This window comes from Pleurodeles waltl, chromosome 4_1 (assembly GCF_031143425.1).
Source record: "Pleurodeles waltl isolate 20211129_DDA chromosome 4_1, aPleWal1.hap1.20221129, whole genome shotgun sequence".
In the NCBI taxonomy this organism is placed as follows: Eukaryota; Metazoa; Chordata; class Amphibia; order Caudata; family Salamandridae; genus Pleurodeles; species Pleurodeles waltl.
The window spans coordinates 93,628,393-93,772,571 of NC_090442.1; the positions used below are offsets into that span (position 1 = coordinate 93,628,393).

The 144,179-nt window shown below is 49.2% G+C and overlaps 1 protein-coding gene across 1 annotated transcript; it reads right to left on the minus strand.

Moving 5' to 3' along the window:
* Positions 1-424: 424 nt before the first annotated feature.
* Positions 425-53,944, minus strand: LOC138288434 (proto-oncogene Mas-like). Its single transcript, XM_069229983.1, has 3 exons — positions 53,850-53,944; positions 8,466-8,570; positions 425-1,703 (listed from the first exon to the last, which is right to left on the minus strand). Exon 3 carries the CDS (start codon positions 1,661-1,663, stop codon positions 662-664), a length of 1,002 nt encoding a protein of 333 aa, XP_069086084.1. The 5' UTR covers positions 1,664-1,703; positions 8,466-8,570; positions 53,850-53,944; the 3' UTR covers positions 425-661.
* Positions 53,945-144,179: the final 90,235 nt, after the last annotated feature.

Genomic DNA, 144,179 nt, shown 5'->3' on the forward strand with positions numbered 1-144,179 from the left:
CCGAGTCCTTTTCTATTTCAGCCCTCTGAACAGGGGGTCACACCTGAGCCAGACCGCCAATGGCTCAAACACTAGGGCAAATATCAAAAGGGAAAGAGAGCATCCTTGTCTCGTGCCTCATCAGAGACGGAAAACTGGGAATGTGCATGGGGTTGGGTACATTGAAAACATGACTTGGCCACTGTCCCGATCCTGCAGTCAACCATCACTGCTCATGGTCGAAAGTTGAAGTACATGTGCAGGGTGATTTAGTACATGGGAGGTGGGATACAAGATGTGGTCTAGTCCAGGTCCTATTGCTAAATCCAGCTGTGTATGACTGAAGGCTGTAGAGATAGTTTGGAATAGATAAAACATATGAGTTAAATATAGAAAAGTCTTGAAAAAACAAAAGTCACAGCAAACAAATGTTTTAAAGGCAGGTTATGGTTTATTTTGCTCATTCAACATTAAAGTATGATGCTAACATGGGATGTGACCTTTATACTTGATCAATGAACAGGTGGATGTGAGTTTACTTATTAGTGCATAAGTCTCAAATAACATAATTTATTGACCATATGCACTGCTACTGGCAGGGCATACTGTTTTCTCTGACTGTTATTTTTACAACCAGGTACATTTGCTTTCTGCCATGACTTGTGAGGAATGGAAGGTTTTTTCATCTGTACAAAGTACTTATGTTGCTCTTTTCCTCATGCCCAATTATGGATGGCTCACTCTTGAAGGCTCTATGGAGAGCCGCATGAATGGGACCCTTCCCTCTATTTTTCCAAAGACCTCCAACAAAAACATAAATGAAAGGGTCAACACTTCCGTTAATAGTTGAACAGAACATGCTGACATGTTGAGCACTGAAGAATGACAATTTCCTTGGTGGAAGAACCTTATAGTAGAGGATGAGTTCTAGGATGCGTGGGGGTAAGGTAGAGATGAGGAAGAACAGTACAGATATGACAATGACAATGTACAGCTTTGGACGTTGGTGCTGCTGGGAGCTGTAACCTATCTTGCAAATTAGGGTCAAGTTGGAAATCACCATGAGTGGGGCAACAATGATGAAACCAAAGCTAAATGATGTTATCAGCACTGCAGAGCACTGAAAATCCTCAGTTTCATACATCTCCTCATCACAGAAGAAGAACTCGGGTCCAGTCATCAAACAGGAGAGTCCCCAGAGCATGACACACACTATGACTGACTGGTGCCTTGAGCGTTGAAATTTGTACCACATGGGCTTAAGGACAGACACGCACCGCTCTAAACTGATAGCCGCAAGGAGATATAGGCTGGTGTTGTAGCCTAGTATACGGAAGAGCCTGAGGGTGAGCAGTACATTCCTAGCTGTGGCAGAAGAGTGCTGTCCACGCGGGTGGCCAAAGACATAGAGCAGAGTGATGAATGAACTGGAGAGATCCGTCAAGTCTGCCAGAGCCAGGTTAAGAATGTAGACAGTAAACTGGTTTGATGGAATTCCGAAGTAAAGATACCACAGTACAGTTCCATTCCCAAGCAAGCCAATTAGTGAAAAGACGAGAGAGAGGCACCTCAGAGTGAGTAAAAGCGTGTGATCCTCCTCGCCAGGCCTGTCAAACCAGCCATGGGCATCAGCAGACCACATTTCCTCTGAGGTGCTGGTGCTGGTTGGGGTTTGATTAGCCATAGTAAGCAACTCAATGATGCCGCACCCTTCAAGTTCTTCCCTGCAAACAAGAAGCAAAAAGACTGATAACTCATGGTTACTTTATTAATATTGTGTTTGATTGACAAATTTCTATTATGTACCTTATTGAGAATAATATCACTCATAACCCACAATTTCTCTTCCAGGGGCCTTTGCAAATCAGTACTCCTTTCCTCGAATGACATAAGCTTGGTCAATGGGCAAAGTCCTTGGAACAACCACTTGACATGTTTAGTGTTTTAGACACACAATTGCATTTATATTATAGTCAAGACACTCTGCCATTCAGCTCGATTTAAGAATATATGTTGCTTCGATTTGTGAAGTCACAACATAGTCAAAGGTGGGAAAAGAGGCAGAAGCTTCAGCGTGTGGGTTTAGATAGCGCATTTGTTCTTGCTAGGTGAACAAACTGCACACATGATGCAAATATGATAAAGACAACATGTGTCTGCTTTATATATTCCCTACCCCCTGGTGCCAGATAGTCTTCAGTGCTTTTTACCATAAAAAGCCTACTGATCGGATTGGGCTGTTTGAGTTCCAAAGGACGAGGGCCCTTGGCACTGAATTGCAAGAAGACACACATAGAAAAATCCACACTGGAAAATCCACACAGGACAAGATTCATTTACAAACCATGAAGGTTGTTTTTTTAAATTTAGATATAATTAAAGAAAGCAAAAGGGCGAATGGTTACTCAGTTAAATTCCTCCATAGTCAATAGAAAAATATTCTAATTAAAAAATCATAGTACTGCCTTCGAAGACTAAGGAAATGGCCCTGAAATAATTCTAAGTATGAATCACTAAAAAGATTTTAGGGGTTGGGGGAATGTTTCATTCCACCTGCGGAAATGGTGCAATTTGGTGACTGGCGTTAGCCTTGAAGGCTGGAGTTCCGGCCAAATTCACACTTTCAACTAACCTTCTTAGGGGGTAATCAATCAATCTATCAATCATAGTATTTATAAAGCGCGCTATGTACCCGTCAGGGTTTCGAGGCGCTGAGGGGGGAGGGGGGGGGGGGGGGGGGGAGCGCTGCTGGTTTAGCGGTCGAAGAGCCAGGTCTTGAGGAGCCTTCTGAATGCGAGGAGGTCCTGGGTCTGGCGAAGGGATGTGGGGAGAGAGTTCCAGGTCTTGGCGGCGAGGAAGGAGAAGGATCTGCCGCCGGATGTCTTGCGCTGGATTCGGGGTACGATGGCGAGGGCGAGGTTGGCGGATCGGAGTTGACGTGTTGGGGTGTAGAAGTGGAGTCTGGTGTTGAGGTAGGAGGGTCCGGTGTTGTGAAGTGCCTTGTGAGCGTGGGTCAGGAGTTTGAAGGTGATCCTCTTGTCTACCGGGAGCCAGTGGAGTTCCTTTAGGTGAGGGGAGATGTGACTTCGGCGGGGTATGTTGAGGATCAGTCGGGCGGAGGCATTTTGGATACGTTGGAGGCGTTTGATGTCTTTGGTTGGGATGCCTGTGTAGAGTGCGTTGCCGTAGTCAAGTCTGCTGCTGACGAGGGCCTGGGTCACCGTCTTTCTGGTTTCTGTTGGAATCCACTTGAAGATTCTGCGGAGCATTCGGAGGGTGTTGAAACAGGAGGAGGAGACGGCGCTGACCTGTTTGGACATGGTGAGGGCGGAGTCCAGGATGAAGCCGAGGTTTCTTGCGTGGCTGGCAGGGGTGGGTGGGGGTCCGAGGACGGAGGGCCACCATGAGTCGTTCCAGGCCGAGGGAGTGCGTCCGAGGATGAGGACTTCCGTCTTGTCGGAGTTGAGTTTCAGGCGACTGTTGTTCATCCAATCGGCGATGGATTTTAGTCCCTCGTGGAGGTTTGTTTTGGCGGTGAGCGGGTCTTTGGTCAGGGAGAGGACGAGCTGGGTATCGTCGGCGTAGGAGATGATGCTGAGATGATGTTGGCGGGCCAGTTGAGCGAGGGGGGCCATGTAGACGTTGAACAACGTGGGGCTGAGGGAGGATCCTTGGGGGACGCCGCAGATGAGGTTGGTGGCTTTGGAGCGGAAAGGGGAGAGACGGACTCTCTGCGTTCTGTCGGAGAGGAAGGATGAGATCCAGTGGAGGGCTTTATCTTGGATGCCGGCTTCCTGGAGGCGGGTCAGTAGGGTGCGGTGGCAGACGGTGTCAAAAGCGGCTGATAGGTCGAGGAGGATGAGGGCTGAGGTTTCGCCGTTGTCCATTTGATGTCTGATGTCATCTGTGGCGGCGAGGAGGGCGGTCTCAGTGCTGTGGTTTCGTCTGAATCCGGATTGTGAGGGGTCCAGGATGGAATTGTCTTCGAGGAAGTGGGTGAGCTGAGTGTTGAGGATCTTCTCGATGACTTTCGCTGGAAAAGGGAGGAGAGAGATCGGACGGAAGTTTTTGAGGTCGTTGGGGTCAGCCTTGGGTTTTTTGAGGAGGGGTTGGATTTCTGCGTGTTTCCAGCTGTCCGGGAAGGTGGCAGAAGTGAAGGAGAGGTTGATGATCTTGCGGAGTTCGGGGGCGATGGTGGCGTTGGCTGAGTTGAAAACATGATGGGGGCAGGGGTCCGTGGGGGAGCCTGAGTGGATGGTGTTCATGGTTGCTATGGTTTCTGCCTCGTCCACGTGGGTCCAGGCGGTGAGGCGGCAGTCGCGGGAGGAGACGTCGGGGGTGGGGTCTGGCGGTGGACCGGTGATGAAGCTGTCGTGGATGGTGGTGATTTTCTGGTGGAAGAAGGTGGAGAGGTCGTCGCAGAGTTTCTGGGAGGGCGGGATGTCGTTGGAGTTGGCTTTCGGATTGGAGAGTTCCTTCACGATGCCGAAGAGTTCTTTGCAGTCGTGGGCGTTGTTGTTGATGCGTTCGGTGAAGTGGGCGCTTGGCGGTGCGGATCCGTTGGTGGTGTTCGCGGTTGGCGTTTTTGAGGGCGGCGAGGTTGTCGGGTGTGCGTTCTTGGATCCATTTCTTTTTGAGTTTCTGGCAGTTGCTTTTGGAGGTGGTGAGATCGTCTGTGAACCAGGCTGGTTTTCTCTTTCCTTGGGTGGTGGTGGGTTTCTTGAGAGGGGCAAGGGTGTTGGCGCAGTCGAGGATCCATTGATGGAGGTTGATGGCGGCTGTGCTCGGGTCGATTGCGTCGGGTGGAAGGTTGTTGACGAGGGTGCTGGTCAGTTGTTCTTGGGTGATTTTGCCCCAGCGGCGGTGGGGAGGTAGCTGGATGCGGTGTTGCTCTGTGGTTTTCTTATAGGTGAAATGGACACAGTGATGGTCAGTCCAGTGGAGTTCGGAGGTGTGGCTGAAGGAAATGTGGTTGCTAGAGGTGAAGAGGGGGTCAAGGGTGTGTCCGGCGATGTGGGTAGGTGTGTTGACTAGCTGGCGGAGACCGAGGTTGAGGAGGTTGGAGGTCAGTGACGCGGTGTTGACGTCGTTGGCATTTTCCAGATGGTAGTTCAGATCTCCCAGGAGGATGTAATCCGGGGCAGCGAGGGCGTGGGTGCTTGCAAGGTCGGCGATGGTGTCGTTGAAGGGGGGTCTTGGTCCTGGAGGGCGGTAAATGAGGGTTCCTCTGAGGGTCGTGTTGGGGTCCGTGTGGATCTGGAAGTGGAGGTGTTCGGCTGTCCTGAGGGTGTCGTCCGAGTGGGTGTGGATTTTGAGGGTAGCTTTGTGAGCGATGGCTATTCCGCCGCCAATTCCGTTGGTTCGATCTCTTCTGGTGATTTTGTAGCCGTCCGGGATGGCGATGTCCGGAGACGAGGAGTCGTTCCACCAGGTTTCGGTCAGGAAAGCCACGTCAGGAGCAGTGGTGTCGAGCAAATCCCAGAGCTCGATGGCGTGTTTTCGTGCGGAGCGGGTGTTGATGAGGATGCAGTTCAGGTGGTTGGGGTTGGATGTTTTCGTAGTTGGATTGGTCGTTCTGATGCAGGAGAAGTTGCAGGTACGGCAGGAAAAAGGTCCTTTAGTGTGCTTCGGGGAAGCCCGGTAGCATTCAGTGGAGGGGCCGGGGTTGAAGGCGCGGAGTTCGTTGATCGAGTAGCGGATGCGGGGGGCGCAAGGGCCAGGGGGTGTGGCGCTGGGCGCGGTCCAGGCGCGGACGGGCGCAGACGGGCTTGCCTCTGGCGTGCCTCCGGCGCGCCAGCGGCGCGCCCGCTGCGTGGACGCGCAGCGCCAGCCATTAAGAAGGGAGGGGGGAGGGAGGAGCAGCTGGGAGGCGGGAGGGAGAGGCAAATGGGGGCGCGAGGGGGGCGGGGCCGCAGGGAGGCAGCGGCAGGGAACGGGGAGCGCACAAGGGGCAAAACACTGAAAACGAGCAAAATACAAGCAGTTACAATAAGAAAAGCACACAATCAGAAAAACAAAATGGCACAATATACGATCGGGGAGACAGCAATCGGGGGTGCACAAAGGGGGCAGAAGCGCCGGCGGCGAGGCGCTGAAAAAAGCGAAAAAAACAAAAAACACTTACGGGACGGCGGAAAGCGGCACACGGGTCAAGTGAAGCTAGTCAGAGCCCACTAGACCCCAGGGATGAGGCGCAGGAGGATGCCTGCGGGTGGAGGAGGGCCTCGAACACGCAAACAGCAGCGTGGTCAGGGGACAGAGGCAGGAGGCAGCAGGTTGGTGCTGCGGTCGTGGGGGGCGAGCTCAGGACCTGAAACAGGTCAGAGGTCGCTCACTCGCGACGCGCAGCGCCAGCCATTAAGAAGGGAGGGGGGAGGGAGGAGCAGCTGGGAGGCGGGAGGCGGGAGGGAGCGGCAAATGGGGGCGCGAGGGGGGCGGGGCCGCAGGGAGGCAGCGGCAGGGAACGGGGAGCGCACAAGGGGCAAAACACTGAAAACGAGCAAAATACAAGCAGTTACAATAAGAAAAGCACACAATCAGAAAAACAAAATGGCACAATATACGATCGGGGAGACAGCAATCAGGGGGCACAAAGGGGGCAGAAGCGCCGGCGGCGAGGCGCTGAAAAAAGCGAAAAAAACGAAAAACACTTACGGGACGGCGGAAAGCGGCACACGGGTCAAGTGAAGCTAGTCAGAGCCCACTAGACCCCAGGGATGAGGCGCAGGAGGATGCCTGCGGGTGGAGGAGGGCCTCGAACACGCAAACAGCAGCGTGGTCAGGGGACAGAGGCAGGAGGCAGCAGGTTGGTGCTGCGGTCGTGGGGGGCGAGCTCAGGACCTGAAACAGGTCAGAGGTCGCTCACTCGCGACGCGCAGCGCCAGCCATTAAGAAGGGAGGGGGGAGGGAGGAGCAGCTGGGAGGCGGGAGGGAGCGGCAAATGGGGGCGCGAGGGGGGCGGGGCCGCAGGGAGGCAGCGGCAGGGAACGGGGAGCGCACAAGGGGCAAAACACTGAAAACGAGCAAAATACAAGCAGTTACAATAAGAAAAGCACACAATCAGAAAAACAAAATGGCACAATATACGATCGGGGAGACAACAATCAGGGGGGCACAAAGGGGGCAGAAGCGCCGGCGGCGAGGCGCTGAAAAAAGCGAAAAAAACGAAAAACACTTACGGGACGGCGGAAAGCGGCACACGGGTCAAGTGAAGCTAGTCAGAGCCCACTAGACCCCAGGGATGAGGCGCAGGAGGATGCCTGCGGGTGGAGGAGGGCCTCGAACACGCAAACAGCAGCGTGGTCAGGGGACAGAGGCAGGAGGCAGCAGGTTGGTGCTGCGGTCGTGGGGGGCGAGCTCAGGACCTGAAACAGGTCAGAGGTCGCTCACTCGCGACGCGCAGCGCCAGCCATTAAGAAGGGAGGGGGGAGGGAGGAGCAGCTGGGAGGCGGGAGGGAGCGGCAAATGGGGGCGCGAGGGGGGCGGGGCCGCAGGGAGGCAGCGGCAGGGAACGGGGAGCGCACAAGGGGCAAAACACTGAAAACGAGCAAAATACAAGCAGTTACAATAAGAAAAGCACACAATCAGAAAAACAAAATGGCACAATATACGATCGGGGAGACAGCAATCAGGGGGGCACAAAGGGGGCAGAAGCGCCGGCGGCGAGGCGCTGAAAAAAGCGAAAAAAACGAAAAACACTTACGGGACGGCGGAAAGCGGCACACGGGTCAAGTGAAGCTAGTCAGAGCCCACTAGACCCCAGGGATGAGGCGCAGGAGGATGCCTGCGGGTGGAGGAGGGCCTCGAACACGCAAACAGCAGCGTGGTCAGGGGACAGAGGCAGGAGGCAGCAGGTTGGTGCTGCGGTCGTGGGGGGCGAGCTCAGGACCTGAAACAGGTCAGAGGTCGCTCACTCGCGACGCGCAGCGCCAGCCATTAAGAAGGGAGGGGGGAGGGAGGAGCAGCTGGGAGGCGGGAGGGAGCGGCAAATGGGGGCGCGAGGGGGGCGGGGCCGCTGGGAGGCAGCGGCAGGGAACGGGGAGCGCACAAGGGGCAAAACACTGAAAACGAGCAAAATACAAGCAGTTACAATAAGAAAAGCACACAATCAGAAAAACAAAATGGCACAATATACGATCGGGGAGACAGCAATCAGGGGGGCACAAAGGGGGCAGAAGCGCCGGCGGCGAGGCGCTGAAAAAAGCGAAAAAAACGAAAAACACTTACGGGACGGCGGAAAGCGGCACACGGGTCAAGTGAAGCTAGTCAGAGCCCACTAGACCCCAGGGATGAGGCGCAGGAGGATGCCTGCGGGTGGAGGAGGGCCTCGAACACGCAAACAGCAGCGTGGTCAGGGGACAGAGGCAGGAGGCAGCAGGTTGGTGCTGCGGTCGTGGGGGGCGAGCTCAGGACCTGAAACAGATCATAAATCTTGGGGTACGTGTACCATTTCTTACAAATGTTTTCAAATATCCCTACATTCTTACCGTTCTTATGCAAATTCCCTTGTTGGATCGTCACACCTTGAAAAATCGGTATCTTTTCTGAGATCCATCTTTCTTTTGCAGCAACTCCAATTACATACTCTGAAACTTAAAAACACAAGAAAAGTCAGCGGATTAGCCTCCTAAAGGTAGATCGCTAAGTATCGTTGGTGATAATCAGACAATGAACCAGAAACCAATGCTTTACAATGCTACGCCTGTAGTTACCTTGTTGGCGTTGGTAGATTACAAGCTAGTGATAAGGTAAATGCAAAGACCGCGGTATTTCATGGTGCTGAGCAGGAAACAGTTGTGAACTTAAGCAACTGTGTAAGTGGCCAAATGAGGTTTACAGAAAGGCAACACGCCACTAACTTTCCTTAATTGAGTGGTCTGAAGGTCCTGTGTGCTAGGACTGGCACAGCGAAAGATCGAACAACCTGCTCCTGTCTATGAAAGCAGGACATGCTCAGGAGATTAAAGTTTCTATCATAAAGAGGCAAGGGAGTAAGGTATCTCTTGATACACGTCTGCACGAAGAAACTGACAGAACTAAAAACAGCTCTGTGAGCTGTGCACAGAACCTTGAATGACATCCTAGCTTCTAGTAGATATGTAGGTCAGCAAATAAATAGTGGATCACCACTGTTTAAACCAATACCAGTAATAGCTAACACTGTTCTTTTCCTGCTATCAGAGTGTGGCATGGGATGAACATGGGTTACTAAAGACATGGTTAAGCCTTTGCCTTCTACGTATAACTGTATATAAACCGTGTGCACCCATATTTGCTGAGGAACATAACGAGGGTTGCAGCAATAACTGAGTTAGATCTTACTGGTTTTAAGACCCCTTTTTCTATAAATAAATAGTTCATATTGTCCCTGCAGATATTGTCAGTTGGTCTTCTACCCAATGTCTACATTTGAGAAAATATGACAACTAACTTTCATCCATAAAATGAAATTAAGAATGACAAAATACTTTGCACTGACAAACAGAAAGTGATTTGTACAACACACTTGTTGATCCAAACATTTTTATTTCACACAAATCTAGCTACATTCCCAAAGTTACCCAAATTGAAAATGATTTTCAAATGAAGTCCATCATTACGAGTGGCCTGAAGAGGGATGTCAAGAGGGGAGTTTTCCAGTGTCCATGGAATTAAAATTACAGGATCCATTCGGTCTGGATCTAATATTTCAGCACCCACAGACACCAGCCCCAGGACTTGGAGTAAAGCTACCAGTGATGTAACCTCTACCTTTGCGTGACATTACCTACTCTGTGTATCTGGAAGGAGAGTTTAGCAAACACTTCCCTTTACACGGTAAGTACTCCAGTATCACAACTTCAAGACACCTGCAGAAAATGCCTCCAAAAAGTCTATGCTCCCATTTGCCGCCTGCTCCAAGGAAACCCTGAAAACTCATGATTTGCCTTTAGATGAGCTGTCCATGAATTGTTAGAACATCCTAGTGATGACCTTCTATGATTGCTCCTTGTGAAAGCCTCCCTTTGCTTGGGTTTCCCTAATAACGGTGCCAGCTTGGTTTGTCTACTTCTGTCTGCTCTATGTCAAATTGGTATAATCTCTTGCTCCTTATTCAAGTGCCATGAATGTCCATTTGGCTCCTAGCTCATTGGCACTACCTTTGAACGCACAGCAATATCACTGAGCCATTCATGCAATTTTAGCTAAAACACCCTCATGCACACATTTATGTCACTGGTAATGCTGTCTAGAAAACAATCACCATCAACCAGGCTATGGGGAACAAAGCCCTTAACTCAATGGGGAACGGAATAGGGCCAGATTTACAAGAAAGTGGTGGATCGGTCTCGATGCGCCACTTTTTTTGCGTTGCCCCTGCTCCAGCTAACGACACCATGGCTACACCGTATTTACAATACAGTGTACCATGGCGGTTGTCTCCACAATAGTGTCATAAATCATGACGCTATTGTGGCGCTTTGCTGGATTAGCGCCATAAATAATGACGCTAGTGCAGCAAAGCACCAGGGAGGCCCATACGTTACGAGGGGCCTGTCACTTTAGCGCCTGCCCTGAGCAGGCGTTAAAAATGATTGAAAAAATGTTGCAGTAAAATGTTGTCACTTTCACTGCTACATCTTTTGCGGCCTCCCTGCGTGGGAACGTCCCCCTTGCACACATTTCCCTGGCGCAGGCATAATGTGGTGCAGGGGATTATAAAGTGGTGCAATGCAAGCACTGCACCACTTTGTAAATATGGCACGGGGAAAGGGCCTTCATAACGCCACATTAGCATAAAAAAAAATGATGCTAGTGTGGCGCAAGGAGGCTCCAGGGCCTTGTAAATCTGGTCCATAGTGCTTTTTCACACTCTTGAGTGCTTATAACACTACAAGGTTCTTTAGTAGGATCAAACTCATTTTACATGCACATTACCCAAAATGAGTCCTTACTCCACTGGACATTTATTAATGCATTCTAACCACACACCATAACAAAACACAGAACCACAGGCAAAGAATCAGTGCTACACCCTGAACAATATAAAACAAGCATTCGGATTAGGAAAGCGCTTCAATGACATTATAATTGCAGAAGCCGATACAGAAACACTTAAGAAATAAAGAACATAAATAAATAAAGAACATATTAAGCATGGCCAGCCTTAGCGCTGGTGGTGCCCTGTGCCACAATGTTTGTTGCCCCTCCCATCAATGACCAGCTCTGCCACAGACTGCCTCACTACCACCCTTTAACAGTGACCCTCATAACTCCGATCTCTCTCCAATCATAACATTCATCACCGGAGTTATGGTGGCATTTGTATTGCTTTAAAATCATTATATGATATGATGCACCGGTCGCACCGCTCTGGAGCTGGCACCGATATACGTGTATACTGATTTGCCACTTGTGATAACAAAAATTGCATTGACTTTCTCTGCATTTCTCATGTGCCAACTGAGCATGTCACCATTTGTATGTTTCTAGTTAATTCTGCATTCTTTTGAGACGCCTCATGTAGTCTGTTTAGGGCTGGCCAAGCCCCTTCAAATCATTAGTTTGCTTAGATCAGCTCAAAGACCTATCACAGGTTCACCATTATGCTATTGGCTGTATACATCCACCTTCTAGGAAGTGCCTATATTGGGATCTATTTAGGACTACTTTACACATAAACAATGCAGTAAATCATCACACTTTCTGTCACTACATAAAGTACTATATTGTTCTCTTTACTGTAAGGTACAATGGTTAACTTTAAAGCACAATACATTGATTGAAAAGTATGCTCTGCCAAAGATTAGAGGAATGCCCCTTTGGTGTGCCACGCAAATACAGTCAGTCACTGGGCCACTGATAACATTTGTGTGACTGACAGATTATGTGCTGCTTTCGCCAGACGGCTGTCCCAGAGCCAATATGTCGGGTTTATATCTCAAAAAGCCAGACAGACCTATTGGTGACAGCACGTATTTCTTCTTGCGTCTTCATTATTTTGCCTTAGGAACCTCTAGTTCAATCCTGACTTGCAAACCTAAGCCTTTTGGAATTTCTCTAGTACATCCGTGTTTCGTCTTGAATGTTTTGCCTCTTGTTTAATGTACTCATTTGATGGTGTGAAAAAGCCTGGACTTTGCTCCTTAGTTTGTTGCGGTGTCCAGGTGCAGCAAAAACCAGTCTCTGATCTGCATTTTCTTTGGGTGAGATATTTTAGTGAGTAGTGTAAATTGTTTTGCGCTAGCGTGAGCGTTAGTAGAGGTACAGTACTTCTATTAAAATAAGCATGGCTCCATCTGTAATGTTATTTTTTGTTATAATCCAGGGATTTGTGTCGCACAGAATATTCCAATGGTATGGAAACATATATCATAATACTGAAATATCACTGAAGGCCTCAGGGCGCATGATTCTTCGATGGTGCTTCCTTGCCATCTAATTTTAGATGATAGAATCTAGAACTGAACAGCTGTATTTAATCTGCTTGTGTCTGTGATGGATCTTTTGTTGTGAAATTCAGTCCTTTCCAAAGCACCCTCTTTTTCACTTTAATAACGCATTCACTGGCGTGCATCATGTTCTGCTCCCAGGTGTTATCTGGGACACCCCTCTGACAAAAATGCAAATATTCAGAAGAGAATATATGTAGGAAAAATAGTTTGACTCACCCACATGTAGACAGATAGAGGGAGAGAGAGGAGCAGATTTTGGGAGAGAAACTGACACAAAGGTTATGACAGAGAGTTAAAATGTTTTACCGGGTTGTTGGGTGTAAAATAATTAATATTAAAAGTCCAGAGAGCAGTGAAAAAAATACATCCATAAGAGAGAGAGAGCCGCTCTCCCACTGGCACGTTTGACCTAAGGAGGGCAGTTGTGGGAGATAGTTAAAAACAAAGAGAAACTAGGGGAAGAGAGGCAAGGATAGTGTTGTAATGCTTAAGTGAGTCATACTTGGAACCTTGCTGTCCCTGTGTTCCAGGACTTACTTCTGGAGTTTGGAGACGCTAAGGTTCTGAGAGAAAGGCGGTTGGGGAGAGTGAGGAGTTGTAAGCTGACGGAGCACGGATCCTATCTTGGGTTGGTTTCCTGCAATAAATCCTCATTTAACTTGCAGTGTATGTCTTGTTATAACAGGTAGTAGTGTGAGAGGACACGCATTAAGGTTCAGCACTAAGCAAGAAAGTTTTGGGAATAACTATAATAAACATTCACGATGCAGTATTTATTAAATAACGAATACAGGCAAGTTTCATTGTTTGGGTTTCAATGAGAAGTTCCCAGTTTTACTGACTTGGGCCGGGTATCAGCATTCCACTCGTTACACAAATCTTATAATCAAATATTCATGGTTTATGGAGCAGAGTCACCCGAGGGGTAGCCCTGCTGTTTAAGGTCCGAGACTCACAGATCTCTGTGATCTGGCTCTGCTGTCTGAGGCCTGAGCTTGTAAGTACAATGTAACCAAGACACAGGTCTTCAGTCTAAAGCAAACCCCTGTGCTTTCTGTGCCATTTTAGAGCTAGCTATCCCGTGTGTACCAATGCAATTTACAACACCTATGCAATATAATTTCCAATAAAAAATAGTAATGCATGTAATATCTGTCAAACCTGCGAGAAATTCTTCTTGTTATAAACTACTGCCTGCAAGATCTGTCGGTGTGGAAGAAAGTGCTGCTGTCTGATTTCTGACCAGGTGTCTTCTAACATAGCTAGATAGCTCTTCTGTCTCAAAGTAGTGCCTCAAGGTCGATGTGGGTACCTGTGGGATAGTTCAGCCCTGTGGGATCTGTATATTCCCAACAACTCCATCAATTACTTGGGCCATGGGAGGGAGATTGCAAAATATCACTCAAAGTTCAGTACTATACCTTTCATTCCTGCTTTTCCGCTGCGAGCCAGCTAGGTTTGCGCTTTAGTAATATCAAAACATACCGATGTACTTCAACTCCCTTTCTTTGGTCAATGTTTAGAGAAATTGTGGATTCTGTTCCTGTGCCTTTTGTGCAGAATTAGATCATAAAAGACATTCAAAGAACCCAGATGCAGGAACCAGAAGTAATGTTACTCTCAGTTGTTCATGCTCTTCAAAGCCACAAAAGGTGCTTTCAAGAGCATCACAAGCGCACGCGGGTGGGAGGTCGGACAATGTGTGCGAACACTAAAGAGATTGACCCCGCCTTGAAAACTCAACCACACCCTAAGATCTAGAGAACATTCAGAGCAGGCATCCACCCGAGACCGCCTCTGCCCTGGGTAACTCTCTGGTCATCTGGTGTGACCTGTGCTTACTTAACTGAGCTTATTTGTAGCGTCAGACTTTGGTCCAGAGAAAGAACCAGAAAGGGAGAAGGAAGAACAAGCAAAAGACAGGAAAATAGTGACAAAGGAGGAAGTAGTGATGATAACAAACACAGGGGCGGCTCCTCCATAAGGGCGGAGGAGTCTACTAAGAAAAACCTAAAGGTCCTCTTCTTATTTTCTTACAAAGCAAGCACTAGATGTAACAAGGGGGTAGGGGAGATTAACATTAGCAAAACCTTTCATAACACATTCAGCTCTTCCAAGTGGCTCAGTTCTTTTATGGTTCGAAATGCTAAAGCACTGAAGAAAAATTGAGTTCAGCCACCTTTAAAGTTGGTCATTCAGAGATTCTAAGGCAAACTGTGTTAATGCCAATATTAGCAATTTCTATCATTTCAACGAATAAACATGGAATTAAATTTAATATTAAATTAGACAATGACATTTTGATTTTTTTTGATACAGTAACACCACATCACTGTAAAGTACACCATTTATTTAAATATGCTGGATTCTGCTTACCGCATGGGTAAAATGAGCTACTTACACACTCCCCCCTAACTTCTCTATTTAAGGGCCAAAGTGCCCATTGGTCTTAAGAGAACACACCAGAGCCAATTAACAAATGTAGTCATGAGTACAGGAAAATAGCACACACATGAAGTGTCTAGCCCGCAAAAAAAGTGATATTTCTGTGTCTTAGATACCTACTTCTCCATTTATTCAAAATGTTTATATCTTTTAGATCCTTAGATTCATTTGCAAAACGTATGAACAACTAGATTTAATCCAGCTCAGCATCTTGTATAATGCATATTTGATTTATGAGACTATGAGCTTGATCTTGAACGGTATTGGTATGAACTACATGTGCTAAATACCAGCAGCGCAGAATGATGTATTTACCAAGCATGGAAAATGCTCCAGGGATGAGGAATAATATTTGGGACGTATATTTACAGCATTCCATTTTTAGCCTCTTTGACTGAATTTCCCCCCAGTGAATGTTTGCAGGATTGATGTGTTGAAATATGTCAATGGAAAATGGCAGACCAAGAGAAACACACCTGTTTTAAAGTCCCCTTTTTGGATGGTCACTCCCCACTTTTTGCTGCTTTATGCTGCCGTTTTTGATCTGAAAGTGCACTGAGGCCTGCTAATCAGGCCTCAGTGCCAGTACTCTTTCTCTTAAAATGTACTGTGATTTTATAAACCCAATTGCCAAGGACTTTAGCACCCCGTTAAGACCCTAGTAAATGGTACCAGTGGCAGCCAGGGCAGGGATGGTAAAGCGGTCACCAGGGCTGCCACCCTGCTTGGTCCGAGTAAAAGCAAAGCCTGCAGAGCTGTCATGTCAGCCTGAATGAGCAGCTTGTCTGATCGAGTTTGACTCTGCCCACACCAGGTGCAGGCAGGGTCCCTTCACAGCTCATAGTACAGGTCAGTCAACCCCAAAGCAGGCTTCTTATAGCCCAGGAGGCAGGGTGCAATGTGTTACTGGTGAGGACATATATGCACAAGCATATATGACCCTGTGATAGCATTTAAAGCTTAATGCTACCACAAGTGACCAACGGTCCATAGGATAACATGGGCTGGCACCAGGGCAGCCCCCAGCTGTCTAGTTCCATGATGGCCCTACCAATTTCCCCCATGTTTGGTGTCAAACACTGTGCTTTTTAAGCCTGAACACTCTTCTTGTGCCAGGGTTACCTAGCATGTACCCTGGTGGAGTCCTTAGAGGATGTCCACCAAGTTGCCAGCTTTCTTGCCTTGGCGGGCTCCCCCAAGCCATTGGCCACCAAGACAAGAGTCTGCCCTCCTGCTGGTTATGCTAGCACTTCCCCAGGACAGAGACAAAGGACCTGGGCAGGGAGAAGGCCACACCTCCGCCCTCCCAGGATGGCTAGTGTTTACAGTGATCAAGGTGGTGAGCCTCAAAGATTTTCCCCACTCTTGATATGGAATCTCTTCTCCCTCACTCAAGGACAAAGCCCTTCCCGCCTTGTCCAGGCATGAAATTACTTATTCAAGAGCTGTATGTACACCTCCAAGAGGATAGCCACATCTTTAGGAGGTCAAGTACAGCCAAGAAAAGGTTCCGCCATGTTGGCAAACCTTGGAATTAGAGGGTTCTGGGTAGAAAAGTGATGTACTCCCAAACAATGTCATCACCTCAGAGGTGGACTAGCAGCAGGGACCAGTAGCCCCTTGGCCCGTGCCCCCACATCCTTAATGCTTCCTAAACTAAGTTTTAAGGGGCTCCTAGGGTGCCAGAACCTCAGTTTTAACTTTGATTCCAATAACAGGCACAGGGGAGACACAGTCACCAACAACAGGACTTTGGACCCCACCACAGCGCAAAGAGAGGACACTTAAGTGCCATGAGGAGACTGTATACTGGAACTGTGTATCCGACATGTGCCAGTGGCAAAAGGTCGCTGCCATTGATAGAGATAAAATGTTATTACTATATTAGTGACACAGAAGTTACCATATGGCAACTAATTAACTTTCAGATAAAAGTCTAGCAGAGAAATTAACATGGAAATGTAAAATGTCCACGTTTGAAATATGGTGGACCATGTGGTCGCCATTCATATTAAACACTATGGTGGTCATTTTGAACATGCTGGTGTGGCCCGCCATGCCGGCTGTGGCGGGTAAACCCGCCAGCCGGCATGGCAGGCCACGCCGCCACATAAAGAACCCCATGAGGGCTGCCATCGGCAGCCCTCACTCACCGCCAGGCTGCCTCCGTCAGGCAGCCTGGCGGCGGTCGGAATCATTATCCGACAGGGCAGCGGTGCTGCCCCTCGGATAATGATTCCTCAGCCGCCAGCTTTTCCCTGGCGGGTATCCCCGCCAGGGAAAGGCTGGCGGAAGGGGTGCACCGGGGCACCCCTGGGGGCCCCTGCACTGCCCATGCCCATGAAAGCCAATTACACATACAATTTCACATAGGGAGCACTTGCACTTTAACACTGGTCAGCAGTGGTAAAGTGCCCAGAGTAACAAAACAGCAAAAACAGAGTCCAGTACACAGCAACAACCTGGGAATTAGAGGCAAAAAGTTAGGGGAGACCACTCCAAGGATGCCAGGTCTAACAGCTACCATAAGCAGAGTCCTCAACAATCAAAAAATCCAGTAAAATGCACCTCACAATACATCATTTGGACACTGATATACTTTTCCTGGAGCTGCACTATGCCAGTTACTCTGTTGCACACCCATGTAAATACACTGTGGGGCACATTTATTAAAGAGTTGCATCACACTTGTACCACGAAATGGGATGCAAAAGTGACACAACTCTTAAGTTAGATTTATCAAGCCATGTAAGGCTACTTTGCGTGGGTTTGTGAGCCTTAATAAATGAAGAGTAACGCAAAACAGCACGTCGCTGAGTTGCATTACTGTGCCCTAGGAAGGCCTTCCATGGGTGGAGCTTGGGTGTTCCATGGCATCCAGCCGTGGATTTTGGTGCATTGCCAGATTTACCATTAGTGGTAGACCTGGGATTGTGTCAAAATGCTCTGCCTCTAAAGGTGAGGTATTTCCCCTCATTACTTCCTCTTTCTATGTGTGTTCCATTCTGAAAGCACACACAGAAACAGGAAAATGCCTCAGATGATTGTTTTTGTGCAGGAAGGTAACTCATCCTGCACAAAGAAAATCCTGCTTCCAATGTAGACACCATTGCACCATGGTCCAAGGGTGTCTGCATTGGCGCTAGTCAGCACATTGTGCGCCAGCCCTGGGAAAAGACAGGAATATGACATATGCTAAATACAGTGCATTCCTGCACTTTTCCTATCACATAGTGCAGCAAAGCAAGGTGACGCTGTGTGATTTATTTCATAAATATGCCCCTGTATTTTTTAGTATTTTAAATACAACTTCTTTACCTCCTTTACCATACACTCTGAAGATAGAAAATCCTGTCTGATGCCTACTGTGACTTTCTGGAAACACATATTAGGCTCTAAGGAAGTAATGGATATCGCAAAACATGCGTTGGCAGTTTCAGAGTGAATACATATGAGGATTGCTCTAAAGAAATTTTTTTTTGCCCCGGGCTTCTTTTGAGTAATGCTTTCAAGATGCTCTGCATCCTCTATCTTAAGGAATCTTTTCACTCTTGGCCCAGTTCCCAAATAGGTGAACATGGGCTGCTGTGCTGTGGGGACAAGATAGGGTGCTTGCAGCCCTCCGGATCTAGGTACAGCCTGGTGTGCAGGCTCACAGTGCAGCATGACACTACAGCTGCCATAGTGTTACCCTGCCTGCTTTAGTACAGCCCCCCAAGAAAAAGGTTCTGCAGACGCCCATGTCAGTGAGCCATAAAATTTGCCTAAGAAGGCATTACAGTCACTGTGTTGCACATGACATGACGTGACAACCAAATTGATTGTATGTTTTTGGTTAATCATAGGCCTTATTTTATAATCTATTGCCCTGATCATCAAGTGAACTTGAATTATGTGTTCTAGACCTTTCCTTACCAATCACATTATGACACCTTGTTTCCATGTCCTAAAAGGAGAAATTAGGGAAAGTCAGAGATATAGAGAGGAGAATTAGGAAAAGCATTGGGAAAAAGAGCTTACAGACCCCAGTTCTCTGCAAATTTCTTCCACCAACCTTTCCAGGTGCAAAGCCTTTCCACTATCCCATCAATATTGTGGAAGACTTGTCAAATGTGCAAGTAAGCCTCTCTCCTCAACTCCCATGTCCAAAATACAGGTTTTAAAACTCCTGAATGATTTATCTAAGAGACTTGAAACATCCCTAAATTCTTGCTAGAGCACCTATCATCAGCATGGCTGGCCTTTCCCAAGATTGCCCTTGCCCTTAATAAAGTTCTTTCTCTGCCAAACCTCTGCACACCATTGCACATTTAAGCGAGACATCCACTATTACCTTGAAAACTGGCAATATTATTAGGGACCAGGCGTCCATCAGTTCAATAATTATAGAAAATACTATCACTGCAACCTTGAGACCTCCCAACTAAGCTCCCTGCTAAATGCCTTGCTAATTGTGACCTGTGCTTAATCCCTGTGCCCCCTGTTCAGAAGTCCCAGTTTAGGAAAAATACAATGATGGTGAGACCTAGATTTCTTCCCCTGATGACCAGCAAGAAGTTAGATTTAGATGTGAATCTCAACTCTTATAGTTACTGTTAGAAATGGGGTCTTTGGTTAGCAGTCAGGTTACCCCCTGTCCAAGCAAGGACCCTCACTCTAGTCAGGGTAAGTCACACACAATCCAAATTATCCTGTGCCCACCCTCTGGTAGCTTGGCACTGAGCAGTCAGGCTTAACCTAGAAGGCAATGTGTACAGTATGTGTGCAATAAATCATACAATAACACCATATAGCACCACAAAAATACACCACACAGTGTTTGGAAAAATATATAATATTTATCTGGGTAAATGTAGGTCATAACGATTAAAATGCAATAAGTATATGTTGAGATATCACTGTAAAAGTGATATAAAGTGTCTTAAGTCTTTTAAAAACAAACAAAGGTTATCATTACAACATTGGCGGTAAAAGCAGCTTACCGCTGTGCAGAAGACCACCAACACACCGTGGCGGAATACCGCCACGGTCATTATGACCCACAGCTCGGAATCCTCCAAAATCCAGGCACCCACACAAGTTCGCCACACCAAAGGTCAGTGATAAACTGGCGAAAACAAAACCTCGACCGTCATACCAACAGGAATACGCCCACACTATGACGACCCAGGAATCCACGTGGCGGTCTTTCAAACGCGGTATTCCATTGGCGGTACACATCGCTGTGCTCAAAATACACACATATTTACAAAACACTACCACATTGGACATTTCGAAATACACACACCACTCCCACACACCCAATACAATATAAAACACACACCCACAAACCCCTACTACAACAATTGCGACAGAAGGCCAGAGAGAGACACCACCAGAAACTAAAATAGCATCCACACAAGCACTCAACACCATCACTCACACAACATCCATGCACCTCACACAACACGCCTCTAAATATCACCCCACACATCACAACACACAGCAACCCACACATCACCCACACTACCCCATGGCACCGCAAAGACACCCCAGGTTTTCTGAGGAGGAGCTCAGGGTCATGGTGGAGGAAATCACCCGGGTAGAACCACAGCTATTCGGATCACAGGTGCAGCACACCACCATAACTAGGAAGATGGAGCTATGGCGAAGAATCGTCGACAGGGTCAACGCAGTGGGACAGCACCCAAGAACTAGGGATGACATCGGGAAGAGGTGGAACGACCTACGGGGGAAGGTGCGTTCTGTGGTCTCAAGACACCACCTGGCGGTTCAGAGGATTGGCGGCGGACCCCCACCTCCTCCCCCAGAACTCACTACATGGGAGGAGCAGGTCTTGGCTATACTGCATCCTGAGGGCCTCGCAGGAGTAGCAGGAGGAATGGACTCTGGTAAGTCAAACCTTTAACTACTTCATCCCCCACCCACATGCATGCTATCACATACCCCCACCCTTGCCCTCACCCCCATCACTCCAACTCCTCACGTATGTACCAATATCACAAACCACACATCCCAAACCCAAGCCGTGCATGTAACACCAAAGCATGGACACCCATCACCGATGCATGTCCACTACACATACCCATACACCCCCCCTAAACCATTATCACACAAGGTCCTACACAGGAATGCAAGCACTGTGGTACAAGGTCACCCACCCATTGCACACCATGGCACACCAGATGCAATAATCATGCCTTTACACCCCTGCAGGACCTCTACCCAACGTCACCGGACAGGAGGTTCCAGACGTGTCCACTCCACCCACAGAGGAGGCCCACATTGATGACAGCAGCTCTGTCCAACTGGATCAAGATGACCAGCCCGGCCCATCTGGGACCTCGGGACAGTCGGTTCCCCTAACACTAGCACAGGCCACTACAGAGCTTGTCCCCCTTGGAAACACCAGCGCAGCACCCACCCAGCGGGCCCATACCTCTGTCCCCAGGACACGTCAAGCAGCAGTGTGTCCACCACTACAGGGAACCCAGGCTAACCCACCACCCCAACAACACCAGGGACCTGGGGGCAGTGGTAGTGGGCACACGGTTCAGGGGACAGAGACACAGGAACACAGGGGAACTGGGAGATCTGCTGTGCGACAGGGGGAGGACAGGCCCAGGGAACCCACTCTCCACGAGGCCCTCTTCAACATCATGGGAGCATACCACCATTCCCAGGAGACGATGGCAACGGTACTGGCCAAGTTTCAGGAGACCCATCGGCTGCAGGAGGAACAGTATTTGGGGATCAGGGAGGAACTCATATCCATCAATACCACCCTGGGCACCATTATAGGGGTGCTGAAGGAACTCGTCAACACCAGGAGGGACACTGTGGCCCAACAAGGGGCCCCTGACACTATCCTGGATGATGAACTGCCCACCACCTCCGCCGGCGCTAGTGGACAGGAGGCACCGCCACAGGACCACCACACCAGCACCCCACCCCTGCATATGGAGAACCACCCCGCAAGCGGTCCCTGAGATCCAGGACAAAGACAGGGAACAATGCCAAGACCCCCGCCAAGACCCCCGCCAAGAAATGAGACCACCCTGATTGTCATCCTTCTGTCCCACTTTGTCAACCTGTCCATCCATCAACTGCCCCAGCTCCACTTCCTATGCCCCTTTGGACAATGCACCTGTGAGACTAATAGACTGGACTCTGCCATGGACATTCCTCCACCATCACCCCTGACCATTTTACCCACCCATCCACTAATTAGCACTTCAATAAACACCCTTAAATCACAAATCAATCAGGAGTCTGTCTGTGCTTTTGAAAATGTGTATTAGCAATAACAGTGGAAAAATGCTATATCCAATGTAATGTCAACATACCTATGTCACACATCTCTAGTCCATGTGGAAACAAAGCAGATGTCACACAGTGGGACCCACATCTCTGAAATCGTAAGGGAAAGTGACAACTCAGTGACCATACACAGGGTGAAAATGACAGACAGATGAGAGGTAGTAGATTTAAATCAGATGTAGCAGGCAGTGTGGTCTTCTTACAGGTGTCTCACTGGAAGTATTGATGAATAACCATATTTCTGTTGTCGATATCCTCTTCCTCAGCTTCCTCATCTTCACTGTCCACAGGCTCCACAGCTGCCACAACACCTCCATCTGGACCATCCTCCTGCAGAAAAGGCACCTGTCATCGCAAAGCCAAGTTGTGAAGCATACAGCAGGCCACAGTGATCTGGCACACCTTCTTTGGTGAGTACAATAGGGAACCATCTGTCATATGGAGGCACCGGAACCTGGCCTTCAGGAGGCCGAAGGTCCGCTCTATAATCCTCCTAGTTCGCCCATGGGCCTAACTGTAGCGTTCCTCTGCCCTTGTCCTGGCATTCCTCACTGGGGTCAGTAGCCATGACAGGTTGGGGTAACCAGTCACCTGCAAATGTCGAGGGACAACTGTTAGACACACACTAACTCATAGGGACATCCCCAGAACCAGACACCTAGTCACACTGTATAGGGTCCATGTCCTCACCTAATAGCCACACACGGTGCCTCTGGAGTTGCCCCATCATATAAGGGATGCTGCTATTCTGCAGAATGTAAGCGTCATGCACTGAGCCAGTGGCAATTTGGCATTCAAATGGGAGATGTACTTGTCTGCCAAACACACCATCTGCACATTCATCGAATGGTAACTCTTCCGGTTTCTGTACACCTGTTCACTCCTGCAGGTGGGGGACCAAGGCCACATGTGTCCCATCAATGGCACCTATGATGTTGGGGATATGTCCCAGGGCATAGAAATCACCTTTCACTGTAGGCAAATCCTCCACCTGAGGGAAAACGATATAGCTCCGCGTGTGTTTCAGCAGGGCAGACAGCACTCTGGACAACACGTTGGAAAACATAGGTTGGGACATCCCTGATGCTATGGCCACTGTAGTTTGAAAAGACCCACTTGCTAGGAAATGGAGTACTGACAGCACCTGCACTTGAGGGGGGATTCCTGTGGGATGGCGGATAGATGACATCAGGTCTGGCTCCAACTGGGCACACAGTTCCAGGATTGTGGTACGATCAAGTCTATAGGTGATGATCACATGTCGCTCCTCCATTGTCGACAGGTCCACAAGCGGTCTACACCAGAGGATGCCGCCATCTCCTCACATGCCCCAGCGGACGGTGCCTATGGAAGAGAACAGCGAGCAGAGGGTCAACCAACTCTGAGGTACGTAAACACAGCTTAATTAGAAAAATGTAGCACATCGACATATGCCTGTATTAGTGTTTAAGCAAGGCCTAGATATGTGTGACGCAGTCCAAAATAATGCCATGTGGCCCCCTGAAATGGCGACTGCCTGACCTGTAAAGTGGGACAAGGAGATTTGAGGTAACTGTGCTGGCGTTGCACACCGCATTGGTTACCATTGGATCCTATGGGTCCAAGGAGCCAATGACGATGTACTCCGGCGGTGACGGTATGCACCGCCGCCGACGTGACCGCCATTTTCTCTCTGTTCAATCACTTGATACCTGATCTTCGACAGGAGAGGACCTACACTGCAAGTGCTGCTGTGACCTTAGTCTGGAAGAGACAATGGCTCGTGTGTCTGGGGAAAGGGCCCCTGCCATCAGCACGGAGGAGTTGGACAAACTAGTGGATGGGGTCCTCCCCCAGTACACGCTACTCTACGGTCCTCCAGACAAACAGGTAAGTACACTGTGAGCATGCTGTATGGGCAATGCCTGTGTGGAGTGGTGTGGTTAAAAGATAGGGGGGGTTAGAATGAGGTGTGCATGAAACGACTGTGAGTGCATATGCGTCATGGCAAGGGTAGGGATGCGGGCCAATGACTGTGACGGCGCGGACGGTTATATCTTCTCCTTTTCCCCTGTACTATTCCTGTGGGTCAGGGCCCACCAGAAGAAGGACATTTGGCGTGCCATCGCCAAGGAAGTCCGGACCCTGGGGGTGTACCACAGACCGAGCACCCACTGCCGGAAAACATGGGAGGACATTCGCCGCTGGAGCAAGAAGACGGCGGAGGCCCAGCTGGGGATGGCCTCCCAACGTGGGAGGGATGCCCGTCGCACCATAACCCCCCTGATGTTCCGGATCCTGGCGCTGGCGTACCCGGAGTTGGATGGGCGCTTGAGGGCATCACAGCAGCCACAAGGGGGTGAGTACGCTCTCATTCTGCTGATTCAGCACGCATTGGAGGTGTCTGGGTCGGGGAGGTGGGCTGTGGTTTCCCCTAGGCCAGGGCGAGTTCACTAGGCAAGGTCTCTTCTTAAGGCAGGCCCTGTGGCACCCCACCCCACCTGTGTACAGTGCCAACTACACCTAGTCAGGCTCCTGTGACATCCATGTGTGCAGCAATCGGGCATAGCCTTGTAACCCATGTCCCTGGGATTGATTAGGGAACTCCAAGTGCATGGCGTAATGCAGGGGGCTTCTGTGTCTGTAGTGTCTGCCAACAGTAGCGGTATTGCATGCACTGAACATGTCTTTCTTCCGTCTCCCCCCCCTTTTTGTGGTTTCCCTGTTCTTGTGTGCATTAGCATCATCAGGCGGAGGAGCAGTGGCACCGGAGCAGGAGGGAGCTGCATCCCACATGGTCCTGGAGGGCGACACAACGGAGTCTGAATTAACCAGTGGGATGGAGGGCGAGGGGAACTCCACGGCAGGGACAGGAGCTGAGACCAGCGATACGGACTCCTCCTCTGATGGGAGTTCCCTTGCGGTGGCGGGCCCCCCTGTGCCCTCCGCATCTACAGGTACAGCCGCCACCCCCCCTACCAGCACCACCCTCCCAGCAGCCCCTCAGCGTTTGCCCTGTGCCCGCTCACCCAGGAAGGTGGGCATCTCCTTCGCCTCAGGCACCTCAGGCCCTGCCCCAGTCACCCCTGCTGCCCTCAGTGAGGAGGCCATTGACCTCCTCAGGTCCCTCATTGTTGGGCAGTCTAACATTTTGAATGCCATCAAGGGTGTAGAGAGGCAGTTGCAACAAACCAATGCATACCTGGAGGGCATTCATTCTGGTCAGGCAGCCCATCACCAAGCTTTTCAGACTCTGGCCTCAGCACTGATGGCAGCCATTGTCCCTGTCTCTAGCCTCGCCCCTCCAACTTCCTCCACCCAGACCCAAACCCCTGTACCTCAGCCTATCCCAAACACACCTTCAGACCAGCATGCACATACCTCAAAACACAAGGGATGCTGCCTCCACTGTGTCCCCCTCCTCCACGTCTCCCTCCTCCCTCCCTGTCTCGTCTCCACTCACACCTGCATGCACTACATCCTCAGCCACTACGTCCATCACCAGCACACCCACCACCACACCCCGTTCACGTGCAGTCACGACCCCCACTACCATTCACACATCCCCTGTGTCCTCTACCAGTGTGTCTGTGAGCCCTCCTCCCAAACTACACAAACGCAGCAACACACCCACCCAACAGCCATCCACCTCACGACAGCCTCCAGCCCATGCACCTTCACCCAAAGTCAGCAAACGTGCACCTCCTACAACCACTACCTCTTCCTCCACTCCCAAACCCCCTCCATCTACCCGTCCCAGTGCTCCCCAAAAACTTTTCCTGGCCAAACTTGACCTCTTCCCCTCACCTCCCCCACCCCTTCAGTCTCTTAGGGGCTGCCTCTCCAGGTCACAACCCAGCACCTCAGCCACAACATCTGCGGGACCAGTGGTGCCAGTAGTAACCGGCTTCTGGAGTGCGCCAGGCAGTAGGGCAGCCAGTGTAGCAAGGAGCCAGAGCACGGACAGTCCCCCACCTGCACAGCACAAAAAGTTGGCCAGTGCCCGGGGGAAGAGTGGAAAGAAATCAGCCACCAAAGCCGCTCCCAGGGGTACAGTTGGGAGTGTGGAGACAGCTGCGCCACCTTCCAAGGTGGGGAAGGGGCACAGTAAAACCAGCAAGTCTGGGGAAATCTGCACGGCGGACAAGACCGCCATCAGCACCGCTAACCAGGACAAGACCGCTACCAGTACCGCTGCCCAGGACACCACCAGCACTGCTGCCCAGGACACCACCGCCACCAGCACCGCTGCCCAGGACACCACTGCCACCAGCACCGCTGGCCAGGACACCACCGCCACCAGCACCGTTGCCCAGGACAAGACCGCCACCAGCACCGCTACCCAGGACACCACCGCCATGAGCACCGTTGCCCAGGACACCACCACCACCAGCACCGCTGCCCAGGACACCACCGCCACCAGCACCGCTGGCCAGGACACTACCACCACCAGCACCGCAGGGCAGTGAGTGCCAAAGTTTCCGATGCTACTGAGGCCGCCACGAGCTGAATGAAGAACTCTGGGCACCAAGCTCCCTCCAGAACCAGTGGAGAAAGGCATCCACTACCTCAGTCCTGGGCAGGATGAAGCACTCTGGGCACAAACCCCCCTCCAGAACCAGTGGAGAAAGGCATCCACTACCTCAGTCCTGGGCAGGATGAAGCACTCTGGGCACAAAGCCCCCTCCACAACCAGTGGAGAGTCACCTCCATTACCTCAGTCCTTGGCAGAATGAAGCACTCTGGGCACAAAGCCCCCTCCAGAACCAGTGGAGAAAGGCATCCACTACCTCAGTCCTGGGCAGGATGAAGCACTCTGGGCACAAAGCCCCCTCCACAACCAGTGGAGAAAGGCATCCACTACCTCAGTCCTTGGCAGGATAAAGCACTCTGGGCACAAAGCCCCCTCCAGAACCAGTGGTGAGTCACCTCCACTACCCCAGTCCTTGGCAGGATGAAGCACTCTGGGCACAAAGCCCTCTCCAGAACCAGTGGAGAAAGGCATCTACTACCTCAGTCCTGGGCAGGATGAAGCACTCTGGGCACAAAGCCCCCTCCAGAACCAGTGGAGAAAGGCATCCACTACCTCAGTCCTGGGCAGGATGAAGCACTCTGGGCACAAAGCCCCCTCCAGAACCAGTGGAGAAAGGCATCCACTACCTCAGTCCTGGGCAGGATGAAGCACTCTGGGCACAAAGCCCCCTCCAGAACCAGTGGAGAAAGGCATCCACTACCTCAGTCCTGGGCAGGATGAAGCACTCTGGGCACAACGCCCCCTCCAGAACCAGTGGAGAAAGGCATCCACTACCTCAGTTCTTGGCAGGATGAAGCACTCTGGGCACAAAGCCCCCTCCAGAACCAGTGGAGAATGTTATCCACTTGAGAGACTGTGGCTTTGCACTCCCCAGGATTGAACAGTGGGCAAACCACCCAATGTAGAGAATTAAGAGACTGTGGCGGTCATTCTGACCCTGGCGGTCAAAGACCGCCAGGGCGGAGGACCGCGGGAGCACCGCCGACAGGCCGGCGGTGCTCCAATGGGGATTCCGACCGCGGCGGTAAAGCCGCCGAGGGGATTCCGACCCCCCCTACCGCCATCCAGATCCCGGCGGTCCGACCGCCGGGATCCGGATGGCGGTAGGGGGGGTCGCGGGGCCCCTGGGGGCCCCTGCAGTGCCCATGCCACTGGCATGGGCATTGCAGGGGCCCCCGTAAGAGGGCCCCTAAATGTATTTCACTGTCTGCTGCGCAGACAGTGAAATACGCGACGGGTGCAACTGCACCCGTCGCACAGCTTCCACTCCGCCGGCTCGATTCCGAGCCGGCTTCATCGTGGAAGCCTCTTTCCCGCTGGGCTGGCGGGCGGCCTGAAGGCGACCGCCCGCCAGCCCAGCGGAAAAGTCAGAATTACCGCCGTGGTCTTTCGACCGCGGAACGGTAACCTGACGGCGGGACTTTGGCGGGCGGCCTCCGCCGCCCGCCAAGGTCAGAATGAGGGCCTGTGGCTTTGCACTCCCCAGGATTGAACAGTGGGCAAACCACCCACTTGGGAGACTTGAGAGACTGTGGCTTTGCACTCCCCAGGATTGAACAGTGGGCAAACCACCCACTGTAGAGACTTGAGAGACTGTGGCTTTGCACTCCCCAGGATTGAACAGTGGGCAATCTACCCACTGTAGATACTTGAAAGACTGTGGCTTTGCACTCCCCAAGATTGAACAGTGGGCAAACCACCCACTGTAGAGATTTGAGAGACTGTGGCATTGCACTCCCCAGGATTGAACATTGGGCATGGAGCCCCCTCGTGGATCTGGCATCGTGCACTCATCCGGCTGAGGTGCCCCCCCCCTTCCCTTCCCCCTGAGGTGCCTGTTTTATTTCTATCTGATGCCCCAGCAGTGTTCTCTCCGTCTTGTTCAGGTATTGAGTGTGGGCCTCGCCCATGCCTTTTGGGCACAGTGGTCCAGGAACTATGATAGTGGAATCCCTTGGACTTGTATTCTTGGTGTATATATTTGTTTATAGTGTGAATATCTTTATATATGTATATATATTTTAATACTGACTTTGAATATATTACAATCATTCGACTCATTTCCTTTTGTCCTTGCATTCTTCCAGAGGGGGTTGGGGGTTTAACTGTGATGTATCATGATGTATTTGTGTGTGTGTTGTCGTGGGTGAGGGTGGGGGTGGGAGTGTTGCGTGTTGCGTGTGTGTGTCACTGTTTTTTCCCTCCCCCCTCCCCTGTGTCGTAGTTGCAGTACTCACCGTGGTCTTCGCCGCCAGCATTCGTGCTCCTGGTAGAGGAGCAGGAAGATAAAGGCTGGAGGAATCTGAAGTTCCGGTTCCATGGCATCCTGGTTTCTCGTGGGATGTGTAGAGGCGAGCGTTTCCCTTCCAAGTCCTGTTTCCGTCGTGTTTTTGTTTGCAATGAATCAAAAGGTGGCAGATTGGCCTGTTGTAATTTCGTGGGCGGTACATTGTGTTCTGCCTGTCTGTTGGCGGTTACCGCCGCAGTGTTTGTTTGTACCGCCGTGGCGGTCGGAGTGTTAAAGTGGCTGTCTATGTTGGCGGTTTCCGCCACGGTCGCAATTCAATTTTTTTTACCGCCGGCCTGTTGGCGGTTTTACCGCCACTTTAACAATGACCGCCAGGGTTGTAATGAGGGCCAAAGTCTCTTTAAAGCACAAAGTACCTGGTTTGCGTGCAAAATCTCTGCAAAGAACCACAGAGGAGGAGATGCGTAGAAACAAAGGGGTGTGCGTCGATTTCTCAGCCGCACATGGCAATGCGTCATTTAGTTTTCACACAGGGACAGCTGTGCGTCGATTTTCGGTGATCGGTCGTGGATCCTCTTCGGGTTGTGGGGTTTTCGGACACCCCAGGGACGATGCGTGGATTTCCTGCGCTGGCAGGACGAAGTCACAGGAGCTGCGTCAATTCGGTGGGCATTGCGTCAACTTTTCTACTACACAGCAGGCGCTGCGTTGATTCCTCTCTGGAAGTCGGGCTGCGTTGTTCCGGCTCGGCTGTGCGTCGATCCGGTGGGCCGTGCGTCGAATTTTCGGTCGCTACGCTGGAGCTGCATCGATCTTCTCGATGCAAAGTCGGGCTGTGTTATTCCGGTTTGGCGTGCGGTGACGTTTTCACTGCTGTGCAGGCTGTGGACGTTTCTGGTAGGCTGTGCGTCAAATTTCGCTGCACAATGAGTCTTTCTTGTAGAGATGAAGTCTTTTTGGTCCTGAGACTTCAGGGAATAGGAGGCAAGCTCTATCCAAGCCCTTGGAGAGCACTTCTTCACCTCAGCCAGAGAGCAGCAAGGAAGCAGGGCAACAGAAAGGCAGCAGTCCTTCACAGAAAGCAGACAGGTGAGTCCTTTGAGCAGCCACTCAGTTCTTCTTGGCATGATGCAGGTTCTGGTTCAAGTTTCTTCTCCAGGAAGTGTCTGAGTTGGTAGGGGCAGAAGTCCTGTTTAAATACCCAAATGTGCCTTTGAAGTGGGGGGAGGCTTCAAAGAGTGGCTTAGAAGTGCACAAGGTCCCCTTTCAGTTCAATCCTGTCTGCCAGGATCCCAGTAGGGGGTGTGGCAGTCCTTTGTGTGAGGGCAGGCTACTGTCCTTTGACATGCACGTGTCAGGCCCTCCACCCTCCCAGCCCAGGAAGACCCATTCAAAATGCAGATGTATGAAAGTGAGGCTGAGTATCCTGTGTTTGGGGTGTGTCTGAGTGAATGCACAAGGGAGCTGTCAACTGAACCCAGCCAGATGTGGATTGTAAGGCACAGAAAGACTTAAATGCAGAGAAATGCTCACTTTCTAAAAGTGGCATTTCTAAAATATTAATAATAAATCCAACTTCACCAGTCAGCAGGATTTTTTATCACCATTCTGGACATACTAAATATGAACTTCCTACTCCATTCAGATCAGCAGCTACCACTCAAACAATGTATGAGGGCAGCCCCAATGTTAGCCTATGAAGGGAGCAGGCCTCACAGCAGTGTAAAAACGAATTTAGGAGTTTTACACTACCAGGACATGGAAACTACACAGGTACATGTCCTGCCTTTTGTCTACACAGCACCCTGCCCTATGGGTTACCTAGGGCATACGTTAGGGGTGTCTTATATGTAGAAAAAGGGAAGTTTTAGGCTTGGGAAGTACTTTTAAATGCCAAGTCGAATTGGCAGTGAAACTGCACACACAGGCCTTGAAATGGAGGGCCTGAGAGAAGGTTAAGGGGCTACTTAAGTGGGTGGCACAATCAGTGCTGCAGGCACACTAGTAGCATTTAATCTACAGGCCCTAGGCACATATAGTGTAGTCTACTAGGGACTTATAAGTAACTTAAATAGTCCAATTGGGTATGATCCAATGTTACCATGTTTAAAGGGAGAGAGCATATGCACTTTAGCACTAGTTAGCAGTGGTAAAGTGCGCAGAGTCTTTAAAACCAGCAAAAACAGTATCTAAAAAGTGGAGGGTGGCAGGCAAAAAGTTAAGGGTGACCACCCTAAGGCTGTCAGGTCTAACATGTGTCCCTCCCAGCTGAAAGTGTGGAGAGCTACCCAACCTCCTGGGAGCTCTCATCGCTAAGGCGAAAGAATCTGGAGAGACCATCAGCGTTGGTGTGGTCAATCCCCGGGCGATGCTCCACCGTAAACTCCATCCCCTGTAGGGAAATGGACCACCTCAAGAGTTTAGGATTCTCACCCCTCATCTGCATGAGCCATCTGAGGGGCCTGCAGGTCTGTCTGAACCCGGAAGTGAATCCCAAACAGGTATGGTCTCAGCTTCTTTGGTGCCCAGACCACAGCAAATGCTTCTCTTTCAATAGCACTCCACCTCTGTTCCCACAGTAATAGTCTTCTGCTAATAAAGACTACTCGTTGGTCTGAGCCCTCCTCATTCAACTGTGCTAGAACAGACCCTATGCCATGCTCGGAAGCGTCTGCCTGCACAATAAATTCCTGGGAGTAATCAGGGGCCTTGAGCATGGGGGCCGTGCACATGGCTTCCTTCAGGGAGTCAAAGGCTTTCTGACAAGCCTCTGTCCAATTTACCAACCCAGGTTGCTTTTTGGAAGTAAGTTCTGTCAAGGGTGATACAATGGTACCATAGCCCTTGACAAACCTACGGTAGTATCCAGTGAGGCCTAAGAAGGATCTCACTTTGGTCTGTGTTTTAGGTGGTTGCCAGGCTTTGATAGTTTCAGTCTTGGCCTGGAGTGGCTGCACCTTTCCACCACCTACTAGGTGTCTCAAGTACACCATGGAACCCTGCCCAATCTGGCACTTACTAGCCTTGATGGTCAGGCCTGCCTGTTGCAGAGCCTGAAGCACCTCCTTGAGGTGGAACAAGTGTTCCTCCCAGCTGAAACTATAAACAGCTGTCATTTAGGTAGGCTGCGCAGTAGGCATCCTTGCCAGCTAGGACCCCGTTAACTAACCATTGAAAGGTAGCGGGCATTTTTCAACCCAAAGGGCATCACCTAGAACTGGTAATGGCCATCAGGTGTAGAAAATGCATATCTCTCTTTAGCCCCCTCAGTCAAGGCGATCTGCCAGTACCCTGATGTGAGATCAAAAGTACTCAGGAACTTGGCAGCGCCTAGCCTGTCAATGAGCTCATCAGCTCAGGGGATGGGGTGAGCGTCAGTCCGTGTGACTGAGTTCAGACCCCAGTAGTCCACACAGAACCGGAGTTCTGGCTTTGCACATGGGGCAGCAGCCTTAGGTACCAGCACCACAGGGCTGGCCCAGGGTCTGCTGGACTTCTCAATAACCCCTAGGGCCAACATTTTGGAGACCTCCTCCTTGATGCTGGCCTTCACCTTATCTGACAACCTGTACATTTTGTTGTTTAGAAGGGGACTGTCTCCTGTGTCAATATCATGGACACACAAGTGGGTGAGTCCAGGAGTAAGGGAAAACAGGGAAGAGAACTGCTCTAACAACTCATAGCAGTCTCCTCTCTGATTTAGAATCAGGGAGTCAGAGATATTGACACCCTCCACTGACTCGTCACCTTCTTTGGCAGAGAGGAGGTCAGGGAGAGGCTCACTCTCCTCTTCCATGCCCTCATCTGTCACAAGGAGCATACTGACCTCAGACCTCTCAAAATGAGGCTTGAGTCGGTTATGATGGAGAACCCTTAGGGGTCTTGAGGTCTACTAGGTAAGTGGCCTCCCCCTTCCGCTCCTTGATCTCAAATGGGCCAGACCAGTGTTCCTGGAGAGCCCTAGGCTCTACTGGCTCCATTACCCAAACCTTGTCTCCAGGTGAGAACTCGACCAGAGTGGCCTTCCGGTCATACCAATCTTTCATCACCTCTTGACTGGCCTCAAGGTTACTCATGACCTGCTTCCAAAAGTTTGGGGTTTGGTTGTGGAGGGCCAGCATGTAGCTAACCACATCCTGGGGAGGTGTCTTGGGAGCTTTCTCACAGCCCTCTTTAACTATGCTTAGCGGTCCCCTGACAGGGTGACCATAGAGAAGCTCAAGGGGGCTGAACCCCATCCCTTTCTGGGGCACCTCCCTATAAGCAAACAGCAGGCATGGCATGAGGACGTCCCACTTACACCTCATGGCCTCAGGTAGGCCAGTGATCATGCCTTTAAGGGTCTTGTTGAATCTCTCAACAAGCCCATTGGATTGAGGATGATAAGTGGTGGTAAACCGGTAGGTCACCACACACTCACCCCACATGGACTTCATGTATGCAGACATGAAGTTTGTGCCCCTGTCAGACACAACTTCCTTAGGGAATCCCACACAGGTAAATATTCCCATCATGGCTCTGGTCACCACCGGTGCAGTTATGGTTCTCAGAGGGATTGCCTCTGGATAGCGGGTGGCATTGTCCACCAAAACCAGGATAAACCTGTTGCCCAAGGCAGTTTTGGGGTCCAAAGGACCAATGACGTCAATGCCCACCCTTTCAAAGGGGGTGCCAACAACAGGGGGTGGGATCAAGGGGGCCTTAAGCCTTTTCCCTGTCTTCCCACTAGCCTGGCAGGTGGGGCAGGCCCTGCAGAAATTATCTGAGGCTACCCGCATTCTAGACCAATGGAAGTGGGAGACAAGCCTGGCAAAGGTCTTGTCTTGGCCCAAATGTCCTGCCAAGGGGATGTCGTGAGCCAGACCCAGTAGGAAGGCCCGGTAACGCTGGGGGACCACCAGGACGCGTGCTTCCCCAATGGCCGGAACCTTAGGGTCACTGTAAAGGAGATCATTCTCCCAGTAGATATGGTGATCACCAGAGGCTTCACCAGCTGCTTCGGCTGTGGCCTGTCGCCTCAGACCCTCAAGGGGCATTCCTTCTGCGCTTTGCAGAATTCTGATCTGGTTGGCCCACCCTCTACTTGCCAGCCAGCAAGTTCAGGCAGGTTGCCCAGGTCAGCTATGTCCTCTCCAGTTGACTCAGGGGCCTCCTCCTCCTCATGGGCCCCGTCCACCACCGTGGGAACATCTGAGGCGGGTTTCCCGCACCTCTTGCCCTTCCTCTTTGCAGCTGTCTGGGCCATTGTTCCAGGTTCCAGATGTCCTTGACTCCTTTCCCGGGCAGACATGGACCTTGTGGTCATGCAGACCCACTCAGGCAAACCTAACATCTCCAGGTGAGATCTGAGCTTTACCTCCTTCCAGGCAGTATGATCAAGATCATTGCCTAACGGACAATCTACAGGCATGGCATGGCATGACTCACAGCTACTTTCAGAGTACCAGAGAACCCCCCCCCACTCAGAGAGAACCAGAGCCACCGGTAGGTGACTCTCACGATTGTCAGTGACTATGACCTGGTGGAATGTATTAGGGACTATCTGCTCTGATGGTACCAGCTGACTCTTGACATTAGTCAGACTGGCTCCTGTGTCAAGCAGATCCTCCACCCTTTGCCCATCAATGGTGTCCCACTACCTATACTCTGAAGTATTGGCAGGCATTTGGGCTTTAGGAACCATCTCTCTATCTCCCAGGGATACTAGGGACATCTCTGTCTGTCCCCCAAAGCTAACTGGGACTATCTCCCCCCGAGTGCTACACTAGCCAAACCAGGTTTCTGTCCAGTGGATGACTGTGCCCTCTTGGAACACTGGGAGTCACCCTTAGAGTGTCCATGCTGGTAGCACTGTAAGCATTTGGGGATGAACTTCCCTAACTTCTTGTCAAAGAACCCTGGTTTCATTCCAAATCTAGAAGAGGAATGGTTACCACCCCCCCCCTTGGGAATTGCTTAGGGGCCTTTTGCGAGTTCTTTATCTTTAAGTTTGTCTCCCTCCTTTTTGTTCTGTTGGGAACCCTGACCACCTTTGTGGGTGTGTCCCCTAGATGCCTTTTTGGACACTCTGGTGCTAACCCAGAGGTCCACCTCCTCAGCAAGCTTCCTGAGATTAGTCAGCTTACTATCTACAAGTTCTGGAGCAACTCTGTAAAAGAAATACTGAGCATATGCTCTCTCAGAATCAAATCATATAACCCCTTGTAATCATTTACTTTGCTGCCCGCACCCATCTATTCAGTGCCTTATTGGAGAAATCAAAACAAGCTACCCAAGTTTGTGTGGAAAGTTTAATGCTGTCCCTAAACCTCTGACGGTATTTTTAAGGGGTCACCCAAACGTAGCCAGTAAAGTGGCTTTCATGGTGCATAGACATTCTGATCATGTGGAGCTAGTGTAAGAAGTGTGTCCCTCCCCACTGCTGGTACATAAAACCACAAGGCCATCCCCCATTGCTCTTCAGAGGTCCCATATAACCTTAGTGCAACTTCATAGGCAGCCAACCACTTGTCAATGTCACCTCCCACCACAGAACTTGGCACAAGTTTGGGTATAAGAACCTTTTTCTGCCCAACAGGTCCTGCATGTATGCTGCTACCAACATCGCTGGACTAAGACTGTCTCGCCTTGATCTCCAGGCTCCTTGAGACTCAGTTCATGAGCCAACAAAAGTTTCTTCTCAGCCAAGGCTCTCTCAGCTTCAACCTGCTTAGCTGGTCTCTCTGCCCTCCTTTCCTCCTGTTGAGCTTCAATTTTTAACCTTGCCATTTGCAATTGAAATTCCCTCTCTTCTCTCCTTTCTTCTGCGGTCAGGCCCTGATCAGAGACACTGCTCCCTGGTTTGGCAGGGGGCACAATTGCAGTGGCAACATTATCCACTGATGGCAAAAAATCTGATGAGGGGCCATCCTCTGGACCTTCCTCCGCAGCATCCTCCTCTGAATGGGCTTCTGCCCAGGCCCTCAGCGCAATTTGAAATTCCTCCTTTCTGGAGGCACCTTGGGTGGGTACTCCCATATCCCTGCAGAACCCTTTCAGCTGTTTGACAGTATATGTCTCCAACAAGGCTAGGTCAAAATCTCCAGCTTGAGACCCAGCTGGAGACATGTTGAGTGAGGATTTTAGTTAGAAAATTGTCAGGAAAAACAAAATTGCAGAAAAAGATAAAAAAATCAAGTTGACCTTTAACTGTGGGTAGGTAGTGAATACTTAGCTACTGTATGTCACTGCACAAATACAAGTCCTATCCTCAATGCTGATCACCAATGTAAGAAATGGGGTCTTTGGTTGGCAGTAAGGTTACCCCCGTCCAAGCAAGGACCCTCACTCTAGTCAGGGTAAGCCACACACAATCCAAATGATCCTGTGCCTACCCTCTGGTAGCTTGGCACTGAGCAGTCAGGCTTAACTTAGAAGGCAATGTGTAAAGTATTTGTGCAGATAATCATACAATAACACCATATAGCACCACAAAAATACACCACACAGTGTTTAGAAAACTATATAATATGTATCTGGGTAAATGTAGGTCAAAACGATTAAAATGCATAAGTATATGTTGAGATCTCACTATAAAAGTGATATAAAGTGTCTTAACTCTTTTTAGAGCAAACAAAGGGCCTGATTACAACTTTGGAGGAAGGTGTTAATCCGTCTCAAAAGTGACGGATATACCACCAGCCGTATTACGAGTTCATTATATCCTATGGAACTCGTAATATGGCTGGTGGTATATCCGTCACATTTGGGACGGATTAACACCTCCTCCAAAGTTGTAATCAGGCCCAAAGTCTCTTTCAAGCACAAAGTACCTGGTTTGCGTGCAAAATCTCCACAAGGAACTGCAGAGGAGGAGATGTGTGGAAACAAAGGGGTGTGCGTCAATTTCTCAGGCCTCACACGGAGATGCATCGTTTAAATTTAATGTAGGGACGGCTGTGCGTCAATTTCCGGCGCTCGGTCGTGGATCCTCTTCGGGTTGCGAGGTTTTCAGACGCCCCGGGGACAAAGTGTGGATTTCCTGCACTGGCAGGATGAAGTCACAGGAGCTGCGTCGATTCGGTGGGCGTTGCACTGAATTTTCTACAGCACAGCAGGCGCTGTGTCGATTCCTCTCTGGAAGTTGGCTGCATCATTCTGGCTCAGCTGTGCGTCGATCCGTTGGGCCGTGCGTCGAATTTCCAGTCACTACGCTGGCGCTGCGTCGATCTTCTCGATGTGAAGCCAGGCTGTGTCGTTCCGGGTCGGTGTGCGGTGAAGTTTTCACTGCGGTGCAGGCTGTGCGTCATTTCTGGTAGGCTGTGCGTCAAATTTCGCAAGGAGTCCTTCTTGTAGAGATGAAGTATTTTTGGTCCGGAGACTTCAGGGAACAGGAGGCAAGCTCTATCCAAGCCCTTGGAGAGCACTTCTTAACCATACCCAGAGAGCAGCAAGGCAGCAGGGTAACTACAAGGCAGCAGTCCTTCACAGAAAGCAGACAGGTAAGTCCTTTGGGCAGCCAAGCGGTTCTTCTTGTCATGATGCAGGTTCTGGTTCAAATTTCTTCTCCAGGAAGTGTCTGAGTTGGTAGGGGCAGAGGCCCTACTTAAATACCCAAATGTGCCTTTGAAGTGGGGGAGACTTCAAAGAGTGGCTTAGAAGTGCACAAGGTCCCCTTTCAGTTCAATCCTGTCTGACAGGGTCCCAGTAGGGGGTGTAGCAGTCCTGTGTGTGAGGGCAGGCTACTGTCCTTTGACATGCAAGTGTCAGGCCCTCCACCCTCCCAGGCCAGGAAGACCCATTGAAAATGCAGATGTATGCAAGTGAGGCAGAGTATTCTGTGTTGGGGTGTGTCTGAGTGAATGCACAATGGAGCTGTCAACTAAACCCAGCCAGACGTAGATAGTAAAGCACAGAAGGAGTTAAGTGCAGAGAAATGCTCACTTTCTAAAAGTGGCATTTCTAAAATAGTAATATTAAATCCAACTTCACCAGTCAGCAGGATTTTGTATCACCATTCTGGACATACTAAATATGACCTTCCTTCTCCTTTCAGATCAGTAGCTAGCACTCAAACAATGTATGAGGGCAGCCCCAATGTTAGCCTATGAAGGGAGCATGCCTCACAGCAGTGTAAAAATGAATTTAGGAGTTTTACACTACCAGGGCATCTAAACTACACAGGTACATGTCCTGCCTTCTGCCTACACAGCACCCTGCCCTATGGGTTACCTAGGGCATACCTTAGGGATGTCTTATATGTAGAAAAGGGGGAGTTTTAGGCTTTGCAAGTACTTTTAAATGCCAAGTTGAATTGGCAGTGAAACTGCACACACATGCCTTTCAATGGAAGGCCTGAGACAAGGTTAAGGGGCTTACGTGGGTGGCACAATCAGTGCTGCAGGCCCACTAGTAGCATTGAATCTACATGCCCTAGGCACATATAGTGCACTCTACTAGGGACTTATAAGTAAATTAAATAGTCCAATTGGGTATGATCCAATGTTACCATGTTTGACGGGAGAGAGCACATGCACTTTTGCACTGGTTAGCAGTGGTAAAGTGCACAGAGTCTTTAAAACCAGCGAAAACAGTATCTAAAAAGTGGAGGGAGGCAGGCAAAAAGTTAGGGGTGACCACCCTCAGGCAGTCAGGTCTAACAGTTACCTATCTGATGTCTACTTGCCATCACCCTCTATGATGGACACAAACTTCATCACTGTTTCCTCACTTTGAAAAAAACACAACCTTCCTTTTCCTTCCTAGATCTTACTGATGAGTCTATTTTTTAACCCTGGTGTCCTACACCAGCCAGTGTGACTGGTTTCCCATTGACCACTTCACCCAATTCCTTATACACTGGTTTTGTAAATGAATAGACAAGCTCTCTACGTTTATACACCAGGCATAATTTCCTTGTCCTAATCTGGGTAGCAAGGCTTGCTCCAACTCTGAGGTGAATCCTAATATGGTCTTCTCTCTTCTTTGTTCTGACCCTGATCCTAGAAAGCACATTGGGTGTACCCTTAAACTGCTAGGTTCATCTTCTGGATTTTGCTAGGTGACAAGACATGCAAGAAAGACACACTTCCTTTTCCAAGCTGATCAACCTTTTCCCCCATCCCTCTCTCTGAGGGTGATCGAACTGGGTGGAACCACATCAAAGACTTTGGCCCTTCTCTCTCTCTAGATCAAGAATTTTATAACTATCGCCTCCAACTCTGTGGCAGACTGGTTTTCTTGCCACTTTTGCAACTTCAGCAACTATATGATAGACCATAAAATTAGTCAATTATATCCTCTCTGTGTGTCACTTTGGAAGTGTACTGTGTCACCTCCCATCTCAAAAGACAACCCCAAAGAGTTGTAATCTGGCATCTGGAGCCTCGGTCAGAGGATGTGTTCCTACAATTTTGTAACCCACTTATGGGTTTGCAACTTTCCCTTTTGTGCCTACTTCCACACATTCTTCTCCACATTTGCCACTGACATTCTAGGAGCCCTGAGTCTGGTTCGCTCCTCTTCTTGACAGTGACATTCTTAGCCTGCTCCTGTCCACCTTGAGCCTCCTAACAGATCCAGACAGGAACCCTCCTTCTTGTTCTCAATGACCACCTCTCCTTGCTAGCCTGGCTGGTATCATGGATAATGGAGCAGGAACTGGCCTTTCAAGCATGGCTTCCCATTTCGTGGTGAACCCATGGGTCCCCAGAATTAGGAAACTTTACCTCTCACACTGGATCTCCCGGGTTCATTGGTGGTTCTCCTTTCTGGCCTCCCCCTCACCATAGTCAATTTCCTTGGCTTTCTCTTAAATGAAAGCCTTTCCTATATATCCATCTATATCTATCTCTCTGTGGTTTCAACAGGGTACCCTTCTCCTAATTTGAGCCCATTAGGATGCTTCTTTGGAGATTTGTGAGAGAAGGCCAGCCTTTAATACCCCTCTCATTCTCCACCAATCCCATCCCAGACATGTTCCTTAAGCAAGCCACTGCCACAGTAATGGTTCTCCCCTGCCTTATATCCATTAAGTAAATGTCAGATGTCTAAGTATTCTCTACTTTCCTACCACTCCTTCACTCCAGAAGGAGTGGTCTTTTTAATCTCCAAAAGAACCAAGACTATTTTCTATTCTGTTACCTTACTGTAGGGAAATGCCTCCCTTTGCATTATTACCTCCTAACTTTTTGCCTTTTGTTGATGTCAGTTATGATTGAAAGTGTACTGGGACCCTGCTAACCAGGCCCCAGCACCAGTGTTCTTTCCCTAAACTGTACCTTTGTTCCCACAATTGGCACAGCCCTGGCACACAGATAAGTCCCTTGTAACTGGTACACCTGGTACCAAGGGCCCTGTGGACAGGGAAGGTCTCTAAGGGCTGCAGCATGTATTATGCCACCCTGGGGGCTCCTCACTCAGCAGATGCACACTGCCTCACAGCTTGTGTGTGCTGGTGGGGAGAAAATGACTAATTCAACATGGCACTCACCTCAGGGTGCCATACCCACATCCCACTGCCTGTGGCATAGGTAAGTCACCCCTCTAGCAGGCCTTACAGCCCTAAGGCAGGGTGCACTATACCACAGATGAGGGCACAGTTGCATGAGCACTATGCCCCTACAGTGTCTAAGCCAAACCTTACAAATTGTAAGTGCAATGTAGCCATTAAGAGTATATGGTCTGAGAGTCTGTCAATTACGAACTCCACAGTTCCATAATGCCTACACTGAAATCTGGGAAGTTAGGTATCACACTTCTCAGCACAATAAATGCACACTGATGCCAGTGTGGGATTTATTGAAAGTGCATACAGAGGGCATCTTAGAGATGCCCCCTGTATACCAGTCCAATTCCTGTTAGGCTGACCACTTCCTGCCAGCCTGCCACAACCAGATGAGTTTCTGGCCATATGGGGTGAGTGCCTTTGTCACTCTGTGGCCAAGAACAAAGCCTGCACTGGGTGGAGATGCTTCTGACCTCCCCCTGCAAGAACTGTAACACCTGGCGGTGAGCCTCAAAGGCTCATGCCTGTTGTTACAGCACCCCAGGTCATCCCAACTAGTGGAGATACCTGCCCCTCCGGACACAGCCCCCACTTTTGGCGGCAAGTCCGGAGGAGATAATGGGAAAAACAAGGAGGAGTCACCCACCAGTCAGAACAGCCCCAAAGGTGTCCTGAGCTGAGGTGATCCCTACCTTAAGAAATCCTCCATCTTGGTTTTGGAGGATTCGCCCAACAGGAATAGGGATGTGCCCCCCTCCCCTCGGGGAGGAGGCACAAAGAGGGTGTAGCCACCCTCCCGGGCAGTAGCCATTGGCTACTGCCCCCAGACCTAAACACACCCCTAAATTCAGTATTTAGGGGCAACCCTGAACCCAGGAAATCTGATTCCTGCAACCAACAACAAGAAGAAGGTCTGCTGACCTGAAAGCCCCGCAGAGACGACGGAGACAACAACTGCTTTGGCCCCAGCCCTACCGGCCTGTCTCCAGACTCAAAGATCCTGCACAGCGACGCATCCAGCGGGACCAGCGACCTCTGAGGACTCAGAGGACTGACCTACACCTAAAGGACCAAGAACCTCCCGATGACAGAGGCTCTGTCCAGAAACAGCAACAAAATTGCAACAAAGAAGAAACTTTAAAGAGACTCTGAATTCCCACCAGAAGCGTGAGTCTTCACACTCTGCACCCAATGCCCCCGGTTCGAGTTCAGGACAACAAACACTGCAGAGAGGACTCCCAGGCGACTCCAACAACGTGGACACCCTGAGTCGACCCTGTGCAACTCCACAGTGACGCCTGCAGAGAGGATCCAGAGGCTCCCCCTGACCGCAACTGCCTGATAACAAAGGAACCCAACACCTGGACCAAGCACTGCACCTGCAGCCCCCAGGACCGAGAGGAACCATCTACCAGTGCAGGAGTAACCAGCAGGCAGCCCTCATCCTAGCCCAGTCGGTGGCTGGCCCGAGAAGCCCCCCTGTACACTACCTGCATCCCCAGTGACCCCCGGGCCCCTCTATTGATTTCTACAGCAAACCCAACACCTACTTTGCCCACTGCACCCAGCCGCCCCTCTGCCACTAAGGGTGTATTTTGTGTGCTTGTGTGGGTCCCCCCCAGTGCTCTACAAAACCCCCCTGGTCTGCTCCCCGAGGACGCAGGTACTTACCTGCTAGTAGACTGGAACCAGAGCACCCCTGTTCTCCATAGGCGCCTATGTGTTTTGAGCCTTCCTTTGACCTCTGCATCTGAATGGCCCTGTGTTGTTGGTGCTGTGGCTTTGGGGTTGCCTTGAACCGCCAACAGTGGGCTGCCTATGCCCAGGAGATTGACTGTGTAAGTGCTTTACTTACCTGAAAAACTAACCAATACTTTCCTCCCCAGGAACTGTTGATTTTTGCAGTGTCCACTTTTAAAATAGCTATTTGCCATTTTAACCAAAACTGTGTGTACTACTGTTATAAATCAAAGTTCTATACTTACCTGTGTGACGTAGCTTGCATGTTATGTACTTACCTCAAATTTGAATCTTGTGGTTCTAAAAATAAATTAAGATAAGATGTTTTTCTATATAAAAACGTATTGGCCTGGAGTTAAGTCTTTGAATGTGTGTTCCTCATTTATAGGCTGTTTGTGTACAATAAATGCTTAACACTACCCTCTGATAAGCCTACTGCTTGATGACACTACCACAATATAGAGCATTAGTATTATCTACTTTTGCCACTATCAACCTCTAAGGGGAACCCTTGGACTCTGTGCACTCTATCTCTCACTTTGAGATAAGATAGTATATACAGAGCCAACTTCCTAAACTTACTTTTCCAAACACCCACAGCTCTGCACCACTAGTTATCCGAAACTGTAGGAAAGATGTCCTAGTGCCTTTAGATCCTTCACTGCTGAACAGTTGCTTATCTCCTTCAGGAAACACTACCATATGGCCAGCACCCTCACTCTGGCCAGGTGGATATGTTGGTTACTTTCTAAAATGTCAAGTGGCTTGCCTTTTGTTTACCTGCTCCATGAGAGGACCTAAAAAACAGAAGAACTGCTGGCTCCAAGAGGGCCCAACAGACTTGTGAGGACTGGGCTATGCTGGAGACCTGGATGTTTGGCACCAAAACCAATGGGCTCAATGACAATGTATCTGACTTCAAAGGACCATTGAAGGTCTCACATTTGGACCTTGCCTAACTAAAGGATATTGAATTCCATTTCAGAGAATGAATCACAGGGTAAAATCTTTGACCAGGATGTCCTTCTTGGTACACCTCCTCTCACCCAGCGTTCATCTGAAATTGTGTCTAGGCCCTGGTAATCCACAATCGGTTGTTTTTCCATGGTTCTTTACTTTATTCTAGGGCCCCTTTGCTTTAAATTGTGCAAAATATATATAAATAAATTTATGTATTTAGTTTCCCTTGTGCAATATTAGTTTTCATTCCTCTATTTTCTAAAGCGGTTTGAAAATTATGTTGTGTTATATTCCTTGCTTTAAAAATGTTGGTATGCCACACATTTCTGTGGAGATTGCTTGCTTCTAGTGTCCTAGCTACCAGGGATTGAGCAGAGATTCTCTACAAAATATGTTCTGGCCTAGCTCCATTGTGGTTTTTGTCATTCCCTTGCATATTAATAACCCTGTATTCGGACAGGCAGTACAGTATATGCAGGAGTGGAGATACTAGGCAATAGAGATAGGTTAAGGAGCAGGGAATCAGCAGAGATAGTGGTATTGTGGTTTAAGCAGGGATAGTGGACTGGGTTAATTTAAAAGTTAAAGGAGAAGGGGGCTGAGTCGATGTGGGTAAAGCCAGAGGATTTAGTGATGATGATAGAGGGGAGTGGACTGCAGTAAAGTGTCCTCCTCTACAAATAGGACAAACAGCAGGTAAACAGTCAGGACGATGAAGGGTGGAGTGGAGTACAATGCACCTCCTCTGATAGGGAAAAGGGCTATGCTATTCTGAAGAAAAGGACTACAGATTTTTTTTATATAGACATGACAGCCATTTATCTGAAACTATTCAGCATGCTGGGGATGCCTGGAGAACATCAGAACATGTTTGAACAGGGTCATATACAAATTCTTTAGTCAAGTGCTTTTTCTCAGAGGCCACTAACTGAACTTTTAGAACCAGCCTGATCCAGTACGAGGAACACAAATAGTCATTCTTTCTCCAACTTGTAGGATCTCATTTCAAACTCAGTAACACTCTCTCCTTTCAATGGTTGATAAACTGAGGGAAGGAGAAAGCTAAAGGGGACTTGCAGGAAACAGGAGAACGCAATGTTCCTGAATTGCAGATATCCTACAAACTTGCGGCTAAGTAGAAAGCAGGGAAGCTCCACAGCACCGTACCTTGAAACTTGTGGTGCTAATTAATCCTCACAAACATAAATCTCACACATGACAAACAAAAGTTGGCCCAGTAGTACTGCACAATGATAATGGACAAGGGAGACCCATTAAGCAATGTCCCTAACTTGGGGAAACATGCGTATTTCATGACTGTCATTTCAAACTTTCAGTTTCATATGAAGTCAGGGTCACCACTTTGCTGTAGACCTCTATATTGTCTAGCACACTAATGGCCAGCAACACCAGTGTCATGCAGGGTACATATTACTCATGACATAGGTCAGTTTTCGGCAAGATATAGCATGCGGTTCAGAAATCTGAAAGCAGGAATGAACATAGCTCCCGCATCAGGACCATTATAGCCTACAGCCACATAACTTTAGTGATTTTTTTACAAGGGTGTTTGCATGTTGTTCCAGAATGGAAGAAGGAATTACTGGTTGTAAATAATCACTAATTGAATAGTTTCTACCTGTTGCAGGAATTGTGCATTACACTCCTACTGTAGAGGATCCTATTTAGTTTTATTGGGAATCAGGAGATAGCTTAGCCTTTAGACGTGCAGGCTTGTGCCCCTGACACCTTGTGACCTTTAACCTACTGAGCTTGCTCTATTTTAGCGCATTTATTTAATTATTTCTTCCAAGATGGCTTCTATGTTTATAGTTAGGGAGATATTTTGATTTCATGTTATCAGTGCCACTCAGTGAAGGTGTCAATATCAGCGCAAAAGACAAGTATTATACATAGGTATTCACATTGTGTACGTTCATCACTCACGTGTGACCAGGACATAATGTACCCTTTCAGGGAATTGTTTATATAATTACTGCCCCAAGCATGCCTTCTTATCTATTGTTTGGGAACATACCTGCGGCAGAGGTCCTACAAGATCAGTATAAATGCATCTCATAGAGATCAGGGTTATCAGAGGGATTCCTACCAGATGCCATCAATGCTGTCTATGCCACATGTTGCCTTAATACAGACCCAGCCTTTGTGTTACCATGGAGTTTGATCTAGGGACCTCATTCCAAGGTAATGAGGGTTCGGGAGCTCTTTTCATGGACATGGTACTGGCAGATTAGGTTTATCATCCCTAGCTTTCTTTAGGTTAGAGATCTGGTTTATCACGCTAAGGTATTAGGGTTTATTTCACACCTATTGTACATCTTATGTTGTTGCAAGATGGTGGAGGGCTTTGTACTTATGACTCTAGTATTTACAATTCTGTTTCTTGCATTATTCATTATTCTAATCATTGCAGCCCAGGCATTTTACAGTAGATTGCAGTCTTGTTAATAAAACCAATTGAAAACTTTACTGCATCTCCTTCATTGCCTATGTGTGAATGAGACTTGTTGGTCATATGAGAAAAGGGCACTCTCCGTTTAAACACAACTCCCATGAGATGTTGCACTCTTGACTTCATGCGTAAAGGCTGCCAGAAATCACCTTTTACTGTTTGGTGAGGTACTGCTTGTGGGCCGGGAGGGTTGGGCTGACATTTGTGAATTCTTTTAGGAGTGGCCTAGTCGCCTACAAACAAAAGGGCTGTGATCCCTAAACCAGCAATCTTGACTAGAGCAACAGTCCAGCTACAACACGACCACAACAGCTTTCTCACTCCTAACTATACCTCTAGCAGTACAGTACTAAGTTACATCTGCTGGTTTAAATGTCTTCGTATCCTCACTGTATGAATAGGGATCATGACATTTTCACCTGCAAATGCCATTTTGCACACCAAACTCCAAAGTTTGTGAACAAATCCCCATGATAATGCAATATTAGTTTTTAGAGGCCGACAAGCGCTGATTTACACAGAAGTGCCATGACAGATATTCTGATGCTTCATTTTGTTTTGTAAGTCATCAGTTTTTGCATGAGTACCTAATACAGCCTGCGATTTTTCATTATGCTCTGGTATTCGGAGATTTGAATTCATAAAGGGATAAACAAAATACAAATGCTAGAAGGCAACGAAAAACAAGCTTTGTCAAAGCAAAATGGTATGGTCTTTGAAAGTATGTGTGATGGTTAATTTACATAAATAAACACATAACTAATAAATAACAGAGCAGGGGTTATCTTGGACGTGTAACTCCCTTGCCCTGACTAGAGTGGGTAAGTTCTGCCTGGATGAGGTGCATACCCTAGCCAACCAGAAACCCCATTTCTAACATTGGTTGTCAGCGGTGAGGATAGGACTTGCGCTTGCACAATACCATTGTGACTCATTATTTCACTACAAGGATTGCGTTTAGACCATCACGTTTGGCTTCTCTTAACTTTCTCTCTTTGGTCATTTTTCCTGTTTTCAGTTCTCACGCTTGGGTATTGTGGTTGTCACATTTGAGTTATTTGTACCTTTTCAAGATGGGGCTTACCTTTGATTTAGAGGACCTGCCGTTTTACACGCAGGAGGAATTAGAGGGGTTCTGTAGAGAGAGAGGGCTGCCTGTAGAAGGGGACCTCAGGAGATCTCTGAATTTCTTTGAAAGGTTTGTGACATATACCCAGGGAGGGAGTGTGCTTAGGGGGTCCAGAGGATCCTGAGTGTAGCGGGGGTTCCCAAAGGGAGGGCTCCCAGACCTCATCCCTAGAGAGTGGTAGAGAGACTGATCAGGAGGGTGAGAATGACCGGTTGGGGACACCAGTTGACAGGGAAGGCCCCAGTGATAGGGAGTCCCTTGCTGGGTCCAGTGTAAGAAGCAGGGCTACCTCTCTTTCCTTGACACCTTGTGAGCTAAGAGATAGGCGGGAAGAGAGGGACCTGAAGTTGAAGTTAGCGCGCCTAGCTGTTGAGGAGAGAAGGGCTGAGGTAGAGAAGGCCTTAGTACAGGAGAGGATGGCAGAGAGGGCCTTTGCCAGAGAAAGACTCGCTCTAGAGCGCAGTCTGAAGGTTCTGGACTCACCAGCGCTGCAGGTGGAGTCCAGTGGTGGCAGCAATGTAGAGTGCTGTAGCAAAGATGTTCCTCACATACCCATAGATCTGGTACCTAAGTTCCAAGAGGGGGGTGACATACGTCAGTGGTTAAAGGAATATGAGAGGGCTCTGGTAGAGCGCAGGATCCCTGAGAAGGATTGAGGAACTGGCCTAGGGAGCTTTATTCCTGAGGAGGGGAGGGATGCCCTACTGACTCTAGAAGAGAGTAACAGGGAGGGGTACTCCACTGTAAAAAATGCACTGATTGTGAAGTGTGTTTTTTCCCCTGAGGAATACAGAAAAAGGTTTAGGGGTGGTAAGAAACTGTCCCACCAGTCTTGGGAGGAGTTTGTGGAGGATTGCCGCATTGCACTAGATGGATGGGTGAAGGGTAGCACAGTAAACAATTTTGAAGGGCTGTTTAATCTTATTGTCGGAGAGCACCTGCTTCGCTGTTGTTTTTCAGAGTTACGCCAACACTTGTCAGTGTGTGAGCTCTCTCTGGGAGCTTGCAAAGGAGGCAGACTTCTGGTTGCGTACCAGAGGGTCTGGTGTGGCATTAGGGGGTGTTCCTAATGAGAGGGGTCTAGTTGTTTCCCAACCAGGTGTGGTGGGAAAGGCTTGTGTCCCAGGTAGGTCCCAGTGTATTGGGGCGGGTAAGGCACCTCATGTTCAGTCTCAGAGGAGAGGGAATGGGGTTGGGCTGAGGCCCAGGGTACCCGAGCTCCAGTCCCAGGTCCTGGAGGGTTCCATGAGTGAATGCCAGGAGGTGAGCCTAGCTTGTGCCATAGGGCAAGCTGTTCAGCTGTTCAGAAGGATCCCATTTAGTCATTAGGACTTGGGCGGGTGGCTGGTGATAGTGTTCCGCCGGTCCTGGTGTCTGGTAGTCTCGCTCTACAGCGGAGGAGGCAGAAATCCAGGCATAGGGTTGAGAGGGGGCTGCGGGCTCCAGTGGAGAACCTGGAGGGTCAGGGGTCAGCTCTGAGAGCAGAGCCCCCCAGGAATGACATTGGTGAGACCATTTCTGGGCTGAGGGGAATCCAGACTCTGTCAGAAGGGCAGAGGTCAGGAGACCTGCTCCAGCCAGACTCATGTGTGGCCCTTGGGGAAGGTGTTTCCCTGGTGGGGGGTAGGTGTGCCCCCCAGGAAGTCCTGGTGCGCCAGGCAATGATTCAACTGCAGGGTGGTGACTCTGGGTTGGATGATCAGGTTCAGGGGGTAAACTCTGACCTGATGGGGAGTAGGTGTGCTCCCAAGGAAGTCCTGGTGCGCAAGGCAATGGTTCAACCACAGGGTGGTGACTCTGGGTTGGATGATCAGGTTCAGGGGGTAAACTCTGACCTGATGGGGAATAGGTGTGCTCCCAAGGAAGTCCTGGTTCGCTGGGCAATGGTCCAGTCTAAGGGAGTTGTCCCTGGATTAGATAGACAGGTTCAGGGGGTAAACTCCGACCTGGTTGGGGAGGCGGTTAGTGTGCTCACCCCCGTGTGAAACTTCTGGTGGCTTCTCCCGAGGTGGGGAGACGCAGGACTCTGGAAGTGGGGTTCAGGGAGGGGGAAGCCCATCCCGGAACCCGGTGCAACCAAAGGGTGTCATCTCTAGGTTGGGTGGTCAGTCGCCAGGTAGTGATCCAGGGCTGGCAAGAGAGTTGTGCAGGGCTGCTGTACCCAGCACCCTGGCAAGTGTGGATTCTGGTGATACCCCTCCTAGGAGAGGAGGGCGGGATCCTAGAAGGAGGGGTAGATGGAGGAGAGCATCGCCTCTAGCCCCTGTAGAACCTATCGGTGCGGACCCTAGGTTGGTGGATCAGTGGCAGGGTAGAGCCCCTGAACTGATTGGAAGTGGAGTGGAGACAGGTTGCTTTGCACCTGGGGCTACCGCCCCCCACTCGTTATGGTTTCAGAGACCAGAGGCTCCTAGATGGCCTGGGGCCTGGTTCTGGCCATTGGCAGCTAGAGAACCCCTGTGGGTTGGTCTAGGCTGCCTGGGAAGCATTGACAGAGAGATCCAAGTGGAGTCAGGAAGGTGTAGAACTGGAACATGCCCCTGCTGTTGTGGGCCTGGGTCCTTGTTCGATCGCCCCAATCAGGGAAGTACATCAAGGTATTGATTGTTCTCCCCTGGCTTTTGGCTGGTAGGGGGATGTGTTGGACTTTTGGCCAGGTCATCCCCAGTCTTTTTGCCTCCTTCTCCTGGTTTTTCTGATCTCTCGCTGTTGGCTCTAGGGCTCTGAGCACTTTATCACTGCTGACCAGTGCTAAAGTGCAGGTGCTCTCCCATCTAAAGTTGGTATGATTGGCTTATACCTAATTGGCATATTTAATTTACCTATAAGTCCCTTGTACAGTGGTATCTCTATACCCAGGGCCTGTAAATTAAATACTACTAGTGGGCCTGCAGCACTGCTTGCGCCACCCACTGAAGTAGACTTTCAAACCTGTCTCAGGCCTGCTAGCGCAGGACCTGTGTGCGCAGTTTTCTGCCACAGGGACCTGGCATCTAAATTTACTTGCCAGGCCCAGAACTCTCCTTTTACTACATGTAAGTCACCCCTAAGGTACGCCGTAGCTAGCCCTATGGGCAGGGTGCCATGTATGTAGAAAGGCAGGACATGTGCCATATTGCATGGCCTGTCCTAGTAGTGACAAACAGCCTAACTTGGTCTCTCTCTGCTATGAGTGCTGCCTTCTCATAGGATTGCAATAGAAATGCCCTGCCTTATGTGTAAGGGGTATTGTCTGATTTATGAGGGTTAGCGTAGGCGTGTTTGGTATGGTTGTGATGGTGATAATAAATGCTGCTTACTGGTGTGGGTGTATTTTTTATTACTGTCACAGAAATGCCACTTCTATAAAGTGCGCATTTATCTGTGCTTATGACTCTGGTGTTTTGCAGCTTGACTCCAATCCACGTCTGGGCAGAGTGACAGTTGGGGCTTTGTGCATACTTTTCAGACAGCCTGTACACAGGGAGGGTGGAGGTGTCACAGAGGTGCATCTGCATACTGAATAGTCTTCCTGAGCTGAGAGAAGGGAGAGGCGGGGCACACCTGCATTTGTAAAGACTGTGCCCTGGCCTCACACAATAGGGTTGTTAACCCCCCACTGAAGTTTGGAGCCCGTGCTGAAAGGAGAGAGGGGGCACTCCCAGAACCAGTTGTAACTGGCTGGAACCTCCTCTCCTTACCATTGTAAAACACTGTAAGAACTGACTATAAGTACAGGGGAATTTTCCCCACAATTTGGAGACTCTCGGAATCATCTGGGAACTGGACACCAAAGGCTGAAAGGACTCACCAGGAACCGCCATGGACTGCTGCTGCTGTGCTGACCTGTGACCTGCCTGGTCACTGTGAAGGACTTGCCACTTGCTGCCTTTCCCTTGTGCTGGCCTGTAGCTGGGCCTTCCACCTGAGGACCTTGTCTTAAGATTCTGCTCCCCATGGGCAGGGTGCTGTGGCCCCTGACCCCTGCATCCATTTCTTCACAAGGGGTGCTTCTCCGTAGTTGCGGCTGCCATAGCGCTGATTGCAGCGTGCTTATGGAGCCTTGGGAGCTTGTAGGCTCCTTGCTGCATTGTGCCCCTTTAGATAAGATCACCGCAGCAGCCCGGGAAGCTGGAAGAACACTCGCGCACCGCATCGGGTGCAGACAAGTGTCTGCTCGGGCCCCAGGAGGGGTCTGATCTTCTTGTGGCTTCACGGCAGGACCAGGGGAAGGCGCTGGGAGTGCCCCCTTCCCCCTGGCCTCTGTGTTAGGAGCAGGACGCTCCTTTTCTGCTATTAGGTAAAACGGGCATTATTGTGCCCCCCCCGGTGGAAGGGCCAGTGGAGGCCCGGGGGGGGGCCCCAGAGATCACAGGTCCCGGGAGGGGCCTGTCATTAAACCGGAGGGGGTGCGTGGTGCCCCCCTCCTGCCCTAAGTTGTTTTTGCTGGCTTTGGCCCCCCTCGTGAGGGCCGGTTGAGGCCCTGGGGGGCCCCCAGTAATCACGGTCCCCGGGGGGGCCTGTCTCTTAAAGAGAGGAGCTGCAAGTCGCCCTCCTCTGACCCCAGAGTATAAGGGAGGCCCCCGTTTTGCGCATAGGAGCACCGGGGGCCCCATTGTTTGCCTTCTAGGCCCTGGAGGTGCCTTCATCCAACTAGGTACTGTTTAAAGGACCAATATAGTTGCAATCCAATGTTCTTTCTACAGACTTTTGTTTGATTCATATATTACCTACCTGCGTTTGATGTTTTTACATATGTGTATGCAAATGTTCCTTTTATGGACATGCTTGCTAATATGTTTTTCTAACTTGCCACATGTTTTCTAATGTTCCTACTATGGGCATTTTATGATATTCTTATGACAAGTGCTGTGATGTAATAACGTGTTTTCCTGACTACTGCTTATGTTGCAGAATACTGAGTAACCTGTGTGTTATGTGTGACTACTGCTAGGTTGCAGAGTAACTAATGTGTAATGTTCTGACAAGTGCTAAGGTAGCAGGATAGTACTGATATGTGATGTTTGGTCTGATAATTGCCTTGTGTACAATACAGTATATTTTCATATAATCTGGTGTTGTGTTTCCTTTGTGGTGGGGATATTACATCACGTGTGTTGTGCACACGCTTTACACATTGCCTCCAGGTTAAGCCTGACTGCTCGTGCCAAGCTACCAAGGGGGTGAGCAGGGGTTATCTTGGAACGTGTAACTCCCTTGCCCTGACTAGAGTGGGTAAGTTCTGCCTGGCTGAGATGCATACCCTAGCCAACCAGAAACCCCATTTCTAACAATAAGCAACAGTGGCCAGTGGCGTAATGAAATTTGAGCCCTCCCACCACCTGCAAATAACAGGGAGCCCTCTCCTCCCGGCCACCACCTCCCACATTTTCTGAAGCGACCCCCTTGGAGGTCGGGCCGACCCCCCGCACCGCTGGGGCTGCGGGGGCTTATGTTACACCCAGAGGCGGCTGAGCCTCGGCCACCCCGCCAGCAGCAGCAGCAAAACTTTTACAACAAAACCATAATAAACATTATGGCTTTGTTGTAAAAGGGGTGGGGTCATGGGGCATGACAGGGACCTAGGGGGATAGCACAGCACTCCCCTCAATGCACATATATGTTTGGCCGGCCACCTTGGGCCGCCAAACACACATACGCACTAGGCTCTTTCCAACCCAGCACTGTATTGTCGGTTGGAGACAGCAGGCAGAGACTTCCACTCTGCCTCGGAGCGCCCAGGCAGGGTGCTCAGGCCAATCCTACCCCTGCTTTCATGCTGCCAAAAGAATGGAAGCAGCATTAGGATTGGCCACAGGGCAGGCTGGGAGCCTGTGCCTGCAAGTACTGGCAGCCAGAGGAGCGGATCGGAACGGTGCGGCAAGAAAGGTACTTTTTTTTAATTATACTTTTTTTGCTGTTTCCACCCTCCCCGCCACGTCCGGTGCCGCCCGCCCCTTTTCCCTTCCGCGAGCCATGACTGGTTACGCCACTGAACATGAATAAAATAAATGCATAAATAAATAACCATTTAATGTAATTCCAATAGAACAACAGACATGTTTCTTTAGCAGGCAAGTGTACTTAGAACAGTTGTACTACTTTTTTTGCTGTTTCCACCCTCCCCGCCACGTCCGGTGCCGCCCGCCCCTTTTCCCTTCTGCGAGCCATGACTGGTTACGCTACTGAACATGAATAAAATAAATGCATAAATAAATAACCATTTAATGTAATTCCAATAGAACAACAGACATGTTTCTTTAGAAGGCAAGTATACTTAGAACAGTTGTACTATTGATGCATATCACATGAAAATATGACTCCTAAAGGTGAAAAGAAAAACTACAGTTCATTTTGAATTACTGTAACCTGGAAGAGTAGTTTAAACTCAAAAGTAGAACTGAAATTAAAAAAAAAAGGTATAGAATGTAAATAAAAAAGCATTTGAAAATGATGGAACCACCAACCCTAGAACTGTGCATATGTGCAGACGACATGCAGTCACTAAGAGTTAAGAGGGTCTGTGCTGTTTTATTTTATGAGGATGGTGAATAAGATAAGGATGCTTTTAATCCAGATATAAAAATTGGATTGCATCAGTGCCTAAAACAAGGAAAAAAGCAACATATAAAATATCATTAATTAGGTCTCTTTCCTATCTGCTATGTCGACAAAACACTATTCTTAGATTTTGCTGCCACAAACATTTTTAAGCATTGAGTGTTTAGCTCCTCTTTATGTGTTCTAAAGTCACAGCAAAAATCAACAATAATGTGCAAAATACAAACATTGTTAAATCTGACAAAGAGCAGTGGCGTAATGGACCATGTTAAACCACACAACAACTTGGTGCACAAAAACAGAGAAAGTTAAGTTAGTTACATCACCGGGGCAGTGTGTGTAACGTATAAGTACGAGTTACAGCTGCTTGCTGGCATTTATGGACAATCCCAACGCAAAGCAAGATCCAGTTATTTTTGTCAAAATAATTTCCACATTACGGTGTCTCGACCGCTTTACAGCGGTTAAACACAGGCCAGACAAAAAACACAAACCAAAATAAAGCAAGATAGAGCAGTTGAACGGAAACAGAATTTAATAGAGAAAAAAAAGCAATAACACGGCGTAGATAAGTGCAGGTTACCTGCTGGCGAGGGCGTTGTGTGATGCTGCTTTTTTTCTCCCACTGTAAGGAACCACCTCAGAATCCTAACAGGCTCTTGGAAAGAAGGATTTCATTTCCTCCCCACCCTGATACTAGGCCTGAAGCCACAGAAGTTAAATGCATGTGTGATTAGGTTCCAAGAACGTCCAATCAGAAGAAAGACCTGTCTCCACAGAGAGCGCACGTGGCTACTTGTTCAATGCGACTAACAATACCTGGGTGTGACAATAACAGGACACCGAAGGCTGTGGGTAGACGTCCTCGCGCTCTGCGGCGCACCCTTCTGAGCGAGCCTTTTCGAAGGGGCTGATGGGAGAGAAGCCCTCGGCTGGGGGTGGGGGAGTTGGGATGTGAGTGGAGGGCATCAGTGCTCCCGCCTTTTGCGAGAGCTGGTAGCTCCAAGATGCCTTTCAGAGGACAAGACCACTCAATATTCCACAGTAGAAAGACCAACAGCACTTTGCAGTCCTCACCCACAGGAAAACAGACTGCCCCACTTTCTGACTGGTCTCGCAATTCAGATGTGGTACTCTTGTATCTGGAATTACCAATACTGTGGGTTTAAATCACTGGGCAAGTCTGAGATGCAGGAACCCTGTAGTACTCCGTGTGGGGCATGAAGATGACCTAAGAACCGCAGCCGGTATTGGCACACCACAGTCCCAGAATAGTCCATCACTTTTCAGTCCTTTCTTGTCCGGAAGTTTCACAGAACATGTGATTTTATTTATAATCATGCACCAGGGTCCAGATTATTAATATTTGTTCCACAGTTCCCTATACACATTTTAAATTGGATGGTGAAGCCACCCTATGGGCGGAGTTGCTCATTCTTATTGTGAGTGCTCGACATGGTAGACATCAGGGTAATATTTAAGAGCTGTGTGTATGTCCGATCCTCTCCACCTTTTTCTGGGGCTGCTTTCCCTGGCAGCAGGAGACCCTCCTATACTGAAAGCAGTAGCCAGTCGGGATCCTAATCCAATGGACTCAGATAGACGGACCCTGCACAAACCAGATGATTTAACTGCTCTTCTCACCTCATATAAAGTCTTTCTCGAGGGTGTTAAACTTTTTGAATGATACAAGGTGTTCACAAAATAAGGGAATTTTCTATTGTCATCGGTATTTTCACTCGCGTTTAGCTGGTGAAACATCCACGAAGGGGGGAAATACGAATAGGATATTGTAAGGACTGATTTATTGGTTAACGGTAAAGGTATTCCATCGCCATGGTGACAGAGTATCCTTACTGCCAACATATTGGTCAGCCCACTCAATTTAGACGTGGGTGCATCATAGGTGTGGCTACCGTGGTTACTCCTCCGTCCCCACCATAGCCAAACCTCTCTGACAGCCTGATGAAGTAATGCAATATTACTGCCCACCCAGTCAGGATGGGCAGACATATAGCCATCTATTACTGTGGACAGTAAAATGCAAATAATGTCCCTCCCTCGCCATGGGAGATACTTCCGATGTCACGGGGCGCATCACTTGTTTTGTTATCAAAATGAAAGTCCAGTTCCAGTGTTTTCTTTCTGAAAATGAAAAAGAACATCTTCACTGCACTGAACAGTGAAATGCATCAGCAGGAACCACCATGATCACAGTTCCTGTTGGTTCCTGTCAATACATTATAAATACCTACCTGCTTGATGGTCATTTATAAATTTCGTGGGCGGTCCCTTCGCAATGGGACAGAGTAATTTACCCCATCTCCCTGGTGAAACGACAGGCTGTCCTCCAAATTATAAATTAGTCCTCTGATTCAGGACACATGGGGAACTACACTAAACTTTAATGGAGTCCATTTTATGGTGTTATTCTTTTAAGGGTTGACTGTATTGTATTCATTAACATTTCTTCTCCGGAGTACAAGAAAACACTGGTCAGAAAAAGCAATGAAGCAGTAGAAATTGTTTGTTATTACTCTACAACAAGGGCCCGTTGAAAAAAAAAAACACCCATGCGACTAAAGCCAACATGTATGCATATTGCCTGAAATCCGATCGAAATTCAAGATTTTCAAAACATGAATACACACTCATAATGAAATTACAGAAAAATCATTACACTGACACATTGCTTCATTATGTGGCGTGAAATTGATCCAATAGAGAAGGAAGTGGACATTTCATTAAAAATCTGATTATGCCCACAGACATTGTTGTATGCCATTTCCACCCTGGATACAGTTGCATGTTTTCTCCTGTCAAAGATAAGACTTGTGGCCAGATGTACTATGCCACATTGGAACCAGGGATGTGCAAATTGCACACCAACTAGTTACAAATAGAGATGCAAATAGCCATGTGACTCAGATAATAATGGGTCCCCTTTCAGATTATTCTCTCACGGGGGTCACAAAATAATTACCTAATGAATTTTAATTTTAATTAGGTAGGTTGCAAATTGTGATCTCTAAGATGGACCTCACATGCAAAAAATGACTGCAAATTCTAGTGTTATCTCCATGTGCGTAATTATAAGTAACTTGCCAAAAAGTCCTACTACAGGAGAACAGGAACAACAAATTTAGCAAGCACAAGAGCCTCTCACTGCTGCTGTTTGGGTTCTATTACTATTTTCGTAGCACAAAATGCATAGTTGCGTCAAGTTTGAATATGAGGGTGCATTTTGGTCTAAGAAAATAACACTAAATGCTGGATTGCGCTCCTCACGTAATTCTGCATACTCTTGTGTAATTTAGCTGTACTTTGACATAACTATGATACAGAAAATTATACAAGCTATGCCCACTCCTAGATATTGCAAGTCACTGAGCAGTTCCATAATCATATAGAGAAATTAAGTTAAAGAAGTTAAAGGCCGAGTTCCTTTGTAAGATCATGGATCTATGGGGTGACTTGCAATGTCCTTTTAATTTATGTCAACGAGTACAACGCATTGTCACACCAATGCTCTTCATGCAAACAGCTTAAATCTTCTGAAGCGTATGTACTAAAAACTCACAGAATGCAGCACAGCAACACAAGATCCTGTGCTGCATTGGGTGAGAGGGAGAGAGGAGGACAGTGCCATAAATTATAAAATATGCCACTGTTCTACTGTCTCTCAAGAACCAGCGCACAATCACGCTACCTAGCAACACACACACGTAGGTGCACCATAATGCAAAAGTGTCTGCTTCATGTCTAGCATAGGTTTCAAATACAAAATACTACGCCCAGAGAAACTATAAAAGTTTTCCCACTTTGTATGTATACTGTATAATGCAGCATGCATGCAAAGGCAAAAAACGTTTTGAGAAATATTTCTACTTTTTAATGCTGCCTTATAGAGGCATTATTTTACGTCGCAAAGTGATGTCTACCGTTGTTTGTAGGAGTCCAAAAACATGGGTGTTTGCATAAGAACATCCATGCTCTACCCAGGGAACACACCCTTGATTCCAATTACTTTACTGCAAATATTACAATGATGTCATGGAAGATGTTATGAGTGATGTAATATCTGGGGTAATTAGCAGTGCATGGAGAGGAAGTGAGTTATAGTTACCGTAGGGCATGAGTTATAGTAACTTGATATAATTCTAACTGTAACAGCTGAATTTCTATGGTGTTATGCATGTAAATTCAGAATTGAACTATAATGTCCCTGTAACCTTTGGGATTTTCAGTGAATTTTGAAGATTTTTTTCTTGCAAATTCCTTTCTATCGGCTGTGAGGGCGGGGGTTGTCCAAGAGCAAGAATTTAGGATAATCTGTACTTTATAGAAGCAGAGATTCAATTGGGACACCTGCTTTGTTTATATTTGTAATAGCTTGCTGCTGTGATTTAATTTCTGTGAAAAAAGCATTGGTGCTAGAATGCATCCTGAGCTGCTTATTTATCCAAGGAGAGTCCAGAGTTTTGCGCAAAAAGTCTACCCAGCTGTAGTACTTTCTACTGCCTAACTAATAAGTTCTACCTCATTGGGTAGATGTATTGTGCATCTCCTACACTACAGCTGCTAAACGAACTATGAGATAATGTCTCCAGTGGCCTTGTGTGTCTACAATTTTGCCAATGTGATCGTTTTTGAGTGTCTTCCTTCAGAAATCTGCGATAACATGAATCCTGGGGTGGAGAAGACAACACAACTACAAAGACTTGACTCTTCACCAAACAAGTTTACACTATCTTAATTCAATGTAGGAAATGCTTCTTTGTTCAGCAGAGATGTGGTCATATTCGTCTCTATCAAGAATACATCTCTGAAATTGGCTGGGAAAACCTTGTCTAAAGGCTTTTTAGTAAGCTATCCATCATCCAGAGAAAAGGCCAGAAAAAGTTACATACGACTAACTTTTATGTGCTGGGCCAAACGGGTGAGGCTTCTAGGTAATTTTATTTACTGGTAGTGGTTAAAAGCGAGAAAAACAAAGTCATATTGTCTTTGGGACTTTGGGGGAAGCCTCAAGGCCCCCACAGTGCCTGCCTGCTCTCCGCTTTTAGCAGGAGCTTGCTTTGCTTCTGCATGCAGGGCACAGCTAAAAATGCTAGTTCCAGCATGCAGTAGCAATCCTTTCATCAGTTCTCCTGCTCCCACCAGCTGGAGGCAGACTGACAGTTTGCTCCCGCTTGGTGGAAGCTGTCAAAGATTCCACCAAGTGAAGGCAAACTGCTATCTTCTGAGGTTAGGCACCTCAGGAGATACGGAGCTAGTCCTGGGTGGGTAGCAGTATCCAGGGTCATTAGGGCACCAGAAGTGGGGTCTTTTACTTTGCATGGGTTGATTCTGGAGAGGTGGTGGTCCCTGGGCTATATTCAGGGACAGGAGGGGGGTCTGCAAAGCCCCTCTTCAATTTTTCTTTAATGCCATGAGGAGGTGGTGGTCCCCGGGTTTCCAAGGAGCCTGTGAAGAGAAGCCCACTTGGTCCCACTCCATTATACCAGAAACAAATCACGGGAGGTGGTAGTCCCTGTCCCCTAAATGAGCCCGAGGAAGGGGGGATGCGTGCACTCCTTCCCCCCTTTTTCTTTGAGCTGCATGGCCACTGGACCTGGCCCACCCAGGGGCTGACAATAAAAGACCATGGGAATCGACTCTTATTTTTTTTATTTTTCACCAGATTCGTCAATCTGCCTCAGTTTCTGTCAAAAAAAGAAAAAGAAAATGTTTTTTGCACCAGAGTGTTGGCAGCCAATCAGATTTAAGCACAGGGACTGTCAGATCCATGGAGGATGAGCATCTCTAGATATACAAATGTGGTTTTCAGGTAATATCTGTACTGAACAGATTTACACCAAATCAGAACAAGCATTTCCAATGCAATGGGTCTCGTGTTTGCTCGAGTTAGAGCTATCTTCTTGCAACATAAATTTAAAATGAAAAGTTAAACAGCTGACATAAGAAAGCCGGTTCAAAGCGCCACGGCTGCCATAAGCATAAGTACAAAGGAGAAACACAAAAGGAAAAAGAAGTTCCCTCGCAGTCAAACGTATCGGCAAATGTGCAATTATCCGAATAACAGGGTTGATGGCCAAGGCGGTAACAAAACTGCCCCAAGGAGGGACAAACATAACGCATTTACCAATGATAACAAAGGATTTTTGAAAGGCGAGCCCATGAATGAGTGATATTGATGGGCGTGGTTAAAAGCCCACAGATAAATAATAACAGGCCGGATCGCATGTGCGCTCAACCTAAAAAGGGCTCTTTCTGGACCAAAAGCACCCTTTCTGCTGAATTTAGCGAAATTCTGTCCAGCGGGTAGAGGGTAGTCATGTTCAAAATTCCTTTGGGTAATTGCGTAGGGAAAATGTGCTTTGGGACCCTCCCTTGTTGTCAGCTCTTGCTCGACAAATCACCCTGAAACTTTTAAGACAGCACCAGAAGTGAGTGGCAAACTAGTTTGGAAAATTTCCTGAAGATTTGGCAAACGGCGTCAAAGCTACTGGCAAAACAAAAAAAGTTTTTCCTATGGATATTAATAACAGCACTATACATGGTGAGGTAATGAGTTATAGTTACTTTAGGGCACGAGTAATAGTTATTTGAGATGACCATAACTATTGTAATTTCAACATTTTTCTTAGTTTAAACCATTATGTTTTATCTGCCATTTTCACCTAACTATAACATCCCTTTACCTTTGTTTTTTAGCAAATTTCCAAGTTTTTTGTAATGTTTAAATGTATATGTATGATATAGATTTAGATGTATAACATTGCACAAATATTTTTAAGTCAACTTATTCTATTTATTTAACATTATTTCTCTGTCTCCAATATTTTCTGAGAGCCTGTTACAATACCTCTAAGTGGCCATGTGTGATCCCTGACTTAGTCCAAGGCTCAACCGAAGCATATTTACTCCAATACTGTGACCATTTGGCTAAAATACAGTTAGAAGTGTGGTCTGTAAATAACACTATTCTTACTGTAGTCTTGGCTTGTGTTTTATATATTCTTCATTACATTTCCCTAACGTCCTTCCCATTTAAGTATTAGATGCTTTCCACTTTCCCTCCCAGTGCTCCCCCAGTCTCTCCACACATTACATGGTTCAATGTGCATTGCCATTACAGGGAGGACCTCGGTACATCAGACCTCAATCCCCACAGTTTAGGCCCAGCAGACTCTGCTTGCCTGGTGGCTCCATGAATGGGGTCTGACAGGCCTCTTTAGACAGAGACATTGGCGGGCAGTGTGAGATTCAATGAGGCGAGTGCCATAATAAACTTTGAGGTGGAAGTTCATAGTAGACCATTTCACTAGATATTATTACTGAAAATGCCAACTGTGATAAATCATTTCTGACAACATATTTGGTCATAGACCCATACATAATAAGACATTGTACAGAAAAACTTTCACGTTATTATTTTATTTTTTATGCATTGGACTGAAGAGGTGCTATATACGAAATGAAACTTAAATGCATGTGGATAAACTGCATCTCTACCACTTTGACTATGACTGTATCCACCTAATCATGGTCTCCAGTAAGTCAAAGAATGGAAATGAAAATGCCATTGTCATCACCAGATAGGACAAAGAGCTCATTGTTATTGGGCTCTAATTTGGAGAAATCTGCTGCTTAACCAATGTATCAATTATTTTAAAGAGAAGGAAGCAAGGCAGCCACCCATTAGTGAAGCACACCTTAGAAGAATCAGCCATAATCCATCTGCCAGCCTTAATCTCCACAATTGTTGTATGTAGTTCAGAAGAAAAAACAAAGCATTACATACAAATAATTTGGTCTCCAGCCCATGAAGAGTGGTCTCATAGCCACCCAGAGAGAGGACTATCAAGACAACCAGACCTCTATCTGTGGTTTTTCTCACCCTGGAGGTAGGAGAAGGATCATGGCTGTCTCCCACATTTCCCCAGACCTCCAAGGTGTTCAAAGTCTCATATTCATCACAGGAAAAATACTAAAACTTGGCAGGGCCTGAACATTTTGGAATGCTGCTATCAAATGTTTTGTATGATCAATGTATTAATTTAAATAACATATATTTATTTGCAACTGTGACTGATTTTTCTGCATTCTCCCACAATTCATCCATAGTATACTGGTGTTTCTATACCACAATTGTTCTCTATCTGGTCAGTAAAATCATTGCGTAGCAATGCATTATTTGAATGTTTTAGCCAATAAGGGTTGATGAAGTCCATGGCTTGAAGTGACGACCCTCCTAGCAAAACTGAAAATTTTCAGTTCAGCAACCAACAAGGTCTGCAACAGCCAAACTATTGTCAGCGATCACTTCCTCCAACTACTGATTGTAGGAAAATTTTGTTTTATGCATAACCACCCCCATTGTTTTGGAAAGATACTGTAGTTTTTTTTAACTCTGTGCACTTGGACCCTGCTCATCAAGTCATAGTGTAGGTGCTCTGTCCCCTAAAACTTTGTCAAATACGCTAAAACCTCTGTTTGGCACATTTAATGTACTTATAAGTCCCTAGTATGTGGTGCCGTCTCTACTCTGGGTGTGCAAGGTAAAGTTCATAAGTGGATTGCAGCACATATTGTGCCATAGCAGAAGTGACCATGTAAATGTGACTTTAGAACCACCACACCAGCCTTTTTAAACTGCCATTTGGACCTGGTAAAATCACCCTTTCATCAAGCCTAAACTGTCCTTATTAATACTTATAAGACACTTAGGAAGCTGGTCTGGTGTGTGGTGGGTACCTAAGGTACTTACACCTTGTACCTGGTCCAGGTATCCCCTATTAGTGCAGTGTAGGAGGGGCTAGAAGCAAGGCTCTCTAGAGGTAGCTGTGGATGAGCAGCCAAGGCTTATCTAGGAGCCCTGCAAAGCTCATGCAATACCACTGTAGTCACACAGCACTTACATACATGAAAGAATACACTCGGGCCCTCATTCTGACCCTGGCGGTCGGTGATAAAGCGGCGGCCAAGCCGCCAACAGGCCGGCGGTCTAAAATATGCAATTCTGACCCTGGCGGGAACCGCCAACACAGCCCGCCAACTTAACACTCCGACCGCCACAGCGGTACAAACAAACAGCGCGGCGGTTCCCGCCAACAGCCCGGCGGCAGACAAAGTACCGCCCACCCTATTACGACCCACCAATCTGCCACCTTTTCCGGGGCGGGAGCACCGCCGATAAGAACACGGTGGAAACAGACTACGAACGGGAAAACGCTCACCTCTACGCACTCCACGCGAGATTCCGGCAGTATGGAGCCAGAGTTGCAGGTCATCCCCGCACTCCTATTCCTGCTCATATACCAGGAGCACGCCCGGCGGCGCAGAAGACATCGGTGAGTACGGCACCTACGACACAGGGGAGGGAAAAGATTACCGGCACACACCCACCCACCCACACCCACTACAACACACACATCAATGCATTCCCACAGATCACTGTCACAACCCACAAACCACCCCCCTCCGAAATAATGCAAAGACCAAAAGAAGAGATCATAAACGGGCAGATATATTGAAATATGTACACCAGTAATCCCAATAAATAAATAAACTATGTACAAAATATATACAGCTACTAAATGTAGTCCAACCACTGTCCGTGGATCACAGGGGTCCTGTGCAAAGGGGCAAGGCCCAGTCCCACGACAAGAACTCCACGGAGAGAACACTGCAGGGGCATCAGAAAGAAAATAGGACAGGCACCTCAGGGGGAAGGGAAGGGGGGGCACCTCAGCCACTTGAGTACACGACGCCAGATCCACGAGGGGACTCCATGACCACTGGCCCATCCTGGGGAGAGCAAAGCCACAGTCCAAACAGTCCATACAGTGGGTGGCCTGCCCACTGGGCCATCCTGGGGAGAGCAAAGCCACAGTCCATACAGTCCATACAGTGGGTGGCCTGCCCACTGGGCCATCCTGGGGAGAGCAAAGCCACAGTCCATACAGTCCATACAGTGGGTGGCCTGCCCACTGGGCCATCCTGGGGAGAGCAAAGCCACAGTCCATACAGTCCATACAGTGGGTGGCCTGCCCACTGGGCCATCCTGGGGAGAGCAAAGCCACAGTCCATACAGTCCATACAGTGGGTGGCCTGCCCACTGGGCCATCCTGGGGAGAGCAAAGCCACAGTCCATACAGTCCATACAGTGGGTGGCCTGCCCACTGGGCCATCCTGGGGAGAGCAAAGCCACAGTCCAAACAGTCCATACAGTGGGTGGCCTGCCCACTGGGCCATCCTGGGGAGAGCAAAGCCACAGTCCATACAGTCCATACAGTGGGTGGCCTGCCCACTGGGCCATCCTGGGGAGAGCAAAGCCACAGTCCATACAGTGGGTGGCCTGCCCACTGGGCCATCCTGGGGAGAGCAAAGCCACAGTCCATACAGTCCATACAGTGGGTGGCCTGCCCACTGGGCCATCCTGGGGAGAGCAAAGCCACAGTCCATACAGTCCATACAGTGGGTGGCCTGCCCACTGGGCCATCCTGGGGAGAGCAAAGCCACAGTCCATACAGTCCATACAGTGGGTGGCCTGCCCACTGGGCCATCCTGGGGAGAGCAAAGCCACAGTCCATACAGTCCATACAGTGGGTGGCCTGCCCACTGGGCCATCCTGGGGAGAGCAAAGCCACAGTCCAAACAGTCCATACAGTGGGTGGCCTGCCCACTGGGCCATCCTGGGGAGAGCAAAGCCACAGTCCATACAGTCCATACAGTGGGTGGCCTGCCCACTGGGCCATCCTGGGGAGAGCAAAGCCACAGTCCATACAGTCCATAACAGACCCCACTGCCACTGGAGGAGGCAAGTTGGCCAGAGGACATCCTGCAGCCCTGCCCGAGATAGATCCTGCCCTGCCACGTCTGCCAAAGGGCCAGCGGTTCTTGCCCTGAAGGGCCCAGTTCAGCGGTTCTTGAGACGGCGGGGCCCAGTTCAGCGGTTCTTGAGACGGCGGGGCCCAGTTCAGCGGTTCTTGCCCTGAAGGGCCCAGTTCAGCGGTTCTTGAGACGGCGGGGCCCAGTTCAGCGGTTCTTGAGACGGCGGGGCCCAGGTCAGCGCTCCTTGCCTTGAAGGGCCCAGTTCAGCGCTCCTTGCCTTGAAGGGCCCAGTTCAGCGCTCCTTGCCTTGAAGGGCCCAGTTCAGCGGTTCTTGAGACGGCGGGGCCCAGTTCAGCGGTTCTTGAGACGGCGGGGCCCAGTTCAGCGGTTCTTGAGACGGCGGGGCCCAGTTCAGCGCTCCTTGCCCTGAAGGGCCCAGTCCAGCGGTTCTTGAGACGGCGGGGCCCAGTTCAGCGGTTCTTGAGACGGCGGGGCCCAGGTCAGCGCTCCTTGCCTTGAAGGGCCCAGTTCAGCGCTCCTTGCCTTGAAGGGCCCAGTTCAGCGGTTCTTGAGACGGCGGGCCCAGTTCAGCGGTTCTTGAGACGGCGGGGCCCAGTTCAGCGGTTCTTGAGACGGCGGGGCCCAGTTCAGCGGTTCTTGAGACGGCGGGGCCCAGTTCAGCGCTCCTTGCCCTGAAGGGCCCAGTTCAGCGGTTCTTGAGACGGCGGGGCCCAGTTCAGCGGTTCTTGAGACGGCGGGGCCCAGGTCAGCGCTCCTTGCCTTGAAGGGCCCAGTTCAGCGCTCCTTGCCTTGAAGGGCCCAGTTCAGCGGTTCTTGAGACGGCGGGGCCCAGTTCAGCGCTTCTTGAGACGGCGGGGCCCAGTTCAGCGGTTCTTGAGACGGCGGGGCCCAGTTCAGCGGTTCTTGAGACGGCGGGGCCCAGTTCAGCGGTTCTTGAGACGGTGGGGCCCAGGTCAGCGCTACTTGCCTTGAAGGGCCCAGTTCAGCGGTTCTTGAGATGGCGGGGCCCAGTTCAGCGGTTCTTGAGATGGCGGGGCCCAGTTCAGCGGTTCTTGAGACGGCGGGGCCCAGTTCAGCGGTTCTTGAGACGGCGGGGCCCAGGTCAGCGCTCCTTGCCTTGAAGGGCCCAGTTCAGCGCTCCTTGCCTTGAAGGGCCCAGTTCAGCGGTTCTTGAGACGGCGGGGCCCAGTTCAGCGGTTCTTGAGACGGCGGGGCCCAGTTCAGCGGTTCTTGAGACGGCGGGGCCCAGTTCAGCGGTTCTTGAGACGGCGGGGCCCAGTTCAGCGGTTCTTGAGACGGCGGCCGGTCTATGGCCAACTGCTAATTGCCTGGTGGTGCCCTCCTGGGCAGCGGGGATGGTGCTCCTTCAATGCCCACCTGGGCTGTGGGTGGTGGGGCCCTCCTGGCCAGCTGGGCTGGGTCCTCCCTGTGCAGCGGCTATGGGGGTGGTGGGCTCTCCCGGGGCAGCTGTGCCGGTTCCTCCCGGGGCAGCGGCTATGGGGGTTGTGGGCTCCTCCTGGGCAGCAGGCCTGCTGCCTGACCTCTCCGACTTGCTGCCCTTGCCCTCCTTAGTCGTCGGCCTGTGGCCCTTTCCTCCCTTTGGAGCTGTGGCTGGTGACTGTCTCTGGGTGGTGTCCGGGGGGGATGTAGAAGGCGGGCTCCTGCGGGGCCCCTTCCGCCTTCTGCTCCTCTTCCCAGGGGGTGGGCTGCCTGTCCCCTTGCTGCTGGGCGAAGATCCAGACATGCGGGCTGGCGGGCTCCAATACCCCTGCACCCTTGTCAAGGGGGCTGCAGGGCTGGTGGTGGCTGAGGTGCTCTTCTTACCCCGACGAGAAGGAGGGGGGGGCTCAGGGTCAGGAAAGAAGTTAGTAGTGGCGAGGAAGAGCTTCTTGGGACAATGGAGAGTGGTAGGTACAGTGGGAATGGGAGTGGAGGGAGAGGATGTGGTTGTAGGTGAGTCACGTTTGCTGTCTTTGGGTGCAGGTGCAGGAGGGATAGGCTGTCGTGAGGTGGATGGCTGTTGGGTGGGTGGGTGGCTGCGTTTGTGTGGTGTGGAAGAGGGGGTGACAGACACAGTGGGAGAGGACACAGGGGACGTGTAAATGGCAGTGGGGTGGTGACTGCACGTGTGCGGACTGGAGTGGAGGGTGTGCTGGTGATGGAAACATTGGCTGATGGTGAGGTGAATGGAGGTGTGAGTGTAGACGTCACAGGGAGGGAGGAGGGAGACGAGGAGGTGGGGGTCACAGAGGTGGTAGTGACTGTTGGCATGTCTGCATCGGAATGTTGCGTGTGTGAATGTCTGCGTGATCTGTGGTGCTTATGTTTGGATGAGCTTCTCTTGGGTGTTGAGGTGTGTGCAGGCTGGTCTGATGGTGTGGGTGGGACAGGCAGAGGAACAGGAGACTGGGAGGAGGGAGTTAGTAGAGGCAGGCAGGAGACAGGGACAATGGCTGCCGTCAGTGCTGAGGCCAGAGCCTGGAACGATCGCTGATGGGCAGCCTGACCCGAATGAATGCCCTCCAGGTACGCATTGCTGCGATGAACCTCCCTCTCCACCCCCTGGATGGCATTCAAAAGGGTAGTCTGCCCAACAATGAGCGTTCGGAGGAGGTCAATGACCTCCTCACTGAGGGCAGCGGGGGTAACAGGGGCAGGGCCTGAGGTGCCTGGGGCGAAGGAGATGCCCGGCTTCCTGGCAGAGCGGGCACGGGGCGAACGCTGAGGGGCTGCTGGGAGGGCGGAGATGGTGCGCTGGGTGGCGGCTGTACCTGTAATGGCGGGGGGCACGGATGGTGCCACCCCCGCAAGGGAGCCCCCTTCCGAGGACGTGTCCGTGTCGCTGCAGGGTCCAGTCGTCCCCGTCGTGGAGCTCCCCTCGCCCTCCGTCTCACTGGTCCAGTCTGACTCTGTGGCATGGCCCTCCTGGGCCATGTGAGATGCAGCTCCCTCCTGCCCCGATGCCACTTCTCCTCCGCCTGATGATGCTGATGCACACAAGCACAGAAAGACAAACAAAAAGGGGGGGGGGAGAGAGAAATAAAGGGATATTGAGTACATGGATCTCCGGTACAGTTAGCGGACATGACAGACACAGATGCCCCCTGCACTAACTTGCGCACTTGGGGTACGCTACGCATTCCGTGGAACATGCCCTACACGCCTAGAGTTGACAACTGCACCCATGGATGACACGACCCAGGGATGGCTGTACTGACAAACTACTGAGGGTGGTGGCTGGGGACACAGGGGCTTACGGGGGTGCCCAGCCTACAGATATCGCCCTGGCCTAGGGGGACCCCCAGCCCTCCTCCCCCACCCAGACACCTCCACTGCGCGACAACAGAGTAGATAATGCTTGTACTCACCCCCTTGTGTCTGCTGTGCTGCCCTCACGCGCCCATCCAATTCAGGGTAGGCCACCGCCAGGATCCGGAACATCAGGGGGCTCAGTTGACGGCAGGCACCCCGCCTACGTTGGGAGGCCATCCCCAGCAGAGACTCGGCGGTCTTCTTGGTCCCGCGGCGGATGTCCTCCCACCTCTTGCGGCAGTGGGTGCCCCGTCGATGGTGGACCCCCAGGGCCCGGACTTCCTTGGCGATGGCACGCCAAATCCCGATCTTCTCATGGGCGCGGACCTATGTGACACGTACAGGGAGGGAGAAATACCACGTTCAAGTTTCTCAGCATTTTCCTTTCCAGTGGCCCAACGCCCCCCATCCCCGCCAGGCCCCCCGCCAGGCCCCCCGCCAGCCCCAACATGCCCCCCATCCCCGCCATGCCCCCCGCCATGCCCAACATGCCCCCCATCCCCGCCAGGCCCCCCGCCATGCCCAACATGCCCCCCATCCCCGCCAGGCCCCCCGCCATGCCCAACATGCCCCCCATCCCCGCCAGGCCCCCCGCCATGCCCAACATGCCCCCCATCCCCGCCAGGCCCCCCGCCAGGCCCCCCGCCAGCCCCAACATGCCCCCCATCCCCGCCATGCCCCCCGCCATGCCCAACATGCCCCCCATCCCCGCCAGGCCCCCCGCCATGCCCCCCGCCATGCCCAACATGCCCCCCATCCCCGCCAGGCCCCCGCCATGCCCAACATGCCCCCCATCCCCGCCAGGCCCCCCGCCATGCCCCCCGCCATGCCCAACATGCCCCCCATCCCCGCCAGGCCCCCCACCATGCCCCCCCGCCATGCCCAACATGCCCCCCATCCCCGCCAGGCCCCCCGCCAGGCCCCCCGCCAGCCCCAACATGCCCCCCATCCCCGCCAGGCCCCCAAGCCAGCCAGTGGCCCCAAATCCATATTGAATTAAACTCACTTGTTGGTCTGGAGGACCGTAGAGTAGCGCATACTGGGGGAGGACCCCATCCACAAGTTTCTCCAACTCCTCTCCAGTGAAGGCAGGGGCCCTTTCCCCAGTCGCAGCAGCCATTGTCCCTTCCAGACCGAGGTCACAGCAACACTTGCAGTATAGGTCCTCTCCTGTGAAAGTTCAAGTCGCAAGTGGATAAGTAGATAGAAAATGGCGGTCACGTCCGCGGCGGTGCGTACCGCGGCGGTGCGTCCCGCCACCGCCGGCGCCCTTCGCCATTGGCTCCTGAAACCCATAGGCTTCAATGTTAACCAATGCGGCTTCGCGCCGCGGTCTTCGCCCGCCGCCCGCCGCGGTGTGCCACGCCAGCGCATTGACCTCACATCCCATTGTCACACTTCACAGGTCAGGCAGCCGCCATTTCCAGGGCCCACATGGCTCAATTTCAACTGCGTCACACAGGCCTAGGCCTTGCATAGAACTCAGACACGCCATTCACTGCATAGAGAATCGTATACTGTGCTAGCTGTGAGTACGTACCTGTGGGTTGCTTGACTGTGTGCTCCATGTTGTCCTTCCTAGGCACCGTCCGCTGGGTTGGGCGAGGAGACGGATGAATCCTCCCGTGTACCGACCGCTGGTGGACCTGTCGACAATGGAAGAACGCCACATTATCCTGACCTACCGTCTTAACCGTGCCACTATCCATGAACTGTGTGCCCAGCTGGAGCCCGACCTGATGTCCCCCATCCGCCAACCCACAGGGATTCCCCCTCTGGTGCAGGTCATGTCAGTACTACATTTCTTGGCAAGTGGGTCATTTCAGACAACCGTGGGAATTGCTTCCGGGATGTCTCAGCCCATGTTTTCGAAGGTGTTATCCAGAGTGTTGTCTGCCCTGATGAAATCCGTGAGGAACTACATCATTTTCCCTGAGGTGGGCGAATTGGCTACAGTGAAGGGTGATTTCTACGCCCTTGGACATATTCCCAACGTAATTGGTGCCATTGATGGGACCCATGTGGCTTTGGTTCCCCCAAGAGACAGGGAGCAGGTGTACAGGAACAGAAAAAATTACCATTCAATGAACATCCAGGTGGTGTGTTTGGCTGACCAGTACATCTCGCATGTAAATGCCAAATTCCCAGGGTCAGTGCATGACGCCTACATCCTCAGGAATAGCAGCATCCCTTACGTGATGGAACAGCTACAGAGACACCGTGTATGGCTAGTGGGGGACTCTGGGTACCCCAACCTGTCGTGGCTACTGACCCCAGTAAGGAATCCCCGGACCAGGGCAGAGGAACGGTACAATGAGGCCCATGGGCGTACTAGGAGGGTGATCGAACGCACCTTTGGCCTCCTAAAGGCCAGGTTTCGCTGCCTGCATATGACAGGTGGATCCCTAATGTACTCACCTAAGAAGGTGTGTCACATCATCGTGGCCTGCTGCATGCTTCACAACCTGGCTTTGCGCCGCCAGGTGCCTTTCCTGCAGGAGGATGGTCGAGACGGTGGTGTTGTGGCAGCGGTGGAACCTGAGGAGAGTGACGAGGAGGAAGACGACGGGGCTGAAACAGACAACAGGGACAGAATCATTGAACAGTACTTCCAATAGGACACAGGTAACATTTCAAAGATAATTTAGTAAATGTTAACTACTCTCCAGCATCTCTGCTGCCTGTCTATTTGCCCCAGTGTATGATGACTGAGTTTTGGCTTTTCCCTCCCTATTTCAGATCTGGGGTCCCCACTACGAGTCCTGTGCTTCGTTTCCCCATGGACTACAGCTTTGTGGCAGCTGTTTGTTGACTTCACCATGTACAAGGACATATTTGCACTGTCATGTCAATTACAATCTATTGAAATCACAGCCAGACTCCTGATATTTTGGTGCAAAATAGGTGTTTATTGAAGTGCTCAAAATGGGATGGGTGGTTTCAAGTGGGTGGGGGCTATGGTGAAGGAATGTCCATGGCAGAGTCCAGAGTAACAGTCACACAGGTGCATTGTCCAGAGGCCTGTGGAGAGATGGAGCATGGGCAGTTCAAGGATGGACAGGGTGACAATGTGGGACAGTGGGATGACATCAGGTGGTATCCTTTGCTGGCGGGGGTCTTGACATCCTACTCTGTCTTCTTGCGAGATCTCAGGGCCCTCTTGCGGGGTGGTTCTTCTCCTGCAGGAGGTGGGGGTCTGGTGGGCTGCTGCTGTGCGGGGGCCTCCTGTCCACTAGCGCCGGCGGAGGTGGATGGCTGTTCTTGGTCCAGGCTAGTGGCAGGGGCCCTTGGGTGTTGTTCAGTGTCCGCCCTGGTGTTTACGAGGTCCTGCAGCAGCCCTACCATGGTAACCAGGGTGGTGTTGATGGCTCTGATGTCCTCCCTGTACCCCCGATAGTGTTCCTCCTGCAGCACCTGGATCTCCTGGAACCGGGCCAGTACCGTCGCCATCGTCTCCTGGGAGCGGTTGTATGCTCCCATGATGGTGGTGAGGACCTCGTGGAGAGTGGGTTCCCTGGGCCTCTCCTCCCCCCCCTGTGGCACAGCTGCCCGCCGAGTTCCCCTGTTTCCCTGGGCCTCTGCCCCCTGGCCGGTGTGCCCACTACCACTGCCCCCAGGTCCCTGTTGTTGTTGGGGTGGTGGGTTATCCTGGGTGCCCTGTAGTGGTAGACACACCGCAGATTGACGCGCCCTGGAGACAGAGGCATGGGCCCGCTGGGTGGGAGCTGTGCTGGTGTTCCCAGAGGGGTTTGGGTCTGTAGTGGCCTGGGCCTGTGTGAGGGGAACCGACTGTCCAGAGGTCCCCGATGGTCCGGGCTGGTCATCGGTGTCCAGGTCGACAGAGCTGCTGTCATCGCTGACGGCCTCTTGGGTGGGGTGTGTGGAGAATTCTGGCCCCTCCGCCGCGGTGTGTTGACGGTCGGGTCCTGCAGGGGTATAGAGGTATGGTTATAGTTTAAATGTGTCGCATATGGGTGTATCTGTGGGTTCTCGTGTCCCCAAGTGCTGGCATTCGTGTGTGGGGGCTTTGGTGAGGGTGGCTTGTGGGGGGGATGTGTATATGCATTGGGCATGCTTTGGTGATGGGTGTCCATGCTTAGTGGACGCATGCAGGCCTAGGTTTTGGGATGTGTGGGTTGTGATGGTGAGACATTGGCGGGGAATAGGTGTGCTGGGGGTGGGGGTGAGGATGGTGGTGGGGGTGAGGATGGTGGTGGGGGTGAGGATGGTGGTGGGGGTGAGGGTGGGGGTGAGGATGGGGGTGGGGGTGAGGGTGGGGTTCGAGGATGGGGGTGAGGGTTGGGGTCTGATTTGGCATGCAGGTGGGGGGGAAGCAGTATTGAAGCTTCAACTTACCAGTATCCATTCCTCCGCCGACTCCTGCGAGGCCGTCAGGATGCAGGATGTTCAAGACTTCCTCCTCCCATGATGTGAATTGTGGGGGTTGAGGTGGGGGTCCTCCGCCAGTCTTCTGCACGGCGATGTTGTGCCTGGATACCATGGAACGCACCTTCCCCCGTAGGTCGTTCCATCGCTTCCTGATGTCTTCCCGATTTCTGGGGTGCTGTCCCACTGCGTTCACCCTGTCGACAATCCTCTGCCATAGCTCCGTCCTCCGGGCAATGCTGGTGTATTGTATCTGTGTGCCGAACAGCTGGGGCTCTACCCGAACGATTTCCTCCACCATGACCCTGAGTTCTTCGTCTGTGAAGCGGGTTGTCTTTGGGGTGCCATGGGGTGGTGTGTATGATGTGTGGGGTGGAGTATGTGTATTTAAGTGAGTTGAGTGTGGTGGTGTGTGTTGTTTTGTGTGTGGATAGTGTGTGGGTGATGGTGTTGAGTGGCTGTGGCTGTTATTTTTTGGATGCTGGTGTCTCGCTCTTGCCTTCTTTCCGAATTTTTTAGCGTAGGGGTTTGTGGGTGATGTGGGTGTGTGTTTTATATTGTATTGTGTGTGTGGGAGTGGTGTGTGTATGTGTATCAGGTGTGTGGGATTCAAATCATCCAATGTGGCTGAGTTTTGTTCGTTTGTGTGTATTCTGACCGCGGCGGTGTGTCCCGCCAATGGAATACCGCGTTTGAATGACCGCCGCGTGGATTCGTGGGTCGTAATGGGATGGGCGTATTTCTGTTGGCGTGGCGGTGGAGGTTTGGTCACCTCCACCTTTCCGCCGACCGCTGGTCTGGCGGTCTGTTGTGGCGGTCGGATTTTCGGAGGTTTGCCTTCTGCGGGTCAGAATGACCGTGGCGGGTTTCCGCGACCGCGGCGGGATTATGGAGGATTTCTGACCGGCGGTAGGCGCCTTTTACCGCCGAGGTCAGAATGACCACCTCGGTGTTGCAAAAATAAAGGTACTTTATTAAAGTAACGCAATACCAAAAATACTATAGAGGCAATACTCCCTTGGGAGGTAAGTAATACACAAGATATAGTTACTAGTTGTCAGAATTAGGCATAAGAATAGTTAGAAAACAGTGAAAATAGTGTAAAACACAATAGAGAATAGTGACCCTAGGGGAGCACAACCCATATACTAAAAAATGGAATGCATTAATTGGACCCCAACCTAGGTAAGTGGAGTGGATAGAGGGGAGCTGGGGGTACTAGGAAAGCACACAGGTAAGTACCACAACACTTCCCATTGACCAGCGAAAGCAGGAGTTTTCCCACAGCAGCCACTTAGAATAAAAGAAGACAATTGCAAAACCCAGCGATGACTGCAAGAAACCAATGGTGGATTCCTGAAGAGGAAGACCTGTGGAAAGAGGGGACAAAGTCCAGGAGACACAGGAGTCCCTACACACCAAGCTGAGGAAGCATGAGTTGGTGGCGAAAGAAAGTCAGCACTGCAGTCCTGGAGTCGGAGTCAGGTTCCTGGAGGATGCAGGTGATGTCTCACACGGGAAAAAAGATTGCAGTTGGGTTTCCATGTCCAGATTCCACAAACAAGCCTTGGCACAGGCAAAGCTCGTGATTTGTGGAAAGTAGTACTGCCGGGGACCAGCATGGCCCAGGAGTACTCAACCCAGGAGGGAGAGTCAGAGGAGAGTCTTCAGTGTTGCAGAGAGCCCACAGAAGCACAGGCAGCACTCACAGGAGTCCCACAGGACGGGGACACAGAAGGTGCAAATGGAACCCAAGCAGCACTACAAAAAGGAGTCCGACACCTCAGGAGAGCCATTCAGGAAGCTGTGCCTCGCAGGATGGAGTGCTGGGGGCTGGAGCATGGGGTACTCTCCTGCGTGGGCAGGCAAGGGCTTACCACCACCCAAGTTGGACATCTGGCAGGGGGGACTGATGGGACCACTTCTGACCACCACCCGTTCAACAGCAGTTGTAGTCCTTCTTCTGTCTTATGCATGTCTGGAGATGTTCTCACAAGGGTATGAAGGGTGCTCCCTTTATGCCCAGTGCTAGCATGTGGTTGGGGAATGTCCTGGTCACTCCCTAACCAATGAGGTAACAGTTCCCATGAAGGTCCCACCCACCTTTGCAGTACTTCCTGTCCTGCATGTTTTAGAGTGAACTATCCCACAGTGCCCCTCACTACCTAAAACTAATGTGGAAAAATCATTCTTTCCTTGTGCATAGGTCCTTGGGCCCACACAGAGCTATGGCTAGTATAATGGCCAATCCCTCCCTGTGGTCACTCTAGAAAAGTTCTGGAGGCAACCCCTCTCCCACTGGAATTGGTGCCCTGTTCACTACCAGGTCAATGGAGGGGCAGGCCTTGGTGTGAAGTACATTTGCTTATGACAGTTTAGACACCTTTTGAAGTTTAAATAGGTTCCTGGGCACAGGCCAGATGGCCATCCTGTCAGGGGAAAACACCTCCGTAAGCTCAAGCCTTTTGTTCACAGTATGAGAGCAACACACATCTACCCACGAGAGTCATTAACCATTAGATGACACTGAACACCTGCAGAAAGTCACATTTGGCTCAGGCAAGAAAGTGTAATTTTTCTAACAGTGGCATTTTAAAAATAGTAATTTAAACTGAAGTTACGCATTATATTGTGTATTAATATAAGTAACTAATTTTCTATGCGAAAGCAAATCTTGCCACAGTGGAAAACGACTTTAGAAATTTTTTACTACCAGGACACATAAAATGTATGTACATATGTCCTTATTTAATGCCATGCACCCTGCCCTAGGGACATTTAGGGACTACCTTAGGGGTGTCTTGTAGGAAAGTACCCTCTTTCTTGGCATGGCTACCCCCTTTTTCTCCCTGGTGTCAGAGTGCTTCACTGTGTTCACTGGAAGCCTGCTAACAAGGACCCCAGTGATTATCCTCTCTTTCCCAAAACTCTTGTGTTTCATCCTCCAGTTCGCATACTGGTGCCCCCCAATGTAAGCCCCTAGTATATGGTACCCAGGTACCAGTGCATTGGGGATCCAGGGGCTCCCTATAGGCTGCAGCAGTTATTCTGCCACCCGTAGGGAGTCCATGCAAAGGGTTCTGCAGGTCTGCCATTGCAGTCTGCATGAACTGGGTGTATGCACCCATTTTCACTATAGGTCACTGCACCAGGTCACTATAAGTCACCCCTATTATAGGCCCCCGCAGACCAGAGGGCAGGGTGAAGGTACCTGTGTATGAGGGCACCCCTGCACTAGCAGAGGTGCCTCCACAAACTCCAGATCCATTTTTGTGGACTTTGTGAGTACGGGGACACCATTTTATGCGTGTACTGGACATAGGTCACTATCTATGTCCAGCTACATAATGGTAACTCCAAACCTAGGCATGTTTTGGTATCAAACATGTTGGAAGCATAGCCCAATACTTTTGCAAGTATTGGTTGTATGATTCCATGCACTCTGGGGGCTCCTTAGAGGACCCCTAGCACTGATTCTACAGCCTTCTGAGGTTTTTTAGGCAGCCCCAGCTGCTGCCACCTCACAGACAGGTTTCTGTCCTCCTGTCTGTTGTTTGAGCATCTCAAGCCCAAGAAGGCAGAACAAAGGATTTCCTTTGGGAGAGGGGTGTTACTCCCTCTCCCTTTGGAAATAGGTGTTACTGGGCTTGGGAGGGTTAGCCTCCCCAAGCCACTGGTATGCTTTTAAGGGAATATTTGGTGCCCTCCATGCACCTCCAGTCTTTGCTCTGGTGCAAAACTAGACAATGGAAAGGGGAGCGACTACTTCCCTGTCCATCATCACCCCAGAGGTGGTGCCCAGAGCTCCTCCAGAGGGTCCCTGGTTTTGCCATCTTAAATCCAAGGTTGGCAGAAAACTCTGGGAGCATCTAAGTGGCCAGGTCAGGCAGGTGATGCAAGAGCCGACTCATGATAGGTGGTCACCCAGCTGGGTGATCAGTCCCCCTTTCAGGGCTATTTAGGGTCTCTCTTTTGAGTGGTTCCTCGGATTCTGCTTGCAAGATTCCTCTGCAACGTCTACTTCAACTTCTGACCAAAGAAACTGCACCTGGACTCTCCAGGACCTTAATATCGGAAACAAAGATGGAGACTTCACCTGCAACATTGTTTCCGTAACTCCTTCCAGCTTCTACAACATTTCCTCGGTTGTGCATCCTCTGAGGAAAGCTCATCTTCAATCTGCACAGGAAAGAAGAAGGAATCTCCCTTGGATTGAAGGAGTCACTCCCTTGCAGCTGCAGGCATCAACAGCACCAACCACTGGCTGCGTGGATCTCCTCTCCTGCTAAGCTGCGTGGATCCTGCATCACAGGTCATAGTTGGAAGTGGTCTCTTCAATCCTCTTTACCAGCTTTCCAAATTGGGTGGAGGTAAGCCCTTGCCTTCCCACGCAGGACAGCACCTCCGTGCACTGCGTCTTTTGCAGCTGCCATGGCTTGTTGGCATTTTCTCCAAGGGGTCTTTAGACATCATGTAGCTCCAGCCCCCAGCACTCCTTCCTGTGACGCATAGCTCCCTGAGTGGCTCTCCTGCGGCGTGGGACTCCTTTTCATAGTGCTTCATGGGATCCATCTGCAACTTCTGTGTCCCCGTCCTGTGGGACAACTGTGAGTGCTGCCTGCACTTCTGTGGGATCCCACTGATGGTGAAGGCCACCGTTGGCTCCCCCTCCTTGGTTGAGTCCTCCTGAGCCTTGCTGGTCCCTGGCAGCACCACCTTTTGCCAACTGCGAGTTTTCCCTGTGCCAAGGCTTGTTGGTGGAATCCAAACATGCATATCTGACTGCAATCTTCCTTCTGCTTGGGACATCACCTGAATCCTCCAGGAGATCGAATCTGACTCCAGGGCTGCTTTACTGACTTTCCTACTTGACAGTCGACCAACTTCTGCATCCTCAGCTTGATAGGTAGGGGCTCCTGCCCCCCCAAACTCTTCTGTGTCTTCTGGACTTGGTCCCCTCTTTCCACAGATCTTCCTCTTCAGGAAATCACAATTGGTTTCTTGCAGTTGCCTCTGGGTTTTGCAGTTCTCTTCTTTTCTCCTTAGAGGGTGTTTTGGGGAAATTCTAGTGATTTACTCCTGCTTTCCTGATTGATGGGGGGTGTTTTGGTACTTACCTTTGTGCTTTCCTGATACCCCAGCTCCCCTCTACACATTCCACTTACTTAGGTGGGGGCCCATTCCATTATTTTAGTATACGGTTTGTGCTCCCCCTTAGGATGACTAATCTCCATTGTGTTTTACTCTGTTTTGCAATGTTTTCTAACTGTTTTTATGCCTATTTCTGACTACTAGTGTATATATTTTGTGTATTACTTACCTCCTAAGGGAGTATTGCCTTTATAGTATTTTTGATGCTTTGTTACTATAATAAAGTACCTTTATTTTTGTAACACTGAGTGTTTTCTTTCACGTGTGTAAGTGCCATGTGACTACAGTGGTATTGCATGAGCTTTCATGTCTCCTACATACGCCTTTGCCGCTCATCCACAGCTACCTCTAAAGAGCCTGGCTCCTAGACACCGACACACTCTACTAATAGGGGAACTCTGTACTTGGCATAAGGTGTAAGTACCATAGATACCCACCCCACACCATACCAGCTTCCTACATTGGTGACAGCAGTGAAATAAGCACTTGCCTAATCACTCCGTCACCTGGTACTTTCCACATGAAAGACCGCTCCTTACTTAGAGGTACACATAGTACCTAGTGTCAGGGATCTAGTCTCTGGGTTTGGGTAAGCTAGGGGTCTAGGCATAGCCCTTGCTCCAAACTTCTTAGTATAGACTGGAAGTGTGAGATGTTAGCCACACCTTACACCACTTCAACACATACCTTGTCTACAGTGGGGCACACACTCTGAGGCCTTATGAGAACCTAACCTTTAAGGAATTAAAAGGAATGTGTGCTGAAAGGAAGCTGGACATGGGGAGGAATCCTAATAAGAGCCTGCTCTTAGGCCTGCTCCTCCAGGATGACCATGAACAAGCTGGTAGCCAGGAGGAGGGCGAGGAAGGAGTAGACTCAAACCCCTCAGAGCTAGAAAAATAAATTTGAGATCTTAGGGGGGGGGGGTATCAACAGGGTACCTCAGAGGGTCACAAAGTTCCTAGCAGACTGTTAGACCTGACAGCCTTAGGGTAGTCACCCCTAACTTTTAGCCTGCCTCCCTCCACTTTTTGGACACTGTTTTTGCTGGCTTTTAGACTCTGCGCACCTTATCACTGCTAACCAGTGCTAAAGTGCATATGCTCTCTCCCTTAAAACATGGTAACCTTGAATCATACCTGACTGGACTATTAATTTACTTATAAGTCCCTAGTAATGTGCACTCTATGTGCATAGGGCCGGTAGATTAAATGCTACTAGTGGGCCTGCAGCACTAGTTGTGCCACCCACTTAAGTAGCCCCTTTTTCCTTGTCTCAGGCCTGCCATTGCAAGGCCTGTGTGTGCAGTTTCACTGTCACCTCGACTTGCCATTTAAAAGTACTTGCCAAGCCTAAAACTCCCCTTTCTCCACATATAAGTCACCTCTAATGTGGGCCCTAGGTAACCCCTAGAGCAGGGTGCTGTGTGGGTGAAAGGCAGAACATGTACCTGTGTGGTTTACATGTCCTGGTAGTGTAAAACTCCTAAATTCGTTTTTGCACTACTGTGAGGCCTGCTCCCTTCATAGGTTAACATTGGGGCTGCCCTCATACAGTATTGAAGTGGTAGCTGCTGATCTGAAAGGAGTAGGAAGGTCATATTTAGTATGGCCAGAATGGTAATATAAAACCCTGCTGACTGGTGAAGTTGGATTTAATATTGCTATTCTAGAAATGCCACTTTTAGAAAGTGAGCATTTCTTTGCACTTAAATCTTTCTGTGCCTTACAATCCACGTCTGGCTGGGCTTGGTTGACAGCTCCTTGTGCATTCACTCAGACACACCCCAAACACAGGGTACTCAGCCTCACTTGCATACATCTGCATTTTGAATGGGTCTTCCTGGGCTGGGAGGGTGGAGGGCCTGCTCTCACACAAAGGACTGCCACACCCTCTACTGGGACCCTGGCAGACAGGATTGAACTGAAAGGGGACTTGGTGCACTTCCTAGCCACTCTTTGAAGTCTCCCCCACTTCAAAGGCACATTTGGGTATAAAACAGGGCCTCTGCCCTACCTCATCAGACACTTGCTGGAGAAGAAACCTGAACCAGAAACTACATCCTGCCAAGAAGAACTGCCTGGCTGCTCAAAGGACTCACCTGTCTGCTTTCTACAAAGGACTGCTGCCTTGCTGTTGGCCTGCTGCCTTGCTGAACTCTTGTCTGGCTGTGAAAGTGCTCTCCAAGGGCTTGGATAGAGCTTGCCTCCTGTTCCCTGAAGTCTCAGGACCAAAAAGACTTCTCTTTTTCACTTGGACGCTCCGTGCGGCGAAAATTTCGACGCACAGCTTGTTCCGCGGCGAGAAAAACGTCGCACACCGACGATGATCGACGCGACGCCTTCGGGACGACCGGAAATCCGACGCACGGCTTCGCAAGGACAACGCCGCCCGACCTCTAGAGGAGAAATCGACGCGACGCCTGCAGTGAGATCGTAATTTCGACGCGCAGCCCCGCAGAACAACGCGCAGCCGGAAAACAAGCAGGAAAATCCACGCACAGACCCGGGACATCTGGTAATCCCCGCGATCCACAGAAAGAGACTGTCCGCGCGCCGGAAAACGACGCACGACTCCCCCGCATGGAAAATAACAACGCAAGTCTGTGTGTGCTGGGGAGAAATCGACGCACACACCCTTTTTCCACGCACCTCTTCTTTTGTGGCCCTCTGAGGAGATTTTTCCACTCCAAACCAGGTACTTGTGCTTGAAAGAGACTTTGTTTATATTCTAAAGACTTAAGACACTTTATATCACTTTTTAGTGATATCTCTACAATTTCACATTGCAACTTTATTCTTTTTGACCTACAATTATCCTGATAAATATTATATATTTTTCTAAACACTATGTGGTGTATTTTTGTGGTGTTATATGGTGGTATTGTATGATGTATTGCACAAATACTTTACACATTGCCTTCTAAGTTAAGCCTGACTGCTCGTGCCAAGCTACCAGAGGGTGGGCACAGGATAATCTTGGATTGTGTGTGACTTACCCTGACTAGAGTGAGGGCTTTTGCTTGGACAGAGGGTAACCTGACTGCCAACCAAAAACCCCATTTCTAACATTGGTGATCAGCGGTGAGGATAGGACTTGTATTTGTGCAGTGACATACAGTAGCTAAGTATTTCACTACCTACCCACAGTTACAGGTCAACTTGATTTTTATCTCTTTTTGCAAATTCATTTTTCCTGACAATTTTCAAAAACTAAATCCTCACTCAACATGTCTCTGACTGGGTCTCAGACAGGAGACTTTGACCTAGTCCGGTTGGATACATATACGGTCAAACAACTAAGAGGATTCTGCAGGGCAATGAGGGTACCCACCCAAGGGGCCTCCAAAAAGGAGGACTTTCAAGTGGCACTGAGAGCCTGGGCAGAAGCCCATTTAGAAGAGGATGATGAGGAAGAGGAGCCAGAAAATGGCCCCTCAGAGGAGTTTTCACTATCTGTGGATGGTGTTACCACTGCAATTGTGCCCCCTTCCAGACCAGGGAGCAGTGTCTCTGTGCAAAGCCTGACCACAGAGGAAAGGAGAGAGGAAAGGGAGTTCCAATTGCAAATGGCAAAACTGAAAATTGAGGCTCAACAGGAGGAAAGAAGGGCAGAAAGAGAAGCCAAGCAAGCTGAGGCTGAAAGAGCAGCCAAACAGGTTGAAGCTGAAAGAGCTGAAGCTGCAGCTGAGAGAGCCTTGGCTGAAAAGAAACTGTTATTGGCTCATGAACTGAGTCTCAAGGAGCTGGATCTCAAGGCCAAGCAGTCTGAATCCAGCAATAATGGTGGCAGCATACTGACAGGATCTGCTGGAGAAAAGAAAGTTCGTATACCCAAAAATGTGGTGCCCAGTTTTGTGGTGGGAGATGACATAGATAAATGGTTAGCTGCTTATGAAGTTGCACTAAGGGCTCATGAGGTTCCTGAAGGGCAATGGGGGGTAGCTATGTGGGGTTATGTACCGCCATTGGGGAGGGACACACTCCTCACATTGGATCAACCTGATCAAAACACATACCCACTTCAGAAAGCCACTTTACTTGCCAAGTTTAGGCTGACCCCTGAGGGATACCGTCAGAGGTTCAGGGACAGCACCAAACAAACCACACAAACATGGGTAGATTTCTTTGACTTCTCCAGTAAGGCACTGAATGGATGGGTGCAGGACAACAAAGTAGATGATTATAAAGGTTTATATGACTTGATTCTGAGAGAGCATATGCTTAATACTACTTATACAGAGTTGCACCAGCACTTAGTGGATAGCAAGCTGACTGATCCCAGGAAGCTTGCTGAGGAGGCGGACCTCTGGGTTAGCACCAGAGTGTCCAAGAAGGTACCTGGGGGGGACTCCCACAAAGGTGGTCAGGGTTCCCAACAGAAGAAAGAGGGGAGAGATAAACTTACAGATAAGGAACTCTCCAAAGGCCCCCAAAAGATTTCCCAGGGAGGGGGTGGCAACCCTTCCTTTTCCAGATTTGGGAAGAAGCCAGGGACATATGACAGGTCAGGAAAATTCAACCCCAAATGCATGGAGTGTTACCAGTATGGTCACTATAAAGGCGACCCCCAGTGCTCCAAGAGAGCACCGTCCACTACCGGACAGACACCTGGGTTGACTAGTGTAGCGCTCGGGGGGGAGATGGACCCAGAGAGCTTTGGGGAACAGGTAGAGATTTCCCTAGTGTCCCTGGGAGAAGGAGAAATGGTGCCCAAAGCCCACATGCCCCAAAATACTTCCAAGTACAGGCAGTGGGTCACCATTGATGGGCAGAAGGTGGAGGCTCTGCGTGACACAGGAGCCAGTATGACTACTATCAAGAGTCAGCTGGTGTCAACAGAGCAGATAGTCCCTAATACATTCCACCAGGTCATAGCCGCTGACAATCGTGAGAGTCACCTACCGGTGGCTCTGGTTCCCTTTGAGTGGGGGGGGGTCTCTGGTACTCTGAAAGTAGCTGTGAGTCCTGCCATGCCTGTAGATTGTCTGTTAGGCAATGATTTGAGCATACTGCCTGGAAAGAGGTGGAGCTCAGGTCTCACCTGGAGATGTTAGGGTTACCTGAGTGGGTCTGCATGACCACACGGTCCATGGCTGACCGAGAGAGAAGTCAAGGGCGTCTGGAACGATGGCCCAAAGAGCTGCCAAGAGGAGGGACAAGGGATGCGGGAAACCGGCCCCAGAAGTTCCCGCAGTGGCTGACGGGGCTCCTGAGGAGGAGGCTCCCGAGCCAACTGGGAAAGACATTGCCACCCTAGGTGACTTACCTGAGCTTGCTGGCTGGCAATTTGAGGGTGGACCCACCAGGGAGGAATTCTGCAAGGCACAGAAAGAATGTCCCACTCTAGAAGGTCTGAGGAAACAAGCCTCAAACCAGGCGGCAGGTGAAGCCTCTGGCGATCACCTCCTATATTGGGAGAATGATCTCCTCTACAGTGAGCCTAAGGTTCCGGCCTTTGGGGCAGCACGTACGCTGGTGGTCCCCCAGTGTTACCGAACCTTCCTACTGGGTCTGGCTCACGACATTCTCCTGGCAGGACATTTGGGACAAGGCAAGACCTTTAACAGGCTTGTCACCCACTTTTACTGGCCCAGAATGAGGACAAACTCAGATAAGTTCTGCAGATCTTGTCCTACCTGCCAGGCCAGTGGTAAAGCAGGAAAAAGGGTTAAAACCCCCCTGATTCCACTTCCTGTCATTGGCACCCCCTTTGAAAGGGTGGGCATCGACATTGTTGGTCCATTGGACCCCAAAACTGCCTTAGGCAATAGGTTCATCCTGGTTTTGGTGGACCATGCCACCCGTTACCCAGAGGCAATCCCTCTGAGGACCCTAACTGCACCGGTGGTGACCAGAACTCTGATGGGGATATTTACCCATGTGGGATTCCCCAAGGAGATAGTGTCTGACAGAGGCACTAACTTCATGTCTGCATACATGAAGTCTCTGTGGGATGCGTGTGGTGTAACCTACAAGTTCACCACACCCTATCACCCCCAGTCTAATGGTCTTATAGAGAGATTCAACAAGACCTTGAAAGGCATGATTGGTGGCCTCCATGAGGCCATGAGGCGTAAGTGGGACGTCCTCTTACCATGCCTTCTCTTTGCTTACAGAGAGGTCCCCCAGAGAGGGGTAGGGTTCAGTCCCTTTGAGCTTCTCTATGGGTACCCTGTCATGGGACCCTTAAGCATTGTCAAGGAGGGATTGGAGAAAGCTCCAAAGGCCCCCCCTCAGGATGTGGTCAGCTACATGTTGGCCCTCCGCAACCAGATGACCCGCTTCTGGAAAGAGGCCCAAAGTAACCCTGAGGCCAGTCAAGAGGTAATGAAACGCTGGTATGACCAGAAGGCCACCCTGGTAGAGTTTCAACCTGGAGACAAAGTGTGGGTAATGGAGCCAGTAGAGCCCAGAGCTCTCCAGGACCGCTGGTCTGGCCCATTTGAAGTAAAGGAGCGGAAAGGGGAGGCCACTTACCTAAGCGTGCTCCATGTTAACCGACTAAAGGCTCATTTTGAGAGGTCGGAGATCAACATGCTTCTGGTCACAGATGAAGGAATGGAAGAGGAGAGTGAACCTCTCCCCGACCTCCTCTCTGCCCAAGAAGGTGATGGGTCAGTGAACGGGGTCATTCTTTCTGACTCCCTGACTCTAAACCAGAAAGGAGACTGCTATGAGCTGTTTGAGCAGTTCTCCCCCCTGTTCTCCCTTATTCCTGGACTGACCCACCTCTGTGTTCATGACATTGACACCGGTGACAGTCTCCCTGTGAAGAACAAAATTTACAGGTTATCGGATAAGGTGAAGGCCAGCATCAAGGAGGAGGTCTCCAAGATGTTAGCTCTACGGGTTATCGAGAAATCCAGTAGTCCCTGGGCCAGCCCAGTGGTGTTGGTCCCTAAGGCTACTACCCCAGGTGCGAGGCCAGAACTCCTGTTCTGTGTGGACTACCGGGGTCTCAACTCAGTCACACGGACTGATGCTCACCCCATCCCCCGAGCTGATGAGCTCGTTGACAGGCTAGGCGCTGCCAAGTTCCTGAGTACGTTTGATCTTACTTCAGGGTACTGGCAGATCGCCCTGACTGAGGGGGCTAAAGAAAGATCCGCATTTTCAACCCCTGATGGCCATTACCAGTTCCGGGTGATGCCGTTTGGATTGAAAAATGCCCCCGCTACCTTCCAACGGTTGGTTAACGGGGTCCTAGCTGGCAAGGATGCCTTCTGTGCAGCCTACCTAGATTACATAGCTGTCTACAGTTCCAGCTGGGAGGAACACCTGCTTCACCTCAAGGAGGTGCTTCAGGCCCTGCAACAGGCAGGCCTGACCATCAAGGCTAGTAATTGCCAGATTGGGCAGGGTTCCATGGTGTACTTGGGACACCTAGTGGGTGGTGGCAAGGTGCAGGCACTCCAGGCCAAGATTGAAACTATCAAGGCCTGGCAACCACCTAGAACGCAGACTGAGGTGAGAGCCTTTTTAGGCCTCACAGGATACTACCGCAGATTTGTCAAGGGCTATGGTACCATTGTGTCACCCTTGACAGAACTCACTTCCAAGAAACAACCTAGGTTGGTGAATTGGACAGAGGCTTGTCAGAAAGCCTTTGACGCCCTGAAGGAAGGCATGTGCACGGCCCCCGTGCTCAAGGCCCCTGACTACTCCCAGGAATTTATTGTGCAGACAGACGCTTCAGAGCATGGCATAGGGGCAGTTCTAGCACAGCTAAATGAGGAGGGCCTAGACCAACCGGTAGTCTTTATTAGCAGAAGGCTATTACCATGGGAACAGAGGTGGAGTGCTATTGAGAGAGAAGCTTTTGCTGTGGTCTGGGCACTGAAGAAGCTAAGACCCTACCTGTTTGGGACTCACTTCCGGGTTCAGACAGACCACAGGCCCCTCAGATGGCTCATGCAGATGAGGGGTGAGTATCCAAAACTCTTGAGGTGGTCCATTTCCCTACAGGGGATGGACTTTACGGTGGAACATCGCCCAGGGGTTGACCACGCCAATGCTGATGGTCTCTCCAGATACTTCCGCCTTAGCGATGAGAGCTCCCAGGAGGTCGGGTAGCTCTCCCCACTTTCAGCTGGGGGGGACACATGTTAGACCTGACAGCCTTAGGGTAGTCACCCCTAACTTTTTGCCTGCCTCCCTCCACTTTTTGGACACTGTTTTTGCTGGCTTTTAGACTCTGCGCACCTTACCACTGCTAACCAGTGCTAAAGTGCATATGCTCTCTCCCTTAAAACATGGTAACCTTGAATCATACCTGATTGGACTATTAATTTACTTATAAGTCCCTGGTAATGTGCACTCTATGTGCATAGGGCCGGTAGATTAAATGCTACTAGTGGGCCTGCAGCACCTAGTTGTGCCACCCACTTAAGTAGCCCCTTTTTCCTTGTCTCAGGCCTGCCATTGCAAGGCCTGTGTGTGCAGTTTCACTGTCACCTCAACTTGGCATTTAAAAGTACTTGCCAAGCCTAAAACTCTCCTTTCTCCACATATAAGTCACCTCTAATGTGGGCCCTAGGTAACCCCTAGAGCAGGGTGCTGTGTGGGTGAAAGGCAGAACATGTACCTGTGTAGTTTACATGTCCTGGTAGTGTAAAACTCCTAAATTCGTTTTTGCACTACTGTGAGGCCTGCTCCCTTCATAGGTTAACATTGGGGCTGCCCTCATACAGTATTGAAGTGGTAGCTGCTGATCTGAAAGGAGTAGGAAGGTCATATTTAGTATGGAAAGAATGGTAATATAAAACCCTGCTGACTGGTGAAGTTGGATTTAATATTGCTATTCTAGAAATGCCACTTTTAGAAAGTGAGCATTTCTTTGCACTTAAATCTTTCTGTGCCTTACAATCCACGTCTGGCTGGGCTTAGTTGACAGCTCCTTGTGCATTCACTCAGACACACCCCAAACACAGGGTACTCAGCCTCACTTGCATACATCTGCATTTTTAATGGGTCTTCCTGGGCTGGGAGGGTGGAGGGCCTGCTCTCACACAAAGGACTGCCACACCCCTTACTGGGACCCTGGCAGACAGGATTGAACTGAAAGGGGACCTGGTGCACTTCTTAGCCACTCTTTGAAGTCTCCCCCACTTCAAAGGCACATTTGGGTATAAAACAGGGCCTCTGCCCTACCTCATCAGACACTTGCTGGAGAAGAAACCTGAACCAGAAACTACATCCTGCCAAGAAGAACTGCCTGGCTGCTCAAAGGACTCACCTGTCTGCTTTCTACAAAGGACTGCTGCCTTGCTGTTGGCCTGCTGCCTTGCTGAACTCTTGTCTGGCTGTGAAAGTGCTCTCCAAGGGCTTGGATAGAGCTTGCCTCCTGTTCCCTGAAGTCTCAGGACCAAAAAGACTTCTCTTTTTCACTTGGACGCTCCGTGCGGTGAAAATTTCGACGCACAGCTTGTTCCGCGGCGAGAAAAACGTCGCACACCGACGCTGATCGACGCGACGCCTTCGGGACGACCGGGAAATCTGACGCATGGCTTCGCAAGGACAACGCCGCCCGACCTCTAGAGGAGAAATCGACGCGACGCCTGCTGTGAGATCGTAATTTCGACGCGCAGCCCCGCAGAACGACGCGCAGCCGGAAAACAAGCAGGAAAATCCACGCACAGACCTGGGACATCTGGTAATCCCCACGATCCACAGAAAGAGACTGTCCGCGCGCCAGAAAACGACCACGACTCCCCCGCGTGGAAAATAACGACGCAAGTCCGTGTGTGCTGGGGAGAAATCGACGCACACACCCTTTTTCCACGCACCTCTTCTTTTGTGGCCCTCTGAGGAGATTTTTCCACTCCAAACCAGGTACCTGTGCTTGAAAGAGACTTTGTTTATATTCTAAAGACTTAAGACACTTTATATCACTTTTTAGTGATATCTCTACAATTTCACATTGCAACTTTATTCTTTTTGTCCTACAATTATCCTGATAAATATTATATATTTTTCTAAACACTGTGTGATGTATTTTTGTGGTGTTATATGGTGGTATTGTATGATTTATTGCACAAATACTTTACACATTGCCTTCTAAGTTAAGCCTGACTGCTCCTGCCAAGCTACCAGAGGGTGGGCACAGGATAATCTTGGATTGTGTGTGACTTACCCTGACTAGAGTGAGGGCTTTTGCTTGGACAGGGGGTAACCTGACTGCCAACCAAAAACCCCATTTCTAACACAGACCCACTAGCATAGCTGGAAGCACTGCAAGAAGTGGGAATGGAAGCTATACCAGTAGGGCTCCCTATACACCCAGAGGGCTAGTGGAAAGGGTCAGTAAGCCTAGGGACAGATCCTCCTCTGCCTATTCCCATGTCACCTCAGTGTCTGAGGGGACCAACTGCTCAACCCCAGGGGAAGACTCTTTGGACAGGGAGCTCAGGAAACTGAGACTGGGGGAGGCCAGGCTGAGGCTGCAACAGCAACACCTAGCCCTATATAGGAAGGCCTTGGAATTTCAGAGAGAAAGGTAGGGGTTGGGGCTAACACCCCATGGTGGCTCAGCTCAGGTTTCAACGAACACAGGGTCAGGGAGGACTCTTTTGATTCTAGACATCGTTCCCCATATTGTTCCCTCCTACACTATAGGGGATGACATTTATAGGTGGTTTGCTGCACTTGAGTGGGCCTGTAATGTTCAGAGGATCCCTCATAGGCAGTGGACTGCTATCCTCTGGTTGTTCTTCTCTGACAAGGGGAGGGATATATTTCTCACTGTCAGAGAAGAGGATAAAGACAATTACAATATCCTTTAGTCTGCACTCTTTAATAGGTTTGGTCTCACACCTGAGCAATACAGAATAAAGTTCAGGGATACCAGAAGAGTCTTCACAAGATTGGATAACCTTTGTGGACTGTTCTGTTAAAGCTTTGGAAGGCCTGGTTACATGGCAGTAAAGTGTCTGATTATGAGGGCCTATATAACCTGGTTCTGAGAGAGCATATACTTAATCATTGTGCGTCTGATTTGTTGCCTCATTATCTAGTAGACTCAGATTTGACCTACCTCCAAGAATTGACAAAGAAGGTAGACAAATGGTTCAGAACTAGGGTGAGCTGAAAAGCTCATACAGGGTGTGACACAGACAAGAAAAAGGAAGCAGGTAAGTCACAGGACAAAGGTGGGTACATAAATAAAAAAGAGTCATCATCCTGCCCAAAAGATTCCTCTGGGGGCTGGGTCTAAAACCTTTCCCTCTAACAATCAGGTGAATAAACCTTGGTGTTATTTTTGTAAAAACAAAGTCCGTAGGCCAGCAGACAGCTCCTGCCCTAAGAAAAATCCCAAACCACCCACCACTACAACCCTACCCCTACCACTAGTGCCCCTAGCAGTAGCAGTAGTGGTGGGAATAATAATAATAATAACCAATTCAAGAGTGTAGCAGGGCTAACTCTGGAATGTTTAGTAGGTGCTGGTTTAGTTAGGGAAAAAACTGAGGCTATTTTAGTCTCCTATGGGGCCATTGACTTTGCCACCCTTGCTGCTTGTCCCCTTAACATGGATAAGTACAGGCAGCAACCATTGATAAATGGTGTTCAGGCAGAAGCTTACAGCAACACAGGTGCCAGTGTCACCATGGTGACTGAAAACTGGTGTCCCTTGAGCAACACCTACTTGGTTATCAGTACCAAGGGACTAACCCCCACAACAATACTGTGAGCCACCCCATGGCAGTTGTCGATCTCAGCTGGGGGTGGGGGTTGCTGGTCCTAAAAAAGTTTTAGTTTCCACAGACCTACCTGTAGAGTGTCTACTAGGGAACGACTTGGAGACTTCAGCTTGGGCTGAAATAGAGTTGGAAGCCCATACAGCAATGCTGGGTATTCCAGGGCACATATTTGCTTTGACAAGGGCTTAGCCCAAAAAGCAAAGGGGACAGGGAAACTTGGATCCTGAAAAAATGGACCAAGAACTTCCTAAAGACAAGGGTAGGAAAGGAGAAGAAATATCCCCTACCCCACCCTCAACTGAGGATTCCCCTTTTGAGGAGGAAGAATCCATTCCCTGGACAGAACCTATACCTGAAGAACTCAAAGGTGAAACATCTAAGCTCTTAGGTGCAGGGGGGCCTGCCAGGGAGGAGTTAAGTGTGGCTCAAGAGACTCGTACCACACTAGAGGGTTTGAGACAGCAAGCTATCCAACAGGAAACAGGGGATGTCAGTGGCACCCACAAGGTATACTGGGAAGACAACCTCCTGTATTCAGAGTCAAGGAAACCCAAACCTGGTGCCACCAGGAGATTGGTAGAACCTCTGCAATACAGAGAGTTTTTGTAGACCCTTGTACATGATATTCCTATAGCAGGTCACCTGGAGCAAACTAAGACTTGGGACAGACTAGTCCCTCACTTTAACTGGCCCCATATGTCTGAAGACACAAAGGAGTTTTGTTGCTCCTGTGTCCCCTGTCAAGCCAGTGGCAAAATAGGTGGCACCCAAAAGGCCCCCATAATCCTACTACTAGTGGTTGGGGTACCCTTTAAGAGGGTAGAGCTTGACATTCTTGGCCCCCTAGACCCTCCCACAGTTTCTGGAAACATCTTTATACTTGTGGTGGTGGACCATGCCACCAGGTATCAAGAAACCATACCTCTAAATACCATTACAACTCCTGCAGTGACCAAAGCTCTACAGGGTATTTTTTCTAGAGTGGCCTTCCAAAAGAGATAGTATCAGACAAAGGTAGCAACTTCATGTCTGCATACGTAAAAGCTATGTGGATAGAGTATGGTGTAAATTACAAGTTCCCCACCCATTACCATCCCCAAACAAATGGGTTGGTTGAGGAATTTAATAAAACTCTCAGAGGCATGATAATGGGACTCTCTGAAAAACTCAGGAGGAGATGGGATATTCTATTAGGAGATGGGATATTCTATTACTCCTGTGAACTTTTGTTTGGGCACCCTGTTAGGGATCCACTTGCTCTTGGGAAGGAGGGCTGCGAGCAACCTCTCAAGCCCCCTAAACAAGATATTGTAGATTATGTACTTATCCTTAGATCAAGGATGGCTTAGTACATGGAAAATGCCACTAAAACCTTCAGGCCAGCCAGGAACTGCAAAAGCAGTGGCATGACCAGAAGGCTATTCTGACTGTTTAACAGCCAGGGCAGGAAGTGTGGGTCCTGGAGCTTGTGGCTCCCAGGGCACTCCAGGACCAGTGAAGTGGTCCTCACACTACAGTGGAAAAGGAGGGGGATGCCACCTATTTAGTTGACCTAGACACTCCAAGAAGTCGCTTAAAGCTCTACTATGACAGGTCTGACTTAACCCTGCTCATGGCCACTGATAAGAGACAGGAGGTAGAAAGTGACCCTCTCCCTGATCTCTTTTCCAATTCTACAGCTGATGGCTCAGTTGAAGGAGCTGTCCTTGCTGACTGGCTCTCTGAGTCCCAGTAAGAAGACTGCAAAAATCTCCTGGAACAATTCTCTGAACTGTTTTCCCTTACACCTGGTTACACCACATGTGTGAACACACCATTGACACAGGGGACAGTTTACCTGTAAAGAGGAACATTTACAGGCAACCTGACCATGTAAGAGATTGCATCAAAGCTAAAGTGCAAAAGATGCTGGATCTAGGAGTGACTGAGCACTCCGACAGTCTAGCCCAGTGGTCTTCGTCCCAAAATCACATTCTCAAAATGGGAAAAGAGAGATGAGGTGTTGTGTTGATTACAGAAGGCTCAACACAGTAACAAAGACTGATGCTCATCCTATCCCTAGGGCAGATGAGCTCATAGATACACCGGCATCTGACAAGTGTCTTAGCACTTTTGATCTTACTACTGGCTTTTGGCAGGTTAATTTATCAAAAGATGCTAAACCAAAAACTGCATTTTCAACCATTGGAGGGCACTACCAATTCACCGTAATGTCCGTTGGTTTGAAAAATGCACACGCTACTTTTCCGAGGCTTGTGAACACAGTCCTCCATGGTTTGGAAGCCTATAGTGCAGCATATCTAGATGATATAGCTGTCTTTAGCTTCACCTTAAATGATCACCTGGTCCACCTTTGGAATGTTTTGAAGGCTCTGCAAAAAGCAGGCCTCACTATCAGGGCTAGAAAGTGCCAGATAGGGCAGGGGAAAATGGTTTATCTGGGACACCTGGTTGGTGGAGAAAATATTCAGCCACTACAGGGGAAAATCCATACCATTATTGATCGGACTCCCCCACCACGCAAATCCAGGTGTGGCCCCTCTTAATAACCTAACATCCAAGAAGATGCTTAAAAAGGTATTATGGAGAGCCAGCTACCATGAAACAGTCCATGTGCTCAGCACCTGTTCTAAAAAGTGCTAACTACTCCTAGAAGTTTATAGTTCAAACTGATGCATCAGAGGAAGTGGTTGGGGCAGTTCTCTCACAACTTAATACAGAGGGCCAAGATCAACCTGTAGCATTTATAAGCAGAAGGTTGACCCCTTGAGAAAAGCGTTGGTCAGCCATAGAGAGGGAGGCCTTTGCTGCGAGCTGGGCCTTGAAAAAGTTGAGACCATACGTCTTTGGTACTCACTTCATTGTTCAGACAGACCACAAACCTCTCTCAAAACTCTGTATTTCATCCCACATTTGGTACACTGGTGCCCCTATATAAGTCCCTAGTATATGGTACCCAAGTACCAAGGGCATTGGAGTACCAAGAGATCCCTATGGGCTGCAGCATATATTATGCCACCCCTAGAGAACCCATACAAAGTGTTCTAAAGGCCTGCCACTGCAGCCTGCGTGAAAAGGTGCATGCACCCTTTCACTGCCAATTCACTGCACCAGGTCACTATAAGTCACCCATATGTCAGGCCCTCCTAGCCCAGGGTGCAGGGTGCAAATACCTGTGTGTGAGAGCACCCCTGCACTAGCAGAGGTGCCCCCACAAACACCAGCTCCATATTCCTGGGCTTTGTGAGTGCAGGGACCATTTTATGTGTGTACTGGACATAGGTCACTACCTATGTCCAGCTACATCATGGTAACTCCAAACATAGGCATGTTTGGTATTAAACATGTTGAAATCATACCTCAATACTTTGGTTGTATGATTCTGTTCTCTCTAGGGGCTCCTCAGAGGATCCCCAGCATTGCTCCTGCTGCCTTCTGATTTTCCAGCCTTCTGGTTTTCCAGGCAGCCCAAACTGCTGCCCCCTTACAGACAGCTTTCTGTCCACCTGTTGCTTGAGCAGCTCAAGGCCAGGAAGACAGAACAAAGGATTTCTTTTAGGAGAGGGGTGTTACACCCTTTCCCTTTGGAAATAGGTGTTACTGGGCTTGGGAGGGGTAACCTCCCCAAACCACTGGAATGCTTTGAAGGGAACATTTGGTGCCATCCATGCATAAACCAGTCTACTTCAGTTCAGGGACCTCCAGTCCCTGCTCTGGCGCAAAACTGGACAATGGAAAGGGGAGTGACCACTTGCCTGTTCATCACCACTCAGGGGCAGTGCCCACAGCTCCTCCAGAGGGTCCCTGGGTTTGCCATCTTGAATCCAAGGTTGGCAGGGGACTCTGGGAGCATCTGAGTGGCCAGGTCAGGCAGGTGATGTAAGAGCCCCCTCCTGATAGGTGGTCACTCAGCTAGGTGACCAACCCCTCTTTCAGGGCTTTTAGGAGGTTCCTCAGAGTTAGTTTGCAATGTTCCAGCAGGATTTCTCTGCATCCCTTACTTTGACCTCTGACCAAACAGCATCTGGACTCTCCAGGACCCCACAATCTGCAACAAAGATGACTTCACCTGCAACACTGTATCCATGGCTCCTTCCAGCGTCTGCAACATTTCCCTGGTCATGCAAAATCTGAGGACAGCCCATCTTCAGCCTGCACAAGAAGGAAGAAGGAATCTCCCTTGGAGTGAAGGAGTCACTCCCCTTCATCTGCAGGCACCAACAGCAACGGCGACTGGCTGCATGGATCCCCTTTCCTGCTGAGCTGCGTGGATCCTGCAACACAGGTGGTATTTGGTAGCGGACCCGTCTGTCCTCTCTGCCAGCTGTCCAACTAGGGTTGAGGTAAGCCCTTGCCTTCCCATGCATTACAGTACCTCTGTGCACCGCATCTTTTACAGGTGTGAAGCTTGTTGACACTTCTTCCAAGGAGTCTTTAAGCATAGTGTAGCTCCAGCCCCCAGCATTCCATCCTGCAATACACAGCTCCCTAAGCTGCTTTCCTGTGGCGTGGGACTCCTTTTTGTAGTGCTGCATGAGCTCCATTTTCACCGTTTGTGACCCCGTCCTGTGGCACTTCTGTGCATCCACCAGGAACTTGACTCCGACTCCAGGGCTGCAGTGCTGAATTTCCTTCTCCACCGTCGACCAAATCCTGCATCCTCAGCTTGGTGGGTAGGGGCTCCTGCCCCACTGGACTCTGCTGTGTCTTCTGGACTGGTCCCCTCTTTCCACAGATCTTCCTCTTCAGGAATCCACCATTGGTTTCATAGAGTCATCTCTGGGTTTTTCAATTCTCTTCTTTCTTCTAAGTGGGTGTTGTGGGAAAACTCTAGTGATTCACTTATGCTTTCCTGTTCGCTGGGGGGTGTAATGGTACTTACATTTGTGCTTTTATAATACCCCCAGCTCCTCTCTGCACACTCCACTTATCTAGGTGGGGGTCTAATTCTTGCATTCCATATTTTTAGTATATGGTTTGTGCTCCCCCTAAGGTAGATATTCTTTATTGTATTTTACACTATTTCCACTGTTTTCTAACTATTCCTATGCCTATTATTGACAACTAATTTATATATCATGTGTATTACTTACCTCCTAGGGGAGTATTGCCTCTACAGTATTTGTGGTGCAGGGTTACCATAATAAAGTACCTTTATTTTTGTAACACTGAGTTGGTCATTCTAACCCTGGCGGTCATGGACCGCCAGGGCTAAAATGACGGGGGCACCGCCAACAGGCTGGCGGTGCCCCGCAGGGCATTCTGACCGCGGCGGTTCGGCCGCGGTCAGAAGTGGAAAACCGGCGGTCTCCCGCCGGTTTTCCACTGCCCTTTTGAATCCGCCATGGCGGCCCAGCGCGCTGCGCCGCCATGGGGATTCAGACACCCCATGGGGTGTCGTGGGGGCCCCACAAAGAATTTCACTGTCTGCATTGCAGACAGTGAAATTCGCGACGGGTGCCACTGCACCCGTCGCACCTTCCCACTCCGCCGGCTCCATTCGGAGCCGGCGTCCTCGTGGGAAGGTTGTTTTGCACTGGGCTAGCGGGCGGCCTTTTGGCGGTCGCCCGCCAGCCCAGTGCAAAACCCAGAATCACCGCAGCGGTCTTCCGACCGTGGTGCGGTATTCTGGTGGGGGAACTCTGGCGGGCGGCCTCTGCCGCCCGCCAGAGTTAGAATCACCCCCTGAGTGTTTTCATTCATGTGTGTAAGTGCTGTGTGACTACAGTGGTATTTCATGAGCTTGCATGTCTCCTAGATGAGCCTTGGCTGCTCATCCACAGCTACCTCTAAAGAGTCTGGCTTCTAGACACTACCTGCCCAACACTAATAGGGCATCTCTGGACCTGGTATAAGGTGTAAGTACCATAGGTACCCACCACACACCAGGCCAGCTTCCTACACATAATTTTGGCGCTACTCCTGCAGAGTACACAGGGGCCCATTCTTAATAATGGTATGCTTACTTTTAACGCCTGCTCTGAGAAGGTGTTAAAAGTGCTGAAAAAATGGCACAAGATTTCCTTTCACCATTTTTTTGTCCCCCCTTGCTTACATTATGACTGGCGCAGGCATAATGTAGCCTGCATGTATTGCGCCACTTTGTAAATATGGCGCTGGGAAAATGCCATTTTAGCACTGCCTTAGCATCAAAAACATGATGCTATGGCAGCACTAAGTAGGCACTAGGAGCTCTTAAATATGCTTCTTTTTTCTGGTAAAGTCAGTTTACTTCTTTTTCATTTCCCCACAATTCATTCCCAGAAAGTGCTGACCCCATCGCTTTTGACATATATATTTTCTAAGCAGGGCATATTCTTGATTATTTGCCTTCAACATTTTTAATGATGGTGCTGTTTGTTGTTTTAACCGGTGCACTTTTAGTGATCTGGAGGGACCAAGTTATATCACTTCTAAGTCTCACACCAAAATAATCAATGTTGAAAGCTATCTCAATTTGATCCGATCCTGCTCCTAATGTAGCTTGATATGACTTGTAGGGGCTTAGGGTCATATATTTGTTTTTTTTAAACATTGAGCTCCACTCCCTTATTTCACAAAAATACATAAATCTATCAATCAAGGCCTATAAGCTGGCAGGTGTCTTAGAAATCAAGGCCCATATTCATGGTCTATTTGTGACATTTTAGCATCAGTGTTGAAAACTATTTCAATTTGATCCGATCCTGTTCTTAATCTAGCTTGATATGACTTACAGGGGCTTAGGGTCATATATTTGGTTTTTGAAACATTCAGCTCCATCCCCTTATTTCACAAAAATACATAAATCTATCAATCAAGGCCTGTAAGCAGGCAGGTGTCTTAGAAATCAAGGCCCATATTAACGGTCTATTTGTGCCATTTTAGCATCATTTTTTTTTTTACGCTAAGACGGCACCAACTTAACTCTATATTTATATTTTGATGCTAAGCACGTGTAGCATCAAAATATTGGAGTTAGCGCCATTTGTTGGATGCTCGAACCCACCTTGCATCAATGAGCCATGTTGATCCCAGTGCAAAAATGGTGCACGGATGGGAGGGGGACCTAAATAATAGCGCTAAGCCTGTTTAGCCCCATTACTTAACGCCTGGGTCAGACAAGGCGTTAGGGTACCTTGGCCCACAGTTGCCCACCCCAAGGCCCAGGAACACCCCCACCCACACTAGAGGGACACCAGAGGACAGGGGACCCCATCTCAGGTGAGAAAGGTAAGTATTTTCTTTTCAAAGTGCCGATGGGGGCCCTTACATGGGGCCCCCTGCCTGGCACTGGGTCTTATAGCCATGCCCAGGGGACACTGTTCCCCTCTGCTTGCCATTGGGGTGGTGGGCATGACTCCTGTCTATACTAGAACAGGAGTCAGTTTTGACTGCTTGTGCGGTAAAAAACATCCTACCATCATTTTCTGGCACACGACCTGCCTGTGCCATGCCGCCACCCTAACCCGGCTAGCGCCTTTTTTTACCGCTGGCCCATTGTTAGCATCAGCTTGCACCATTCCTTAAATATGGCCCCCAACTGGAGCTGCAGAATGACGCAAGCCAGTTCTAACCTTTTTGGTGCAATACTACGTTAGCTCAGTTTTGTGTAAAACAGTATAAATCTGGGCCCAAGAGCGTGCTGTCTGCAAATAACAATAGTGGCATTCACAGAAAGCCAATTTTAGGTGGAACACCCTTAGGGATATCAAAGAGTGACAACACATCCCTAACATATAAAGAAAAGAAAATCCAGCCAACTACCCATCCCCGCCACCATCTAGCTACTGGTATTTTCCTAGTTTGCGCACCCACGAGTCCACTCCTTACGTGGGCATAATTATTATTATACAGCCTAATCAAAATAGGTAAAATATTGTCTGGAACCTCAATATACTTTAATACCTTCCACAATTGTAATTGAAAAAGTATTTTCAGCAAATATCAGCAAACCTATGAGAATGATATTTTAAATTTGGTGCCAATCACCTACACATGTATGCCAAAATATCCTCCAATTTGAAAAAGTAAGGGGTCAACTATATTTACTGGAGAACCAAAAAATTAAAAAAAAAGAAAAAATTGCTTGTCTGACGTGAGCTCCATCATATTGACAGAGACGTACGTCAAAGTGGTAACAGATTTTAAAAGGGGGAAAGGGCTAATGATCCATGTTTAAAACAACATTTTCCTTTTAAAGGCAATTTAGAAGGATTTTTAAGCGACTGAAAGAGGCGAAATCTTGCTTTAAAGCAGTTTTTTAATTAAAAAAAATTGAAAAGGAAAGAAAATTATAAGTTGTGTCTGTGAACAATTTATTAAGAGTGAGTTACCCACCGGCCTATGGAAATGGGTAAGTACAAGTCTTTTAGGGCCAGATGTATCAAAAAGTTTTGCACTTGCAAACGGTGCGAATCGGTAAATTCGGCTGTTTGCAAGTGCAAAACAGTGGTCTGCAATGCATGAAAGGCATTCGCAGACCACAAATAAGAAATTGCTAAAATTGCGATTTCTTGCGTTGCGACCTGGAAATTGCGAGTTGCAATTTCCAGGTCGCAGGGCTATGCTGGAAAAAATCGCAATTGGGATTTTTCCAAAAATGGCATTTTGCACTTGCAAAATACCATGTTTTGCAACCAGGTGGTAACCTTCTGCAAAATGTAAAAATGCAGTTAAACTCCATTTTTAAATTTAACTTGTAAAGCACACATGCCCTTTTGGCATGTGTGTACCTTACATGTTGAAAAAAAAAAGTTTTTGGGGTGCAGGAGAGGGGGCCTTAGGCCACCAACACCCTGGCCTTTTGCATTTCCAAAATTGCGATTTCTGGTTCAGAAATCACAATTTTGGAAATACAAAAAATTCGCAGCTATGGGGTAACAGGCCCATAGCTGCGAATGGGGCCGGTATCGCAATTTGCGATTCAGTAATAGCTTTTGCGATTTTTAAGAAATCGCTATTACTGATTCGCAATGTGATACATGGACCTTTGCGAGTCGGTAAAAGCGATTTCTTAAAAATCTCTATTACCGAATCGCAATGGGCTGTGATGGTACATCTGGCCCTTAGTTATTCAAAAATATCAAACATGCTCCTGTGCTGTTGATGTCATGGCTGGTCATCCATATCAAGGAGCAGGTAACCGTAGCCAAGCAGCATGAGAATCAAGGTGAGAGAGCGAGTGGAAAGGTAAGAAGGCTGTGTCTCACCCTTTCATTGGTACATGACTACCAGGTCAGGTATGGAGGGTTAGCCACCATGGATACACCAACGGTACGCAAAGTCTTAATTCAGCAGGTCATGGCTCCTTCAGCCACTTTTAGGCCAACACTGCATTGCTGAAATACTCTGAAAACAACGGAGTTTCGTCTGTCATACTACCAACATATAAATCATGCGGATGACCAGCCACAATGGCGTACAGCTACATTGAAGACTTTCAACAGACCACACACATCCACCAAGATATATCTCACCCCTAAACCAGAAGGTAAAACTCCTGGCATGGACAAACCTGGTTTCTGCATCCGACATGCGTTCTCTCATGGTCAGTCTTAACTTCTGACGTTTACCCAGTCTAGTAAGACCAGATAGCAACAGTTGGTGCTTTGAACTTTTGGTGATAGAAACAAATAAAATTTATAAAATCATATTCACTGTTCAATACATCCAATTTTTGTCACTTGGTATCTATTGTTCATTAAAATGTTCTCATTTTTTGTAAATTGGAGTAGGATATTTTTATTGCATTTTCTTTTCTATTTCTTAACTGTTTTGATACTTACAAATGCTTTACATACTTCTCCTATGTAAAGCCTGTCTGCTCTATGCTACAGCTACCAATAGTTTCAATTATTGAGACATAACTGGACCTAGTAAGCAATAGTGCTATTATTACTGAAGTGGACTACCATTCATTTCAAATAGTAATCCCCTTTTCCACACTGCCTATTACCAAGACATGGTTTTCCACCTCCTCAGCTCCACTCCTCTCCTACATGCTTCACTAAAAGGCAACATCCGGTACAGAGAAGCTGTGAAGCACAGTAGAGTGTAATTGATATCATTTGACCTTGTCACCTTCTCAAATATGACCCTTTCAAGCACATACTGGCCAAAAGTATCCATAGTCCCATAACGTCGCTTTTAGTCATCATCAAGGACTCACCCAAATAATTTGCTGCCCATGCCCAAGTGATACACAGAAACATTTGTTTTTGTCAAATTTTGCAACATAACGTCTTATCCGCCATATTAAGAAACCAAAAAAGAAGGGGAACAGACAGAACAAGCTCTTGGAGCAGAGATGTTGATAAGATAATTATTCTACTGATTTGCGTGTGAATACTAATGAGAAAACTCGATAAAGAAAACAAATAATTGAAAATAATGTGTATGAGCAAAATGTACCCACAGGGAGTGGTCACCATGTGTATTAACAAAATGCTAAATAATGAAAAATACTCATTAAAAATGTATTAATATGTCATATTTGGATGTATAACCTATTTTTTATGTTAATTTGTGTCCTTAACTTAGCCAAACTGAGGGCCTGGGTTTCACTGGGCCTTACCTGCTTTAATGTGGAGACGCGACAAGGCTTCCGAGGACTGGAGCTGGAGAGAAGGACCTTGAACTGTACAGAGTTCAGTAAGTGCTGCTAGAAAAGTCTGCAAATGTACCAGTGGACAGGAGAGGATGAGGACAAATTGAACCAGTTATGTGTAGTGTAGGCTAAACGAACTTTCTCAGGACTTGAACAATGGAAGCACTGACTAAAAGACTGTGAGCAACAATTTTGTTACATGAAGAGCCGGATGATGTTCTCATCGACAGAAGAACCAATCAAACTAATGGAACTTGAAGCCTGAATAGATGTGTACATGTGGTAAACAAAAACTATAGGTTAGAGTCATAACTTCTGATAAGGTTGACCAATTAGCAATTAGTGGGATGGACTGAGAGACCCTAGTAAAAAGTCATGACAAAGGGAGAAAATTTAGAGCGGAGAGGCGAAAGTTGATGACGTCTGGAGACGCTGTCCGAAGTGCTGATAATTGGGCTTACTCTCTGTGAGCCTGATTCTTTGCTGATGACCTGGAGATGAAGACTGATTCATTACTGATCTATCTTGGATAGGTAGCTATAACAATGCGACTGACTAATGTGTGCTTTTTCTTCTAGGTACCAACTGCGCTGTTTAAAAAAAATAATCCTCTTAGATAGATTTTTCCGAATTAATGTTTTGTCTAAATTGTTTTCGCATGAAGACCCATATGCTGATGCTAATCTGGGTTAGGTAGGCTGACAAGGGTGACTTTGACGGTGACAATTGAAGGACTAAATTGCTTTGCTGAATTTCTCCATAATTTTTGAAGATTTGCTGACTTATGTTGTACTTTGATTACTCGAGATTCTTTTGGTGAACATTTGTCTTGTTATGATTAATAGAGTTTAATTAACAATATAGTCAAAATAAGGTTTGAATTGTAACTTATAGGGAATAAAAATATAATTAACCTTCTTGAGAGTGATGGTATTTCTTATTTGATAAGCTTTTCACTAATGTTTGACATTTATTATAGTGCTATCGATGGTTTCATTGGTCTACCGCTTAACTAGGATACTCCATGCGATCCAAAAGGTTAATCGACCTATATGCGTCCCCTTGTAAGTTTACTTACTAAGGACCAGGCGCGCTAGCAAAGCCGACACTACTTCTAGGCAGTAACCTCCATGACACCATTCCTCTTCAAGGAAAAGCTTCATGATACCCAGAAGTCATCCTGCAAGAGACCAGGGAGGAAGCTGGGAGGACAAAGTACATGAATGCAGGGGAGAGACTCCAATGACCATTGTGCACCAAATATTTACCTTGGTCTAGTGTAATGCAAAGAAAGAACCACACTGCTAATGACACTCTAATTCAGCCCTGCCAAGTTTCCTAGGTCAATGCGTGATGTACCACTCTATTCCAAGTTTTTTCGTTGAATTCTGGGACTTGTAGTCTTGTTTATTTTATTATGCAACAGGACTACAAGTCCTAGAATTCAAGGGAAAAAAAACCTTGACTGGAGCAGCACATCAGGCACGGACCTAGGAAACTAAGCAGCTATGCTAATTGCCAAAAGGAAAAGGAGCCTCTCAATCCAGTAGAAAAAGCACTATGACAGCAGCGTTTCATTGGGTAGGTGACTCAGCTTGTCTCCCTCCCACCCTTCCAGGACAATAGAATGACGGATGCCACCATCTCTTGTGCTGTATAGATCTATCCTTTGCTGCCTGTCCGGACCTCAAAGTGAGGGAGCAGCCCAAGCTGCACAAGGGAAATGGCCACACTTCGTGAGAACATAGGTCAAAATCTACACACCTGCTATTTTTGTTGAACACAAGCATCTGCTTTCAGGCTAACAAATCTCACTTCCTGGCGGGGTCAGCTCCTCCATATGGAGGAAGGAGCGTCACTCCCCTTTCCCCCGCCAGCAGGAGAAGCTGTAACCTTTCAGAACAAAAGGAGAATAAACTATGTTTATTATCCTTTCGTTCTGGAAGGGGCGGGGCCACTCGGTGACGTGCACTCTCTCCCTCAGAGTGCATGTGTGTTTGGACGGCCGTCTTGGGCGGGCCGAACACAAATGTGCAGTGTTGCCTGGCTGGAGAGAGCCTGCACAGGCGCCCCAGCCAATCCTGACACTGATCTGAGCAACGTCAGAATTGGTGCAGGGCAGGCTGGGAGCCTGTGCCTGCAGCCTAGCGCTACTCATAGTTCACTCACAGTTTTGTGCACGTTCTTTGCAGAAGGCACATTATCGCTCTGAACTACTTTATGATGAGTAAAAACGACCACAAAACAAAATTTGGATCTCTCATCAGCATTAACATCAATCACCAGAGTTATATTGGCATTTTTATTGTTGCCTGAAAACTGCTCAATACACAAGAAAATTTAGGCCCTGATTTATACTTTTTTTGCGCCGCATTACCGTCATTTATTGACGCATAAACGGCGTAAACTTACAAAATATAATTGTATTTTGTAAGTTTGTGCCACTTTTGCGTAAAAAAAATGACAATAATGCAGCGCGAAAAAAGTATAAATTAGGGCCTTAATTTTGAAACCCGCAAGTTATTTTTTTAAAACAGCAGCGCACCTAAGTCAGTGCACCGCCCTAAAGTTGGCCCTGCCCCCACACTCCAGAATCAATCAGGAGCCATCTGACCAGGGGCCTGTGCACAATGCCTGCAGGGCCCCCTGGAGCTCAGGGCCCCCCGCACCACAGGTATTGCGGGGGCTATTGTTATCCCTCTGGGATACAATGAGATTTAGATTTCGGTGCACGGGATATACATCACTGTTATGATGGAATATCTTGTCCACTAATATCTAAGGGCCTGATTCAGAGTTTGGCTGATGGGTTTCTCTGTCACAAATGTGACGGATATACCGTCTGACATATTACGATGTCCATAGGATATAATGGGATCGTAATACTACGGACCGGATATGCGTCACATTTGTGCCACAGTAACCCATTCCCTCAAAATCGAAATCAGCCGCTCTGTCTTCATGCTTTATGCCTACGAATGAACTCCCTAGCTCCAGTTTACAGGTCTACTGAACGCCATCTCGCAATCTCACTGCTGACAAAAAAATCCCAAGATCGTTACAAGGAATGAAAGGGAAAATAGAAATGAATTAAATGATTATATGTATATTTAAAACAGATGTCTTACTTTAACTCGATTAACTACAAATGATTCTGGCATGTCCTGGTATGCGCTGCATCGATGTCAGCTCGTTTTTGTAAGGACATGAAGCCTTTCCAAACTCTTTCTCGCCGAATGGGTACTACGTGCATTTACTAATCAGAAGGCTCCCTCTTGTGGTTGATTTGATGCAACATCTACAATGTATTGCAACAGTTATATTTTAAATGCTGACAAGTGCTAACGGGCGATTTAGTAGTGAAAATAGATAACTATCCCAACTGCATCTGATATGAAGCCGATATCTCCGTAGAAAGTTTCTAGGTACTGTAATTGCTTTATTCTTTTGCCTCAGATGACCTCCGTAGAATTGTTTTAATAGTATATACATGGACTTACTGTGACCACTGTGCATTTGTGGGATGGTTTGTTATAAAGCGCGGAATCTTTATTAAATATTCGTGGAGACGTGGACACTCCTAAATTATACAACTCCTGTTACAATGCAACATTTCTCTTCCTATTTTGGACGTGTTCATTGGAACCAACAGCAACAACATGTTTTACTTTGGACAGATTTCTAGGGTTACACCTCGATCAAGTTACTTTTTAGGTCTGGAGTTAGCCAGACCTTATGATATTTACTAAAATTATATGTATAATAATATAATTACTTGAAGGGCCTTTCAGCCACCTCTCTTCATTCTTTGGTCTGATGTGTGTCATTCACTGTTATCATTGATCCACTATGTTGGGTCTTGGGTACTGGAGGACCACGTGTGCGGCCCATAGCAATGGGCGCAGAATGATTCAGTAATACACTGGATACTGCTGTGGTGATAGAATGACCTTTGGCGCCAAGCCGCAGGTCTCTTTATTTCCTTTGCCCCTTGCGTCAGGGCAAACCAACAAACTCCCGCGTCGGAGGGGTGTGCCTCAGTCCTCACACTGAGGTCATGAGAAACACCCCTGCTAACACAAACAAGCATTCACCCACATTTCGTAAAACACCACTACACCAATACCTGTCACTCTTAACAGACATAGGCCCTCATTACAACCCTGGCAGTAAATCCCGCTTACCGCTGTGCTGACGGCCGCCAACATACTGTGACCGCGACGGTATTCCGCTACGGGTATTATGACCCACAAGGAGAATACCGCCACAATACAGACACCCACACCAGTCCGCCACACCAAAGGTCAGTGATAAACTGGCAATAGCAAATCACACACCGTCCCGCCAACAGGAATACGCCCACGGTATCACGACCCACGAATCAACGCAGCGGTCTTTCAACCGCGGTAAACGATAGGCGGTACACACCGCCACTCTCAAAACACACACACACCTACAAAACTACACCACATTGGTCAAATCAAAATGCACACACCTGACACACATACCCACACCACACCCTCACACTCATACCACTATAAAACACACACCCACATTACCCACAACCCTTTCAACTAACAAAGTAGAACAAGCAGAGAGAGAAAAGCAAATAGCACACCTTTACCCCGAGGTACAGAACACCATCACTCATACACCATCCACACACATCACATAATACATCACAACACATCACCCCACACAACACCTCACACATATCATTCACACCACATCATGGCACCTCAAAGACACCCCAGGTTTTCTGAGGAGGAGCTAAGGGTCATGGTGGAGGAAATCATCCGGGTAGAGCCACAGCTGTTCGGTTCACAAGTGTAGCAGACGTCCATTGCAAGGGAGATTGAGCTATGGCGGATAATCGTCAACAGGATCAATGCCATGGGACAGCTTCCAAGAACCAGGGATGACATTAGGAAGAGGTGGAATGACCTACGGAAGAAGGTGCGTTCCGTAGTCTCAAGACAGATAGCAATACAGAGGACTGGCGGTGGACCCCCACCTCCTCCCCCACAACTAACAACATGGTAGGTGCAAGTCTTGGCGATCATGCATCCTGAGGGCCTTGCCGGAGTTTCAGGAGGACTGGATTCTGGTAAGTCAAATTTTTACTACAGTATCCCCCCCACCCTACCTGCATGCTGTCACTAACTCCTACCACTACCCTCCCCCCCATCACTCCACCACCTCACATATTCCCCACTATCACAACCCACACATCCCAATACCAAGCCCTGCGTGCAACACCAATGCATGGACACCCATCACAGAGCTGTATGGACACCCATCATCCCAGCATACACACTAGAGAGACTCACCCACCCCACACAATCAGCAATCACACAAGGCCAAGGCGACAGGGAAAGCACAATTCCATAAGGGAAACACACACATTGCACAAAATGGCACACACAGATACAAGAACAATGCATTTGCATCCCAACAGGACCCCTACCCAACGGCACCCGACAGGAGGTGCCAGCTACACCAAGTCCCCCACAGAAGAGGCCCACAGTGATGACAGCAGCTCTGCACGCCTGGATCAGGATGACCAGCCTGGCCCATCTGGGACCTCTGGACAGTCAGTTCCCCTGCCACAGTCCCAACCCACCACAGAGCCTCCCCCTCAGGAAACACCAGCACAGCACCCACCCAGCGGGCCCATGCCACTGTCCTGAGGACACGTCAATCAGCAGTGTGTCCACCACTACGGGGACCCCAGGCAACCCCACTAATCAGGGACCTGGGGTGAGTGGCAGTGGGCACACGGTTCAGGGGACAGAGGCACAGGACAAAAGGGAAGCTGGGAGGGCTGCTGTGTGACAGGGGGAGGACAGGCCCAGGGAACCCACTCTCCATGAGGCACTCTCCAACATCATGGAAGCATACCACCATTCCCAGGAGACCATGGGCACGGTACTGGCCAAGGTTCAGGAGACCCAGAGGCTGCAGGAGGGACAATACATGGGGATCAGGGATGACCTCACCAAAATCTACACCATCCTGGTCACCATAGCAGGGGTGCAGGCTGATATGGGCAAGACCATGAGGGAGGCAGTGGCTCGACAAAGGGCCCCTGACACTAGCCAAACCGAGGAACAGCCTTCCACCTCCGCTGGCGCTAATGGACAGGAGGCACCACCACAGGACCAACAGGCCACCAGCACCCCACCCCCTGCAGAAGGAGAACCACCCTGCAAACGGTCCCTGCGATCCAGGCAGAAGACAGGGAACATTGCCAAGGCCCCCACCATGAAATAGCACCCTCCTGATTGTCACCCTTCTGTCCCACTCTGTTACCCTGTCCACCTTGAACTGCCATTGCTCCCCTTCCTATGCCCCCTTGGGCAATGCACCTGTGATATCAAGATACTGGACTCTACCATGGACCTTCCTCCACCATCACCCCAGCTCCTTGCAAATACCCCTATACTCATTAGCACCTAAATAAACACCCTTTAATCAAATACCAATCTAGAATCAGTCTGATGATTCACAAATGTATTACTACAACACTAGCACAGATTTGCAAAGTATATGTTCATTTACTCATACCAATGTATGACAGTTGTTGGGCAGCAGTACACATAGCAGAAGGCAGAATGGGGTACACAGATCTGAAATAAGGAAACCCAAAGGGAACAGTCAGTGGCCATAGACAGAGGTTAAGAGGCTGCCATGTACAATGTCCTAAGGTAAACTGATATGTGAAGAGGAGTTACAGTCTCTTACCTGTGTGTCACTGGAAGTACTGCAGGATGATGTTTGTTCTGTTGTCAACATCTTCTTCCTCTGCCTCCTGTTCCTCACTCTCCACAGGCTCCACCGCTGTCCACAGGCTCTGCCGCTGCCACAAGACCATCACCAGGCTCATCCTCCAGCAGAAAAGGCACCTGGCGTCTCAATGCCAGGTTGTGCAACATACAGCATGCCACGATGATCTGGCACACCTTCTTGGGTGAGTAGTACAGGGAGCCACCTGTCAGATGGAGGCACCGGAATCTGGTCTTGAGGAGGCCGAAGGTCCTCTCAATAATACACCTAGTTCACCCAGGTGCCTCATTGTAGCATTCCTCTGCCCTGGTCCTGGCATTCCTCACTGGGGTAAGTACCCTTGAGAGGTTGGGGTAACCAGAGTCACCTGCAAATATGGAGGGATACCTGTTAGACACACACTAACCCTTCGGAACTACCCCATAACCTGACACCTCCTCATAGTGTGTGGGGACCTTGGCTCACCTATTAGCCACACCTGGTTCCTCTGGAGTTGGCCCATCACATAAGGGATGCTGCTATTTCGCAAGATATAGGCGTCATGCACAGAGCCAGGATACTTGGCATTCACATGGAAGATGTACTGGTCCACCAAACACACCATTTGCACATTCATCGAATGGTAGCTTTTTCTATTTCTGTACACTTGTTCACATCTGTGGGGGGACAAATGCCACATGTGTCCCATCAATGACACCAATGATGTTGGGGATATGTCCCAGGGCATAGAAGTCAGCTTTCACTGTGGCCAAATCCTCCACCAGGTGGAACACAATGCAGTTGTGCATGTGTTTCAGCAGGGCAGACAACACCCTGCTCAACACGTTTGAGAACATTGGCTGAGACATCCCTGATGCCATGGTCCTCTGTAGTTTGGAAGGAGCCACTTGCCAGGAAATGGTGCACTGACAGGACCTGCACAAGAGAGGGTATACCTGTGGGCTGGCGCATAGCTGACATCAGGTCTGGCTCCAATTGGGCACACAGTTCTTGGATTGTGGCACGATCAGGTCTGTATTTGATTATGATGTGTCTGTCTTCCATTGTCGACAGGTCCACCAGGGGTCTGTACACTGGAGGATGCTGCCGTCTCATATGCTGCCTCAGCGGTTTTAGCCTATGGAGGAGAACAGTGAGCAGAAGGTCATTTACCACATAGATAGCACAACTGTGTCTGAACTAATGTTACAGGATTTGTGTGTGAAATCGTGAGTCAGTATATGTGCCAATATGTGCTGTGACGTAGTTAGGTGCCATGCCATGTGCTCCCCTGAAATGGTGGCTGCCTGACTTGTGAGGAGAGACAAGGGGAAATGAGGTAACTGCGCTGGCGTTGTGCAGCGTTGGGATTGGCGGTCGAAGACAGCCGGGCAACTCCATATTGGTTATCATTGGGCCCTATGAGTCCTAGGAGCCAATGGCGATGTACGACGGCGGTGACGGTAAGTACCGCCGCGGACGTGACTGCCATTTTCTATCCCCTCACTCACTTGATACCTGACCATCAACAGGAAAGGACCTACACTGCAAGTGCTGCTGTGACCTGAGTCTGGAAGAGACAATGGCTACAGTGTCTGGGGAAAGGGCCCCTGCCTTCACTGCGGAGGAGTTGGACAAACTGGTGGATGGGGTCCTCCCCCAGTACACGCTACTCTACGGTCCTCCAGACAAACAGGTGAGTACACTGTGAGAATGATGCATGGGCAATGCCGTTTTGGAGTGGTGTGGATGTAAGCCAGATGTTGGGGGGTGGCCTGAGTGCTGCATATGAGGTGGTCAGTGTATGTGCATCAGGGCATGGGTGGGAACTGGTGGGCAATGAGTATGACGGTCCGGACGGGTGAGTAATTAAATTTGTTTGTCTCTGTTTACCCTGTAGGTCAGCGCCCACCAGAAGAAGGGTATTTGGCGTGCCATCGCCAAGGAAGTGCGGACCCTGGGGGTCTATCACAGGCGGAGGACCCACTGCCGCAAGAGATGGGAGGACCTGCGCCACTGGAGCAAGAAGACGGCGGAGGCCCAGCTGGGGTTGGCCACCCAACGTGGAAGGGGTGCCTATTGCACCATGACCCACCCTGATGCTCCGCATCCTGGCGGTGGCCTATCCGGAGTTGGATGGGCACTTGAGGGCATCACAGCAGCCACAAGGGGGTGAGTACAGTTTCGGAAAGCTGACTCTGCACGGTTTAGGAACTAGCTGGGTCGGGGATGTGGACTGTGGGTGCCCCTAGGCCAGGGCAATCATGCCAAGGTAGGTCTCTTGTTGGCAGGCTCTGAAGCATCCCTACCTCAATGGTACAAATGGGCAGCTACTAGTGTGCAGGGTCCTGTGGGTGTCAGGTGTGCATGTGGTGGCGTTAGGCATTGTACCCCATGGGGTGGTGACTACCATAGTGACTGGTTGGGCAAGGCCTAGTGCAAAGAGCAGCTCAGTGTGTGTTGTGTCCGCCAACGGTAGTGGTGTTGCTGGCATTTACCATGTGTGTCCTCTGTCTTCCCCCCCTTCTTGTTTTGTCACCCTGTCCCTGTGTGCATTAGCATCATCTGGCGGAGGAGCTGAGGCATCGGTGACCGAGGGAGCTGCATCCCACATGGCCCATGAGGGTGAATCCACGGAGGGTGAAGGCACCAGTGGGACGGAGGGCGAGGGGAGACTCATAACGGGGACAGGAGGGGATACCAGTGACAGCAACTCCTCCTCTGATGGAAGCTCCCTGGCAGTGGTGGACACCTCTATGCCCACCCCAACAACAGGTACAGCCGCCACACCCCCACCAGCACTGCCCCCCGCAGCCCCTCAGCGTGTTTCCCGTGCCCGCTCACCCAGGAGGGTGGGCATCTCCTTCGCCCCAGGAACCTCAGGCCCTGCCACAGTCAGCCCTGCTGCCCTCAGTGAGGAGGCTATTGACCTCCTGAGATCCCTCACTGTTGGGCAGTCAACCATTCTGAATGCCATCCAGGGTGTCAAGAGGCGTTTGCAACAAACAAATGCATAACTGGAGGGCATTCATTCTGGCGTGGTGGCCCAACAGAGAGCATTTCAGGCTCTGGCCTCAGCACTGATGGCAGCCATTGACCCTGTGTCCAGCCTCCCTCCTCCAACTTCCACTACCCAGACCCAATCCCCTCTACCTCAGCCTATCCCAAGCACACCTTCAGACCAGCATGCACACACATAAACACACAAAAGTGGCTCAGGAAAACAAGCACCACACATCATCACACAGGCACTCACACAACCACCATACCCATGCACACATACCAACATCCACTTCCTCCACTGTGTCTCCCTCCTCCACGTCCTCCACCTCCCTCCCAGTCTCGTCTCCACTCACACCTGCATGCACTACACCATCAGCCACTGCCTCCATCACCAGCACGCCCATCACACCCATCACGAGCAATCACCATCCCCACAACCATTCACACGTTCCCTGTGTCCTCTCCCAGTGTATCCGTGAGCCCTCCTCACAAAGTACACAAACGCAGGCACACACCCACTCAACAGTCATCCACCTCACAACAGCCTCCACCCCATGCACCTTTATCCAAACTCAGCAGATGTACACCTCCTACAACCACTACCTCTTTCTCCACTCCCACACCCCCTCCATCTTCCCGTCCCAGTGTGTCTAAAACCTTTTCATAGCTAACATTAACCTCTTCTCTACACCTCCCCCTGTCCTTCCCCTAGGGCCAGGATGTCTAGATCCCAGTCCAGCACCTCAGCCACCAAATCTGCGTCTGCTGTGATCCCTGCAAGTCCAGGTGGATCGAAGAGGGCACCCGTCAGAGCTGCCAGTGTGCTACCTACAGATGTAAAGGACCACCCAATTCCGCCACCTGCCAATGTCAAGAGGGGCCGGAATGCAGCAGAGGAAAGTCGCACCACCCGCCCAGCAAGGCCTCATCCAAACACAAAAAGGACAGTGCCAAGGTCCCAGCAGCGACTACCAAGGTGGGGAAGGGACACAAGACAAAAGGCAAGTCACCTCAGGGCGCGAAGCCTCCTGGTGAGGGGCTGGTGACCACCATTTCCTAAGAGATTCCAGCGACGTGTACTACAGTCACCACCGCCGCAACGACCGCCACCTGCACCGCCACCTGCACTGCCACCTGCACCGCCACCTGCACCGCCGCTGCCACAACATCAGTCTGCAGCATCCTCCCCAAGGATCAGCCATCCGAGGCTGCCAGAAATGGTCTGGTGTCTCCCTCCACCACTACAAACACCTGCACCACGGGCAGCACTGGTAGCATCTCCGCCGAAGCCACCGCCACCTGCACCACCATTTGCACCGCCACGTGCCCAGCCGGTGCCACTATAACGGATGTCCGAGGCTGCATGTGACGTGCTGAACCCTGGACACGCCACATGAGGCACCACCACCAGCACTGGCACTACCAGCAGTTTGCAGCCTAAGTCGCCGCAGGATGGAGTGTGGCTCTGCCTCCATGGAGTATCATGCTACCTGTTCAATGTACATCTCGTAGCTCAGAAACCCAGGTGAGAGGATGTTAACTGCCACACCCCAGATGTAGCATCACTGGGCACAATGCTCCCTCCAGAACCAGTGGAGATATGCATCTACTCCCCCTATCCTTGGCAGGATGAAGCACTCTGGGCACAATGCCCCCTCCAGAACCAGTGGAAGACACCATCCACTTGAGAGATGTGTCTTTGCACTCCCCAGGACTAAGCAGTGGGCAAACCACCCACTTGAGAGACTTTAGAGACTGTGGCTTTGCACTCCCCAGGACCAGGCCGTGGGCAAAGCACCCACTTGAGAGACTTGAGTGACTGTGGCTTTGCACTTCCCAGGACCAGGCAGTGGGCAAACCACCCACTTGAGAGACTTGTGAGACTGTGGCTTTGCACTCACCAGGACCAAGTAGTGGGCAAACCACCCACTTGAGAGACTTGATAGACTGTGGCTTTGCACTCCCCAGGACCAGGCAGTGGGCAAACTACCCACTTGAGAGACTTGTGAGAATGTGGCTTTGCACTCCCCAGGGCCAGGCAGAGGGCAAATCACCCACTTGAGAGACTTGAGAGACTGTGGCTTTGCACTCCCCAGAACCAGGCAGTGGGCATGGAGCCCCCTCGAGGGGCAGTGGCATCGTGCCATCTTCCAGCTGAGGTGCCCCCCTCCCCTTCCCCCTGAGGTGCCTGTTTGTTTTCAACCCAATGCCCCTGCAGTGTTCTCTCAGTTTTGAGGCAGGTGTCATGTGTGGGCTTCGCCATGCTTTTTGGGACCACTGGTCCACGGACATTTACAAGGGACAGTGTACAGCCTTGTGTACATAATGTAAAATGTTGTACATACTGATTATTTAAAATTCTATTTCTATATCTGAATGTTCCAATATAACACTGGTTAGACTCATTTCCTTTTGTCCTTGCGTTCTTCCAGGGGGTGACGGGGTGTATCAGTAATGTTGTGGATATGTTAGTGGGTATGGTGCTGTGGGTGAGGGTGGGGGGTGGGGGTGTTGCGTGCCGCGTGTGTGTGTCACTCTCTCTTCCCTCCCCCCTCCCCTGTGTGCTAGGTGAAGTACTCACCGTCGTCGCCGCCGCTGCCGCCTTCTTTCTACTTCCTGGTATATGAGTAGATACACCAACATGGGGAGGATCTGCAATTCAGGCTCCATGGCATCCTGGTTCTTCGTGGAGTGTCGGAAGGTGAGTGGTTCCCCTTTGATGTACTGTTTCTGCCATGGTTTTGATGTCATTGGTACCACCCCGGAAAAGCTGGTGGATTGGCCTCTCATAATAGGGTGGGCGGTACATTGTCCTCCGCCTGTCTGTTGGCGGTGACCGCCGCGGTGTTTGCTGCTACCGCCCTGGCGGTCGGAGTGTTAAAGTGGCTGTCTATGTTGGCGGTTTCCGCCGTGGTCGTAATCCAATTTTGTTTACCACCGGCCTGTTGACAGTGTTACAGCCGCTTTAACACCGACCGCCAGGGTTCTAATGAGGGCCATAATCTTTTAGTTTCACAGTGGCAGAAGGCCTTGGACGCAAATTATATCTGTCCATGCCTCTTTGTGACACAACATCAGATGCAGGACTACCAGGAAGAAGATCAGCACGTGCCCCTCTAGTGTCACAGTCTGTTTCATTACTCACCGGGGCTCCTGACATGCCCGGTACCTGCTTGGAAGGCCACTGCTGCTCTGACAGATAGCTCTCGTTAGCCAATGTTATCATTCCAAACTCCTCATCTTCACCTGGCTCATGTCCAGACATCTGAGACCGTCCTTGCTCCCGCACATTCCGGGGGTATTGCTTGAACCAGGATACATTTCTAGTTATCACTTCACTGCCTCTTTCAGCCGTTATCATGATGCCCCTTACCTGGATGACAGTCGAGGGAGTGGACTCAAATGGAAGTAAACAATTTTCCCCCAGGCTGTCGATTCTTTACCAACACGATTCTCCCACTTGGATATCTCGATGCGAGCTCGTCTCTTCCGAGACATTCGATCATTCTGTCGTTGACGATTACACAGCCGGTCAGCCACTTGATCATGAAATTGCATTGGAACACTCACGTGGGGAATTGTGTCCCTCACTCCCTGTAACATGCAAACCGCACTAGGTGCCACTCCTGTAGTGACATGGAGCGTCACTCTATAGTCCCTCAAAAATTCAAACAGGGTACATTCCAAGTTCTTGCCCTGGGCCACGGCAATCCTCAGCACCTTGTTTAATGTCCTCATGAACCTTTCCGCTTCTCCATTGGCTTGGGGCCAACGAGGAGTGATCTTTCTGTGCTGGATAGCATGTGAAGCTAAATATGAAGCAAGCTCGTGACTCGAAAAAGGAGGACCATTGTCCGTTCTCAGTTCCTGCAAAACCCTATGGGTGGCCATTACCTTTTCTATACAAGGTATCACTCTCTCAGTAGTGGTGGATTCCAAGACCTCCACCTCTGGGTGTTTTGAGAAACGTCTATAACCCACTAACATGTGCCGCCCATCAGGTAGACTGCCTAAATCCACGCTGGCCCGTGCCACAGTATGGAGGGGATGGGCTCCGTGATGACAGGGGCTGGAGGGTCCGCTGGTCCCAGAGTTTGACACACGTGACACTTGTATGGTCTGTTCTACCCGGGCATCCAGACCAGGAAACCACATCTTACTTTGCAGCCTTGCTTTGGTTTTCACCATGCCCTGATGAGCGGCATGTGCTTCTTTGTCGTAGAGCCTCCGGGATGACCAAACGACTGCCCCTCAGTAGACAGTCCTCTGAAGATATTGCCAACTCCTGTTGCACGCAGTATAAGGACTGTAGCGTGGCACTTGCCTCTGTCGTTCTTCGAGACAGGTTTTGTTTCAGTACATGCCATTTACCATCACTTTTCCACCACTAGCCTCACGTATTCTTCGATGGCCTCGGCTTGTTCTTCCTCCAACACCGTGACTGGTCTAGCGCGCCTTGAGAGGTAGTCAGCTGGATTTGTCCACCTGGTCGGTACACTACTGAGAACTGGTATCCTTGTAGTTGGAGAATCCATTTCTCTATGCGGGGTGGTGGTTGAGATGCCGATTTATTGAATGAAGGTATGAGGGGCTTGTGGTCCATGTGTACAACAAATGGATGACCATATATGCTCTGTCACTTTCAGTGCTCTGCTGGCATAGGCCACTGGGGCCCATTCCCCATCATCACCTCTTTGGGAAAGAACAACTCCAAGTCCTACTGGGCTGGCACTACAGATATCTCAGTGCTTTAGACGGATCAAAGTACACCCGCGTGGTGTCCGCTGATAGAGCCTGCTTGGTCACCTGAAATGCCGTCTCCTGCGTCGAACCCCACTCCCATGGGGTGTGAGCCTTCGTGAGTTCCCTCAGGGGAGCTGTGAAGTATGTCAGGTTTGGGATAAATCTCCCGCAGTATGTGACCATTCCCAAAAAGCTGCGTATGCCTGTCTCCGACGTAGGGGCTGGCGCCGATTTTATATCTCAGGGTCAGGTCGGACTCCTTTTTCTGAAAAATGGTATCCAAAGAATGCAATGTCCTGTCTCAAAAATTCAAATTTTTCTCGATGTAATGTCAGACCATTGAGGTGCAGCCTGTGAAAGATAGCACAAAGTCTTTTTAGATGTACTTACACCATGGGAGCATGTACCAGGATATCGTCACTGACGTTGATGACACCTTCCAGACCAGCCAGCACTCCTCGGATGGTGTCCTGAAATACCTCTGTGGCACTGGCAATCCCAAAGCTCAATCTCTTGTATCTTCTCAGCCCCATATGGGTGGAAAAAGTTGTTACTGCCCTGGATTCCGGTGCCAACATCAGTTGATGATATCCTGCACGAAGGTCCATCTTTGAAAACCATCTCAAGCCACTTACTTCCGCCACTATATCATCCACCGTGGGGGGTGAGATGATGCTCTCTTCTGATGGACACATTTGGTAGTCGCACATCAACACACATGCGCACTTGCTCTGGTTGTTTTGGTTTTCGAGTAACAACAATAGGTTATACCCACGGAGTTGGCCCTTCAACCTTCTCAATTATGTCAGCCTCTTCCAACTTCTGAAGCTCTGCTTCCACTTGAGGTCTAAGGTGAAATGCTATGCGTATGTGTTTGAGGGCCACTGGTTCTATGGACTTATCGACATGCAGCTTCACCTGGGGATACTTTAAACAACCAATGCCCTTGAAAATGTCTGCATATTCTTCTTCGAGGCCCTCCAGTGCCCCTAAGTGTATGCTAAACGCAAACTCAACCAGTTTCAGCTCTTCTGCGGTGCGACAACTGAGTAGCATACCAGTGCCTACCTTCGTGACGTATATTTTGGCTCGAGTGGTTATATTTTCATGTGTTACCTCCGTCGTAAACGCTCCCACCAACGGAATCGGTGTAGCGGAACCAAATGCAAAGACTTGTACTGATGTGGGGTGAAGGTAATGGCAATTCGGTAGCTGTCTAAATATGGAGTGCGCTAGTATGTTGATTAAGGCCCCAGTATCATTGAGTGCAGTCACCTGATGACCTGCAACCTTAATTTTGCACTTGGGAATTTTTTTCCTGATTATGCTACCTGGCTCGGTGGCATGAATGATGTATACCATTCCTTCTAACTCATCATTATCATCCATGTCTAGGGTATCTTCGTGTTGCTGGACTGTCTTCGCGGCATGAACTGTTTTTTGTCGGTCTGACTTGGGCCTTGTTGTTGAACGGCACATCTTGGCAAAATGACTGAGTCTCTGGCAGTTGGTACATCGTTTTCCTACAGTTGGACATTTGTCTTGGTGCGGGTAGGATCCTCCACTCATATAGCATGAGCGATTTGCGCTATTTGGCTCATTTTGTCTTTCTTTTTTATGTGGCGCCTGATGTGATGGCATTCACCGGCTCTACCCTGATGGATTGTGTGAGCACTGATTCCATGTGGGCTGCCCTCACCCGAGATAACTCCTTTGACCGACCCATGGTCAACATGTCTGCCATCGCCATGCCAGGGATTTGTAATATGTGTTCCCTTAGTTTTGTGGAGTGACACCCTTGAATAAATGGTGCCCTTATTTCATCTATTGGGTCTGGCAAATTGCATGTGTTGGCCAGATCCCGCAGTCTAGCGTAAAAATCATCTAGTGACTCCTCCGGTAGTTGTCTGGCTTGCCGTACAAGGAAGTGTTCATAGTCAGGATTAGCCAGTGGTTCAAAATACACTGTGATTTGCACGTTTTAGAGTCTGACAGGAGAAGGGTGGTCCCTCCTCGACCACCGACTTGCTAATTTTGTGGATGGCTGCCCCACCCAAATGTAGGAGCATAGGTCATTTCCTGTCAGGGTCAACAGCCATTGCTGCGAAGCAGTTTTCCAAATGCTCAACCCACAACTTCAATTTTGCTGTGTGAGCAGACCGGGGCCCTTCCACCAAAAAGGGTTCCAACATGGGGAAATAGGACATTGTGCCGTGCTCACAGGTCCTGCCAGTGAAGATGGTGTGACTGCAGTGATAATCAAAACACACAACACCCTGTCTGGTGTACGTGTAGATAGTGTGCCCCACTTCTTGGAAAATTCTTGCCAGTTTCGTGCACTCTCACATATGTCATTTGTCACTCATGCCTTTTCTCAATGTACCATCACCCTGGGCCACGGTGTATGGAATGTTTTCTTTCTTTTTTTTTTTTTAAACAAAAGTGTCTCTGTTCGCCCCCAGAATCATCAGCCACAACAACCAAAAACTGCCTCGACGTGAGTCCAGGGTGTGGCCATTGGTATTTACGAGTTAGCTGACTCACCGGTTGATTGCACCGTGAAGAAAAGAACAAAAAACATAGTGGGCCTGGAGGCACTGCTCCGTCCAGCGCCGATACGTCTCCAGGGGCCACCTGCAACCATGGGAAACCCACACCGGGGTGTGTGTTCGGCAGCCAGGTAGAGGGAGCGATGGTACGCGTTCTGGCCGTGTATCAATCACGCGCACCATCAGCCGGCTCTGCACCACAGCAGGCGTGGCAAAACACACGGCCGGCTCGGGAGTGGCTCACCGGTGCCCACCGTGGCCGAGCGACTGCCGTAACGGGCACACGTGGGGTACGTTTCGAAGCCTCATCGCCAATTTGTTGGGTCCTGGGTACTGGAGGACAACGTGTTGGCTTATAGCAATGCGCTGATAACGATTCAGTAATACACTGGACACTGCTGTGGTGATAGAATAACCTTTGGTGCCAAGCCGCAGGTCTCTTTATTTCCTTTGCCCCTTGCGTCAGGGTTAACCAACAAACACCTGCGTCAGAGGGGTGCGCTTCAGTCCTCACACTGAGGTCATGAGAAACACCCCTGCTAACACGAACCGCATGGTTCAAACACAGCACACTACAGCATAGAGCAGTGGGTCAGCCTACTTAAGCCACTGGTAAACTTCACATTGAGTGACTGCATTTTGCTCTTTCACAATGAGTACATCTGTACACAAGGCAGATGCCTTCAGTGCCAGTGTTTTTGTTTACACTTTATTAGTATTTCAGTGTTTCCTTTGTGTTTAGAGCCTGAGGTGAATGCAGGGCTTATGTTTTATCAGATGTGAGCACAAGCCACATTCCAGCTGTCTACTGCTAATGCTGTTGTAAATTCCTTTTGGAGTTTCCTTTGCTTATCTGGCTACTGATATTTCACAGCATAAGAGATGACAATTTGAAATGTTTCTGTATTAAATTATCATTTTTTTAATGCAGTGCACAAATAAAAACTTAAATAACCTTTACAACCTGACAATTCTTAGGAACATGTTTATTCCAGACTCAGTTTCACTAATGGTTCTTTAATAAACTATGTCCAGGAAGAAAATCAGCCTTAATTGTGTTTAAGATGCAGCACTTGTAACACTTTTAAAAAATGCATTCTTTCTTTCTTTCTTTCTTTCTTTCTTTCTTTCTTTCTTTCTTTCTTTCTTTCTTTCTCCCTGCTTATTGCTTTATCTTACTTAATTTCCATTTTTTTTCCGTTTCATATGTTTCCCTTCCTTCTTATTTACATTTCTTCTTTCCTTACTTTTCTTTCTCTCACTCCTTCTTTCTTTCCTTCCTTCTGTCATTCTTTATTTCCTTCTCAAATTTTCTTTCATTTTTCTTTCTTTCCTTTCACTTTTCTTTCTTTCTCAAATGTAAGAGGCTTATAGCCATTGGCAGAACAACTGGCTTTTGTTAGCTAAGACCTTTTGATTTTATGAATAGGGGCATTAAGCCACACTTCATCCATTTGTTTGTGGATATGCCATTCACATTTTTCTCCAACCCACTCAAGCATGCATCAAGGGGCAATGTCTGCCCATTTCAGACAGTGGCAATGACTATGATTTACAGCATGCTTTCCTTTTACAATGAAACATCCACATGCAAAGTAATTGTGTTCAGTGCCAGGGGGAATTATGGTAATTGTTAGAAATTGAGTCTTTGGTTGGCAGTCAGGTTACCCCCTGTCCAAGCAAGGAACCTCACTCTAGTCAGGGTAAGGGAGAATCACCCTCAGTTAACCCCCCTCACCCTCTTGGGACCTTGGCTCTAGCAGGCAGGCGTAACGTCAGAGACCAGGTGTAAAGTATTTGTACTAACACACACAGTAATACTGTTAAAACACTACAAAATGACACAACACAGGTTTAGAAAAATAGATAATACTTATCTAAACAAACCAAGACCAAATACGATAAAAATCCACTATATACAGTTAAAAATATTAATTTAGCACTTGAAAGTATGAAAACAGTGCCTTGAGGCACAAAGACTGCAAGTTGGTATTATGCAATGTCGTGACGGAGTCAGTTCCTACATAGCGCCATTTACGGAGTCATTCGACGCCCAGGTACAGTACGTTAAGAACAAGTAGAAAACATGGAGTTGGAGAGAGCGGCGCTGCTAGGTCCGATGCGGCATTGGCTCCGGTGGCACCGGACAGAAGGACATCAGTGTCGCGCAGCGTCGCGCAGTGTCGCGCAGCGGCATCAGGTCCTCACTACAAGAGGGTGGAGGTGAAGCGGTGTCGGTCCCTTTGTTCCGGCAGATGTAAAGTCCGCCGCAATCACGATGCTGCGGGGCGACCTCACAGGGTCACGATTATGTCACAGGCCCACAGGCGCTGCAATGGCATTGGGTCGTCACAAACGTTGGACTTACAACGCTCCGGTGTCAATGAAGTCTGGCGGGATCAGCGGCTGCAGAGACATGGGGCCTAAAGGGTCATCAGACTTCTATGAGGTCCATGGCCTCAGGGCAGGCAGTGTTGTGGCTCCGGGGTAGTGGCATCAGCTCACAGGGTCGTCAGAGTCGTCGCACTCAGAGAAGTCCACGGCCTAGGGCAAGCGGCATTGCAGTTCCGGGCAGCGGAGTCCTTTGCGAAGTCGCATGGTGCTGCCCGACGTCGTTAGACAGTTTTTTCTCCAGAAATTCACCTCCAGGGGTCCAGGAACTGGAATGGCACACTCTGGCAAGCTAGAGTCCACAGCAAATAGACTCAGGTCTGGTTGGCGAAGCTTTTGCTGTCTCTGAGGCTTCAAGACAGGAGGCAAGCTCTACTCAAAGCCCTTGGAGTTACTTCTCAAGCAGGAATGTAAAAAAGTCAAGTCTCTGTCCCCTTGCACAGGCGGAAGCAGCAACTGCAGGACAGCCCAACACAGCACAGTCACAGGCCAGGGCAGCAATTCTCCTCAGTTCTTCAGCTCCTCTCCAGGCAGAGGTTCCTCTTGAATCCTTGAAGTAATCTAATTTTCAGGGGTTTTGGGTACTCTTCTTATACCCCTTTCTGCCTTTGAAGTAGGCCTACTTCAAAGAAACGTCTCTGTTGTTTCCATGATCCTGCCTTGCCCAGTCCAGGCCCCAGACAAACACCAGGGGGTTGGAGACTGCATTGTGTGAGGGCAGGCACAGCCTTTTCAGGTGTAAGTAGCCACTCCTTCCCTCCCTCCTTGCACAGATGGCTCATCAGGATAGCTCCCCCAGCTACCTTTGTGTCACTGTCTAGAGAGAAGTGCAAACAGCCCAACTGTCAAACTGACCCAGACAGGGAATCCACAAACAGGCAGAGTCACAGAATGGTGTAAGCAGGAAAATGCCTACTTTCTAAAAGTAGCATTTTCAAACACACAATCTAAAAAACAACTTCACTGATAGATGCATCTTTAAATTGTGCGTTCAGAGACCCCAAACTCCACATGTCTATCTGCTCCCAAAAGGAATCTGCGCTTCAATCATTTTTTGAAGGCAGCCCCCATGTTAACCTATGAGGGACATCGGCCTTGCAACAGTGAAAAACGATTTTTTAAGTATTTCACTGTCAGGACATGTAAAACATGTAAGTACATGTCCCACCTTTAACATACACTGCACCCTGCCAATGGGGCAACCTAGGGGCTACCGTAGGGGCGCTTACATGTATAAAAAGGTAATATTTGGGCTTGGCAAGTGGGTACACTTGCCAAGTCAAATTGGCAGATTAAAACTGCACACACAGACACTGCACTGGCAGGGGTCTGAGCCATGTTTATAGGGGTACAATTGTGAGTGGCACAACCATTGCTGCAGGCCCAATAACAGCCGTTGATTTACAGGCCCTGGGCACCTCTAGTGCACTTTACTAGGGACTTCCTAGTTAATCAAATATGCCAATCATGGAAAAGCCAATTACACCTACAATTTACACAGGAGCACTTGCACTTTAGTAATGGTCAGCAGCAGTAAAGTACCCAGAGTATCAAAAAACAGGAAAAACAGAATCCAGCACAGAGCAACAACCTGGTAGGCAGGGGAGACCATACTAAGACTGGCAGGTTTAACAGTGGGCGTTTCTGCACTTACTGCCATCTGTGTCTTCCATCCCAGTCTCCAATCCACGTCTGGTCTGTGCTGGTTAACAGCTCCCCTTGTGCGTTCAACCCAAACAGGCATAAACATAGGACACTCTGTTCCACATGCGTTCATCTGCAAACTGAATGGGTCTCCATGGGCATGAAGGGTAGAAGGGCTCTCTCTTACATTTCAAAAACCAGTGGCCTGCCCTCACACAAAGGATCCTGGCAAACAGGACTAGGCTGAAAGGGGAGCTTGTGCACTTCAAATCCTCTATTTGAAGTTTCTCCCACTTCAAAGGCATTTTTAGATCTATAAACTGGGTCTCTGAACCCACCAAATCAGATGCTTCTGGATCCACACCTGAAGTCTGTCAGAGGAACTCACTGGCTGCCCAAAAGACTAATCTGCCCTGCTGTTGCCCTGTTGCCCTGTTGCCCTGCCGGCCTCTGACTTTTCTGGAAGTACTTTGCCTTCCCCTAAAGTGCTCTCCAAGGGTTTGGATTGAAGTTGCCTCCTGTTCTGAAGTCTCAGGGCCAACACAGACTTCACCAGCTAGCTTGTAGCTAGTTTTCTGACCTCAGCAAAGCCAGGAACAACTTCAGTGACTTCAGCACCGAAACTGCAGCCTTCTCCTACTCCGTAAACATTTCCGCATGCACTGACCGCGGCCTGCAATGCAAGTCCGTCATTGCCGTGCCAACGCTGACATCACGCAGGGTCATTGCGACACTGCGAAGTTGACACATCACGTCCTGACCGACTGGATTAATCGGCCCAGCCGGGTCACAAAGAACCAACGCCTTGCCACCGACATCACATCAGCTCCCCCTGCAATTATACGGAACTGATGTCTCACAGTGCAGAACTGCCGCCTCATTCCCCCTGATGCCATAAGAAACTGATGCTGCACCGGCCCCAGCGACCCCTCACTTCCTCGACTCCATGCATCATTTTTGTTTCTTCATTTTCAAAAGGTACTGTATCTGGGAGTCCGTGTGACTCTGTGACCGGTGCCTGTGGCGTCGGATTATTTTAAATGACTCCGCCAACGACGCCGTGATAGCCTTAGTTGGAGTTATTGTGTTTCAAAGTGCTTTGGTGGGATTTAACCTTTAAAAATTCACAACTCTGCTTAAGTACATTAATTGTTTCAACATTATTTTATATTATCTATTTTTCTAAACATGTGTGGTGTATTTTTGTTGTGTTTTCAGTGTGTTACTGTCTGAGGTATTGCACAAATACTTTACACATTGCCTTCTAAGTTAAGTCTGTCTGCATGGATCATTTGGGTTTTTTTGTGACTTACCTTGAGTAGGATTGTGGTCCCTACTTGGACAAGGGTGTACACCTCTGCCAACTAGAGACCCCATTTCTAATAGTCACTTTAAGTCTATTTCCATATTTATTAGAAATCCAATTTATCTGAAACATTTGATTTTGAATACTCTTTTAGAAAAAGTAACTTTTAGAAAGGTATCTTTTCCCTGCCCAAAGCTCCTAGGGGCTAATTGGCATTATCCTCCCAGTAGCTGCCCAGATAGTGCATGACCTTAATGAGGTGTGAAAACTGCTCTTAGATCAGAACAGTGTCTTAGGCCTCGTGACAGGATGGGCTGGTTGTAGGGCATATGATCCCTGTCAGCTCAGGAAGGAAAGTTGTTGTGGGGCCTGGAACTTCATTAACCTGAAAGTGACAATTGTAAAGCCTGTCCATTTGTAGTTTAATCTAAGGGGAGACCTGTGAAAGGGAAAGTCTTTGTCAGACCCTCACTGGTGTGGCTACTTTTGAACCCAGTGGGAGGGAATCTACTCCCAGATCCGGTTTGGATTGGACACAGATGAAGGACCTGCTCATTTTCCTGGCCACACCCCTGAGTGGACACAAGGGAACTACACAAGGGAGGATGATTTCCCCATTTTGGATTTTAAAATTAAGGTGCATTATATGATTGTTTGCAATATACAAAACAGGAACAACAGATTAAGTGGGTAGGATTACTCCTAGAAACCTTTACCCCATTAGTTTGGGAAGGGGCGGTAGTCTCCCTCACCCAATGGCTGGAGATACCAGAGGCCTTCATTGTGCTTACTGTAACTTGAGAAGAGCTGTGCCTGCTTCACCTGTACCCAGGGTTGAGGAGTTGACTGCAAGGTCTAGTAGATTGAACACATATGTGGCTATGGGGACAATACAAGGGCCCATATTTATGGTTGGTTTGCACCACGTTAGCATAATTTTTGTAAGCTAAAATAGTGCAAACTTAACTCCAAATGTATATTTTGACGCTATACCCGTCTAGTGTCAAAATATAGGAGTTAGCCTCATGTTGTGGATGCGGAAAACTACCTTGCGCTAATTAGATGCAAGGCAGGCGTTCCCGTCCACAACATGACGCTAACCCCCTAGCGCTGTATTTATACTCTGGGACAGAAAGAAGGCGCACAGAGTAGGCAGGCCTAAATAATGGTGCTAAGCCTGCTTAGCTCCCTATTTAATGCCTGGGTCAGACCAGGTGTTAGGGTACCTGTGGACCCATTTCCAGGGCCAAACACCATGGAATGGGCCCACAGATGCCCACCCCAAGCCACAGAAACACCCACACCCACACCAGAGGGACACCATAGAATGGGAGACCCCATCCTGGATGAGTATGGGTACGTTTTTAAATATTTTTTAAATTCATTTTTAAATGTAATGTTTTTATTTTTTATTTTTTTAATGTGCCATTGGGTCCCATTACCTGTGGCATCCTGCCTGGCACTGGGTCTAATGGTTGTGCCTAGGGGACATTGGTCCCCTGTGCTGGCCTTTGAGGCAGTGGGCATGACTGTTGTCTTTACTAAGACAGGAGTCATTTTTGGGTGCTTGTGCGTTAGAAAATAACACTAGGCTGGTTAATGGCATATTTATTGCCGCTAACCAGTCTAGCATCATTTCTGACCCACTAGCGCCTATTTTCCCTACCCCCTGTTTAGCATCTTTGTTTTAGACGCTAGCCTATCCCTAATGCCGGCTTGTGCCATTCCATAGATTTGGCACACGGCTCCAGCTATGGAATGGCACTAGCCGGCGCTAAGGATTTTGCTGCAAAACTACAGGAGGCATGTTTTATTGGAGTGAAATGCTGACAAAGAGGCAATTTGACCTGGGCTAGACCCTGCTGGAGAGACTCATGTCTTCAGCAGGGTCCAGCACAGGTCAAGTGGCACAAGTGCTGTCCCTAAGTTCATGGTAGGCTTGGAAGATGCAACAAGTAACTCCCCCAGAATGCCTGAAAGTTAGGGCCTTAGACACTTCTTGAACTTCCAATACCTCTGGAGCTTCAGAGAGACCTTGCGACAAAGGAATCCAGCTTCAAGAGGACTTCAATGGATACAGCTTCCCTGGATTGTCTCCCTCGAGGATTTTATGATTAAAAAAGTCCTACAGCAGAGTTCGTGAACAGGGTGAAGGTGTGAAAAAGTATCTGACCAATGAGAGGACTTCAATGGGCGAGAAAATTGAACTTTCCCACTCAGAGCTTTTCCTGCCAAAACCAATGACTCCTGCGGTAGGTCAACCAATGGCTATCTAAATTAGTACTGTGTCAGCTACAGCCAGCAACCTTTGTTGTAATCTCACCAAGCCAGACTTCATTTATATCACATTAGGTTAGTATGTCTGCCTTTAGTCCACATGCAGCATGTCATTTTCTTTAGCAGAATCTGTGAAAGTGTCAATTCGTCCAATGACTTTGCTTACACATAAGGTGACACAACTACTACAAGCCCTCTGATATCTACATTTCAAGGTCTAACAATGAAATTGCACAGTAAACATGTAGCCCAAGTGGACATGCTGATTCACACCAGTTATGCCTCAGATTGATGGAAAGGGAAACGTAAGTGGTCAACCCTATATATATATATCACAAATTGACCATTGAATCAAAGAGATTTCCAACCCAGGTTATCTCAAGAGGTCCTGCCACACTGCTGTGACATCCTTTTTTATGCTGAGCACTGATACAGAGAAGAGATGAGCTGAGCCCCGCTGATATGTGTTTCCATTCTGAGGGAACATGCTTTCTTGGCGTAAATTTGGTAATCACAGAGTCTTCATGTGGACAGGAATGCAATGTGCTAAATCCGATGAAATTGTAGAGCCATGTTAGATTATATTAGATTAAGAGATTTATAGAGCGCGTGGGTACCCGAAGGCTTCCCAGCGCTAAAAGGTAAGTAAATCCTATATCTAGTGCCAAGGAATTGCCTAGAAAGAAAATAGGAATGTCTTCAATTTCTTATGAAAAGATAATTCTGAATGTTCTCAGAGAAGTTCCAAAGGAAGAGAATTCCAGAGGTGTGCAGCTTTGACTGAAAAGGAATTGCCTCCCCATCTGGTTTTCTTAAAGCGGGGAGTGTGAGCCAGTAAAGCAGCAGAAGATCTGAGGGGCCTAGCCGGGACATAAAATGACATACATTGCCTAAGGAATCTAGGACCCTTATTATGCAAAGCTTCATGTGTCATGCATATGGCCTTAAAGTTAACCCGTTGCTTTACAGGAAGCCAATGAAGGGAAATTAATGCAGGTTTGACCGATCTGTGTCTAGGAGTGTTTTTAAGTAGTTGTGCAGCAGCGTTTTGCACAAATTGCAGTCTCCTTATCACAATTCTAGGAGAGCTAAGAAACAGGGAGTTATCATAGCCTAAGCGAGACAATATTAAAACTTGAATGAGGAGTCTTCTGGCCAAAAAAGGTAAAAGACTGAGGATTTTCCTCAAAGTTCGTAACAACCCAAAGCAGGATGCGGCGAGCTTTTTGGATTGGATTGATTGTTAGTTACTCCATCTTATTGTATAGTGAATTGAAGTAGTTTTAGGGTATTAGGCTGTTAGGAACATTCCTATCATGTTAGATATCTTCATAATATTCTTGCTGCTAGTCACATGCATTATTGCTGTTCTAATTATGTTCTGTGTGGTTATTACTAAGCAACAGGATAAGACTGTGGAAATATTTTTTTACATACGTTGTCCTTTCTTAATACAGTATTTCTGTGTGATATTTTAAAATACGAAATTCGGTTTGAATTACTACACCACACTGGCAGCTTTGTCAAGTGGAGTTGAGTGGGCCTACAATAACCTGGACTGTCACACTCAATCACTGGTGCACTGAACTATGTCCATGCACCTGTTGACGGGAAAGCCCATCCTTGAAGATCTATGCCATCTATGATGATCATTTTCACAACCTTGCCCTTTGGAGAATTTCGACCGCCATAAAATTGACCATTTCAGGAGGTAAAAGCTTTGACTGAGAAACTTTGTGCTGTTTTGCTCTACTTTCAGGTAATTTTCCAATACAAGTTTGCTCTGAAAAATCATTAAAGAAACTTTTTTTGGCAGATTTGCCTCACTTTGTTATGCAAACCGCAAGGGTCTGGTGTATTACTTTGCATAAATTAGACATTGGGTCAAAAAAAGGTACAGATGAATATGTTGTCATCTCTTTGTACTTGTTCGTACTTATCCTCATTTGTTTTTTAATTAAACAAATACTTTGTTTGGGAAAGTTATGAGCAATTTACGTAAATGACCCCTTGCTGAATTCACAATTGTGCCTACTTTTCAGAAAGGTACATCTTTCTGGGTGCACCCATAGGCTTCACATTTTTTCCACTACAAACTTCAAGTAGGTAGTAACATCAAAATTAAGAAAAAATTATTACCATTTAGAATACTACAAAATCATTGTTTTTCTGAAAGCTTGGAATATGGTGATCTTAGTACAGTATTATTTGGTGCAATTAGTGAGATACACTGCATAGACCTCGTTGAACAGCACTGTTTCCCCACTTTTGTAGGGTTGGAAACAGGGCAGCAGTTAGATAAGTCTTGAGGACCAGCTCTTTGTTCCTTCATGAAAATTGTGGGAACAATCCATCTCAAATTGTCATGCAAGAGTTCCACCAGATGTGACAAAAAGCAACCACAATCTAGTTTATACCTATTCAGTAGTGTGTAGCTTGAGCATTATGGCACTGCGACTGGACCAATGTCTGGGTGTCCACTCACACTAGGCTAAAGAATCAATAAAAACAAAACTTTATTGTCCTGGGATAGGGCTCCAGGTTATTATATTATATTAGGTATCCAAACCCCGGTAATAATCTTAGTGAGTAGAGGTCCCATAGTTATTTAGCACCCAGTTCACTAATCTACTTTCATTTCACTATACAACATTGTTGCTCCTCCATCATGTATTTTGGAAGAAAGTGAGGGGCATATTTATACTCTGCTTGTGCCATTTTAGCGTCATTTATTTTGGCGCTAAATTGGAGCAAACCTAAGGCCATATTTATACTTTGATGCAAGACACGTCTAACGTCAAACTATTGGGCATAGCGCCATTTCTAGGATGTGCCAACCCACTTCGCATCAATGAGATGCAAGGTAGGTGTTCCCTTTCTAGAAATGCCTCTAACCCACTACTGGCATATCTATACTCCGGCACAGAGACCATGTGCAAGGAGCAGGCGGGCCCAGATAATGGTGCTAAGCCACCAGACCAGGCATTATGGTCAAACACCATGGAATGGGCCCACAGATGTCCAACCCAAGGCCTAGGAACACCCCCACCCACACCAGAGGGACACTACAGGATGGTGGACCCCATCCCAGGTAAGTAGAAGTAAGTATTCATTATAATTATTAGGTGTGCCATTGTGGGCCCCTGGCATAGGGCCCTCTGCTTGGTACTGGGTCTAATGGCCTTGTCCAGGGGACATTGGTCCCCTGTGCTGGCCATTGGGGTGGTGGACATGACTCCTCTCTACACTTAGGCAGGAGTCATGTTTGTGGTTGCTTGCGCGTCAGAAAATGACACTAGGCTGGTTAGCAGCATATATTTTGCCACTAGCGCCATACTCCCTAACACCATCCCTGCCCGGCTAGCGTCTTTTATCCAGATGCTACTCATTTCTTATCGCCATCTTGCGTCACTGTATAAATATGGCATTAAGATGGTCATGAGGAATGGCATTAGCCATCGTTAATATTTTTGCTGCAAAACTGCGTTAGCACAGTTTTGTGACAAAAATCATAAATATGGGCCTGAGTCCTTTAACCCAAACCTCAATGCCAAAATTCAGAAAAGATCTCTGGCAAAGAGCCCCTTAGTGTGGCCCTTTGGGAACTGTAGCACCAGCCCAACGAGGAGCGCAGCCTAATGATGAATCCTGCCGTCTTTTTGGTGGGTGAGGGCTTGTGCTTCAACATGTCAGTGCTTTTAATGACCAGAAAGGGCCCAGATGCCTAATACAGTACCCTAGACCCCATCTTGGAATAGAACACTTTTGTGTTTATTGATATGTTTAGGAGTGTGTGACGGATCATACCTTCTCTCATTCCTTTACAGTTTGATATTCTATTTTGATGCGCTTAAGTATGACATTCAGAGCAACTCCTTTAGGATATCTGCTCCAGCAATGCAAATAACACAACTGGCTGACCACACCTGGCCATTCTGAAATATTGGGATGAGAATTAAGACTCAATTTAAACATGGCTGCATGCTTGTGAATGTCACTTGCCATGCCATATTTACTGAGAGATAACCTTGTAGGACTTTTATGGGCATAATTATACTCTGTTTGCACCGAATTAGTGTCATTTTTTTTAACTCTAATTCGGTGCAAAACTAACTCCATATCTATACTTTGGTGCTAGACCCCTCTAGTGCCAAATTCATGAAGTAAAAGTCATTTTTTGAAACTGGAGACCTACCTTGCCTTAATGAGATGCAAGGTAGGCGTTCCCGTGCAAAAAATGCACAAAAGCAATCATCCTTGCAACGCAGAACCCTTGCTCGATGGTGCAAGGGTGCCTGAGTTGGTGCATGGCATCCCATTGTGTGCCAATGCTGGGAGAAAAGAATAGGAATGCTCCGTATCTCATTGATACAGTGCTTTCCTGCCCTTTTGTTTTGATGCAGGGAAGCGCAGAAAGAATCCTTGAGGCGCTGTTGCATGCCAAAACGTCATAGTGAGGCCCAGGATGTTTAGTAATAAACATGGTAATCCTTTTGTCTCAACAAGGAAAAGTTTGCCAAACCAAGAATAGATGATGAAATGGTAATATTCCTAGACATATAAACACCTCCCATCTGTCTCTGAATTGCAGGTGGAAATTAATCCATTCCTTGATTAATTTCCTCTTAACTGCCTGTTAGACCGGGCAGCTTTTTGGCGTGTCTCCCCATGTCTTTTTGGCTTCTCACCTGCTGTTTTTATGGTATAATGGACTCTGCTGGTTTATTGTCTCTGCGCACTCTACCACTGCTAATCAGTGCTAAAGTGCAAGTGCTCCCTATATTAATGGTATTAGTGATAGGTTTATCCATGATTGGCATATTTGATTCAACGGTAAGTCCCTAGTAAAGTGCACCAAGGATGCTTGGGCCTGTGAATCAAATGCTATTAGTGGGCCTGCAGCACTGATTGTGCCACCCACATAAATAGCTCTGTAAACATATCTCAGACCTGCCACTGCAGTGTCTGTGTGTGCAGTAAAAGCCACTTACCGCCGTGCCGAAGACCGCCAACACACCACCGCGGCTGCGGAATTCCGCCACAGCTATTATGACCCACAGCACGGAATCCGCCAATATTCAGACACCCCCACAAGTCTGCCACACCAAATGTCAGTTATAAACTGGCAAAAACAAAACCTCCACTGTCACGCCAACAGAAATACGCCCACACTATCACGACCCACGAATCCACGTGGCGGTCTTTCAACCGTGGTATTCCATTGGCGGTACACACCGCCGCGCTCAAAATACACACACATCTCCAAAACACTACCACATTGGACAATTCGAAATACACACACCTGATACACATACACACACCACTCCCACACACCCAATACGATATAAAACACACACCCACATCACCCACAAACCCCTATGACCACAATTACTGAGAGAAGGCCAGAGAGAGACACCACCATCAACAATACTAGCATCCACAAGCACACAACACCATCACCCACATAACTTCCACGCACCTCACACAACACACCACTACATATCAGCACACTTATCACTCCACACACCACCCCACACATCACCCACACCACCACATGGCACGGCAAAGACACCCCAGGTTCTCGGACGAGGAGCTCAGGGTCATTGGTGGAGAAAATCGTCTGGGTAGAGCCACAGCTATTCGGATCACAGGTGCAGCACACCTCCATTGCAAGGAAGATGGAGCTATGGCACAGAATAGTGGACAGGGTCAATGCAGTGGGACAACACCCAAGAAATCGGGATGACATCAGGAAGTGGTTCGAACGACCTACGGGGGAAGGTGCGTTCCGTGGTCTCAAGACACCACCTTGCGGTTCAGCGGACTGGCGGCAGACCCCCACCTCCTCCCCCACAACTAACAACATGGGAGGAGCAGGTCTTGGCGTGGTGCTCATATGGTATTTACATCCCTCTACCTTGGGGAATATGGAGAGAAAAGGACAAACCAGCAGAGTCACAGAATGGTGTAAGCAAGAAAATGCCTACTTTCTAAAAGTGGCATTTTCAAACACACAATCTAAAAACCAACTTTACTAAAAGATGTATCTTTAAATTGTGAGTTCAGAGCCCCCAAACTCCACATGTCTATCTGCTCCAAAAGGGAATCTGTGCTTTAAGGATATTTAAAGGCACCTCCATGTTAACCTATATGAGAGATAGCCCTTGCAACAGTGAAAAACAAATTTGGCAGTATTTCACTGTCAGGGCATGTAAAACACATAAGTAAATGTCCCACCTTTAACATACACAGCACCCTGCTATGGGGCTACTTAGGGCATACCTTAGGGGTGCCTAACATGTCTACAAAAGGGAAGGTTTAGGCCTGGCAAGTGGGCACATCCTGAGGGCCTCGCAGGAGGAGCTGGAGGAATGGACTCTGGTAAGTCTAAGCTTTAACTACCATATCCCCCACTCTACCTGCATGCCATCACATACCTCCACCCTCACCCTCACCCCCATCACTCCAACTCCTCACAAATGTCCCAACATCACAAACCACCCATCCCAACACCAAGCCCTGCATGTAACAACAAAGCATGGACACACATCACTAAAGCATGTCCACTGCACATACCCATACACCCCACTAAAACATCATCACACAAGGTCCCACGCAGGAATGCAAGCACTGGGGTACACAGTCACCCACCCATTGCACACCATGGCACACACAGATGTAATAAACATCCTTTTATACCCCTGCACGACCCCTACCCAACGTCACCGGACAGGAGGGTCCTGGGGGCAGTGGGCACATGGTCCAGGGGACGGAGGCCCAGGAACACAGGGGAACTGGGAGGGCTGCTGTTCGACAGGGGGAGGACAGGCCAAGGGAACCCACTCTCCACAAGGCCCTCTCCAACATCATGGGAGCCTACCACCACTCCCAAGAGACGATGGCAGCGGTACTGGCCAAGTTTCAGGAGACCCAGCGCCTGCAGGAGGAACAGTATTTGGGCTTCAGGGAGGAACTCAGATCCATCACTTCCACCCTTGGCACCATGGTAGGGGTGCTGAAGGAAGTACTCAACACCAGGAGGGACACTGTGGCACTACAAGGGGCCCCTGACACTAGCCTGGACGATGAACTGCCCACCACCTCCGCCAGTGTAGTAGGCTGGTTTGTAATCTTACCTGTGTCTCACTGGAAATATTGCTCGATCACTGAATCCCTCTTGTCCATGTCTTCTTCCTCTGCTTCCTCATCTTCACTGTCCACAGGCCCCACAGCTGCAACAACACCGCCATCTGGACCATCCTCCTGCAGAAAAGGCACCTGTTGTCGCAAAGCTAAGTTGTGAAGCATACAGCAGGCCATGATGATCTGGCACACCTTCTTTGGTGAGTAGAAAAGGGATCCACCTGTCATATGGAGGCATCTGAACCTGGCCTTCAGGATGCCGAAGGTCCGCTCGATTCTCCGCCTTGTACGCCCATGTGCCTCATTGTAGCGTTCCTTGTCCTGGGATTCCTCACTGGGGTCAGTAGCCATGACAGGTTGTGGTAACCAGAGTCACCTGTAAATGACAAGGGACAACTGTTAGACACACACTAACATGTAGGGATATCCCCAGACCAAGACAACCATTCCCACTGTCTTGCTTCCAGGTGCTCACCTAATAGCCACACACGGTGCCTCTGGAGTTGACCCATCACATAAGGGATGCTGCTATTCCGCAGGATGTAGGCGTTGTGCACTGAGCCAGGGAACTTGGCATTCACATGGGAGATGTACTGGTCTGCCAAACATACCATCTGTACATTCATGGAATGGTAACTCTTCCAGTTTCTGTACACCTGTTCACTTCTGCGGGGGGGACCAAAGCCACATGGGTCCCATCAATGGCACCTATGATTTTGGGGATATGTCCCAGGGCATACAAATCACCTTTCACTGTAGGCAAATCCTCCACCTGAGGGAAAACGATGTAGCTCCGCATGTGTTTCAGCAGGGCAGACAACACTCTGGACAACACTTTGGAAAACATAGGCTGGGACATCCCTGATGCTATGGCCACTGTTGTTTGAAATTACCCACTTGCAAGGAAATGGAGTACTGCCAGCACCTGCACTTGAGGGGGGATTCCTGTGGGATGGCGGATAGCTGACATCAGGTCTGGCTCCAGCTGGGTACACAGTTCCTGGATTGTGGAACGGTCAAGCCTGCAGGTGATGATCACATGTCTTTCCTCCATTGTCGACAGGTCCACCAACGGTCGGTACACCGGAGGATGGCGCCATCTCCTCACATGTCTCAGCAGACGGTGCCTATGAAGGACAACAGCGAGCACAGAGTCAACTAACTCAGAGGTACGTACCCACAGCTTACAGAGAACACCAATTATAATCCAAAAAGTGGCCTGTATGTGTGTTGAGTCTAGGCCTAGGTATGTGTGACGCAGTTAAAAATGAAGCCATGCGGGCCCCTGAAATGGTGGCTGCCTGACCTGTAAAGTGGGACAATTGGATGTGAGGTAACTGCGCTGGGGTTGTACACCGTCCCGGTAGGCGGTCGAAGACCGCGGCACAATGCTGCATTGGTTAACATTGGGCCCTTTGGGTCCCAGGAGCCAATGACGATGTACGCCGGCGGTGACGGTACGCACCGCCGCGGACGTGACTGCCATTTTCTATTTGGTCAATCACTCGATACCTGATCTTCGACAGGAGAGGACCTACACTCCAAGTGCTGCTGTGACCTCGGTCTGGAAGAGACAATGGCTCGTGCGTCTGGGGAAAAGGCCCCTGCCTTCACATCGGAGGAGTTGGAGAAACTCGTGGACGGGGTCCTCCCCAGTACACGCTACTCTACGGTCCTCCAGACAAACAGGTAAGTACACTGGGAGCATGCTGTATGGGCTATGCCTGTGTGGAGAAGGGTGAATGAAAGATGGGGGGGGGAGATTGCGGCATGCATGAAACGATGGTGAGTGCATGTGCCACATGGCAAGGGTAGGGATGTGGACCAATGACTGTGACTGTGCAGTTGGTAATAAGTTCCTCTCCCCCCTGTACAATTCATGTAGTTCAGCGCCCACCAGAAAAAAGATATTTGGCGTGCCATCGCCAAGGACGTCCGGACCCTGGGGGTCTACCACAGATGGGGCACCCACTGTCGGAAAAGATGGGAGGACATTCGCTGCTGGAGCAAGAAGATGGCGGAGGCTCAGCTGGGGATGGCCTCCCAACGTGTGAGGGGTGCCCGTCGCACCATGACCTCCCTGATGTTCAGGATCCTGGCAGTGGCGTACCCGGAGTTGGATGGGCACTTGAGGGCATCACAGCAGCCACAAGGGGGTGCGTACACTCTCATCCTGCTTATTTTCCGTGCAGTTGAGGGGTCTGGGTGGGGGAGGTGGTCTGTGGGTTTCCCTAGGCCAGGGCGAGTTCCGTAGGCAAGGTCCCTCCGTAAGGCAGGCCATGTGGCACCCCACCCCACCTCTGTAGAGTGCCAAGTACACCTAATCATGCCCCTGTGTCATACATGTGTGCAGATGTCATCCATAGCCGTGTAGGGCATTTCCCAGGAATTGAACAGTGGAGCCCAAGAGCGCGGCGTAGTGTAGGGGGCTTGTGTGCCTGTCATGTATGCCAACGGTAGAGGTAATGCATGCACTCAACATGTCTTTCTTCTGTCCCCCCCCCCCTTTTTGTGGTCTCCCTGTTCTTGTGTGCATTAGCATCATCAGGCGGAGGAGCAGTGGCACTGGAGCACAGGGGGGCTGCATCCCACATGGCCATGGAGGGCCACACTACGGACTCGGACTTCACCAGTGGGGTGGAGGGCGAGGGGAGCTCCACGGCGGGGACAGGAGCTGAGACCAGCGACATGGACGGGTCCTCTGATGGGAGCTCCCTTGTGGTGGCGGCAACATCTGTGCCCCCCCATCTACAGGTAGAGCCGCCACCCCCCCCCACCAGCACCGCCCTCCCAGCAGCCCCTCAGCCTTTGCCCTGTGCCTGTTCACCCAGGGAAGGTGGGCATCACCTTCACCCCAGGCACCTCAGTCCCTGCCCCAGTCACCCCTGCTGCCCTCAGTGAGGAGGTCATTGACCTCCTCGGGTCTCTCACTGTTGGGCAGTCTACCATTTTAAATGCCATCCAGGGTGTCGAAAGGCAGTTGCAACAAACCAATGAATTCCTGGAGGGCATTCATTCTGGTCAGGCGGCCCTTCAGCGAGCTTTTCAGACTCTGCCCTCAGCACTGATGGCAGCCATTGTCCCTGTCTCTAGCCTCCCCCCTCCAACTTCCTCCACCCAGACCCAATCCCCTGTACCCCAGCCTATCACAAGCACACTTACAGACCAGCATGCACACATGTCAACACACAAGGGAAGCTCAGGCAAACAGAAGCACCACACATCCCACAGGCACTCACGCGATCATCACACACATGCAGACATAGCAACATCCACTGCCTCCACTGTGTCCCCCTCCTCCTCATCTCCCTCCTCCCTCCCAGTCTCGTCTACACTCACACCTGCATGCACTACATCTACAGCCACTACTGCCATCACCAGCACACCCACCACCACACCCCGCTCACATGTCCATTCACACGTCCCGTGTGTCCTCTCCCAGTGTGTCTGTATACCACCTACCAAGATACACAAACGCAGACACCCACCCACCCAACAGCCATCCACCTCACGACAGCCTCCAGCGCATGCACCTTCACCCAAAGTCAGCAAACGAACACCTCCTACAACCACAACCTCTTCCTCCACTCCCAAACCCCCTCCAGCTACCCGTCCCAGTGTCTCCAAAAAACTTTTCCTGTCCAACCTTGACCTTTTCCCAAACCTCCCCCACCCCGTCCGTCTCCTAGGTCCCGAACTAGCACCTTAGCCACAACATCTCCGGGACCAGTGGTGCATGTAGTCACCGGGATCTGGAGTGCACCGGCCACCAGGGCAGCCAGTGTGGCACGGTGCCACAGCACAGACAGTCCCCCACCTGTGAAGCATCAAAAGTTGGCCAGTGCTTGGCGGGAGAGGGGGAAGACTCCAGCCACCAAAGTCACTCACAGGGGTCCCGGTGGGAATGTGGAGTCAGCTGCGACACCTTCCAAGGTGGGGAAGGGCCACAAGAAACCCGGAAAGTCTGGGATGAGCAGCACGGCGGAGAAGACCACCATCATCCCCGCTTCCCAGGAGGCCACAGCAGTCATCCCCGCTGCCCAGGAGGCCACAGCCATCATCCCGCTGCCCAGGAGGCCACCACCATCATCCCTGCTGAGCCAGAGAGGACCGCCAGCGCAAGCCCCGCTGGGCTAGAGAGGACCGCCACCACAAGCCCCGCTAGCCTAGAGAGGACCGCCAGTACAAGCCCCGCTGGGCTAGAGAGGATCGCCAGCACAAGCCCCGCTGGGACAGAGAGGACCACCACCAGCTGAGTCACTGCAAAGGAGCCCGCCGCTCCAAGCACCGCTGAACAGGGCACCGCCGCGCAAAGCACCGCTGAACAGGGCACCGCCGCTCCAAGCACCGCTGAACAGGGCACCACCGCTCCAAGCACTGCTGGACAGGGCACCGCCGCTCCAAGCACCGCTGAACAGGGCACCGCCGCCTCAAGCACCGGTGGCCCATGACCACCAAGGGCACTGACGCTACTGAGTCCGTCACGAGCAGGATGAAGTACTCTGGCCACAATGCCTCCTCCAGAACCAGTGGAGACTGTTATCCACTTGAGAGACTGTGGCTTTGCACTCCCCAGGATTGAACAGTGGGCAACCCACCCACTGTATAGACTTGAAAGACTGTGGCTTTGCACTCCCCAGGATAATTGGAGCAAAACCTGGACTACTATGCTTGGTGTATATTTTGTTTATGGTGTGTATATATATATATATTTTTGCCTACTTGATTTTAATATATTACAATGGTTACACTCATTTTCTTTTGTCTTTGCACTCCCCAGGATGGAACAGTGGGCAACCCACCCACTGTGTAGACTTGAGAGACTGTGGCTTTGCACTCCCCAGGATGGAACAGTGGGCAATCCACCCACTGTGTAGACTTGAGAGACTGTGGCTTTGCACTCCCCAGGATGGAACAGTGGGCAACCCACCCACTGTATAGACTTGAGAGACTGTGGCTTTTGCACTCCCCAGGATGGAACAGTGGGCAACCCACCCACTGTAGAGACTTAAGAGACTGTGGCTTTGCACTCCCCAGGACTGAACTGTGGGCATGTGGCCCTCTTGTGGATTTGGCGTTGTGCACTCAACCGGCTGAGGTGCCCCCCCTTTCCCTCCCCCTGAGGTGCCTGTTTTCTTGCTCTCTGATGCCCTTGCAGTGTTCTCTCCGTCATGGTCGGGGATCTTCTGTGGGCCTCGCCCATACCGTGTGGGCCCAGTGTTCCACAGACTTAATTCGAGCACTACCTGGACTACTATGCTTGGTGTATATTTTGTTTATGGTGTATATATATATTTTTGCCTACTTGATTTTAATATATTACAATGGTTACACTCATTTACTTTTGTCTGGGGGGGTTGGGGGTGTAAATATCATGTATTAATATGTATTAGTGTGTGTGTTGTAGTGGGTGAGGGTGGGGGTATTGCGTGTGTGTGTCCCTGTTTTTTCCCTCCCCCCTCCCCTGTGTCATAGGTGCAGTACTCACCGTGGTCTTCGCCGCCGGCGTTCGTGCTCCTGGTAGAGGAGCAGGAAGACTATCGCTGGGAGAATTTGGAGTTCCGGCTCCATGGTGTCCTGGTTCCTCGTGGGTGTGTAGAGGTGAGTGATTTCCCTTCGAAATCCTGTTTCCGCCGTGTTTTTATCCGCGGTAAATCCGCCCCGGAAAAGGTGGCGGATTGGTAGGTTGTGATTCTGTGGGCGTTACTTTGTCTTCCGCCTGTCTGTTGGCGGTGACCGCCAAGCTGTTTGTTTGTACCGCCATGGTGGTCGGAGTGTTAAAGTGGCTGTCTTTGTTGGCGGTTTCCGCCACAGTCATAATTGCAAAAAAAATTCCGCCGGCCTGTTGGCGGTCTTACCGCCGCTTTAACACTGACCGCCAGGGTTGTAATGACCGCCTAAGTCTAATCCACTGTGGGTGACGCCTGTTGCTTCAATCCGGGCTTTGTCCTGGCTAACTAGCAGTGCCTCATCTCTACCCAAGGATAGGGATGACTGGGCAGCCGAGCACATGACATACTTAGTTCCTCAGGGAAGCCGTGGTCACTCAGGTCTCATCCGTTTCTTTCAGTTACATTTAGTCTCATATATAAATGACAAACAGAGGCAGTATATGTTTTAATAATGAGTTTAATAAAAATGACTGCATCTTAGATAGCAATGCGTGAGCTGCAATAACCAGGACGACACAACATGACAGTATTAAAATTGCGAGAAGTGTGAAGCATAAGAATAACGCTATCATATTGTCACTATTGCCAATAGACTAACTCCTACCTAAACTATGATAGAGCACAGCATGTAAAGCTCTAATTCTGGCCTTTAGGTTGCCCAGGGAAGACATCATCCCCCATATCTGAGCAAAGGCCTGCGGTCTGCGTTAGCATCTGTAGCGAAGCATTCAGCAATCAACATACAGTCGTGGTTCTCTGGCTGGAATCTCCCTCTAACATGTAAGGGACAAGGAAGGGTTTTTATAACAACTCAGCTTATGTTCTGGGAAAATGTCCCTACGTAAGGATGTGTGTTTTCTACGAATGTTGGAGACTAAACTTCCACCATGTTCACTGGCAATGTACCGTGCTGTAGCCTTGGAAAAAGCACAGAGTTATCAAGAATGTCTTGTTTGAGAAGAGAGTGCTGGCCTAGGCAAAAACAGTTAGATAAACATAAAATAAAACAAGACTGTAAAAGTGGCTATTGTAACAATAAGAAAATGAACCCAAATAAAATATATCTAGGTTAAGGTGCACAGCGGCTTGGCCTAGTTTGTTAAAATAACGTGCATGGAGCTATGGCTAAAATGGCTACACAACAAAACGAAAAGGATTATTCAATTACCAGAAGAGACTGCAAGACACCAACAGTGGATTCCTGGACCTGAGGACTTGGGGAAGAAGGGTACCAAGTCTAAGAAGCACAGAAGAGTCCAGGAAGAACAGGAGCCCCTGCTAACCCAGATGAAGGTGCAAGAGAAGAACCTGCGGTGAAGAAGAACAATCAGTACTGCACCCAAGAAGACGGAGGCGGGTTCTTGGTTGGTGCAAATGATGTCCCACCCCACATGGAGGATTGCAGTCTGGTTTGCTGGCGTCTGCCAATAAGCCTTGGCACATGCAAAGCTTGCAGGTAGCAGAATATAGCGCTGCCTGAGACCAGGAAGGACCAAGTGGACTCTACCCAGGAGGGGGAGTCGAAGGGGGCTCTCAGCAACTCAGAAAGTCCATAGAAGACCAGGCAGCACAAACAGCAGTCCCAGCAGTCCCACAGCACGGGGACAAGGAAGATGCAAAAGAGACCCACACAGCGCCATGACAGAGGCTCCCAGGCCTCCGGAGAACCACTCAGGAAGCTGTGTGTTGCAGGATAGAGTACTGGGGGCTGGGGCTACAAGATGCATGAAGAACTTTGTTGAAGGATGCCAATAATACGTGGCAGCTGCAAAACACACCATGCATGGGGGTACTGTGTTGTGTGGGGAGGCAAGCTCTTACCTCCACCAAAGTTGGACAGTTGGATATGATGTTCGTCGGGAACACTTCCCTGCACCACCCCTGATGCAGGATCCACGCAGGTCAGCACGAGAAGAGATCTACGCAGCTGGTCATCATTGCAGTAGGTGCCGAATGAAGACGGGCCATCCCCAGAGGATGCACTACGGGGAAACAGTTGCAGTTGCTGGCAGGAGCTGGAGATGCAATGTTGCAGAAGGCGTATTGCTTTTTGGTTGCAGTTTGTAGAGTTCCTGGAGGATCCAGATGAAGTTTCTTCAGTGAGAAGTCAAATTAGAGGATGCAGAGGATTAGAGGATTCCTGCTGGAGTCTTGTAATCTGAATCTTAAGAACCACCCAAAGGAGAGACCCTAAATAGCCCTGAAAGGGGCGGTTGGTCAGCTAACCAGGTAAGCACCTATCGGGGAAGGGCTCTGACGTCACCTGCTGGCACTGGCCACTCAGATGCTACTAGAGTTCCCTACCAACCTTGAATCCAAGATGGCAAACCCCAGGGACCCTCTGGAGGAGCTTTGAACACAACCCCTGGAGTTGTGATGGACAGGGGAGTGGTAACTCCCCTTATTTTTGTCCAGTTTCACACCATAGCATGGACTGGGGGTCCCTGAACTGGTGTAGACTGAATTATGCAAGGGGGCACCAAATGTGCCCTTCAAAGCATTTCCAGTGGCTTGGGGAGGCTACCCCTCCCAAGCCTGTAACACCTATTTCCAAAGGGAGAGGGCTCAAACGTTTCAAGCAACAGGAGGACAGAAACCTGCTAGGGCTGCCTAGAAAACCTCAGAAGCCTGAAATGGCAGTACAAGGGTCCTCCTCTAAGGAGCCTCCTGAGTGCATGGGATCATACAACCAATGCTTGCAAACTCATGGGCATATGATTCCTGCATGTTTGATTCCAAACATACCTATGTTCGGAGTTACCATTATGTAGCTTAACATAGGTAGTGGGAGCACCTCTGCTAGTGCAGGGGTGCCCTCACACACAGGGCTGGAGGGCCTGCTATAGGGGTGACCTATAAGTTACCCGGTGCAGTGTAAATGGCAGTGAAATGGTGCTTACACCTTTTCACACAAGCCACAATGGCAGTCCTGTAGAAGCCTTTGCATTGGTTCCCTATGGGTTGCAAAATATATGTCACTGCCCTTAGGGATCCCTTGGAACCCCAATGCCCTGAGTATCTAGATAGCATACACTAGAGACTTTTAAGGGGGTTGCAGTATGCCAATTGTGGATGAAATACTGTGTTACAGTATCCAAAAACCAATTTCAAGGGAGAGAGCATAGCTACTGGGGTCCTGATTAGCAGGACCCCAGTGGACCCAGTCAAGCACACTGACATCAGGCAGAAAATAGGGGTAACCATGCCAAGAAAGAGGGTACTTTCCTACTGTAATGCATTACAAACACTACAAAATGGACACCATACCAGTTTAGAAAAATAGGTAATATTTATCTAAATCAAACAAGACCGAAACAACAAAAATCCAACATACACAAGTCAAGATATGAATTTTTAAAATAATAAAACTCTTGATCCATAGAAAACAATTTGACGTTGTTGTTAGAAAAAGTACCTGGTTTGCATCAAAAATAAAGCTGCACAGGCGAGCGTGCTTCGGAAAAGTCAGCAATGTGTCGATTCCTTACTCACAAGTGCGGCCTTGCATCGTTTCTTCTCTGGTCAGGTCTAAGCTGTGTCATTTTTCTTCCTCACAAGAGAGAGATGCATTGATTTCCAGATGAGCATCTGGGGTCTGCGCAGGCTTGCATCAATTTTTCATACCCAGCGATGTTGCGGACGAAATCCGGTCGCACAGTGTTGGAAAACTGTGCTGTGTGGGACTTGCGTCGTTATCAGCAGCTGCAAGCGGGTTTTGCGTCATGTTTCCAGCTGCGATGCATTGATCTCCCAGCCACGATGCAGGTGGAGCTCTTTTTTACCTTTAAAGTGGATGACGCATCAATTATCAGCTGTGTGGAAGATGATGCATCAAAAATGTCCCTGAACAGCGGTCTGTGCATAGATCTCTGTCCTTTTCAACCAGCTTCACCTTTCATGGGCCCAGGGACTGGATGGGGCACCATTTGACAGGGCAGGAGTCTCAGCTGAGAGATCAGTTGCTGGCAGGGGAAGTCTTTGATGGGCCTGAGACTTCAAAACAGGAGGCAAGCTCACTCCAAGCCCTTAGAGATTTTTCCCAAGCAGGAATATACCACAATGTCCAGTCTTTGTCCTTTTTTAGGCAGAAGCAGCAACTGCAGGCCAACTTAGCAAAGCACAGTCACAGGCAAGGTTATTTAGCTCTTCTTCTTGGCAGAGGTTCCTCTTGATTCCAGAAGCAATCTGAAAATGTCTGACTACGTATATCCATTTCTGCTTTTTGAAGTTGGCAAACTTCAAAGGAAAGTCTCTGTTGTTCACAAGATCCTGTCTTCCACAGGCCAGGCTAAAGCCTCACACCAGGGGGTGTGAGGGCAAGCACAGCCTATTCAGGTGTAAGTGACCACTCCTCCCTGCACTCTAGGTCAGATGGCCCATCGGGATATGCAGGCTACTCCCCAGCTCCCTTTGTGTTACTGCCTAGAGGGGATTCACAAACAGCCCAACTGTCAGTCTGATCCAGACAGGGAATACACAAGCAGGCAGAGTAACAGAATGGTTTAAGCAAGAAAATGCCCACTTTCTAAAAGTGGCATTTCAGACAGACAATCTGAAAACCAACGTTATCAAAATATGTATTTTTAAATTGTGGGTTCAGGGATACCAAACTCCATATTTCTATCCGCACCCAAAGGGAATATGCACTTAAATATGATTTAAAGGGAACCCCTATGTTAACCTATGAGAGCGATAGGCCTTGGAACAGTGAAAAGCAAATTTAGCAATATTTCACCTTCAGGACATACACTACACCCTGCCCATGGGGATACGTAGGGCCTACCTTAGGGGAGCCTTACAGAGGGAAGGGTTCGAACTGGCAAGTGGGTACAGTTGCCAGGTTGAATTGGCAGTTTTAAACTGGACTCACAGACACTGCAGTGGCAGACATGAGCCATGTTTACAGGGCAATTCATGTGGGTGCCACAACCAGTGCTGCAGGCCCACTAGTAGCATTTTATTTACAGGCCCTAGGAACCTCTAGTAAACTGTAATAGGGACTTACTCTTAAATCAAATATCCAATCAGGAATAAGCAATTCCACATTCAATTTACACAGGAGCACTAGTACTTTAGCACTGGTTAGCAGTGGTAAAGTGCCCAGAATACCAAAAACAATCAAAACATGGTAAGCAGAGGCAAAAAAGACAGGGGAGACCACACCAAGGATGCCAGGTCTAACACCATGCCACTGGAGTCATGCTAACCTGGCTGATGAGGGGTAATGCTTGTTTCTGGAAGGACATGACATAGCAGTTAGGGCTGGACTGCTTCCATGAGTAATAGGGTCAAAGCCTATTTGCATATGGCTAAGTCCAAACTGTAATGGCATGGTGCACTAAAAATGATGGATGTAGGAGCATATCTCTGTATGCTGATGAATGTTTGACATTGTTCAGCATTACGTTCATCAATTGTTATTTTTCTTAATTTGTCACCCTAAGTGGGATAGGTAAGCTCAGACATGGGTCCTGTGATCACCATGTCACTGGAGTCAAGCTAGCCTGGCTGATGAGGGATGATACTCTTGGGTTAGACTGTTCCCATATGAAGCCGGGTCAAGACTGATTTGCATATGGCTGGGTCCAAACTGGGGTGGTGTGGTGGGCAAAACAAACAATGGATTAAACCCATATCTTTGTAAATGGGGTTAAATGTTTGCATTGTTCAACATTCATCTGTTCTTTCAGCTTTCTATAAGTGGCATTTTCATAATTGCAATTTTAAATAAGACTTCACCATATGCTGTGACTTTAAATTGTGATTCCAGAGACACCAAACATAACACATTTATCTCTTCCTAATTGTGAATTACACTTATAGGATGGAATAAGGTAATCCCAATGTTATCCTATGGCAGAGATAGGCCTTGTTGTAGTGAAAAATGAATTTGGAAATTTTTCACTACCACAACATGTAAAACTAAAAGGTTCATGTCCTGCGTTTTGAGTATATGGCACCGTGTCCTCTGGCGGGGTCCAGGGCCTACCTCAGGGGTGGCTTAAATGCATAAAAATGAAAGGTTTGGGTCCGGCAAAATGGGTATTCTCCAGGTCTACATGTAAGTGTAAAACTGCACACACTAGCAGTGCAACAGCAGGCCTGAAAATTGGTTAAAGGGATACTTAAGTGGCTGTATGCAAGGAAAGCTTGCATTGTTTCTGACAAGATTTCTATCTGTTCTTTGGGTGTGAAGGAAGGATGTTCTCCTGCCCAGTACTCTACCTGTTTTTTGAGTGCTAATCAAGTGAGTCAAGCTTGCAATCATACACACCAGTGCTGTTCTATACACTTGTACCAAATCTTAAATACCGCTCATTTGTTAAATTTATGGGAAGCTCTGCATGGTGCTGCCCCGTATCACACTTGTTCCATGTATTTGAAGGAAGCTTGCATTGATCCTGCAGTACCACACTGGATCCATGTCTTTGAAGGAACATTGCACTGACTGGCCCTCCCTGAGTTAGCTAGCTAGCTTGCACTGGCTCTGCAGTACCATACATGTTCCATATCTTTGAAGAAAGCGTGCACTGTCCCTGTAGTGCCACACTTGCTTCATTTCTTGAAATAAAGCCGGCACTGGCCCTGTAGTACCACATTTATTCTATGTCTTTGAAGAAAGATTGCACTAGTGGCCCTGCAGTCACACTTGTCCCATTTGTGTTTTAAGGAAACTTGCACTGATCCTGCATTACCACACTTGTTCTATGTCTTTCAGGGAAGATTGTGATGCTCTTGACCAGTGCTGTATGTCTAATGGGTATGAGCCAAGGACCCACAGTGTTCCTGCTCCAGGTTTTCAAACTATTTCTGTGTTTTTTTAAGTTTCACCAAACACTACTTTAGCTGCCTCACCAGCCTCAAATGTTCTAAAAAATAATACATAATCTTGTTTAGAGGAAAATCGACCTTCAGTAAGGCTACTTCATGTATTTGTCACACAGAGTGTCATTCACATAATGGTCCAGCCCTTCAGAACAAAAAAAACATAACTGGGCAACTGTCTGTCCTCTTCAGCTACTGGCTTGGTTGCCAGTGTTTAGCTCTGTCTAATAGACAACAGATGATACCTAGGATGTCAGGTAGACTGAATAACAATATTTTGCCTGCTTACTCTGTGTTGCAAACAGAGAATCCAATATCAGTAGGTATTTACTTTAGTTCATCCTCCAGGAGTTTGTCTGTAACTGCAGAGTAGTGCTAATTGAGTGATGAGAGTAGAGTAAGTAATTTTGATAATGCATAGTTAATAAAAAACCATAGCATACATTAGGTTAATTTTTACATTGACTGCAGTCCCAGTGAATTTTCATAAAAGCATTAAAAGTGGGAAAATACACTTGCTATTTAGAACAATGATTTAAAAAGTTCACAATCCCACATTTTTTGTGCATCTTGCTTTAAAAAGTTTGTAAAACTGCA

What these genes read in the sequence shown, in the direction of transcription:
- LOC138288434 (XM_069229983.1), bottom strand. Translation starts at nt 1,663, where the DNA reads ATGGCTAATCAAACCCCAACCAGCACCAGCACCTCAGAGGAAATGTGG.